At 33.6% G+C, this 144,179-nt stretch overlaps 10 protein-coding genes and 1 long non-coding RNA gene across 11 annotated transcripts in view; 6 read left to right on the top strand and 5 right to left on the bottom strand.

Annotated features, from left to right (window-relative positions):
• The window catches only part of LOC133036439 (uncharacterized), a 3,237-nt gene extending 2,275 nt beyond the window's left edge, over positions 1–962 (top strand). The window contains exons 5-7 of the mRNA XM_061113001.1: positions 43–253; positions 332–462; positions 536–962. Of these exons, the coding sequence (XP_060968984.1) occupies positions 43–253; positions 332–462; positions 536–751 (558 nt within the window). The 3' untranslated portion in view covers positions 752–962. The remainder of the gene's footprint in view (positions 1–42; positions 254–331; positions 463–535) is intronic.
• A 7,698-nt stretch (positions 963–8,660) lies between these two features.
• On the top strand, positions 8,661–9,400 carry LOC133036730 (tetraspanin-8-like). The gene is made up of 2 exons (XM_061113457.1): positions 8,661–8,738; positions 9,023–9,400. Exons 1-2 carry the CDS (start codon positions 8,661–8,663, stop codon positions 9,398–9,400), a joined length of 456 nt encoding a protein of 151 aa, XP_060969440.1.
• Positions 9,401–11,565: 2,165 nt separating this feature from the next.
• On the bottom strand, positions 11,566–15,228 carry LOC133036625 (uncharacterized). The gene is made up of 6 exons (XM_061113182.1): positions 15,043–15,228; positions 14,772–14,908; positions 13,810–13,890; positions 13,625–13,726; positions 12,835–13,042; positions 11,566–12,745 (listed from the first exon to the last, which is right to left on the bottom strand). Exons 1-6 carry the CDS (start codon positions 15,098–15,100, stop codon positions 11,877–11,879), a joined length of 1,455 nt encoding a protein of 484 aa, XP_060969165.1. The 5' UTR covers positions 15,101–15,228; the 3' UTR covers positions 11,566–11,876.
• Positions 15,229–56,728: 41,500 nt separating this feature from the next.
• Positions 56,729–59,961, top strand: LOC115713088 (uncharacterized). Its single transcript, XM_030641574.2, has 7 exons — positions 56,729–56,781; positions 56,952–57,067; positions 58,597–58,677; positions 58,878–58,979; positions 59,043–59,253; positions 59,332–59,462; positions 59,536–59,961. The coding sequence occupies exons 1-7, from the start codon at positions 56,748–56,750 to the stop codon at positions 59,740–59,742; spliced, it is 882 nt and encodes a 293-aa protein (XP_030497434.2). The 5' UTR covers positions 56,729–56,747; the 3' UTR covers positions 59,743–59,961.
• A 30,633-nt stretch (positions 59,962–90,594) lies between these two features.
• Positions 90,595–95,880, bottom strand: LOC115712331 (uncharacterized). Its single transcript, XM_061113181.1, has 6 exons — positions 93,871–95,880; positions 93,387–93,532; positions 92,447–92,527; positions 92,267–92,368; positions 91,723–91,930; positions 90,595–91,629 (listed from the first exon to the last, which is right to left on the bottom strand). Exons 1-6 carry the CDS (start codon positions 93,926–93,928, stop codon positions 90,761–90,763), a joined length of 1,464 nt encoding a protein of 487 aa, XP_060969164.1. The 5' UTR covers positions 93,929–95,880; the 3' UTR covers positions 90,595–90,760.
• Positions 95,881–101,959: 6,079 nt separating this feature from the next.
• LOC133036729 (uncharacterized) lies at positions 101,960–111,136 on the bottom strand. The gene is made up of 3 exons (XM_061113455.1): positions 109,348–111,136; positions 103,587–104,746; positions 101,960–102,504 (listed from the first exon to the last, which is right to left on the bottom strand). The coding sequence occupies exons 2-3, from the start codon at positions 104,734–104,736 to the stop codon at positions 101,960–101,962; spliced, it is 1,695 nt and encodes a 564-aa protein (XP_060969438.1). The 5' UTR covers positions 104,737–104,746; positions 109,348–111,136.
• Positions 111,137–114,783: 3,647 nt separating this feature from the next.
• LOC133036624 (uncharacterized) lies at positions 114,784–117,873 on the top strand. Its single transcript, XM_061113177.1, has 3 exons — positions 114,784–115,340; positions 116,419–117,309; positions 117,421–117,873. Exons 1-3 carry the CDS (start codon positions 115,080–115,082, stop codon positions 117,871–117,873), a joined length of 1,605 nt encoding a protein of 534 aa, XP_060969160.1. The 5' UTR covers positions 114,784–115,079.
• Positions 117,874–118,233: 360 nt separating this feature from the next.
• Positions 118,234–120,159, top strand: LOC133036728 (uncharacterized). Its single transcript, XM_061113454.1, has 6 exons — positions 118,234–118,348; positions 118,445–118,612; positions 118,713–118,988; positions 119,069–119,122; positions 119,267–119,617; positions 119,734–120,159. Exons 2-6 carry the CDS (start codon positions 118,478–118,480, stop codon positions 120,157–120,159), a joined length of 1,242 nt encoding a protein of 413 aa, XP_060969437.1. The 5' UTR covers positions 118,234–118,348; positions 118,445–118,477.
• Positions 120,160–120,188: 29 nt separating this feature from the next.
• Positions 120,189–121,767, top strand: LOC133036623 (uncharacterized). Its single transcript, XR_009687203.1, has 2 exons — positions 120,189–120,250; positions 120,338–121,767. It is a non-coding gene; the product is annotated as an uncharacterized LOC133036623 (long non-coding RNA).
• A 75-nt stretch (positions 121,768–121,842) lies between these two features.
• On the bottom strand, positions 121,843–124,149 carry LOC133036727 (uncharacterized). Its single transcript, XM_061113453.1, has 2 exons — positions 122,759–124,149; positions 121,843–122,675 (listed from the first exon to the last, which is right to left on the bottom strand). Exons 1-2 carry the CDS (start codon positions 123,747–123,749, stop codon positions 121,843–121,845), a joined length of 1,824 nt encoding a protein of 607 aa, XP_060969436.1. The 5' UTR covers positions 123,750–124,149.
• Positions 124,150–125,776: 1,627 nt separating this feature from the next.
• On the bottom strand, positions 125,777–127,542 carry LOC115715299 (F-box/kelch-repeat protein At1g23390). The gene is made up of 2 exons (XM_061113176.1): positions 127,466–127,542; positions 125,777–127,402 (listed from the first exon to the last, which is right to left on the bottom strand). The coding sequence occupies exon 2, from the start codon at positions 127,271–127,273 to the stop codon at positions 126,125–126,127; it is 1,149 nt and encodes a 382-aa protein (XP_060969159.1). The 5' UTR covers positions 127,274–127,402; positions 127,466–127,542; the 3' UTR covers positions 125,777–126,124.
• Between the last annotated feature and the right edge of the window lie 16,637 nt (positions 127,543–144,179).

Here is a 144,179-nt window from a genome sequence, read left to right as displayed (position 1 = left end):
TACTTTTTCATTTATTATTACTAAAACGATTTTATCGAACAGGCAAAATATAAAAAACTCCATACTATAACACAGAATATGTGTTTAGATATGGAGTTTCAAATTCTCGATGCCCTTGGAAGTACTCCTAGGAGCTTAAGAATTCTTACTCCTATAATTTTCAGCCATTATTTCGCATCTATAGTGAAAATGAACTACAGTCCTCACGAGCATGATGCTTTATTTTGTGAGATTATAGTGCAATGCCAGAGTGGTAAGTCCAATTAATTTATTAAGTTTTTTAATTTTTAATTTTTGTTATTGTTCTCATTTCAATTAATTACTTTTGTAGAATATTGGGTGGCAAAGTTGAGGCCATCACTTATTGCAGCATTAGGTGCATTGGTGATTTCTACACTATTCTCTCTAAAAGTTTTTAATAAATTTTACAAGGCGCTCGAAAAGAACCAATTTATCACAGAGGTAAGTTATCTCCAATAAATAATTACATAATTTTTAAAAGTGTTTAAATAAAATATAAAACAATTGGTTGCAGGATGAGTTTATCTGTTATTTTCCCGAAATGTTGAAGCTATTTCAGAAACTCAAGATCGATAAAGAACATAGGCAGGTGTTTGATTTTCCAATCAAATGGAAAAATAATATCAAATGTGCAAGTAGATTCTTGATATTCACAAATATGAGAATTATTGAACAGCCCAAGTTAGAAGTAAAGTTGGAAAATTGCAAGAAAAAAAAAATGAATATTTGAAACGCTTGGACCAGCAAATTGGCAAAATGGAGAAACAATCTACCAGATTAAATGATGTATTATTATTGATAGTTTCTTTCAGTATTGCTTCTCAAGGAGTGGGCATAATGCCAAAAAGTTCTCTCATCCTTAAAGCAATATCTTTGATAATGATTTTAGGGAGTCTTTATTGCATTATAAAGATCATTAATGAAAGATGGGAAACGAAAAAGACTTCAAGTCAACTTTTAAGGATGAATAAGTATGTCATTGGTGTTGCTGTGAACGATGAGGATGTTGATGACAGTGATGATTTGAGTGCTGACGACAACGATGATAATTGGTACCTGGCTGTTAGACCTGGTATTGTATCGTGACATGAAGAGAAAGGAAGAAGATGAAACAGAGAAGAGAAAGGAGAAGAAAGAGAGAGAAAGATTGAGCTGAAAGAATAGCTATCTTGCAATAGAGAGTGTTACAGAGTTTATATACAAGCTACAACAGTCAAGAAACAGTTGGAACTAACCTAACCAACTGTGTAACAAACTAATAACAAACTCTAACTGAATTAACAAACTATCCTCCTTTACACTCCCCCCCAAACTTGGAATTGGTGCATACATCAAGACCAAGTTTGTTACAGAAAACAGCAAATCGAGAGCTAGACAAAGCTTTAGTGAAACCATCAGCAATCTGATCTAGTGCAGGGACATGGTTAACACGAACCAGTTGCTGTGATATCTTCTCTCGGACAAAGTACAAATCTAACTCAATGTGCTTCGTTCGGGCATGAAGAACAGGATTAGCTGTCAATAAAACAGTACTCAGATTGTCACACCATAAAACTGGTGTGCGAGCCTATGGAACACGAAGTTCTGTAAACAGAGAGTTGAGCCATGTAAGTTCAGAGACAGCCTGTGCAACACTTCGGTATTCAGCTTCAGTGCTTGACCGAGATACAGTATGTTGTTTCTTACACTGCCAAGCAACCAAATTTGATCCAAAAAAGATGGAAAAACCAGATGTAGAACGCCTATCGTCAGGGTCACTAGCCCAATCAGCATCACTGAATGCAGAAATTTCAAGTTCAGTCACTGGTTTAAAGAGCATACCATGTTGGACAGTGCCACTTAAATATCGCAGGATGCGTTTAACAGCATTCCAGTGAGAAGAAAGAGGATTGGCCATATATTGACAAACTTTATTGACACTGTAAGAGATCTCTGGCCGTGTAATTGTCAAATACTGTAGAGCACCAACAATTGAACGATACAACTGGGGATCGGCAACAGGTTCTCCTTCATAGGCAGATAGTTTTTGAGTGCTGATCATAGGTGTTGGGACTGGTTTTGCTCCCTCCATTTGAGCTCGAGACAGTAGGTCCTTGATATATTTTCCCTGAGACAAGTGAAGTCCTGCAGTAGTGGTTTGCACCTCAATACCAAGAAAATAATGAAGATTACCAAGATGTTTAAGGGAGAATTTTGAGTGCAGATCCTCTATTAATGTTGAGATAAGTTCGGAGTCACTACCCGTGATGATTATGTCATCAACATAAACCAAAATAAGAGTGACAGAGGATGAAGTATGCTTGATGAAAAGGCTATGATCAGACTTTGATGAACAGAAACCAAGTGAGTCAAGACAATGATGCAGCTTCTCAAACCATGCACGAGGGGCTTGCTTAAGACCATAGAGTGCTTTGTGAAGTTTGCATACTAAATGAGGAGCATTAGCAAGTTCAAAGCCCGGGGGTTGAGTCATGTATACTTCCTCCTTTAACTCACCATTTAAAAATGCATTATTAACATCTAATTGTTGAATAGACCATTGATGAGTTAAAGCAAGAGAAAGTACCACACGAATTGTAACCGGTTTTACAACAGGACTAAATGTCTCAGTAAAATCAAATCCAGCTTGTTGGTGGAACCCCTTAGCCACTAATCGAGCCTTGTTGCGGTTAACTGTGCCATCTGCATTTAACTTCTCCTTATATACCCACTTGCAACCAATGGGAGTCCTTCCAGGAGGTAAGGGAACATATGTCCAAGTTCCATTTCTTTTCAGTGCCACCATTTCTTCAAACATTGCATTACACCATTTTTCTTCTTTAAGAGCAGATTTGACATTTGTGGGCTCTTGAGAAACCAATAGAACTTTACGCTTGTGAATACCCGATTTTGCTCTAGTTTGCATACTATGATTGTTGAGTAAAGAACCAGGTACAGCAGGCAGTACAGATGAGCCACTGGTGGGAACAGTGGGAGTAGGAGTACTGGACTGGTGTAGAGTACAGGAGGGTGTTGTTGACTGAGAGTTGGGATCTGTGGTAACAGGGTTAGATTCTGTATTAGAAAGAAGGACTCCTGAAGGAATGGCTGGCTGAGATGTTATCTCAGTAGTAGAACATGGTACATTGTTGGCCAAACCAGAAAGTGGAATTGCTGGTGCATCAGGAACAGATGTTCCAGCAGGTGCAGATGGAGAGGAGAAAAGTGTTTCAACCGAGTAGTTAATAGGAGCAATAGGTATAGCACTAGAGGAATAAGTGTCAGAGATGATAGAGTTGGTATTTGTAGAGAATGTAGCATAAGGGAATTGGAATTCATCAAATATTACATCTCTAGAAATATACAAGCGACCATTTGAATCTAGACACTTATAACCTTTATGATTTAGACTATATCCCAAAAATGTGCAAGGTGAGGATCTAAAGTCTAGCTTGTGGCGATTATAAGGCCTAATGTTGGGACAACATAGGCAGCCAAACACTTTAAGGGTAGTGTAGACAGGTTTGGTTTTGAACAATATTTCAATTGGTGAGATTTGGTTAAGAATAGGGGTAGGCAACCGATTATGTAAGTAGACTGCACATCGAAAAGCCTCATCCCAAAATTGTAATGGCATAGAGGCTTGAGCAAGTAAACTCAATCCATGTTCAACTATTTGCCTATGTTTTCTTTCCACCAAGCCATTTTGCTCATGAGTGGTTGGACAAGGATGTCTATGAATAATACCAACTTGTCTAAGTGGTTCAGTAAATGTCCTATATTCCCCACCCCAATCGGATTGAAACACTTTGATTTTCTTTCCTAATTGTAACTCAGTTTCTGTTTTGAATGCAAGAAAGGTTTTTAAAGCCTCAGACTTATTTTTCAGTAAATAAATCCAAGTGAAACGGCTATAGGCATCTACAAAACTCATGTAATATTTGTATCCATTATAGGATAATGTATGAGAAGGACCCCATAGATCCGAGACAATGAGTTGCAAAGGTTCAGAATACATTGTATTGGAAACTTTTGGAAAGGGCATTTTATGTATTTTGCCTAAGCAACAAGCTTGACATACACTATTGGAGGTTTTATTACATGAAATATTACAAGAGTTTAATACAGATGTGACCACCTTGTGTGAAGGGTGGCCAAGTCTGTTATGCCACAAATCAAAAGTTGAAACAGAAGACTGAGTACAAGTATTGCTGGAAGCTGAAACAGCAGGGTCATTGGTGACAACTAGAGCAGATTTTTGACCAGAAAATGAAGCACCAGAACTGAGAGATGGATGGGAAGAATTCAGCACTTTGAAATGGCCTGGATCAAAAGTATACAGGCCATTGTGGAGGATCCCAGTCAACAACACTTCCTTGGTAACCTGATCCTTTACATAACAAGCATCAGCATGAAACTCAAACAAAACATTATTGTCTAAAGCAAATTTAGAGACACTTAGCAAATTCTTAGTTATCTCAGGTACATGCAGTAGGTTTCGAAGAAATAAAGGCTTATCAGAATTATTAGATGCAATAAGAGTGGTACCATGGTGTTGAATGGACAGACCTGTGCCGTTTCCCACATAAATTTGGTCAGAACCAGTGTATTCAGCATTAGTCATCAGGTTCTGAAGGTCTGGTGTACAATGATTGGTAGCACCTGAATCGGGATACCAATTTCCATCATCAACAGAGGTGGTCTGAGCTAAATTGGCCTGCATTGAGGAGGCATCAGCAGTAGGAACTGCACCAGTAAAGCTTTTATCAAATCGATAAAAGCAATCAACCACAGTATGCCCAAGCTTGTGACAAAGCTGGCATTGAACTCTGTGTTGTTGAAATGGTTTGCCTCCTCTGGTTCCAGCATTTGATCCCCTTCCCAGATTTATGGATGAGGATGAACCTCGATAGAAATTGCCAGAATAAGGGGGACGATTAGAAGAGTAATTCTGGAAATTAGAAGGAGGGAAATTCGGATGAGTGGAGTAATACTGACCTCGTGAAGGAGCAGGATATCTGAAATTTCTGTTGAAATGAGCAACATTTGCTTCGAGTTGCAACATACTATCAGCTGATCTTGGTGTTGACTCAGCAAGATTAACATTCAGATCAAAGTCTTTATCTGATTTTTCGATTCTGGATTCTGATGCTAAGAGTAAAGCTTCTATTTCGGCAACAGAATACTCTTCGATTCGAGTATTAGAAGAGATTATGAAGGTGTCATAATCACTCGGCAGTCCTTTGAAAATGGCTGCAATATGATCTCGAGCAGATAGTGTTTCTCCAACAGAAGCAAGTAAATCCACATGTTGCTTAACTTTCAAGAGATATTCATCTAATGACAGTGTGCCTTTCTTGAGATTTTGGAGTTTAGTTCTAAACTCCAGAACCTTAGAGGAGACTTGCAGCGTGTAATGCTTTTCCAAGGCATACCAGATCTGCCTGGCAGTGTTGCATCCGACCATACGAATGAGGAGGCTCTCATTCATAGAAGATAAAAGCCAGGAGACTAGTAATTGATCTTGAATCTCCCAATTCAAGAACTCGGGATTGTATCGTTGAGCTGTTTGATCTGCATCAGAGAGGAATTTCGAAGGAGGAGGAACATCTTGAATGAATCGTTGAAGCTGGTGTCCTCGAATCGCAGCAAGAACTTGCTGTTTCCAGAGAAGAAAATTATGATCATTCAACTTCACTGAAAGTGTATGACTGAAATACACAGGGCTTCGTGTTTGCTCTGTTTCTCGAGTTCGATTCCACGGATTTGCAGAGACATTGGTCTAAGTTGCCTGAGGATCGGAGGAGGAGGTATTTCCTCCACCATTAACAGCAACATTTGCCATTAATGGAGGAAAGGGCTCTGATACCATGTTAGACCTGGTATTGTATCGTGACATGAAGAGAAAGGAAGAAGATGAAACAGAGAAGAGAAAGGAGAAGAAAGAGAGAGAAAGATTGAGCTGAAAGAATAGCTATCTTGCAATAGAGAGTGTTACAGAGTTTATATACAAGCTACAACAGTCAAGAAACAGTTGGAACTAATCTAGCCAACTGTGTAACAAACTAATAACAAACTCTAACTGAATTAACAAACTATCCTCCTTTACACTGGCAAACACTCTTGAATTAGCTGAAATTTTCAAAGTGAAGCTTTCAAACAAATTTGAAAAGATGAGAAAATGGGGGGAAATGGATGAACAGTGGGAAGAATATAGTAGAGTGAGCCAAGTATGGATTAAGTATAAAATTTTAATTATTGTAATAGTATATCATGTATATGGTATTGTAGGGAACAACATTTTGAGAGTCATGTCCTAATTGCAAAAGTGTATGATTCTAGCTTTCACAAACCAGATTGTGTAATTTATGTGTTCTGTTCTGTTTTCTATTGTGTTGCCTTTTGGTTTAGAAATTAAATTTCTGTATGCTTGTGTTATTAGAACAGGCTATATGATTCTAGCTTTTACAAACCAAATAGTGTATGTTTTCTATTGTTGTGTTTTTTTGTTTATGAATTAAATTTCTATATTATTGCTTTGGAAAAGGTTGTAAAGTAATGTTTTCCATTGAAATATTTACATTATTTGATCCATAATGAATATATATAGGTTGCTATTCTAGTGAATCGTAGATGCCCTTGCTACATAAAATTAAGTAACCTTAAATGTTAAGTAACATTTTTCCACACACTTCTCAGTTCAAGTTCTTTCTTCTTAAGGGTTCGATGATGCTTTTTTGTACTCTCTTTTCTTCACAGATTGTTGTTACTGCTAATTTCGTCAAAATAGCATTCTTTGCCTCTTCCAGCTTCAGCTTCAATATTTTTTTATTCACTTTATAGGAAACACTAACAAGAGCTCACATATGCATAGCAACTCTAAACACTAGCACAAAGAGTAAATTATACAGACATGTTCCAATTACACAAGTGAAAATTTATTTACATCTTATAAACTTCAATTAATTGTTAAAAATTACTTTTAATATTTTTTTTAAATTTCTTTTGGCATTATTTTCTTAATATTGATAGTTAGTTTTTTTTTTATTATTTTCATAAATTAAAGATATATAATTTATATAAAATAAAAATTATTAAAATGATACTTTATGGGGTGCAAATAAGAAACTCATAAATAATTGTTTCATTTTGAAATTAACTCTTATATGTAGCAAATAAGAAACTCATTAGTAACTTTTCACTTTACAAATAGCAATCAAATAAAAAAGTAATGAGTAACTTTTTATTTAAAATTTAACTCATATGTCATTTGATCTGTTAGATAAAAAAAAGTAATACAAATGGAGTACTCATAAAATGACACCACTATTTTAGTTTTCCAAATCTAAAATCTCATATATTACTAAATCTGAATGTATATCAAACCTAATATCTTAAATAAAAAATATTAAATGAGAAACTATATTGTTAATAATTAAAGAGATAATTAGTTAGCGGTTTCCTATATTATTAACTAAATTCAAATTTGTGAAAACCATATTGAAATACGCTAATAATGGTATACCATTATTTATGAGTTTACTTATATTGTCGATTTTCTTCTTTCTTTTATAGTGTCCTCTTTTTTATTTTTAAGAAAATAAATAGGCTTCAGAGAATTTTCCTAAAAAAAACTTATATAAAAGTATTATCTTAGAATTATGACTACAGATTGTAAACAAAGTATAGTTAGAATAGAAAGGATTTTAAGGTAAGAGGATTGTTCGGATCTGAGTGAACTTGTTCAGAGAAAGTTAAACAAAGAAATCTTTAAGCTTGAATGCCAATATTGTAATCTCATTGTGTAGCTGTGTTAAAGTGGTTAGCCATTGATGAACAAGAACCAGAAAACAGAGAAGGAAAACAGAGAGAGAGGAAAGATAGAAAGGAAAGGAAAGAGTAGCAAAGATTGAAGAAAGATTCATTGCATTGAACAGAAAGTGTTACAGCATTTATACTAGGGATACAACTGAAACAATAACAGAATTTCAACAGATTCTTACAACTAACTCAAACAACATTAAACACGTGCTTGAATTAATCTCCAACTAACTCTAACAACCTAATAGACTTAACTGTCTTCAACACCTCCCCTCAAACTCATAATTGAACGATCTTCGATTTTGAGTTTGTGCCTGAACTCAGCAAACCTTTGACTTGATATGGCTTTGGTTAGACCATCAACTAACTGGTCATAAGAGGATAGATGTTTGATCTGTATAGTTTTGTTGAGAACTTTTTCTCTAATGAAATATAAGTCAAGTTCAATGTGCTTTGTCCTCTGATGTAGCATAGGGTTCTGAGTTAGCATTATGGTGCTTAGGTTGTCACACCATATGGTTGGAGTTTGAGTTAGCTGTAACCTCAGTTCAGAGAACAAGTATTGCAGCCATGTTAGCTCTGCTGTAACACTAGCATCACTTATATATTCAGCCTCTGTGCTGGATCTAGATACAGTTTGCTGCTTCCTACTTTTCCAAGCAATGAGATTTGAGCCAAGAAAATATTGCAAATCCTGTAGTGGATCTCCTACCATCTGGGTCTGAGGCCCAATCAGCATCACAGTAGGCTACAAGATCCAAGTTTGCTAGTTTTTGCAGGTGCAAACCATGATTTGTTGTGCCACTCACATATCTTAGGATTCGTTTGACTGGTGACCAATGTGTGGAAAGAGGTTTTTGCATGAATTGACACACCTTGTTCACACTAAAGGAAAGTTCAGGCCTTGTAATGGTCAAGTATTGCAATGCTCCAACAATTGACCTATAATGGTGAACAGCTTCCACGGGTTCCCCCTAGTAAGTAGATAAACGAATGCTACTTGTCATAGGAGTAGGGGCTGGTTTAGTATTGCTCATTTGGGCCTTAGCTAGGAGATCCTTGGCATATTTAGCTTGAGACAAGTGTAAACTAGCATCGGATTGAGTAACTTCAATGCCCAAAAAGTATGAAAGAGGCCTTAAGTCTTTAAGGGCAAACTGCCTATTGAAAAAAACTGTATAATATCTTTTATTATTTGCAGGTATATATATATTTTATTGGGAAAATTTCGGAGGTTTGGCAAGGGGATAGCGAGTGTGAGAAGTTTCTTTCTGTAATTGTTCTTGGGGTTTTTCTGATGGTTGCTGGAATTAATTATTGGGGCAGAGTTTCTGATGGTTGTTATGTTTCTACTCATTTCTCTTTCACTATTTTTGCCTTAGTTGTTTCTAACAAAGGTGGTGGAAGAGTTGTCTCTGACATGGGTTATAAGGAGGAGTATAGGCTTGGTGATTACTCTCACTGCAACAAAATCAAGAGCTGTCTTATTCATGGAAAAGTCTCTTCTTCTTTCTCTCAGAAACATCTCAATGATTCTGTCACAGAGTTTTTCTTTATTGTTCAAAAATTAGAGATATAAATAAATAAATGGTTGATGAACTTATGCTCTCTTGAGATTTGCTTGGATTTACATATATATATAATGCTATCTTCATCATAACTAGTAGTTTTTGTAATACATGAGTACTAACACAAGTTCATCCTCTCTATCTTAACAATTAGGACTTGGAGTATATCTTTATTATGCAATGGAGAGAACCACTTTCATCAGTTTTCACTGATCAACTTTGGTATTACTGTAATCTTCAAAATGAATCATGTGTATATCTTACATATCTTATGTTTGATCTTGTGTTAATTTGAGTGTTATGTATGCTTTATGAGATTTGTATATAGAAAGGCTTTTAAGGTAAGAGGATTGTTCTGATCTGAGTGAACTTGTTCAGAGAAAGTTAAACAAAGAAATCTTTAAGCTGTGATTTGATCATTCTTTTGTTTTTCTTTTACTCATCGCTTTTGCTCTTACTTCTTGGTGGTTTCATAAATGTGAATATACAAGGAGACTTCTTGGTAATGAGGATTCTAATGACAGTTTGTATTCTGTTATTTTGCCTAGCTGTCTTAGATATTTTCTTGTTTAATCAACTTGTATAAATTGCTGTACTGTAATTCTGTTCAATGAGATCATTCTTTCTTCTCCTTCCTTTTTCTCTCTTTCTCTGCCTTTGTTCATCTTTGTTATTCTGGCTTTAATCTTTCTTTTTGGTTCATGGCTCCGAGGTTTAACACAATAAATTTTTTGGTTGCATCAAGATCTACAATTGTATTTTCTAACAATTATTCTTGGTCATAAACCAATTCTTTTGCAAATGTTATATATGTTTACTTGAGAAATGAAGTAATTTGTTAGTGTGGTCCCCTAATAGAACAACTACAATAATACTTACTGTTTTAATAAAAATGTTGTGAAACAATCACTATTGCAGCTCAAGGAATCCACACAAACACAATCATAGATTGATCAAAGACATAATAGGAAGTAATTGGATAGATTAGATTTAAGAACAATCAAGTAAACATAGAAAGAACACAGCATTGCACACAAGATTAAGCTATGAACAATTCAAGCTTTAATCAAATCTTCTCTGATCTCTAGTGTTTAACCTCTCTCTCTCTAGACTAAAAATACAATGAATGAACTAGCTCTATTACAACTGAAAAAACAGGTATTTATAGTTAACCGAATCCTGCCAAGTCACTAATCCGAGTGACTCTACTAATAGTAACAAATGACTTGCCTACTAGTTAATTAGTTGGCTTGATGGAAATTAAAAATGACTTAATGGGCATTTGATATTGCTGTTGGTGGGCTGGGCTTCTTCTTAGCTATGGCTCATAATTGAAAAACTATGATTAACTCATAATTCAGATACTAGTAGTCCAAAATTTGACTGAAAATTAGCTTTAGATTGATTGACTACCAAGTGTTTGGTTGGCTAAACTCAAATGGTTTTTTCTTTCTTTCTCTCCAAATATTAAATGCTTGTTTATTCACAAGTGAATAGCAAGGATTAATCTTATTGATTAATGTTGTTCCTTTTTCTTTGCAGGCAATTAGAGGAGCCTTTACATTTATCTTGGACATAAATACAAGAGGAAACTAAGATTATTGAACCACCGAACATATTTGGCTCAAACAAAGCATGTTATTTTATATGTACTAGTATCTAAAGTGACAAGTGAACATACAATCAATCAAGAATCATTTTGCTTCAATGCATAAATCTAGAGATAGTACTATCAATTGATTCCTTCCAATGTATTGTGTTTGAGTGTCATGTCTTTGTATGGTAAATTATGTTGCTTAATATTATGTTAGTTATGTTTTGAATTGGTTCCTTTCCTAGCTGTTTGAGCTGTTTATCTAAGTTGTCCTTAGATGCATCTATTTTGTCTGGCTTCATTTATCTTTTCCAGGTCAACTTTAAGTTTGTTTCATTAATTGGTTCAGCTCATTACCAGGTGACTCGAGCTGTTGCCTTAGTTAGTTGAGTTGGTTTTACCGAAGTGCTAGCTATATTAAGCTGATCTAGCCTTCTCTAACTAACTCTCCACACAACTATTTTAAGAAACTCAACAAATGACTCTTAATATAAACCAACCCAACCCAACTTTAATACCACTTGTAAGACAACACAACAACACGTGAAAACGTAATTACTATTATTATTGCAAAAATAATTACACCAAAACTTGAACATAAGCCATAATATACTAAGCACTCACACCTTTACAACAATTATATATAATTCACACCTTGAGGACCCCAAGGTCCATATATATACTTTAACTGTTCTAGAAAATTTTAGCAATTGTGCTTGAGCTTTAGTTTAAGGTCCAAGTATTAGAATTCACTTCATTCATTTAAACAGTACTTAACTATTCTAGAACTTTCTAAGTCAGTAGTGACTTTCAACATCACACAGTATAAAACACAAAGACATAAAATAGAACAAAACACAAAACTATAACAATCTGGTTTCTAAAAGCAAGATTCAATGCTTGCTACAAGACTGGTAAAATCCTATAATGTTCACTACACTAGCACATATATGAACTATTATAAGCACAACTACAATCTTATGGCTGCCCCATTTTTTGGTCTTCTTTTCCCGTATTTTGTCCTCTTTGAGTTTGCTTGAAAGCTTGGCTTTCAAAACGCTAGCTGACTCGAGAGTGTTTCTAGGGTACCAACTCTCGAAATTATTCGAATCATCACTCTCAACAACACTAATGAGATGCTCATTCATCCTTAAAAGTTCACTAGCATATTTTTGTTCCAGCCACTTCTCATTTGTGATGTGTGTAAGCCAATAAAGACACCCTGAAATAATAGTTAGTACTGATGCTATAAGGGCAAGACCACCGCTACACCCTGGAATTATGGCCCCAAACCATCCTTGTAAGGCAAGGGTGAAAGAAACTATTACTACAAATGGACCATCTACTATCTTAGACTTATTTTGCATATCCTCAATTTTTTTGTCCAATTCTTTGAAGTATTCATTCTTCTTTGTGCTGCAGCTTTCTAACTTCGGCTCTAATTTTGGCTCTTCGACTATTGTTACATTTTCAAATATCGAAAATGTTCCTACACATTTGACACCAACCTTCCATTTGATTGGAAAGTTTAATAAAGTTTCTGTCGAGTGAGACCACCTCAAGTGTTCATTCTTTATGTTGCGTTTCTGAAAGGCTTTCAACATTTCAGGATAAAAGGAGAAGAACTCATCCTCTGTGATGATTTGGTTCTCAAAGAGCGCCTTGTAAAACTGGTTAAAAACTTTCCGAGGAAATAGTGTGGAAATCACTAATGCAACTAATGCTGCAATAAGTGAGGGTCTCATCTTTGCAACCCAATATTCTGCCAAAAATAGGAAAAAAAAAGCAATTAGTTAAACGAGAGCAATAATAAAAATGAAATTTTCAATAAATAATTTTAATTTGACTTACCACACTGCAATTGTACTATAGTTTGACAGAATAAATCAGTGTAGTCGTGAAAATGGAACTGCATTCCCACCAGAGATTCAAAATAACTTGCAAAACTTAAAGGAGTGACAACTCCTAAGCTCTTAGTAAATCCAAGTGCGTTCAAGATTTGGAACTCCATATCATAACACTTACTTTGTGTTATGCTATGGAGTTCCCAATATTTTGCCTGTTTGATAAGATTATTTTAGTAATAATAAAGTTATTCAAAGCACTAGAAAGACAAAGGAGAAAAAACACATAAATAAAGAGAGGATAGAAAGAAAGGAAAAAAGAAAAACTCTTAAGAGAGCAGACTTGTTATTATAGTTGGTTAACCTTTAAGGGTTCGTTTGGAACGCCGTATTAGGTCGTATTGTATTGTATTGTATTATATTGAATTGTATTTTATACAATATTTTTATGTAAAACTATATGTGGTATTAACTTTTATTGACACCTAAATATATAATATTTTAGTATAAATTAAAGTTTAACATAGTATTATATAAAAATATGATATATAATCTAATTCAATGTAATACAATACAATACAATACGACCTAATACAGCGTTCCAAACGAGCCCTAAGAGAAAGACATGCCTAAACAAACTTACATAGCTAATGAATCATTAACTAATTCAGCTAAAGACAGCTAGATAACAAGATTAAACAACAGAAGAATAAAAGCAAAAAACAGAATGAATTAATTAATTATAAGACTGGAAGATACTCAATTAAAACAGATTAACTAATTAGTTAATAACATACCTTAAGATGACCAATGGAAAAGTATTTGTCTCTTGTTTTCCAAGCAATGTCAAGACAACATAGGGCAATGAGATCAATGCTTGTTTCACTTTCATACTCAACCTAAGAAATTAATAATTGTTAGAGTGAAACAACAATAAATTTTGAAAAAATCATGTCATGGCATTATTTAATTAATGAAGTACCTGTTCTTTACAGACGTAGAGATTGAACAGATTTGCAGCCAGATATGGAATCCAAGCGTCGAATGGTTCCCATTTAGAATACTGCATTTACAAATAAAATGAATATTACTAATATATATCTAACATATATCATTTTGTGTTTATCATACTATCTATATATATTCAAATCAGTCAAACAAAATGCTTACAAGGTGGATAAATAGAAGACGCTCAATCATCTCTCTCAAACAAGATTAATTTATTTGATAGAAAAGTTAGTTTATGGTTATTTTTAAAGATAATGAATTATGTGATTAGTTGGAATAAAACTTGGATGATTTGAATGGGGAAGGAAGAACATAATATCCTAGGCTTGTAAACTATTATTTAGTAGAATCTTAACTAAAGTGGAAGGAAGAACAGAACAAGAGGGTAAAAAGGAATTCTGCATGTTGTAGACCCTCTTATATATTTAATTGACTCAATCATAGCCTCCCCACTAGAGCTATTTGTTGAACTTGGCTATTTTACATCAAAATCCAAGTCTCAGCAAAATGTTGTGATGGAAAGTAAGCATAGCACCTTCCAACATTTTGAGCCCACATGAGCTAGGATTGTGTGTTTCTAACTGGTACTGTTAAAGCTACTTGCACTAAAAAAACCAGTTATCTAGGGTGCAAACCAGGTGTAACACATATGAATCATTGCACTAAATAAAACAATTTTGATGGTGAAGCTCTCTCTGATAGAAATGAATAATAGCACAACTCTTGAGGAGCATTTCATTTAAGTTTCTTTTGTTTCATTTTAGTTCTCTCTATATTTCTAATATTTATGCAAGAGGAAAACAGATTAAGAAATATATTAAAAATATACAAATAACCTCACATACTCTAACCAATGTGAGAGATAAATTCTAGCAGTTTATGAAGAACTACACCAAAACATATAAGACGCTTTGATGGGTCAAGAAGATTACTTACTTTGTCTATAATCAAAATGGATCTATTGTGCAAATTTCTGTGGAGATTGCTTTTGCCAACTTCCATGGCTAAGTATTTTTCCCAACCACTGGTGATTTGAAGTGGATTAAACATATCACAGGTAACTTTTGTTACTCCTTTTCATTAACAAGAACACAATAATGAGATATTTGAGTTAAAAAAAGAATATTTAAGTCAATTTCATAATAGTATTCTTATAAACACAGATTTTGACTAAGAAAGTTACATCTAACATATTGTATAAACTTACCTTCAAATGGGAGAAGGTTTAGTCCCATTTTTTCATTCATGTGCCTTCCTTTGTCCATTAAGCTAATCCTATTACCAAAGTAGCTCCAATTTATTGGTATATAAAGTTAGAACACAATAAACACACACATATATATATATATATATTAAGTTTAAGAAGAAAAATAGAAAGTTGAGAAGAAAAAGAAATACCTTCTGCTACTAAGAAGAGAGAAAAGAGAAGGGTTTTCTTTGTATAGCTCAGTTCAAAATGAGAAATGCAAAAAGGACATATCAAATAACAACAAGGGTCATTTCAATAATACACATAAGGGTCATATTTTTTTTTGTAACAATACATTATTTTTATAAAAACAAACCATATTCCATGTTGTCATTTATAATAAGTACTATTGTTATATACTATAAGCGCATGTTTCCTTGTAAAAAGGAATTGATTTAAAACCATTTTCATAAGAATTGGTTTAGAACCATGTTCATATATAAGAATTGATTCAAAACCATGTTCATAGATGAAATAACCATCAACTAGTGAATATAAAAGAACCATCAACTAATGTGATTATTGACTGATACACCACAAGGTCAACATAAAGACCTAGTGCTGCTTCCTACTTGGTTCAAAAACACATTACACAATTTGTAGTAGTATGCAGTATTGAATTATTTTTTAGGCTTTCTATTGTTATTATTAAATAAATTTATTTACATAATAATGTAAAAATTTACATGTATATATTGATATAGAAATTAAGAAAAGAATAAGCAGCTTAGATCCACCGGCATGATGAGGCCCACCAACATCATTACACAACACACACACGGCCCAACATTTGAATTTAAATGACCCAATACCTCGGGCCCACCAATCCAAGCCAGCTTTATTCAAATGCATATCTTCTAAAACAAGGAGGAAAGCTAACTTTCCATGTTCAGGACCTTAATTATATGTATATTACGATTAAAAAGAGGGAGGAAGAGGAAAGAGGAAGAAATAGCAGAGGCAGAGGCAGACATTGTCTTGATGTATCAAGCAAAATAGCAGAGGTAGCTGCTAGGCCTCAACACTGTGCAGTGAAGAGTGGCAGACCACATTGTTAGAAGACATGTCCCCTGTCCAACTTCACGTTCGACTCGGTTTCTCCTTCATCCAAAAAAAAAAAAAGAAAAAAAAAAAGATGACATGTTTTTGCTTGGATATCACAATTGATTGGATAGAATACTTGGACATGGAGGTTTCAAAAAGTAATCTCAGTAAAAATCTTCATGACAGGTCAATTTTGCTTATAGAGATGGTAAGTAGTCTTGTCTTGTCTTGGCCCATCAAGCTGTTTGTTGTTAAGTGTTTTGCTCTACTTCTTTTTTACTATACATCAATTCAATTCAACAAATGAGTTTGTGAGATGACTGGGATCTTTGCATAAATATTAGAATATAGAGAGAAAATAAATGAAACTTAAGAAACCAACTAACTAATTAAACAGTGGCTAACACCCAGCTATACACAAATCTAACCACCAACACATCTTAAAGCTGAAACAGAGTAGAAAATAAGGATTTGATGAAAACAACATTTTGCTGAGGCATGGATTTTGATGTAAAATGCCAAGTTTAGGAAATAGCTCAAACATGAATTGATTTAAATTAAAACCATTTTCATAACAATTGATTTAAAACCATGTTCATAAGAATTGGTTTAAAACCATGTTCATAAGAATTTGATTTAAAATGCCAAGTTTAGGAAATAGCTCAATCACCAAATGAGTCTTGCTCCTATTACAAACCAACTCTCTCCCCAGAATTCTCTATCAAAACAAAACTTTGAGTACAAGTGCTTCCACATACCTAAACTTCAACAGATACAACGAACAACTAGTGAAAGAGTCTAAGCGAAAATAACTCATCACAAGTGTCATGAAGCGTAGCCACACAAAAATCGTAATCCTTTTCTATCAAATAAATTAATCTTGTTTGATTGATTTGAATATATATATATATATATATATATATGTAAATAGTTGTGATGACTAATAGATTTTGGACTATTAGTTATTATTTATTTGATTTGTAAATGCAGTATTCTAAATTTGAACCATTTGACGCTTGGATTCCGTACCTAGGCGTAAATATTTTCAATCTCTATGTACGTAGAGAAAAGGTACTTCATTAACTAAATAATACCATGATGTAGCTACCTACTCGTTGCTTCTCAAGTCATGTTAAGTGCTGGATGTAATTGGTTTCTATTTTGTTGAGCTATTTTCAAAAACCAAACAACAAGTTACACTTAGCAGCTACATTAGAATGCTTTGTTTTACTTTTAACATTTTTTTATTTCTTAGGTTGACCATGAAAATGAAAGAACCATTGATCTCATTGCTTTAAGTTGTCTTTCCATTGTTTGGAAGTCAAGGGAGAAAGATTTCTCCATCCTTATGCATAAGGTATTTTATTAATTAGTTACTTACTTTTCCATCCATTTATTATTACTAAAACGATTTTATCGAACAGGCAAAATATAAAGAACTCCATACTATAACACTAAATATGTGTTTAGATATGGAGTTTCAAATCTTGGATGTCATTGGATGTACTCCGAAGAGCATAACAATTGTGACTCCTTTAAATCTTGGAAAGTATTTCGAATCCATACAGAAAATGAACTTCGATTTTGACAAGTATGGTGCTTTATTTTGTAAGACCATAATACAGTGTCAAAGTGGTAAGTCAAATTAAATTATTAAGTTTTTAATTTTTAATTTTTGTTATTGTTCTCATTTCAATTAATTACTTTTGTAGAATATTGGGTGGCAAAGTTGAGGCCCTCACTTATTGCAGCATTAGGTGCATTGGTGATTTCTATACTATTCTCTCTAAAAGTTTTTAATAATTTTTACAAGGCGCTCGAAAAGAACCAATTTATCACAGAGGTAAGTTATCTCCAATAAATAATTACATAATTTTTAAAAGTGTTTAAATAAAATATAAATCAATTGGTTGCAGGATGAGTTTATCTGTTATTTTCTCGAAATGTTGAAGCTATTTCAGAAACTCAAGATCGATAAAGAACATACACCAGTGTTTGATTTTCCAATCAAATGGAAAAATAATATCAAATGTGCAAGTAGATTCTTGATATTCACAAATATGAGAATTATTGAACAACCGAAGTTAGAAGTAAAGTTGGAAAATTGCAAGAAAAAAAAATGATTATTTGAAATGCTTGGACCAGCAAATTGGCAAATTAGAGAAACAATCTACGAGATTAAATGATGTATTATTATTGATAGTTTCTTTCAGTATTGCCTCTCAAGGAGTGGGCATAATGCCAAAAAGTTCTCTCATCCTTAAAGCAATATCTTTGATAATGATTTTAGGGAGTCTTTATTGCATTATAAAGATCATTAATGAAAGATGGGAAACGAAAAAGACTTCAAGTCAACTTTTAAGGATGAATAAGTATGTCATTGGTGTTGCTGTGAACGATGAGGATGTTGATGACAGTGATGATTTGAGTGCTGACGACAACGATGATAATTGGTACCTGGCAAACACTCTTGAATTAGCTGAAATTTTCAAAGTGAAGCTTTCAAACAAATTTGAAAAGATGAGAAAATGGGGAAATGGATGAACAGTGGGAAGAATATAGTAGAGTGAGCCAAGTATGGATTAAGTATAAAATTTTAATTATTGTAATAGTATATCATGTATATGGTATTGTAGGGAACAACATTTTGAGAGTCATGTCCTAATTGCAAAAGTGTATGATTCTAGCTTTCACAAACCAGATTGTGTAATTTATGTGTTCTGTTCTGTTTTCTATTGTGTTGCCTTTTGGTTTAGAAATTAAATTTCTGTATGCTTGTGTTATTAGAACAGGCTATATGATTCTAGCTTTTACAAACCAAATAGTGTATGTTTTCTATTGTTGTGTTTTTTTGTTTATGAATTAAATTTCTATATTATTGCTTTGGAAAAGGTTGTAAAGTAATGTTTTCCATTGAAAAATTTACATTATTTGATCCATAATGAATATATATAGGTTGCTATTCTAGTGAATCGTAGATGCCCTTGCTACATAAAATTAAGTAACCTTAAATGTTAAGTAACATTTTTCCACACACTTCTCAGTTCAAGTTCTTTCTTCTTAAGGGTTCGATGATGCTTTTTTGTACTCTCTTTTCTTCACAGATTGTTGTTACTGCTAATTTCGTCAAAATAGCATTCTTTGCCTCTTCCAGCTTCAGCTTCAGCTTCAACTTCAATATTTTTTTATTCACTTAATAGGAAACACTAACAAGAGCTCACATATGTATAGCATGATAGAAAAATTAATAATAAACCCAAGATCTATTTGTATATAACATAGAACACAATAATAAGATATAATAATTAGGTATGTGTACCTGATTGATCCATAGCAATTATCTCAGTTTGATCCACAGCAGTTACTCCAATTTGATAGTGCAATACTATCAACTAAGTCTTCCTCCCTAGATCTCTAAATCAGAAGTAGTTTATTTATCTGATTATCAAAAGGTATACAATTGTGATGAGACAATATGTATTTATAGAGTTAGGGAGGGGACTTAGCTACAAAACCCTAGTTGGACTGGGCCTGCTCATCAAAGGCTTCAGTCAACTAGAAAAGCCCACACTTCTGCTTCACCTAGACTTTACACACAGATGCTAAGCCCATTAACAATTGATCACCAACAATATGGGCTAACGCAGCAAAGAACTATCCAATCAACCCAAGTTTCAATAAAACCAATAAAAGTTAATGTAAGCCCAAATAAAAGTCTAACATTCTCCCACTTGGGCTACATTGATTTTAATACATATATATATTATATATCAAAATAATTTTGTTTGAAAACGACTCATGGGTTGAACAACAGAAAAACGTTTGTGGCCACTTTAAAAAATGATAGTTCTCTGATAGCATCTCAACATACCGGTCCAATTTAACCTTTGATAATGAACTATGACAGTCATATTGTTTTTAAATCAACAAAAGACATTCATAATCACAAATACCAAAGTATTAAATCGACATGGTCAATAAGTCTAGTAGTGTGGTAAGGATTTATGTTCAACATGTGATCAATTTAAATAACATAATATCCTTATCAGTCCTCAATTTCACTGATACCGTGATGCTTAATAAATAAGCCAGTGAAATTAAACATACACTACTTAATAAATAAGTAAGTGTCACTAAACTTGCTTAAAACATTAAGCCAACAAAATATCATTGTCTTTTAGTAAATATACTTAAAATACAATGATCACAACAAGATATGAACTACATGCTTTCAATTCAATTATTCTCGAGAATATAACAAAGCCTAACTGAAAGCATAAACATCCAATAATCAAAAAATATTGGCCCACAAAGTAGTTCATAACATCAACAAGTAAATTACATATAAATGTAATCTCAAAAGATAAAGCAAGAAACTCCCACTAACCCAAAGGAGCAAAAGATTATAAAATGCCTATATCAAAAACATGTTTATCAAACATTATGGCACTTAATCCTTTGGTTAGAGGATGCGAAACATCAACTTGGTCTTTCAATATTCTATCACAATGTCTCCTTTCTTAACCAAGTCTTTAATAGTGAGATACTTTATTTCCTTATATTTAGAAGCACTACTAATCTCATTATTCTTTGAAAAGAAAACAACAATACTATTATCACAATAGATTAGTATAGGAGAGGAAATAGGATCAACTAGTCGTATCTCTAAAAACAAAAATTCTTTAACCATAGAGCTTGCAAAGATGCACCATAACATACGACAAATTCAGCATATATAGTAGATGATACGATTAAAGTCTATTTAACACTTTTTCAAGAAATAGCAGCACCAACAAAAGTGAAAATATAGCCAGAAGTTGACTTTAAATCATCTACATAACCACCAAAATCTGAATCTGAATAACCAACAACTTAAAGATTGTTGACATGCTTATACACAAGCATAAAACTCTTCGTTCTTTGCAAATATCTCAAAACTTTATTGGCTACAACCCAATGATCATGGCCAGGATCAGATAAATATCTCCTAAGAACATCGACCATGAAAGCAATATCAGGTCTAGTGCAAACCTAAGCATACATCAAACTCCCTACTGCACTTGCATATGGGATATTCTTCACTGCTTCTCTTTTTAAGTCGTTCTTAGGATAATGTTGCTTAGTAAATTTGTCCCTTTCAAAATAGGAACGAAACCAGCTTTACACAAATCCATGTTGAACCTTTTGAGCACACGATTATTGTAAGCTTCTTGAGGTAAGCCAAGAAATTTTCAATTCTTATCATGATGAATCTCAATCTCCAAAACTAAAGATGCCTTTCCAAGATCTTTCATATCAAAATTGGTAGACAGAAAACTTTTGGTCTCATTTAGTAATGACAAATCACTGCTGGCAAGTAAAATATCGTCTACATAAAGAACAAGAAAAATATAACGACTCCCACTGATCTTCATATAAATACACTGATCAAACTTGTTCTCTACGAAACCAAACGATGTCACAACCTTGTCAAACTTCAAGTACCACTGGTGAGATGCCTGTTTGAGACCATAAATGGATCGTTTTAACTTGCAAACCAAGTTGTCATTTCCATTTTCCTCGAAGCCTTCAGGTTGAGACATATAGACTTGCTCACTCAATTCTCCATTGAGAACAACGGTTTAACAATCATTTGATGCAACTCTGAATCAGAGTGCACAACTAAATCCATAATAATTCTGAATGAATCTTTAGTGGAAACAGGTGAGAAAATTTTGAGTGTAATCAATACCTTCTCTTTGAGTAAAGCCTTTAGCCACTAAACACGCTTTAAACCTTTCAATCTGTCCCTTTTTATCCCTTTTAGCCTTTAAAATTCACTTACAACCTATTGGATTAAAACCATCAGGTAATAAAACTAGCTCCCATACACCATTTTTGTTCATGGAGTCGATCTCATCATCCGTAGCTGCTAACCATTTTGAAGATTGTGGACTATAAAGTGCTTCACTAAAAGTGACAGGATCCACAAAATGATCAATATCATATTCTCCTTCTCCAAGATAAACAAAATTATCATGACACTTTGTTGACTTCTTTTGTCTCTGAGATCTTCTTAGAGGAGGTACTTCTGGAATAACTTCTCTTTGTTGATCATTGTTTTGAATAACATCTTTCACAACTGGAATTTCTTCAATAACAGGATTCTCATTAACAATAGGAGCTTCGTCATCTTAGATATTAGGAGCAATATATTCATCAGTAATGGGAGTGATATCAACTAGAGTAAGAATAAGACTGCTATTATTATCATCTCTTGAAAAAGATATAGGAATAAAAATTCCTTTAGATGACTCCCCCCGTTTCAAGAGATGTTGAAGGAATATTTTCAGCAACATCAAATTCCAAAAAAAAATTAGCAGTCTGAGATTCAACAATTCGCGTACCACGAGTAGGATAGCAAAAGCGATAGCGTTATGAGTGCATTGGATAACCAATGAAATAACAGAGATTGGTTCTCGAATCTAACTTTTTCAAATTAGGATCATAAATCCGTACTTTAGCTGGACAACCCCATACATGAAGATGATTAAGACTAGGCTTCCTTTCAATCCACAACGCAAAAGGATTTTGGGAAGCAGTTGCGGGAACACGATTTAAAATATAAGTTGCAGTCATGAGTGCTTTACCCCATAAAAACTGTGGAAGATTTGATCTACTCATCTTGCTTCTAACCATATCCATGAGAGTGTGATTTCTCCTTTCAGCAACGCCATTTTGTTCAGGTGAACCTAACATAGTGTACTGAGAAACTACACCATTTTCGAGAAAATATGCAGCAAAAGGCCTCATGCGTAGTCCATATTCTGAATAACAACCATAATTTCTCCTCCACGATCTGAAAGAACAACTTTGATGACTCTTCCTAATTGTTTCTGAAGAACATTTCGAAAGATTTTAACTTTATCAAGAGCGTTGGATTTTTCTTGAACCAAGTGAAGCCATATAGAGAAAAATCATTTTTGAAAGTTATGACATACTTGTATCCTTAACGTAGTAGTCAATTTTGTACAAGTATAATCAGCATAAGTATCCCAGCCAGAAGCATTAACAGGAGGAAGAATTTTAGCTAGAAGTAATCGATCAACTCTTTCTTTAGAAATATGACCCAATCTATTATTCCATAATAATAAGTATGTTATCTTAATATAAGATTTCTTATCCACAATATTCACAACATTGAAAAAGGAAGCTAAGGAAGTCAATGATAATTTGAAAAGAATATCAGAGTAAAAACAGTTTCCAATTATTCAGAGTCAAACATAATGTCAACACTATAATGGGCAAAAGGAAAAGAAAATTATTGTTAACTAAAAGCGGAAGCGAAACTGAATTACTTTAAAAGTAGGAATCAATAAAGTACTGTTCAAAACAATCTGAACACTAAACTGTAATTCAAGAATTAAGGTGCCAACGTAAATAACGTCAACTCCAATATAAGTGTCCACTGTAAGCATTGACTCCCTCTCACTTGGTTTTCTGAGATCCCTTAGCCCCTGGTTGTGGTTGCTTGTTTTCATATTTTCTTTATCCTTTGTTGGGCTTGAGTTGAGAAACAAAGTGAGAAGATTCATTCTTCTCATTCTATTAGCTTGCTTGTTTCAGCTATATACTGAGAAATAAGGTTATTAACACTCCATATTTTACTATAAGTGTTTAGGTTGTCTTGGTAAAGCTAAAAGAAGTAAGAAGTTCATGAAGAACTTGAAGAATGGTGTAAAAGTCAGGAAGAGGAATATTATGATCTTTCAACTCGGACTGAAGAATAATAATTTTCAAAATAAAATCTAGCACTCCTTTGATTTATCAAATTGAATGGTTGTCATTTTATCCATAAGATGTCCAACTTCAGCGTTTTCACCAGTGTCATATAGTTTTTCTACAGCATTGAAAAACTCACTAGCATTTGTGGTGTTTGGCAAACCACCAAAAGATGTTCAGGAATTAAACGTTTCATAGCAATGAGACTAAGATGATTTGAATTTTTCCATTGTGCATGAAGAATTTTTGGGTAACAATTCTGATATTAGTATAAGATCAGCAGATTTTTCTTCTCGAAGGCATAAGTCCAAATCTATTATGCCTAAAGCAATTTTCACATCTCGTTTCCATGTCTTAAAGTTGAAACATTCAGAATTCAGATGAAAACGTTATTGTTGTTCGCAGAAAGGAGACCGAAAAATCCGAAAAAAGTAAAACTTGAATAAGCAATATGAGCAATGCATTAGAAAATATTGTAGAATCAACTGGTCATTATAAACTCCCCTTTGGGGTGAGAATATAACACACACATGATCTACCTTCATGAAGTTAACAACAAAGAAAAAAATACATATCATTTAAGAATTTTAGTACCTTTGGGCAAATGAATTTCTTAAAAATATGTATTAATTCAAGCAAAAAAATAATAATAAATTTATATATTTAAATTATTACCTTTGGGCAAATAATTAAAATATATATATTTAATATTAACTCACTTCATGGAATGTGAACTAATATATGTAAATACTACCTTTGGGCAAGTAATTACACATATAGTCAACCAAAAGATATAATATTTTCTTCAACATGTGAAATTTGGTGATAAAATAATCATTGAAGATTAATAATTTTCAACCAAATTTCCAAAAGAGATATATAAATTGCTTTTATTATATTGATAATCAAAAAATAAAGTGTCCACCATAACACATTATTTTTGTATCAAACAATCAAGTTTTATAACTTTAGAACAATAAATAATTAAAATATGTGAATATAAGAAAATTGGTGGAGACTACATAGTCAAGATAAATTAAACAAGAGAGTGACTATGTCATATGGAACGAGAAGAAACCCAAAAAATTTTCTATGATTGACAGATTTCGAAAAATCATCAAAAAAAATATTTTTAATAATTTTTAACTACATAATTATCATTAAAATAATAATAATTATTAAACGGAGTCAAAAAATTAATTAAAAATCATAGAAAAATCATAAATTAAATTTTAAAGATGCTGGAAAAAAGAACGTCGAAAAACGACATCCCACGTGGCCGCACGCGCCCCCACGCGCCTCCTGCGCGAGTGGGCTTTGCGGCTGGGAGTCATCTTCAAGCTCCAGCCGGATCTCCAGGCGGGTCGCGCGACCCGGTTCGTGCGCAGTCGGGTCTGGACGAATTCCGGCCAAAAAACTCGACGAAAACACTCGATTTTGGATGGGTTTTGATCGGGAATCGATTTCTAGTCAATCTATATTTCTAATTTCAAGTATTAAACGCTAAATATCTAGATCTCATGGCAAACAACAATCTGAAAATTAAGAACATCAAATAAAATAATTGTAATACCAATCTCGGTCAAAATACAAAATTAATCATGTAAAAACAATCATAAGCAATTGATAATGAGATATTGATAATCAATTTAATATCAAAAAACAATAAAATCAAAAATCACAAAATTTAATTTCATAATATAATTATATAAACCCTAAAACTTTAAACTTAAAATTCTCATAATATACACAATGATTTCATACATATAATATATCAACAGAATGAGAATTTAAAGATAAACAAAACCCCTAAAGTTGTAAGATTTAAAAACAAAAAATTCAACATAAAATAATAACGAAATTAATATGTAATTATGGATAATTAACATATACAAATTAATTATACTAATTATAGGTTCTAAATCATATACAATAGGCAATCTGATACCACATGATAGAAAAATTAATAATAAACCCAAGATCTATTTGTATATAACATAGAACACAATAATAAGATATAATAATTAGGTATGTGTACCTGATTGATCCATAGCAATTATCTCAGTTTGATCCACAGCAGTTACTCCAATTTGATAGTGCAATACTATCAACTAAGTCTTCCTCCCTAGATCTCTAAATCAGAAGTAGTTTATTTATCTGATTATCAAAAGGTATACAATTGTGATGAGACAATATGTATTTATAGAGTTAGGGAGGGGACTTAGCTACAAAACCCTAGTTGGACTGGGCCTGCTCATCAAAGGCTTCAGTCAACTAGAAAAGCCCACACTTCTGCTTCACCTAGACTTTACACACAGATGCTAAGCCCATTAACAATTGATCACCAACAATATGACGCAGCAAAGAACTATCCAATCAACCCAAGTTTCAATAAAACCAATAAAAGTTAATGTAAGCCCAAATAAAAGTCTAACATAGCAACTCTAAACACTAGCACAAAGAGTAAATTATACATACATGTTCCAATTACACAAGTGAAAATTTATTTACATCTTATAAACTTCAATTAATTGTTAAAATCACTTTTAATATTTTTTTTAAATTTCTTTTTGGCATTATTTTCTTAATATTGATAGTTAGTTTTATTTTTTTTTTATTTTCATAAATTAAAGATATATAATTTATATAAAATAAAAATTATTAAAATGATACTTTATGGGGTGCAAATAAGAAACTCATAAATAATTGTTTCATTTTGAAATTAACTCTTATATGTAGCAAATAAGAAACTCATTAGTAACTTTTCACTTTACAAATAGCAATCAAATAAAAAAGTAATGAGTAACTTTTTATTTAAAATTTAACTCATATGTCATTTGATCTGTTAGATAAAAAAAATAATACAAATGGAGTACTGATGAAATGACACCACTATTTTAGTTTACCAAATCTAAAATCTCATATATTACTAAATCTGAATATATATCAAACTTAATATCTTAAATAAAAAATATTGAATGAGAAACTATATTGTTAATAATTAAAGAGATAATTAGTTAGCGGTTTCCTATATTATTAACTAAATTCAAATTTGTGAAAACCATATTGAAATACGCTAATAATGGTATACCATTATTTATGAGTTTACTTATATTGTCGATTTTCTTCTTTCTTTTATAGTGTCCTCTTTTTTATTTTTAAGAAAATAAATAGGCTTCAGAGAATTTTCTTAAAAAAAACTTATATAAAAGTATTATCTTAGAATTATGACTACAGATTGTAAACAAAGTATAGTTAGAATAGAAAGGATTTTAAGGTAAGAGGATTGTTCGGATCTGAGTGAACTTGTTCAGAGAAAGTTAAACAAAGAAATCTTTAAGCTTGAATGCCAATATTGTAATCTCATTGTGTAGCTGTGTTAAAGTGGTTAGCCATTGATGAACAAGAACCAGAAAACAGAGAGAGAGGAAAGATAGAAAGGAAAGGAAAGAGTAGCAAAGATTGAAGAAAGATTCATTGCATTGAACAGAAAGTGTTACAGCATTTATACTAGGGATACAACTGAAACAATAACAGAATTTCAACAGATTCTTACAACTAACTCAAACAACATCAAACACGTGCTTGAATTAATCTCCAACTAACTCTAACAACCTAATAGACTTAACTGTCTTCAACACCTCCCCTCAAACTCATAATTGAACGATCTTCGATTTTGAGTTTGTGTCTGAACTCAGCAAACCTTTGACTTGATATGGCTTTGGTTAGACCATCAACTAACTGGTCATAAGAGGATAGATGTTTGATCTGTATAGTTTTGTTGAGAACTTTTTCTCTAATGAAATATAAGTCAAGTTCAATGTGCTTTGTCCTCTGATGTAGCATAGGGTTCTGAGTTAGCATTATGGTGCTTAGGTTGTCACACCATATGGTTGGAGTTTGAGTCAGCTGTAACCTCAGTTCAGAGAACAAGTATTGCAGCCATGTTAGCTCTGCTGTAACACTAGCATCACTTATATATTCAGCCTCTATGCTAGATCTAGATACAGTCTGCTGCTTCCTACTTTTCCAAGCAATGAGATTTGAGCCAAGAAAATATTGCAAATCCTGTAGTGGATCCCCTACCATCCGGATCTGAGGCCCAATCAGCATCACAGTAGGCTACAAGATCCAAGTTTGCTAGTTTTTGCAGGTGCAAACCATGATTTGTTGTGCCACTCACATATCTTAGGATTCGTTTGACTGGTGACCAATGTGTGGAAAGAGGTTTTTGCATGAATTGACACTCCTTATTCACACTAAAGGAAAGTTCAGGCCTTGTAATGGTCAAGTATTGTAATGCTCCAACAATTGACCTATAATGGTGAACATCTTCCACGGGTTCCCCCTGGTAAGTAGATAAACGAATGCTACTTGTCATAGGAGTAGGGGCTGGTTTAGTATTGCTCATTTGGGCCTTAGCTAGGAGATCCTTGGCATATTTAGCTTGAGACAAGTGTAAACCAGCATCGGATTGAGTAACTTCAATGCCCAAAAAGTATGAAAGAGGCCTCAAGTCTTTAAGGGCAAACTGCCTATTAAGAGCTGCAATAATGGTTTCCATAACAGTGGTGTCACTCCCTGTAATCAAGATGTCATCAACATAAACCAAGATAAGTGTAACAGATGTAGAAGCATGTTGTATAAACAGAGAGTGACCAGATTTTGAAGAGATGAAACCAAGAGAATAAAGGCAGTTTTGAAGCTTCTCAAACTAAGCTCTTGGAGCTTGTTTAAGACCGTATATAGCCTTGTGTAGCTTGCAAACCAAGTCTGGCTATCCAGGAACCTCAAAACCTGGGGGTTGCAACATATACACTTCTTCTTGTAGATCCCTATTTAGGAAGGTGTTGATATAAACCTCCACTTACACTAATACTTAAACAACATACAAGGACAGAACTGTAAATACAAGTAAAAACCCTAAGTTGGCCTTCGGCCTCTAAAAACCCTAACAGAAATTAGTTAGAATGGATTTGGTTAAATCCACACCTAACTAATTTCTGTAACTACCTAACTAACACATTCAGAAGCAAAACCAGAAGCCCTAAGTGCTATATATACATGCATCGAAGCCCAGATCTATAAGGTTGAGTAAGTTCTTCAAGATCTAGGGTTTGAACACTTGAAGAAGCAGAGATCGATGCTCGTACATGCACAAGAACAAGAAGAAAGTTAGTATAGTTAGAGAGAGAGGGATAAAACACAGTATATGTAATAACTAAAGAGATTACCAGTCAAAAAACCATACCTGTGACTTGGAATCTCCATTTTGTATGTCTGAAACATCTTTGATAGTGGAATCGAGCTCTCAAATTCGAGGAGCAGCTCAAACGGAGACGTAGCCAATTTATTGGTGAACTTCGGGAAAATCTGGTGTTTTCTAACTCTACTCTTTGTGATTTTGTGTGTGTGGTTGTGTATAGATCAGATCATTCTAGATCTGATCTTTGGTTTATGTTTAATCTGGGATTTCTGGGGTTTTCTGGGTTGATTAAGGTCTAGCTTCGAGTTTCTCAGAGAGAAACTCTCTGCTAGGGTTTCGAGCAAAACAAAGAGACAGGGAGTGAATGAGAAGGTTCTCGAACCCTTCTTTGGTTTTGTTCAAATACAAAACGAAGCTGTTTTGGGGTACTGACTTTGAAAAGACAGTGCAATAGTAAAAGGTCGAAATTGACCTTGGAAATTGATTAGTGTTGTTTTGTTGGTGTAGGGCATAATTGTAAAAACACAATTTAAATTTCCTACAGAAGGCATTATTGACATCTAATTGTCGGATAAGCTAACCTTTTGACAAGGCCAAGGTCAAAACAACCCTAATAGTAACCAGTTTGACAACTGGACTGAAGGTCTCAGTGAAATCAAACCCATACTCTTGATGGAAACCCTTAGCAACAAGCTGAGCCTTGTGTTTGAGGACGAAACCATCTGGATTTTCTTTCTTCTTGTACACCCATTTGCACCCAATAGCCTTTCTCCATGGTGGTAATCTGACAAGAGTGTAAGTTTTGTTTCTCACCAAAGCCAAAACCTCATCACTCATGGCTTTATTCCAAACAAGTTGACTAAGGGCTTCTTGAAGAGATGATGGTTCCCTGGTGACTAAGAGGGCCTTTGGCTTGTGAATGCCAAACTTAGATCTGGTCTTCATAGGATGAGCATTGTGCTGATGAGAACCTGAGGTGCATGTTTGAATAGCATATGTGCTTGTTGGAACAGCAGGTGTGACAACAGTGTTGTCTGATGCAGGAATATGCACACCAAGAAGAGCCCGATTAGTAGGAATATCTGAAACATTAGCTGTGCCTTGAATCTGTAGTTCCAGGGGCTGTTCTGGGAAACACCAGTAGGTTGAGAGGTGCTGGGAGCAATAGCAGGAGTAGCATGTTGTTCAGAAGTCTGACCTGTATGCAAAACAGAATGTTGACTGGGAGGCCAACTGTTAGTAGGAAAAACCAGTGGAGATGGATCAGTATTGGTGACAACAGGTTGGTCAATCTCAGAATAGGGACTCATAAGATCATGAAAAACCGTGTTTTTGCAAATGTCAGTTGTATATAAGAAAGTATAAAAACTGTAAGCGTTTGCAGCAGCAGAAAGTAATTCTGCTACAGCAAAACAGAACAGACAGAATATAAAATATTTGCAGAAAAATAAATAACTTGACACAAGAGATTTATACGTGGTATCAGTGTTCTCACGAACACTCCTAGTCCACGGGGCCACGCCCAGAGAATGAAATCAATTAATAAAGTATCAAAATTACAAAGACAATTGACTTAAACAAGTTTAGACTCCCTCTAAAGAATTGCTGCAATCCTTTGTAATCCACTTTATGAATCTGACTTCTTGAAACACCTTCAAGCCCGAACTCCCTTCGTCTTTGAAGTGTGAGTGCTTACTTCCTCCCGAAGTAAGGCTTCAACAAGTCTTCTCCCGAAGACCAAGTGCTTACTTCCTCCCGAAGTAAGGCTTTATCAAGTCTTCTCCCGAAGACCAATCTCTTGTTCAATCAAGTAGTTCTTCACAACCTCTAGGATAGAGTAAGAACAGAAATAGAACAACTAGAACCTAGATGAACAACTAGGCTCTCACAAAACAAAGAAAGACTCTCTTCTCTCAAAAGATAAATGCAAAAAATGAATAATGGAATAGGTGATTCGAATGATTGCTCTCTAGGCTCTATTTATAGATCATAGAAACCAAAGAGGCAACCACAAGTTCGAATTAGCAGCTGTACAAAAACTTTCCAAAAGAAACACGATCTGCTACATCAGATTCGGAAGGGCGACGCAATCGACCGAAAACGGAAACTTACTAAAATCGGGTACGATCTTCTATCAATGCTTGATTCTGCCAAAAACGAGATTAGATATTACGATTGTATCAAGATACAATCGAAATTAATAAGGAAAAGGCAATAATCAAAGTTTCCCTAAAAAAGACAACTTTCCAAAAGAGAATTCCTTCTCTTTTGAGAAGTTTTCAACAAAGGAAAGTTCAGCTGAAAGTGCAACTTTCCAAACAAGGAAAATGGCAACTAAAAACCGAATTAAAAAGGTAAGAAATCGAAAATGAATGCATAGCAATCTTACCATAAAAAGGAAAAATTATTTTGTCACCTAACTTGCCAAAAAGGACTTTACAATCTCCCCCTTTTGCACTTTAGATGAACAAAATAATTTTTAACATAAAGTACCTGCAAGGCAAAGTTAGCAAGAGCAAAAGATACTACTCCCCCTGAGTAACACAATCGAATATCACAATAAAAACAAAAACATGCTAACTTTAAACGATATGTTCACAAGTACTAACCAACCACAACTCCCCCTGGAAAAAGGGTCCAGAGTTGGGCAACAAACAAATTAAAAATAAATATCTCTCCCCCTTTTTATTTATCGGAGTGCCAAAGTAAACAAAGAAAGAAAAATAGATATAAGTTCAATCCAAAAAGACAAAAGAGAAACAACTTAATCGCGGTAGAGTTTAATCAAAGAGGACAGTTGCTTGGACATCTCATGCTGGACTTCTTCCATTGCTCCAAGGCGAGTATACACATTCTGAAGTTCAGACTTGACTTCCAGGAGTTCTGCTGCAGCAGAACCTGAACTTGCAGCAGCAGAAGCAGCAGCAACACCAGCCTTGCGTCGTTTTTGGAACACACCATCAAAATATTCAGAGGGCTGGAATGTAGGGCCACTGATGGGAGGCTCAAGTGTTTCATGTGATTGAGCCACATTCTTTTGAGAAAATAAAACCTTATAAATTAGATTAGGAAACACAAGTTTAAAGGTTGGCTTTTTACCTCTTCGGAAGGAGACAATTTGGTTCAGAATGTGTGAGGCCAAATCAATAGAAGTTCCAGAATTGATTCGGTAAAGGAGTGAAGCCACATCTTAAGATACCACGGTTTTGTTAGAATTTGGAACCCAATTGCTTAAGGCAAACCGCATGAGAGAAGCATGAGCAAAAGTGAGGTGAGTGATTCGAAGACTCTCCCCTCGTTTCAATTCTGAACGAGCACCCGTGAGTTCAGAGTCCATCAACTCACGATCCATGGACATCACTGCATTGGAGACATTCTCGGGCAATTGCAAAGCTTGTGCAATTGTTAGGCTATTTTTAGCCTATGTTTTGGATCTAATTTATGTGCGTTTTTAGCTGTGTTGGGACGGAATTACGCTTGTTTTCTATGTTTTCAGGTTCTTTGGAATAAAAGAGGTCTCGGGTGCAGAAATTCGTTAAAAGATGTGCTGAGCCGAAGAAAACACAATTTCTGAGTAATTGTGCACATCTGGCCGCGGCTAAACACAACCTGGCCGCGGCTAGATTTCGAAAATCTAGGAGGCTTCAGTCGCCGCGGCGATGAAGAGGCTCGCCGCGGCCATTTAAAAGATACAGAGAGACCCCTTATTTTCAATTATCTCGCCGCGGCGAGAGGAAGCTTAGCCGCGGCGAGATCCCGTACGGACCAGGGGCATTTTCGTCCATCGAACCCTAAATTTCAGTTATAAATAGAAAACTGCGATTGGAAGTCTGGGGGAAGCGATTTGGAACCCTAAAACACAGCAGAAAGATGCAAGAAGAGCAAAGGAAATCAAAGTGAAGATCCAGATTCATCCACCAACAGTTTCTTTCTCTATTCCTCTTTAATTTATTTATGTTGAATATTGCTTTAGGAATGGTTATGGATTTGTTTCTGAACTAAATTTCCCATTTAGGGAGGATGATGATTGTTGTTTAATGTTTTGCCTAGTTAATGTTTGATTACCATTCCTCAATTCTTGTGTGTGAAATTATCTTAATTTGTTCTTAATTTCATGTTTAAGATTGATCACCTTGTGCATGCTTTATGATCTCAATTCGAAATCTGAAAAGTGAGAATTGAGAATGCTAAAATTAAGATAATCGATGTTCTATGTGAAACGAAAGTATTTGCATGACTTATGTGACGAGTAGATTATTGCTTAATGCTGATTTCATGTTAGTTTAATTAAGGAATTAATTAGATAACATGTGATTTAGAATCTAGAAGATCTGAAAGGAGCTAGGTTATTTCATAATCTGTCATTCACTCCAAGAATAGGATAGTAATTAAGCATTAACGATTTGGGTAAACAACAACAGGATTCTCCTCCCTATTGTCTCATCTTGCTCAACTTTAAATTGTGTTATTAAGTTTTCTGAATTTCTTTCATATTTTACTGTTTTTAAATCATAATTGCTTTCGATTTACCGAATAGAATCATAAGTATAATTTAGTGGTACTTAATCCAATTCCCTGTGGGATCGACCTCACCTGTGTGAGATTTACTACTTGATTGCGTATACTTGCGTAGTGTTTATAATTTTTCGCAACAGCAATATCCTTTTCAGAAAAGGAGAACCAATGACCTCTAACATAAACTCTTCGATAGAGTCTAGAATTCTCATCAAGGAAATCATCAGTGAGATTAGCATAAAAATCCTTAACTATGTTTGCAATGTATCCAATGAAACCAGTGAGAGTGTTTTCCCATTGATGAAATTGAATGAACTTTACAATACCATACACACGATGAGCATGCAAATCATAGTTCCTCTCACTCTCAAACTTACGGTTTGCATATAAATTCCAGTCACGCTCATTGTCTCGATAATAAAAATGTGGACAGTGAGAAAGAGAGGAAGGGATATTACCAGATGAGGGTTCTTCCATGGGCTGCTTGCCTTTGGCAGCAGCAGAGGCCTTTGCTGCAGAAGCAGTTTTTGGTCGAGGAGGCTCGGGCTCGAGTTCTGTGTCCTCACTGCCCTTCTCAGAGTGAAGAGACACTGATTTGTCTGAAGAAACTTCCATGGGATCCTCTTCTTCTGAACTGGAACTTGATGAGGCCGAGGGTGGATTAGTCTTGAGTTTCTTCTTGGCTGGAGGAACTGACTTTTCACGAGATTGAGAGGCTCGAAGGTCCTTCTCAGCAGAGGCTTGCTGGGCTCGAGTTCGAGTGGAAGGGCCTGTTGGAGTGGAGCCAGGCATTGATGCAGCAGGAGGTGGAACTGCCAAGGGAGGAGGAGATTCCTTTGAAGATTCAGACGAGGAAGTCCAGGTGTGATAGGGCCTTACCGATTTGCGAGCAACTTGCTTGGGTGGACGTTTTGGCTTCTCGGTTTGAGATTCACGCTGGGGAAGCGATGAATCTCCAGGCTTTGCAACAGCAGGAGGATGAACTGAGGCAGCAGGGGGTGCATTGGAAGGGGTTGAAACGGTTTCTTCTAACTTTTTAGTGTGCCCTAGATTCTTGGTTCTCACCATTTTGGAACTGAAAGAGAAGATGAACAGAGACAATACAAGAAACAAGAAAAAGTGTTCGGGTAGGTGGTGAGATAAATGACAAAGATTGGTTTATATAACCTTGGAATTAAAACAAGAAAAGGAAACCAATTTTGAAAATTTAAATGGTAACCGCCAGCCCATGAACACATAAAAGGAAACCGCCCACTTCTCAACTCCTTTCCTTTTTTTTTTAAAAAAAAATAAAATAAAAGGAAACTAGAATTACCAACAATATTTTCCAAAAATAGATCAATCTTTCAAGAATAAAGGCACATTACCATATAAAGATTAATCTTTACTTGGAAAAATATCAAAATAAATCAAAGAAGAATGAATGTTGATACTTACCATTTAGGCACAAGATTTCCTTAACCCATGAAGCAAGTCACACGCCTCCCTCTCTTTTTTTTTTTATTTTATTTATTGTTTTTTTTAAATTAAACCCGAAAATAAAATGCAATGTGTACAATAGATATATGTGATTCGATTCAAGCAAAGAAATCAAATATCATTGACAATTGACAAAATAAAATACATGTTATGCTTTTAAAGAAAATAACTAATCAGTATCTCAGGGACAAATCATACTTAATTGATGTTGAGGAAAAAGATATGCATGTTACTAAAAAATGTGAATCAGGATTATCAATTTAATTTTAATAGAGGAGACTTACAAATTTGAACACACTTGTCAGACATAAGTGTGTGCAGTGAAAATAGGATCATTGTCCTTGGCAAGATTTTTCATTTTCGCCTTTTTCAATTTGATCCCGCAACTGGATGCTTTCACACCATACTGAAGGTAGCCCTTTTCTATGGTAGTGCATCCTCATCATAGTTGCTAATTACAATGTTCCAGCTTACTCAACAGATGGCTTTCACACCTCAGTATGGGTAGCTCTATTCCAGCAAGGGGCCTGACAAGACTGAAACAAAAAATTGCTCAACTCTGTATAAGAACATTATTTAATCCTAGACACAAATAAAGAGTAACATGAACCTTTTAACACAACATCACAAAGTATGATAAGAATGAGATCCTAACTGATTATAATCCAAAAGCATAAACATGATTTGTCAAAATACAATGATAGGAGATTAAAAGCTAGAGAAGAATCACATAACACTATTGTACAACTATTATGAACATGATAAAATTATACAATGCACACTCCCAAAGACTTTCTGAGGGAATCAAAGCGACTTGCATCTAGGGCCTTTGTGAAAATATCAGCTAATTGTTTTTCAGTATCAACATATTCTAATTGCAATGATTTATTTTCAACAAGTTCCCTGATAAAGTGATGTCTTATATCAATGTGCTTTGTTCTAGAATGTTGAACAGGATTTTTAGAAATATTTATGGCACTAGTATTATCACAAAAAATAGTCAAAACACCCAATTCAAATCCATAATCAATCAACATTTGTTTCAACCATAAAAGTTGAGTACAACAACTGCCAGCAGCTATGTACTCAGCTTCGGCAGTGGACAAGGAGATGGAATTTTGTTTCTTGCTATGCCAAGATACTAGATTATTCCCAAGAAAGAAACACCCTCCACTTGTGCTCCTTCGATCATCAGCATTGCCTGCCTAGTCTGCATCACTAAAACAAGAAAGATTTGAATTAGTATCTTTTGAGTACCAAATTCCATAATCAGGGGTGCTATTAACATATCTAATAATCCTTTTTACAGCTGATACATGAGATTCCATAGGATTACTTTGATATCTAGCACACACTCCCACACTGTAACAGATATCAGGACGACTAGCAGTTAAATACAAAAGACTTCCAATCATGCTGCGATAGAGTGTAGTGTCTACCTTTACTCCATTCTCATCTTTTGTTAATTTCAGTGTGGTGCTCATTGGAGTACTTACCTGCTTAGCCGATTCAAGGCCAAATTTCTTGACAAGGTTCTTAGCATACTTACTTTGAGATACAAATGTACCTCCTTCCATTTGTCTCACTTGAAGACCCAGAAAGAAATTAAGCTCACCAACCATGCTCATTTCAAATTCACTTTTCATTTGATCAACAAATACTGCACTTCATGGTTAGATGTAGAACCAAAAACTATATCATCAACATAAATTTGAGCAATGGTAAAATCAGATTTTATATGCTTGATGAAAAGAGTTTTATCCACACTGCCTCTGTGATAGTCATGAGAAAGTAAAAATTGAGTCAACCTTTCATACCAAGCTCGAGGAGCTTGTTTCAGACCATACAAAGCTTTTTCAAGCTTGTATACATGGTCTGGAAATTGAGGATCTTCGAATCCTTTTGGTTGCTCAACATAAACTTCCTCATTCAAAATACCATTTAGGAAGGCAGATTTCACATCCATTTGAAACAATTTAATATTCAAAATACAAGCAATACACAAAAGTAAACGAATTGATTCTAATCTTGCAATAGGAGAAAAAGTTTCATCAAAATCAATACCTTCTACCTGTGTGTACCCTTGTGCCACCAAACGAGCCTTGTTTCTCACAATTGTACCGAACTCATCACTTTTATTTTTAAATAACCACTTTGTTCCAATTACATTTATACCTTTTGGTCTTCGGACCAAAATTCATACCTTGTTGCGAACAAATTGATTGAGTTCCTCTTGCATTGCATTGAGCCATTCCTCAAAGGTCATGGCTTCCTTCACATTTTTTGGTTCATATTGAGAAACAAAACACAGAAAGCTGATTAAATTAACATACCTTCTCCGAGTTACCATGCTTTCTTCAGGATTTCCAAGAATGAGATCTTTTGGATGATTCAATTTGACTCTGGTGCTAGGTTCTTTCTGAATAGAATCAGTGATGATGTTTGGATGAGTCGAGATAGACGGTTCTGGTTCTCCAGTTTCAGTTGCAGTAGCAGATTCATCATTTGCAGCATCAGAAATGGGTTCTGCTGCATCAGGATCTGCTTTTGCTGCTTCTGGAGGAACATCCATGAGACTATCTATCTTGGCTTCTGTGGAAAACTCTGAAAAATCTCTAAAATCATCAACAACCACATTAGCTGATTCCAAAACAGTTTGAGTTCTCATGTTATAAACACGATAAGCTCTACTGTTTAAAGAATATCCAATAAACACACCAACATCACTTTTAGCATCAAATTTACCAATATGCTCACGATCTCTGTAGACATAACACACACAACCAAAAACATGAAAATGACTTACATTGGGGCTTACCTTTCCAGATTTCATAAGATGTTTTTGAAGTACCTAGACGAATAAACACTCTGTTTATTATGTAGCAAGCTGTGTTAATAGCTTCAGCCCATAGGCGCTTTGTCAACTTCTTGCTATTTAACATCACTCTTGCCATTTCCTGTAATGTTCGATTCTTCCTCTCAACAACTCCATTTTGTTGAGGAGTTTTGGGAGCTGAAAATTCATGAGTTATACCTGTAGACTTGCAAAAATCATCATACACAGAATTTTCAAACTCCTTACCAAGATCACTTCGGATTCGAACAATTTTCCCAATATTACAACCTTTCTCAACTCTTAATCTCAAACACAGAGTTTTAAAGGCATCAAAAGTGTCAGATTTTTCTCTTAAGAAATCTACCCAAGTAAAACGAGAGAAATCATCAACACACACAAAGATATATCGTTTACCATTCAAACTCTCAACTTGGATTGGACCCATAAGATCCATGTGAAGCAATTCCAATACTTTTGAGGTATTAATATCAGACACAGGCTTGTGAGTGATTTTTAATTGCTTCCCAAGTTGACACGGTTCACACTTACCTTCGCTTTCCTTACCAAGCTTGGGAAGTCCTCGAACAATACCTGCATTTGACAATTTTTTCAGGTTTTTAAAATTAATATGCCCAAGCTTGGCATGCCACAGATCTGTGGTGTTGTTGATAGCTGAATGACAAGTAAACACAGGGGACAGAGTGTAACAGTTATCATTGGATCGAAATCCTTGCAAGATACATTCATTGTCATCATTCAGAACATAACAATGATCACTATCAAAAGAAACAGTAAACCCTTGATCACAAATTTGACTGATGCTAAGTAAATTAGCCCTCAGTCCTTCAACTAACATCACATTTTTCAGTCTAGGTAACCCTTCAAAATTTAGAGTTCCCATACCAACAACTTTTCCAGATAGTCCATTACCAAAAGTGACTTCTCCACATTGCATAGGCCGAATGTTAGTCAAAAAGTCCTTGTCACCTGTCATATGTCTAGAGCAACCACTGTCAAAATACCACATTTGAGATGCAGCAGTTTTATCAGAAAAACCAGCTAGACAATTCTTTTTCACCCATATTTGTTTCAAACCTTTATGTTTCTTTTGAGATTTTTCCAAATTATCAAAATAATTTGTTCTAAACAGATTTTTCAACGTGAAACATTTAGGTATGATATGTCCTTTTCTACCACAAAAATGACAAGTGGGAACAAATCTTTTTACCTGAGATCTTACTCTTTTCGAAAATCCTGGAGATTTTGTAGCATCAGAAACTGCTCTTCTTTGTGACGGTACAAGCTATTCTGAGACTTTGTAGCCTCAGAGTGGTTTGTTGGAACACTGGATTTTACAAAGTTCGTGACTCCAGAACTCTCCATTCCATTTGAACCAAGACCTGCGAAACCTCTTTGATCTGCATTCTGAGCTTTTTCAAAAATAGAAGATCCAGGGTTAAGAATTTGAACATTTTTCTTAAAATGTTCAAGTTCCTTCTTTAAGAGAGTAATTTTTTCATCTTTATCACAAACACTTGTCTCATACCCTTTTATTTTCAATTCACACATTTCAATATGATGAGACAATTTTTTATTCAATTTATTCAACTCTCTATTTTCAGAAGCAACCTGAATCCATTTTTCATACATGACTTTGTATGATTCAGCAAGAGACTCTTCATAGATTTCAGACTCATCTGAATCTGATTCCTCTTGTTCGGTGGTATTATTCAGACATACCAATTTAGCTTTTACCTGTGAATCACACAACACATTAGTCATAACAGAGGTTAGGGCAACATTTCAGCATCATCTTCATCACTTTCGGTTTCATCATCACTCCAAGTGACATTAAAACTTTTCTTATTCTTTTTCAAAGTGTTTGCACACTCAGCTTGAATATGCCCAAAACATTCACATTCCCTGCACTGAATTCCCTTTTTGTTAGAGACAGATGGTTTAATAAAAGTATTACCTTTTGAACCTTTCGAAATATTCTTTTTATTTCCCATCTTTTTCATATATTTCTGAAAATTCTTAGTTAATAAAGCAATCTCATCATCACATTCACTATCAGAATTTTCAATATCAGCAGCTTTCAAAGCAATACTTTTACCTTTATCAGCAATGGATTTGGGTTTGTCCTTTTGTTTAATCTGTTGATTTAATTCAAAAGTACGTAAGGAACCCATCAATTCTTCCACCTTCATAGTGCTAAAATCTTTAGCTTCCTCCATTGCCAAAAGTTTACTATCGAACCTTTCTGGAAGTACTCTAACAATTTTTCTCACAAGAACAGAATCATCAAGCTTTTCTCCAAGAGCAAAATATTCATTAGCAATGTCAGATAATTTTTCATAAAATTCAGTTAAAGTTTCATTATCAGACATTCTAAGCTCATCAAATTTAGTTTAAAGCATGATAAATCTAGATCTTTTCACATCAGAAGTTCCTTCAAACTGAGTTTGAAGGATCTCCCAAGCTTCCTTAGCAGAAACACAAGATGATATAAGTTTAATGTAACCCTCACCTACACATTAAAGATAGCATGCAAGGCTTTGCTATTGTAGGCAGAAAGTTTATCATCTTCAATAGACCATTCCAGTTCAGATTTTATAGTAGTATTACCTGAAGAATCTGTCTCAACTGGAAGAGACCAACCTGAAAGAACCATTCTCCAAGCTTTCTCATCTTGAGATTTGATGAAGGCCCTCATTCTAACTTTCCAATAAGGATAGTTAGAGTCATTAAGCAACGGTGAAATTAGAAATAGAACTTCCTTCTGCAAAAAATGACATTTTAACACAAAAACGTTATAGGACCACACTAAGAGTTTAGTGTCCCGCTCTGATACCAATTGAAAAACCGTGTTTTTGCAAATGTCAGTTGTATATAAGAAAGTATAAAAACTGTAAGCGTTTGCGGCGGCGAAAGTAATTGCTACGGCAAAAACGAACGGAACGAGAATATAAAATATCTGCAGAAAAATAAATAACTTGACACAAGAGATTTATACGTGGTATCAGTGTTCTCACGAACACTCCTAGTCCACGGGGCCACGCCCAGAGAATGAAATCAATTAATAAAGTATCAAAATTACAAAGACAATTGACTTAAACAAGTTTAGACTCCCTCTAAAGAATTGCCGCAATCCTTTGTAATCCACTTTATGAATCTGACTTCTTGAAACACCTTCAAGCCCGAACTCCCTTCGTCTTTGAAGTGTGAGTGCTTACTTCCTCCCGAAGTAAGGCTTCAACAAGTCTTCTCCCGAAGACCAAGTGCTTACTTCCTCCCGAAGTAAGGCTTTATCAAGTCTTCTCCCGAAGATTAATCTCTTGTTCAGTCAAGTAGTTCTTCACAACCTCTAGGATAGAGTAAGAACAGAAATAGAACTATTAGAACCTAGATGAACAACTAGGCTCTCACAAAACAAAAAAGACTCTCTTCTCACAAAAGATAAATGCAAAAAATGAATAATGGAAGAGGTGATTCGAATGGTTGCTCTCTAGGCTCTATTTATAGATCATAGAAACCAAAGAGGCAACCACAAGTTCGAATTAGCAGCTGTACAAAAACTTTCCAAAAGAAACACGATCTGCTACATCAGATTCGGAAGCTGACGCAGCAGATCTGACCAGAAACGGGAAACTTACTAAAATCGGGTCCGATCTTCTATCAATGCTTGATTCCTGCCAAAAACAGATTAGATATTCTGATTGTATCAAGATACAATCGAAATTAATAAGGTAAAGGCAATAATCAAAGTTTCCCTAAAAAAGACAACTTTCCAAAAGAGAATTCCTTCTCTTTTGAGAAGTTTTCAACAAAGGAAAGTTCAGCTGAAAGTGCAACTTTCCAAACAAGGAAAATGACAACTAAAAACCGAATTAAAAAGGTAAGAAATCGAAAATGAATGCATAGCAATCTTACCATAAAAAGGAAAAATTATTTTGTTACCTAACTTGCCAAAAAGGACTTTACAGATCAGACATAGAGTAGGTGCAAGGACTGTGAGAGCATTTGGGAATAATGGCAAGACACTATGGAAGACCTGGTAGAACTAGAAGATGTATGCTTAGTGAGTGTTTACCTTATTAAAATAGTGGAATTAATAGAAAAACTGTAGGTATTTTATAATAACATAAAATGAAAAAAAAAAATAATTTTATGTTTAATTATCTGAATTGTGATTAATGACATAGTTTTTTAATGTAAAAAACTATATAGACTATTTTTCTTCAGCAAAAAAAAAGAATAACTACAAAAATAATTTAAGTGTTATTTATGATCATTTTATGAACGTTGGAATACTCTTTCCATAAAGGCGAATTAATTAATTTAAATAAATTATGTGGATGTGAAATTTGTACCTTAAATTGTAATGATGAAAGGGGACTATAAGACTAATTTTCTCATAAAATGTTTATTGTAAATATTATAATGATGATGAGATATTTTTAAAATCAAAGAGGAAATATAAAACTAAAATAATAACTTCTTGTTTATATATCTAGTATTAATTATTATTAAGTTGTATGCTTTTATTCAATTAATTATTAAAATGTCAATTGAAATAAAAAAAAATGTAATTGTTAATATTGTCATTATTTTTTTTAAAATAAAAAATTAATAATAATAAATTAAATAAATGAGAAAAAAATTTAATATTATATTATATAATATATATATATATATAGGGATATGATTTTGTCCCGTGATGTACTTTCACAGAATGTATTCCGTGGTACATTAAATGTGTCTTAGGGTACATTAAATGAGTGTCAAGGTACGTTTCTACTTTTTAACCCTAATTACTCCTAGATCAATCTCAGCCTCAGATCAAATAATTATCTCATCTGACGGTTGTCGTACATCACGAATTACAATCCGTGAAAGTACAATAACGGGACAAAATCATATCTCTATATATATATATATACTAGGTGATTGTTACGTGCCAAGCCACGTAGTGTTAGTTTTATTTGATATTTTAGTTTTTTATTTTAATTAATAATTAAAATAGTATAATTATTTTAACGATTTGTTTTATAAAAATAAAATATGTGTCAGTATATTTAGTAATTAAAACATAGTTGTGTTATAATAATGTATGTTATTAATAGTAAAATGTACATTAATCTTCTAATTGAAAAAAGTTCTATTATCTCATTTCATATCTAATAATAGCTACACAACTATATATTTATAGACTTTCACATTCTTTGCAAATTACTAATAAGCACCAATAATATTTTCATATTCTAATATTTTTCAACCTTCTCCTCTTGGTGGTAAAATTAAAAATAAAACTAAAAATAAGCACAAACATATAAGGTAAATACTAATTACAGCCCATTTTATCTTTTTTTTTTTAATTATTTTTTTAAGCCCAAGCCCAAAAATCTCTAAGCCAAGACAATCAATCTTCTTTTATATTATCTTTTCTAGATATTTTATCTATATTTTTCTTTTTTAAAAAATAAATAAAAAAATTATTAATATTCTCCCAAGATAGGTTTGTTAGAGAGATATGTGGCTAAAATGATTTTTTTAATTTAAAAAGAGATTATTAATATTTAAAAGATTGTTTATTTAAAATATTGTTTAATTTTTTGGGTTTAATTATTGGGTTTATTTTTTAACGGGAGATCAAACCTAATCGTTAAATTTAACAGAATATTCTTTTATTTGTAAGTATATTCTGTTAAACCAAGAAATGCCGTTAGATAGACACTTTTAATATATAAAGATAATAAATTTGTGTTATTTGAAAAAAGTTGAAACATGGTATGTATATATAGATGTAAGAATAGCCTTTACATAGAAAATAAAAAAAAAAAAATAAAAAGATTTTATATATGTATAATAATTGCACATATTATAATGGCTAGTTATAAAAAGAGTTACCTAGAAAAAAATAAATTGAATTAAGGAAGAAGATGAAAATACAAATAAAGAGAGAATTAAAATACACTGTATTCACTAATTACTCCCACTGAAATTGAAATAGGAATTAGCCAACAAACTAATTGTACACATGTAAACTCAAAACAACCACAACCACTAAAATTATCTCTAATTTACATCTTAGAGCTATAGGCAAAGAAAATCACATGAGACAATATAGAGACACAATTATGCTCTCTAATATCATCTTCCACTTCACATAAAAGGGAATTACAGACACTAATCAATAAAACAAACATAATTAGTGAAACAAACACCGTCTAAGAACATAAACTAGAAAGTAACGCAAGAATCACAAGAAAACAAATTTCAATAGAAAAACTTGAAACAAAACACTCCAATATTACTTGGTTGAGATATCACCTTAGAAAAATGAGTACTTCAAGGAATTGGATTGACAAATTGAGGACATGGAAAGTTAATCTGAAAAGCCATACAATACGAACAATTGATACCTAGAAAGCATTTTTGAATCAGTTGAATTTTTTCAAAGTACAGAAATTATGTAATATAAAATTTGAGTTATTTTTATAATATTTCATATATGTGCTACTATAGGAAATATTGTAACATTTAGAGTTTGATTTTAGCTTTTACGAACCAAATTGTAGCTTTTATTGGTTTGATTATGATGTAATTTAGAATTCTCTATTTATCATGTTATTTAGAGTGCATGTTATTAGAATTGAATCGTCTCGTCATCTCTAGGATTAATGTATTAGAATGTTATAAATTTAATTAAGTGAATACCTGGTTCGCACGAACATTTAGTCAACTTTCCACGAACATTGACACTTTTGAGTTGAGGTTCTTTTTTCCTTAAATGTTTGACGACGGTTGTATGAATACGATGATGCTTTTTGTAGTCAGTTTCCTTAGTGAGAGAGACAGATTTGATTGTTGTTACTCCTAATTTCTCTAAAATAGTGTTCTTTGCCTCCTCCATCTTCAACTTCAAATATTTTTTGACTCTATAGGAAATACTAAACATAATAAAGCAAATAAAAGCATCACATACAGAATTTTAATAGAGAGACAAATAAATAAAAACAAGTAGTTGTTAATTAATTTCTTACCGCATCCTGTCAATGATACCTCCTTCAATTCTTTCTAATTGAAGCATTCCAGTCTTGTCTTCGTAAAACCTCAAGTCCTTATAAGAGAAGAAGTGGGCATGTGAATCTAGACAAAGGACTTCTAATTCTCCCGCGTAAAAGTAAAACTTCAGACCATAATATTCTATATCATTATAGGATACTTCCACATACGAACCAGCTTTGATTTCATCACATAGCTGAAAACCCCATATTCTTGTGTCACTATATACAATTTTCACTTCGATACTAATTTTAGAACAATCATTATAAATTCTTATAGTCTCTCCTATCATCTTCATCATCTTCGATGAAGGAATAATTTTATATCTTCCATCAACATATCTTATTTCATCCTCTCTCATCTTCACTGAAGGAATTGTTATTGAAAGAGAAGAAGATCGATGGTAGACTCTGTCAGACGTGCAGGTGCAATTTAGGAGAAAATTAATGAATTAATTAATTTTTTTCACACTGAATGAATGAATGAATGTGCGGCTTATATTTATAATTAAAAACTTTTTTTTTTTAAAAAAAAATGAGATATTTCTATATATAGTTTCCTAAAAGAAATAGTTCTTTTGATTCACGCATAATATCTTTTATTGAAAAATACTGTATAATATCTTTTATTATTTGCAGGTATATATATATTTTATTGGGAAAATTTCGGAGGTTTGGCAAGGGGATAGCGAGTGTGAGAAGTTTCTTTCTGTAATTGTTCTTGGGGTTTTTCTGATGGTTGCTGGAATTAATTATTGGGGCAGAGTTTCTTTGGATTAATTACCCTACTTGACTTGTTATGTTTCTACTCATTTCTCTTTCACTATTTTTGCCTTAGTTGTTTCTAATAAAGGTGGTGGAAGAGTTGTCTCTGACATGGGTTATAAGGAGGAGTATAGGCTTGGTGATTACTCTCACTGCAACAAAATCAAGAGCTGTCTTATTCATGGAAAAGTCTCTTCTTCTTTCTCTCAGAAACATCTCAATGATTCTGTCACAGAGTTTTTCTTAATTGTTCAAAAATTAGAGATATAAATAAATAAATGGTTGATGAACTTATGCTCTCTTCAGATTTGCTTGGATTTACATATATATATAATGCTATCTTCATCATAACTAGTAGTTTTTGTAATACATGAGTACTAACACAAGTTCATCCTCTCTATCTTAACAATTAGGACTTGGAGTATATCTTTATTATGCAATGGAGAGAACCACTTTCATCAGTTTTCACTGATCAACTTTGGTATTACTGTAATCTTCAAAATGAATCATGTGTATATCTTACATATCTAATGAACCATTAACTAATTCAGCTAAAGAAAGCTAGATAACAAGATTAAACAAAAGAAGAATAAAAGCAAAAAACAGAATGAATTAATTAATTATAAGAATTATCTGAAAGATACTCAATTAAAACAGATTAACTAATTAGTTAATAACATACCTTCAGATGGGTGAAGAAGATTACTTACTTTGTCCATAATCAAAATGGATCTATTGTGCAAACACTGCCTTGATCTACTTCATCTAACAGGATGTGACTAACTCTCCTCACCAAGCTACTTGGTGTTTCAACTCTCTGTTGATTCTCATGTTCGGCATGAAACAGATCAAGGAGGATTTGTTGTACGATGATCCATCTCATGCTAAAGTTGGATTCAAGTTAGTTAGAATTAGTTGACAGTTATTTCTGTTAACTGTCCTAGTTAGTTACAAGTCCTTTTTTTTTTTTTTTTTTTTTTTTGTTTTTGTCTTTGATTCGAATTGTATATTCAGAGTTCAATTCTTTTAAGAGAGACTTGTACGGTTTTCTCTCTCTCTCTCTCTCTCTCTCTCTCTCTCTCTCTCTCTCTCTCTCTCTCTCTCTCTCTCTCTCTCTCTCTCTCTCTCTCTCTCTCTCTCTCTCTCTCTCTCTCTCTCTCATCAACTAATGTAATTGATTGATTGATTGATCATCAACTAATGTAATTGATTGATTTACAAGGTCAACATAATTAGACCTAGAGTAGAGCTTTCTACTCTGTCCAGAACCAGTGGTGGAGTTATGGAGTTTTTTTTCATCATGATTTAATTAAGGTTCTACTACACACCAAACATAGATTTGGGCGATCCCCACAAATTCCATTATAAAACGGAGTTGCTGGCTTTTTTTTTTTAGTTTTTACCCTCTTGCTCTGTTCTTCCTTTCCTTTCTCCTTTAGTTAAGCTTCTATTTCAGATTATCTTCTTTCTCAATCAAACTCTCACATACACTACACACACGCTCATGACACAAAATGGTAAAAGGGTTCATTGTTGTATTATTCCAGCTCACATAAAAGGGTCATTAACTTATTATTACAAGACACAATATGTAACAAACTAATGAACAACAACTTAATTAAGAAAGAACATCAATCAAGAACATAACAAACCCCAAATTAAATACAAGGATAACAAGGAAACAAATTTGAAAAAAATGAAAAAAATTCGAAGAGAGCAATATTTCGACAAGTATAAAGAAATTTTCACTTAATTGAATGATACAGATAATTTTCTTGCAATACAACAAGCATGCCGTATGTGATTGTGTTATATACAAATAAATATTTAATTTATGAATAGATTGAAATTCCGTATTTTAATATTCCCAGTTTGATTATTTAATTAAATGATTAATTAAATGCGGAATAATAAAACTAGTACTGAAAACGATTTTACGTAGTTACGAATGCAACTGCGTAACTCCGGAGAAACCTTAAAAACAAACAAAGGTGTATAAAAGTAAAAACACACAAGATTTTTGTACGTGGTTTCAACAATCCTTTCGCATTGTTACTAGTCCACGGGGCCACGCCCAGAGATAAGATTCATTAGATCGGTATCAAAAATACAAAGTAATTGACTTATGCATAAATAGACTCCCTCTTATTGTATGCCGCAAGCTTGATGTATTCCACCTACTAACCGAATCTTGATAAAACTCCAAGAGCTCGAACTCCCTTCGATCACCTTGAAGAGTGCTTGAATCCTCCCGATTCAAGGCTTAAAGGCTATCTCCCGAAAGCCTATACAACCATCTCCCGAAGGTTGTGTGCTTGTATCATCCCGATGCAAGACTTCAAAAGCAATCTCCCGAAAGCTTGTAAATACCCTTCTCCCGAAGGTGCACTGATGTTCTTCTTCGTTGTAGACTTGAATACAGACTCAAGACAATACAAACAACAAATAAACAGAGTAAGAGTAGAACAACTCTTCTCTACATAACAAAGACTCTCTTTTCTAAAGATATGAATGAAATTCAAAGATACAAGAGAGGTACCAAGAGAGGTACTAAACAAAGACACTCTTTCCTTAAGATATGAAAGCAATTCTAAGTGTATGAAAGAGATGCAAAACCTAGCTACTATAAGATGTATTTATAATGAATATACATCTCATAGACAGCTTACATTCGGTCTGAACAAGACCTCAACCCACTAGAAACTTCCCTAAAATAATTCTTCAATCGATCCAGGAATTTCCGTTTCTGTACCTACAGAATCGTGGGCAGTAACTACAACTTTCCTTTTATAGAAAAGGAAAGTTTAGCTCCGGTTTTCTCTTCAAGAAACCTGATCTTAGACTAAGGGAAACTCAACACAAGATCAGAATAACAGCTGGTTAGCAAAGAATCAATGTGTAATCAAAACTTACCATATTTACCTCAATTTCCATAAATAGGAAAGCTAGTCAACTTTCCTTCCAAGTTTAGATTTACACAAATAGGGAAACCATATCAATATATGCCAGCCGAAATATACAAAGAATAATAAAATATTTTTGTCAATTAAATATGCCAAAAATGGAATTAACAATCTCCCCCTTTGGCACTTTGATTGACAAAACATTTTATTATGAGAAAACCTGCATCAAGTGTTAGAAACCAAAGCAAATAGCTTTTCAACGATACAAGAGTATAGAAAATACTCCCCCTGCATGAAAGCTCTCTAACACATAAAACATATAACTTTTTTTGGACGGAAAAGCTTGCAAACCGAAGAACACAGCAACTTTTTAAACGGAAAAGTGCAAAACCACAAACAAGACAACTCCCCCTAAAAACAAGGATCCAGAGTTGTAACACATAATCCAAAAAAATAAGTACTACTCCCCCTTTTTGTCTATCAAGGAGCCAAAGATAACAAAAACCATGAACAAGGTCATAGTAGTTTAAGCATTCACAAATAAAAAGCAAGAGATAGAGAATTGAACCACTTATTCATCATCATTGGGTCGGAAGTATTTCATGATGTTGTCCATCTTCCTGAGAAGTAAGGCTTGACTTGTCTCCATTCTCCCCAAGCACAAGTTGAATTCAGCCATTTCTGTAGAAGCAGAAGCAGCAGCAGGTTCAACAGTAACACCAAGGGAAGCAAGGTTGTAAGTCGACTTTCAAGCTTTGGTCTTCGACTTTCTGGCAGTTTTCATCGGAACAGATGACGAACTAGGAACTCCGGTTGCTGGTGCAGGCGGCGCAGGAGGGGAGATCGGAGATGCAGAGACAGAGCCACGAGAGGGCTTCTTGGACGGTTGGGCATTCTTAGTTTTGGCCATCTCTTTGAAACCCTAGAACACAAACACTCTCACACTTTGAAAATAAAAATTAGACCTTTGAAAAAAGAATAGAAAGACAAGAGAGAGTGGTGATCGTGGGTGAGTGGGTAGTTGGGAATATATACACAAGATTTTACTTACCCAAAATCAGAAAAAAAAACTCAAAAGGAAAGTAACTTCCTTACCTTTGAATCACGTGTGGAGAGAAAAAAAAGGAAACCAAAAAAGATTTTTTTTTTTTTAAAAAAATGGTCAATGTTTCCTTAAATGGAAAAGGAAACCAAATATCCCCACAAAATGTAAGTGATAAAGACCCCACCAAATCCGAAATTGCCACCAAAGAGGAAATCAAAAATAATTAATTATTTAAGGACAAGTTTCTTAAAAACACCAAAATAAGACCAAATCTCCAAAAATAAAGGAAACACAATATAGAGAATACAATTAAAACATGTTTCCATAAAATGAAAAAATAAAAGAAAAAATCTTTACAAAGATTCGAAAAAAAAATCGAAAGAAAAATGCCCCCCTTTTTCTTTTATTTTTTCAAAAAATTCCCCCAACAAAAAAAATTTGCAAATAATGAACAAGAGAACACACAGAGACACAAAAAGCACTAATCATCACTTAAGAGCAAAAAATTGTGTCTAAGAATATAATGAAACATAACAAAAAGTAACAAGAATTTTTAGCAAAGCTCAATTGACAAACTCGATCACAAATTTATTTATTTATTTTTTTTATATATATATATATATTTTTTTGTTTAGTTTTTGATTAAAAGACAGGAAAATAAAATAACCTTGATATTTTTGCAACTAGAATTCACAATGTCCATTTGTCTTTGTCCCTGATGAAAAAATCAAACTCATAAGAATAATCAGAAATTATTTTATCAAGCTAATGAAGTAATAGAATGAGGTCATACCGGTTCACAGGAAAAATTGACTCAGTCACCAAGAATATTAAAGCAAATCAAACAGTATGTGAAATTTTTACCACCATTTTTGAGAATAAACAATTTTTACCACAAACTGTGTGAAGCGTTAGTGTGTGAAAGTGTAAGCAGGGAACATTGCCCAATTTGTCAAAAAGACTTTTTCTGATAAATTGTACCCATAGGAGACGCTGTCACACTACCTCAATGGTAGCCCTTTTCAATGGTAGCGTATCTTCTACATAACTCCTAATTACATAGTTCCAACTTACTCAGAGATGGCTTTCACACATTGAGATAGGTAGCTCTATTCATCCAATGGAGCTTGAACACACAGTTTTTGAACAACATTATTCGAAAATGGTAGCTTACATAACACTGTTTGATGAACCTGAATATTCCTGTGAGGAGTGAACAATTTTCCTGACAAACCTGTATGACATCATAACATTACAACATTAGCAATAAAATAATGACTGAAATTCTTATAAGGTTGAAATTTTCTTCTAGGACAAAGACAAGACATTATGAACTCTAAGACAACTCAAATATCAAGGATTATGAAAAACAAAAGCATTAAACAGTACAAACCCCTAAGGATTTCCTTAGAGAAATAAATCGGATCGAGTCAAGAGCCTTAGTAAAAATATCTGCAATTTGTTTGCTAGTTTCAACATATTCTAAGACAAGAATTTTATTTTCCACAAGCTCTCTAATAAAGTGATGACAAATGTCTATGTTCTTTGTGCGAGAGTGTTGAACATGATTCTTAGAAATGTTTATAGCACTAGTGTTATCACAGAAGATGGTTAAAGTTTTCAAATCAAACCCATAATCAGCCATCATTTGTTTCATCCATAACAATTGGGTACAACAACTACCCGCCGCAATGTACTCAGCCTCAGCTGTGGACAGAGAGATTGAGTTTTGCTTCTTGCTATGCCATGAAACCAGATTGTTTCCAAAATAGAAACATCCACCACTAGTACTTTTTCTATCATCTGCATTACCTGCCCAATCAGCATCACTAAAGCAAACAAGGTTAGAATTAGTGCCTTTTGAAAACCAAATCCCAAAATCAATAGTGCTATTTACATAGCGAATGATTCTTTTTACAGCAGAAAGATGGGATTCCAGGGGATTTGCCTGATATCGTGCACAAACACCAACACTATAACAAATGTCAGGACGACTAGCAGTAAGATAAAGCAAACTACCTATCATACTTCGATACAAAGTTTGATCTACCTTTACTCCTTGTTCATCTTTGCTTAATTTCAAAGTTGTGCTCATGGGAGTGTTGGTATGTTTGGCTTTCTCAAGACCAAACTTTTTCACCAAATTCTTTGCATACTTGCTTTGAGGGACAAAAGTTCCCTCATCTGATTGCTTCACTTGAAGACCGAGAAAATAAGTGAGTTCACCTACCATACTCATTTCGAACTCCTTTTGCATTTGGGAAACAAAAACATGCACTTCAGAGTTAGAAGTAGTTCCAAAAACAAGATCATCAACATATGAAAAAATAATATCAAATTGAATGTGTGTGATGAACTGTGTTTTAATAACATTTCCTTTTCTATAACCATGAGAGTGTAAAAACTCAGATAGATGCTCATACCAAGCACGGGGTGCTTGTTTCATGCCATACAAAGCCTTGTCTAAAACAAAGAGGGTGGGAATCCTTAATCGCTCCATTTTGTTGTGGGATTTTAGGAGCAGAAAGATTATGAAAAATACCATAAGATTTACAGAATTTACCATACACAGTATTTTCAAAATCTTTTTCATGATTACTCTTACCACGAACTATCTTACCAATGTTGCAATCTTTTTGAACTTTTAATTTCAAGCAAAGATACTTAAGAACATCAAAAGTATCAATGTTTTCTCTAAAAAAATTCTACCCATGAAAACCAAGAGAAATCATCAACACACATAAAAATATACCTCTTACCATTCAAGCTTTCAACCTGGATTGGACCCATTAAGTCCATATGTAGGAGTTCGAGAACTCTGGAAGTATTCACATCAGAAACACTCTTATGAGAAATTTTCAGTTGCTTACCAAGCTGACATGGTCTACATTTTCCCAAGGACTCCTTACCTAATTTAGGTAATCCTCGAACAATTCCTGCATTAGACAATCTCCTCAGATTTTTAAAATGAATATGACCAAGTTTTTCATGCCATAAATCAGTGGTGTTAATAACAGAGTGACAAGTAGCATAGGTAGTGATGGTGTAACAGTTATCATTAGATCTGAACCCTTGCAAGACAATTTCACCAAGAATATTATACACATAACAATGATTACTATCAAAGCTCACAGTATAACCCTGATCACAAATTTGACTAATGCTAAGAAGATTAGCTTTTAGTCCATCAACCAACATGACATTCTTCAATCTAGGAAGCCCTTCGAAATTGAGAGTTCCTATCCCTATGACTTTTCCAACAAGACCGTTACCAAAAGTAACTTCTTCACACTGCATTGGTCTGATGTTCTCAAGATATTCTTTTTCACCTGTCATGTGTCTAGAACACCCACTATCAAAGTACCACATGTTAGTAGCAATAGTTTTAAAACAAGAAGAACCTACCAAGCATTTATTTTTGACAACCCATTTTTGTTTTTGTAAAACATGTTTATTTCCAAGGTAATTAGATTTAAACATGTTTTGCATAGTGATGCATTTAGGTCGAATGTGACCTTTTCTCCCTCAAAAATGGCAAATAGGGATGAAACGTCTTCCATTCCCTTTAGAATTGTCAAACTTACCGTGGTGCTTCTTTTCTCAACGACGAGTGCTTTGCTGTAGAGACAGAAACCTGCGAGGTAGAAATAGTTCTTCCAGAAACAAAACTATTAGATTTAACAAAAGTGGTATTAGAATTAGGTTGATTAGAAACATAACCCAGACCAACATGATTGGTTTGGCCAGATTTTTGAATTTTTTCAAAGATGGTGGAACCTGGATTTAGCATTTTCACATTCTTTTTAATGTTATCAAGTTCCTTGGTTAAAGAAATAATTTTAGACTCTTTTAAAGATAGTTCAGATTCACAACATTTAAGTTTATCTTCCAACTCATTAATGTTGTTACACAAGACTTTATTATCTTTAACCAGGGAGCGATTTTCAACACATTTTTCCATCAACTTACCAAATATTACCTTGTAGGATTCAACCATAGAATTCTCATCAATTTCTGACTCATCTGATTCGGATCTAGATTCTTCCTTGTTGTCATCGATCGAGGTATTATTCATGCACATGAATTTTCCTTTTTCCCTCAAATTTCTTGACAAAACTCTTGTTAGAGCAACTTTTTCTTTTTCATCTTCACTACTTTCAGAATCATCACTCCAAGTAACATTCAATCCCTTTTTATTTTTCTTTAAGGTATTGGCACAATCAGATTGAATATGACCATACCACTTCACACTCTCGCAACGAATACTTTTGTTAGATGAAAAAGGTTTAGAGGGATTGTTACTTGAAATGTTACCATTTGAGTTCTTTGAAAAGTTCATTTTATTTCCAACAGATTTCATGTATCTTTGGAAATTTTTTGCTAACAAGGCCATTTCATCATCATTTTCATCATCAGAAACAATAATTTCAGAATCATTGAAAGCATTACCATTGATTTTCTCATTCGAGAGACTTTGCTTACTCTTTTTCTTGATCTGTTGATTCAACTCAAAAGTTCTTAAAGATCCCATGAGTTCCTCAACCTTCATTTTGCCAAAGTCTTTTGCCTCTTCCATTGCAAGCAATTTTGTATCAAACCTGTCAGGAAGAACTCGAACAATTTTTCGAACCAAGACAGATTCATCTAATTTTTCTCCCAAGGCAAAGAACTCATTAGAAATATCAGATAATCTTTCATAAAAATCATTTAAAGTTTCGGTATACGACATTCTCAATTCATCAAATCTAGTTTGCAACATGGTAAATCGTGATCTCTTTACATCAGGAGTACCTTCAAATTGAATTTGAAGGATTTGCCATGCTTCCTTTGCAGATTCACAAGATGAGATTAATTTAATAAAACCTTCACCAACACCATTAAAAATAGCATGTAAAGCTTTATTATTATAACCGTACAATTTTTCATCTTCGGTGGTCCAACCGAGTTCGGCATTTTACCCGAGTATTACCTTTTTCATCATTTTCGCAGGTTGAGACCAACCTGTAAGAATAGCTCTCCATGCCTTCTCATCTTGTGATTTGATGAATGCTCTCATCCTGACCTTCCAATAAGTATAATTCGACTCATTTAACAGAGGAGGTCGAGAGATAGAGCTTCCTTCTGCAAACAAAGACATCTCACACAAAACAAGTTAAATGGAATAACCTCAAGATCTCACTAAGAATTTAGTGACTTGCTCTGATACCAATTGAAATTCCGTATTTTAATATTCCCGGTTGATTATTTAATTAAATGATTAATTAAATGCGGAATAATAAACCGGTACCGAAAACGATTTTACGTAGTTACGTAATGCAACTGCGTAACTCCGGAGAAACCCGTAAAAACAAACAAGGCATAAAAGTAAAAACACACAAGATTTTTGTACGTGGTTTCAACAATCCTTTCAGATTGTTACTAGTCCACGGGGCCACGCCCAGAGATAAGATTCATTAGATAGGTATCAAAAATACAAAGTAATTGACTTATGCATAAATAGACTCCCTCTTATTGTATGCCGCAAGCTTGATGTATTCCACCTACTAACCGAATCTTGATAAAACTCCAAGAGCTCGAACTCCCTTCGATCACCTTGAAGAGTGCTTGAATCCTCCCGATTCAAGGCTTAAAGGCTATCTCCCGAAAGCCTATACAACCATCTCCCGAAGGTTGTGTGCTTGTATCATCCCGATGCAAGACTTCAAAAGCAATCTCCCGAAAGCTTGTAAAACCCTTCTCCCGAAGGTGTGCTTGTATCCTCCCGATGCAAGACTTCAAAAGCAATCTCCCGAAAGCTTGTAAATACCCTTCTCCCGAAGGTGCACTGATGTTCTTCTTCGTTGTAGACTTGAATACAGACTCAAGACAATACAAACAACAAATAAACAGAGTAAGAGTAGAACAACTCTTCTCTACATAACAAAGACTCTCTTTTCTAAAGATATGAATGAAATTCAAAGATACAAGAGAGGTACCAAGAGAGGTACTAAACAAAGACACTCTTTCCTTAAGATATGAAAGCAATTCTAAGTGTATGAAAGAGATGCAAAACCTAGCTACTATAAGATGTATTTATAATGAATATACATCTCATAGACAGCTTACATTCGGTCTGAACAAGACCTCAACCCACTAGAAACTTCCCTAAAATAATTCTTCAATCGATCCAGGAATTTCCGTTTCGTACCTACGTAATCGTGGGCGGTAACTACAACTTTCCTTTTATAGAAAAGGAAAGTTTAGCTCCGATTTTCTCTTCAAGAAACCTGATCTTAGAAAAAGGGAAACTGAACACAAGATCAGAATAACAGCTGGTTAGCAAAGAATCAATGTGTAATCAAAACTTACCATATTTACCTCAATTTCCATAAATAGGAAAGCTAGTCAACTTTCCTTCCAAGTTTAGATTTATACAAATAGGGAAACCATATCAATATATGCCAGCCGAAATATACAAAGAATAATAAAATATTTTTGTCAATTAAATATGCCAAAAATGGAATTAACATAGATCTTATTAGTATGAAAGAAAGAATTTGATTTTTAATAATGAAAATATAAATCAGGCTGGGCAATATGTGTCAAATCCATTGATAAATTAAAATCTATCTATATCTATATATATATATAATGCTTTTGTTTAGGACAATAATAACCTCAGGCCCATCAATCCAAGCCAGCATGCATCTTCTAAAACAAGAAGGAGGAAAGATAACTTTCCATGTTCACGACATTTATATGTATATTATGATTAAAAAGAGGGAGGAAGACAAAATAGCAGAGGCAGCTAGGCCTCAACACTGTGCAGTGAAGAAGAGTGGCAGACAGAAGACATGTCCTCCCCTCTGTGCAACTTCAGGTACGCTGGTTTCTCCTTCATCAAAAAAAAAAAGAAAAAAAGAAGAAGACATATTTCTTTATCTTCAACTTCACACTAACACATTTTCTCAAAAAAAAAAAAAACTTCACACTAACACACACAGAGGAGAGGAGAGGAGAGGAGAGGAGAGGAGAGGTTACAAGTAGCAGAAAAGTGAGCTTAATGGCTATGGAGGAGGAGAATATCCCAGCTCAAGGTACTTTTTTATTTTCACCCAAGTATATAAACTGTAGAAAATTATTAATATGAGCTTTTATAATAAAGCTATTATGTGATCGATTTAAGCTGTAAAATTTAGGTTGTTTTTGTTATATATATATATATATGTTCATTTTAACTCATTATTATTATTATTATTATTTTTAGTTTTTTACAATCCACTTCAAGTCACACGGGGTTGGGAGGAATACTTGGAATTGGAGGTTGCAAAAAGTAATCTCAATCAAAATTTGCATAACAGATCAATTTTGCTTATAGAGATGGTAAGCAGTCTTGGCCCATCAAACTGCCTGTTAAGTTTTATTTATCATGTTAGTTATTGGGAATCATAATTGAAACTTAATCACTTCTGTTATGTCTATTCTTGTGTTATTAGAAGTGAATTATAATTCTATAGTCATCTCTTGTATTGATATATTACACTGTTATTATACTCTAGTCATCTCTAGGATTGATGTAGAGATGGTAAGCAGTCTTGGCCCATCAAACTCGCTACACCGTTATTATAAGTTTTAAAGGTGTAGTTTTTTTTTTAACTATCAATTCAATTCAATAGAGTAAAGTTTATTTTGGTCTTATTTCTTTATGAATTTTCTAGTTTTTGCCATTGAATTATCCTTGATTACCTATCTTTCCATATTACTTTTAATCTTTGATCATTTTGAATTTTTTTTTTTTTTTCAAAAAAAAAAAAAAGAACTTTGTCTTGATCCATTTCTTGAGGATTTATAGACAAAGAAACTTTGTCCTCACCTGCCACATTTTTACCACAATGACAATATTTTATTGGTCCTGGGGTTACTTGGATCTTTGTAATATCTTTCTTAATCTGTCTTCCTCTTGCATAAATATTTCTAGAATATAGAGAGAGAAATAAAATAAAACAAAAGAAACCAACTAAATGCCCAATTGAAATGACTTTACGTTAGTAGTAGTGTTGAATTGATTTTCATGTATGAGTAAATATAGACTAGTATATTATTAGTCTAGTGAATTTAGAATGATCATCAACTAATGTAATGGATTGATCCCCTAGAGCAGAGCTTTCTACTCTGTCCATAACCAGTGGTGGAGTTATGGAGTTTTTCTTCATCATGAGCAGTGGGGCCATGATTTAATTAAGCTTCTATTTCAGATTATCTTTTTTCTCAATCAAACTCTCACATACACACACGCTCATGACACAAAATGGTAAAAGGGTTCATTGTTGTATTATTCCATCTCACATAAAAGGGTTATTAACTTATTATTACAAGACACAGTATGTAACAAACTAATGAACAACAACTTAATTAAGAAAGAACATCAATCAAGAACATAATAAACTCCAAATTAAATACAAGGATAATAAAGAGAACAATACAGCTCAATCACCAAAGGAGTCTTGCTCCAATTACAAATGAACTCTCTCCGCAGAATTCTCTATCAAAAAGCCTTAATTTGTAATGCTCCCATATAACCAAATTTTAACAGAAATAACTAACAATTAGTGAAAGAGTCTAACTGAAAATCACTAACTCAAGACTACTCACATCATCGATCAACACAAGTGTCACGAATCAGTCACCCCACAAAAATTATTATCCTTTTCTGTCAAATAAATTAATCTTGTTTGAAGAGAAGGTGTCAATTAATTGTCATATATGAATAATGTTCTAACTTGGGGTGTGTTCTATTCATCTATATCCTCCTTTTAACTATATTGTTTGATTGATTTGAATATATATATATAGTTGTGATGACTAATAGATTTTGGACTATTAATTATTATTTATTTGATTTGTAAATGCAGTATTCTAAATCTGAACCATTTGATGCTTGGATTCCGTACCTAGCTGCAAATATTTTCAATCTCTATGTCTGTAAAGAAAAGGTACTTTATTAACTAAATAATACCATGATGTAGCTACCTACTTGTTGCTTCTCAAGTCATGTTAAGTCTATTGTGTTGAGTTAATGTTGATGTAATTAGTTTCTGTTTTGTTGAGCTATATTCAAAAACCAAACAACGAGTTACACTTAGCAGCTACATTAGAATACTTGTTTTACTTTTAACATTTTTTTATTTCTTAGGTTGACCATGAAAATGAAAGAACCATTGATCTCATTACGTTAAGTTGTCTTTCTATTGCTTGGAAGTCAAGGGAGAAAGATTTCTACATCCGTATGCTTAAGGTATTTTATTAATTAGTTACTTACTTTTTCATTTATTATTACTAAAATGATTTTATCGAACAGGCAAAATATAAAAAACTCCATACTATAACACAGAATATGTGTTTAGATATGGAGTTTCAAATTCTCGATGCCCTTGGAAGTACTCCTAGGAGCTTAAGAATTCTTACTCCTATAATTTTCAGCCATTATTTCGCATCTATAGTGAAAATGAACTACAGTCCTCACGAGCATGATGCTTTATTTTGTGAGATTATAGTGCAATGCCAGAGTGGTAAGTCCAATTAATTTATTAAGTTTTTTAATTTTTAATTTTTGTTATTGTTCTCATTTCAATTAATTACTTTTGTAGAATATTGGGTGGCAAAGTTGAGGCCATCACTTATTGCAGCATTAGGTGCATTGGTGATTTCTACACTATTCTCTCTAAAAGTTTTTAATAAATTTTACAAGGCGCTCGAAAAGAACCAATTTATCACAGAGGTAAGTTATCTCCAATAAATAATTACATAATTTTTAAAAGTGTTTAAATAAAATATAAAACAATTGGTTGCAGGATGAGTTTATCTGTTATTTTCCCGAAATGTTGAAGCTATTTCAGAAACTCAAGATCGATAAAGAACATAGGCAGGTGTTTGATTTTCCAATCAAATGGAAAAATAATATCAAATGTGCAAGTAGATTCTTGATATTCACAAATATGAGAATTATTGAACAGCCCAAGTTAGAAGTAAAGTTGGAAAATTGCAAGAAAAAAAAATGAATATTTGAAACGCTTGGACCAGCAAATTGGCAAAATGGAGAAACAATCTACCAGATTAAATGATGTATTATTATTGATAGTTTCTTTCAGTATTGCTTCTCAAGGAGTGGGCATAATGCCAAAAAGTTCTCTCATCCTTAAAGCAATATCTTTGATAATGATTTTAGGGAGTCTTTATTGCATTATAAAGATCATTAATGAAAGATGGGAAACGAAAAAGACTTCAAGTCAACTTTTAAGGATGAATAAGTATGTCATTGGTGTTGCTGTGAACGATGAGGATGTTGATGACAGTGATGATTTGAGTGCTGACGACAACGATGATAATTGGTACCGTCGTTAGACCTGGTATTGTATCGTGACATGAAGAGAAAGGAAGAAGATGAAACAGAGAAGAGAAAGGAGAAGAAAGAGAGAGAAAGATTGAGCTGAAAGAATAGCTATCTTGCAATAGAGAGTGTTACAGAGTTTATATACAAGCTACAACAGTCAAGAAACAGTTGGAACTAACCTAACCAACTGTGTAACAAACTAATAACAAACTCTAACTGAATTAACAAACTATCCTCCTTTACACTCCCCCCCAAACTTGGAATTGGTGCATACATCAAGACCAAGTTTGTTACAGAAAACAGCAAATCGAGAGCTAGACAAAGCTTTAGTGAAACCATCAGCAATCTGATCTAGTGCAGGGACATGGTTAACACGAACCAGTTGCTGTGATATCTTCTCTCGGACAAAGTACAAATCTAACTCAATGTGCTTCGTTCGGGCATGAAGAACAGGATTAGCTGTCAATAAAACAGTACTCAGATTGTCACACCATAAAACTGGTGTGCGAGCCAATGGAACACGAAGTTCTGTAAACAGAGAGTTGAGCCATGTAAGTTCAGAGACAGCCTGTGCAACACTTCGGTATTCAGCTTCAGTGCTTGACCGAGATACAGTATGCTGTTTCTTACACTGCCAAGCAACCAAATTTGATCCAATAAAGATGGAAAAACCAGATGTAGAACGCCTATCGTCAGGGTCACTAGCCCAATCAGCATCACTGAATGCAGAAATTTCAAGTTCAGTCACTGGTTTAAAGAGCATACCATGTTGGACAGTGCCACTTAAATATCGCAGGATGCGTTTAACAGCATTCCAGTGAGAAGAAAGAGGATTGGCCATATATTGACAAACTTTATTGACACTGTAAGAGATCTCTGGCCGTGTAATTGTCAAATACTGTAGAGCACCAACAATTGAACGATACAACTGGGGATCGGCAACAGGTTCTCCTTCATAGGCAGATAGTTTTTGAGTGCTGATCATAGGTGTTGGGACTGGTTTTGCTCCCTCCATTTGAGCTCGAGACAGTAGGTCCTTGATATATTTTCCCTGAGACAAGTGAAGTCCTGCAGTAGTGGTTTGCACCTCAATACCAAGAAAATAATGAAGATTACCAAGATGTTTAAGGGAGAATTTTGAGTGCAGATCCTCTATTAATGTTGAGATAAGTTCGGAGTCACTACCCGTGATGATTATGTCATCAACATAAACCAAAATAAGAGTGACAGAGGATGAAGTATGCTTGATGAAAAGGCTATGATCAGACTTTGATGAACAGAAACCAAGTGAGTCAAGACAATGATGCAGCTTCTCAAACCATGCACGAGGGGCTTGCTTAAGACCATAGAGTGCTTTGTGAAGTTTGCATACTAAATGAGGAGCATTAGCAAGTTCAAAGCCCGGGGGTTGAGTCATGTATACTTCCTCCTTTAACTCACCATTTAAAAATGCATTATTAACATCTAATTGTTGAATAGACCATTGATGAGTTAAAGCAAGAGAAAGTACCACACGAATTGTAACCGGTTTTACAACAGGACTAAATGTCTCAGTAAAATCAAATCCAGCTTGTTGGTGGAACCCCTTAGCCACTAATCGAGCCTTGTTGCGGTTAACTGTGCCATCTGCATTTAACTTCTCCTTATATACCCACTTGCAACCAATGGGAGTCCTTCCAGGAGGTAAGGGAACATATGTCCAAGTTCCATTTCTTTTCAGTGCCACCATTTCTTCAAACATTGCATTACACCATTTTTCTTCTTTAAGAGCAGATTTGACATTTGTGGGCTCTTGAGAAACCAATAGAACTTTACGCTTGTGAATACCCGATTTTGCTCTAGTTTGCATACTATGATTGTTGAGTAAAGAACCAGGTACAGCAGGCAGTACAGATGAGCCACTGGTGGGAACAGTGGGAGTAGGAGTACTGGACTGGTGTAGAGTACAGGAGGGTGTTGTTGACTGAGAGTTGGGATCTGTGGTAACAGGGTTAGGTTCTGTATTAGAAAGAAGGACTCCTGAAGGAATGGCTGGCTGAGATGTTATCTCAGTAGTAGAACATGGTACATTGTTGGCCAAACCAGAAAGTGGAATTGCTGGTGCATCAGGAACAGATGTTCCAGCAGGTGCAGATGGAGAGGAGAAAAGTGTTTCAACCGAGTAGTTAATAGGAGCAATAGGTATAGCACTAGAGGAATAAGTGTCAGAGATGATAGAGTTGGTATTTGTAGAGAATGTAGCATAAGGGAATTGGAATTCATCAAATATTACATCTCTAGAAATATACAAGCGACCATTTGAATCTAGACACTTATAACCTTTATGATTTAGACTATATCCCAAAAATGTGCAAGGTGAGGATCTAAAGTCTAGCTTGTGGCGATTATAAGGCCTAATGTTGGGATAACATAGGCAGCCAAACACTTTAAGGGTAGTGTAGACAGGTTTGGTTTTGAACAATATTTCAATTGGTGAGATTTGGTTAAGAATAGGGGTAGGCAACCGATTATGTAAGTAGACTGCACATCGAAAAGCCTCATCCCAAAATTGTAATGGCATAGAGGCTTGAGCAAGTAAACTCAATCCATGTTCAACTATTTGCCTATGTTTTCTTTCCACCAAGCCATTTTGCTCATGAGTGGTTGGACAAGGATGTCTATGAATAATACCAACTTGTCTAAGTGGTTCAGTAAGTGTCCTATATTCCCCACCCCAATCGGATTGAAACACTTTGATTTTCTTTCCTAATTGTAACTCAGTTTCTGTTTTGAATGCAAGAAAGGTTTTTAAAGCCTCAGACTTATTTTTCAGTAAATAAATCCAAGTGAAACGGCTATAGGCATCTACAAAACTCATGTAATATTTGTATCCATTATAGGATAATGTATGAGAAGGACCCCATAGATCCGAGACAATGAGTTGCAAAGGTTCAGAATACATTGTATTGGAAACTTTTGGAAAGGGCATTTTATGTATTTTGCCTAAGCAACAAGCTTGACATACACTATTGGAGGTTTTATTACATGAAATATTACAAGAGTTTAATACAGATGTGACCACCTTGTGTGAAGGGTGGCCAAGTCTGTTATGCCACAAATCAAAAGTTGAAACAGAAGACTGAGTACAAGTATTGCTGGAAGCTGAAACAGCAGGGTCATTGGTGACAACTAGAGCAGATTTTTGACCAGAAAATGAAGCACCAGAACTGAGAGATGGATGGGAAGAATTCAGCACTTTGAAATGGCCTGGATCAAAAGTATACAGGCCATTGTGGAGGATCCCAGTCAACAACACTTCCTTGGTAACCTGATCCTTTACATAACAAGCATCAGCATGAAACTCAAACAAAACATTATTGTCTAAAGCAAATTTAGAGACACTTAGCAAATTCTTAGTTATCTCAGGTACATGCAGTAGGTTTCGAAGAAATAAAGGCTTATCAGAATTATTAGATGCAATAAGAGTGGTACCATGGTGTTGAATGGACAGACCTGTGCCGTTTCCCACATAAATTTGGTCAGAACCAGTGTATTCAGCATTAGTCATCAGGTTCTGAAGGTCTGGTGTACAATGATTGGTAGCACCTGAATCGGGATACCAATTTCCATCATCAACAGAGGTGGTCTGAGCTAAATTGGCCTGCATTGAGGAGGCATCAGCAGTAGGAACTGCACCAGTAAAGCTTTTATCAAATCGATAAAAGCAATCAACCACAGTATGCCCAAGCTTGTGACAAAGCTGGCATTGAACTCTGTGTTGTTGAAATGGTTTGCCTCCTCTGGTTCCAGCATTTGATCCCCTTCCCAGATTTATGGATGAGGATGAACCTCGATAGAAATTGCCAGAATAAGGGGGACGATTAGAAGAGTAATTCTGGAAATTAGAAGGAGGGAAATTCGGATGAGTGGAGTAATACTGACCTCGTGAAGGAGCAGGATATCTGAAATTTCTGTTGAAATGAGCAACATTTGCTTCGAGTTGCAACATACTATCAGCTGATCTTGGTGTTGACTCAGCAAGATTAACATTCAGATCAAAGTCTTCATCTGATTTTTCGATTCTGGATTCTGATGCTAAGAGTAAAGCTTCTATTTCGGCAACAGAATACTCTTCGATTCGAGTATTAGAAGAGATTATGAAGGTGTCATAATCACTCGGCAGTCCTTTGAAAATGGCTGCAATATGATCTCGAGCAGATAGTGTTTCTCCAACAGAAGCAAGTAAATCCACATGTTGCTTAACTTTCAAGAGATATTCATCTAATGACAGTGTGCCTTTCTTGAGATTTTGGAGTTTAGTTCTAAACTCCAGAACCTTAGAGGAGACTTGCAGCGTGTAATGCTTTTCCAAGGCATACCAGATCTGCCTGGCAGTGTTGCATCCGACCATACGAATGAGGAGGCTCTCATTCATAGAAGATAAAAGCCAGGAGACTAGTAATTGATCTTGAATCTCCCAATTCAAGAACTCGGGATTGTATCGTTGAGCTGTTTGATCTGCATCAGAGAGGAATTTCGAAGGAGGAGGAACATCTTGAATGAATCGTTGAAGCTGGTGTCCTCGAATCGCAGCAAGAACTTGCTGTTTCCAGAGAAGAAAATTATGATCATTCAACTTCACTGAAAGTGTATGACTGAAATACACAGGGCTTCGTGTTTGCTCTGTTTCTCGAGTTCGATTCCACGGATTTGCAGAGACATTGGTCTGAGTTGCCTGAGGATCGGAGGAGGAGGTATTTCCTCCACCATTAACAGCAACATTTGCCATTAATGGAGGAAAGGGCTCTGATACCATGTTAGACCTGGTATTGTATCGTGACATGAAGAGAAAGGAAGAAGATGAAACAGAGAAGAGAAAGGAGAAGAAAGAGAGAGAAAGATTGAGCTGAAAGAATAGCTATCTTGCAATAGAGAGTGTTACAGAGTTTATATACAAGCTACAACAGTCAAGAAACAGTTGGAACTAATCTAGCCAACTGTGTAACAAACTAATAACAAACTCTAACTGAATTAACAAACTATCCTCCTTTACACTGGCAAACACTCTTGAATTAGCTGAAATTTTCAAAGTGAAGCTTTCAAACAAATTTGAAAAGATGAGAAAATGGGGGGAAATGGATGAACAGTGGGAAGAATATAGTAGAGTGAGCCAAGTATGGATTAAGTATAAAATTTTAATTATTGTAATAGTATATCATGTATATGGTATTGTAGGGAACAACATTTTGAGAGTCATGTCCTAATTGCAAAAGTGTATGATTCTAGCTTTCACAAACCAGATTGTGTAATTTATGTGTTCTGTTCTGATTTCTATTGTGTTGCCTTTTGGTTTAGAAATTAAATTTCTGTATGCTTGTGTTATTAGAACAGGCTATATGATTCTAGCTTTTACAAACCAAATAGTGTATGTTTTCTATTGTTGTGTTTTTTTGTTTATGAATTAAATTTCTATATTATTGCTTTGGAAAAGGTTGTAAAGTAATGTTTTCCATTGAAATATTTACATTATTTGATCCATAATGAATATATATAGGTTGCTATTCTAGTGAATCGTAGATGCCCTTGCTACATAAAATTAAGTAACCTTAAATGTTAAGTAACATTTTTCCACACACTTCTCAGTTCAAGTTCTTTCTTCTTAAGGGTTCGATGATGCTTTTTTGTACTCTCTTTTCTTCACAGATTGTTGTTACTGCTAATTTCGTCAAAATAGCATTCTTTGCCTCTTCCAGCTTCAGCTTCAATATTTTTTTATTCACTTTATAGGAAACACTAACAAGAGCTCACATATGCATAGCAACTCTAAACACTAGCACAAAGAGTAAATTATACAGACATGTTCCAATTACACAAGTGAAAATTTATTTACATCTTATAAACTTCAATTAATTGTTAAAAATCACTTTTAATATTTTTTTAAATTTCTTTTTGGCATTATTTTCTTAATATTGATAGTTAGTTTTATTTTTTTTTATTTTCATAAATTAAAGATATATAATTTATATAAAATAAAAATTATTAAAATGATACTTTATGGGGTGCAGGTGCAAATAAGAAACTCATAAATAATTGTTTCATTTTGAAATTAACTCTTATATGTAGCAAATAAGAAACTCATTAGTAACTTTTCACTTTACAAATAGCAATCAAATAAAAAAGTAATGAGTAACTTTTTATTTAAAATTTAACTCATATGTCATTTGATCTGTTAGATAAAAAAAAGTAATACAAATGGAGTACTGATGAAATGACACCACTATTTTAGTTTACCAAATCTAAAATCTCATATATTACTAAATCTGAATATATATCAAACCTAATATCTTAAATAAAAAATATTGAATGAGAAACTATATTGTTAATAATTAAGGAGATAATTAGTTAGCGGTTTCCTATATTATTAACTAAATTCAAATTTGTGAAAACCATATTGAAATACGCTAATAATGGTATACCATTATTTATGAGTTTACTTATATTGTCGATTTTCTTCTTTCTTTTATAGTGTCCTCTTTTTTATTTTTAAGAAAATAAATAGGCTTCAGAGAATTTTCCTAAAAAAAACATATATAAAAGTATTATCTTAGAATTATGACTACAGATTGTAAACAAAGTATAGTTAGAATAGAAAGGATTTTAAGGTAAGAGGATTGTTCGGATCTGAGTGAACTTATTCAGAGAAAGTTAAACAAAGAAATCTTTAAGCTTGAATGCCAATATTGTAATCTCATTGTGTAGCTGTGTTAAAGTGGTTAGCCATTGATGAACAAGAACCAGAAAACAGAGAAGGAAAACAGAGAGAGAGGAAAGATAGAAAGGAAAGGAAAGAGTAGCAAAGATTGAAGAAAGATTCATTGCATTGAACAGAAAGTGTTACAGCATTTATACTAGGGATACAACTGAAACAATAACAGAATTTCAACAGATTCTTACAACTAACTCAAACAACATTAAACACGTGCTTGAATTAATCTCCAACTAACTCTAACAACCTAATAGACTTAACTGTCTTCAACACCTCCCCTCAAACTCATAATTGAACGATCTTCGATTTTGAGTTTGTGCCTGAACTCAGCAAACCTTTGACTTGATATGGCTTTGGTTAGACCATCAACTAACTGGTCATAAGAGGATAGATGTTTGATCTGTATAGTTTTGTTGAGAACTTTTTCTCTAATGAAATATAAGTCAAGTTCAATGTGCTTTGTCCTCTGATGTAGCATAGGGTTCTGAGTTAGCATTATGGTGCTTAGGTTGTCACACCATATGGTTGGAGTTTGAGTCGAGTGTAACCTCGCCCCGTAGAACAAGTATTGCAGCCATGTTAGCTCTGCTGTAACACTAGCATCACTTATATATTCAGCCTCTGTGCTGGATCTAGATATAGTTTGCTGCTTCCTACTTTTCCAAGCAATGAGATTTGAGCCAAGAAAATATTGCAAATCCTGTAGTGGATCTCCTACCATATGGGTCTGAGGCCCAATCAGCATCACAGTATGCTACAAGATCCAAGTTTGCTAGTTTTTGCAGGTGCAAACCATGATTTGTTGTGCCACTCACATATCTTAGGATTCGTTTGACTGGTGACCAATGTGTGGAAAGAGGTTTTTGCATGAATTGACACACCTTGTTCACACTAAAGGAAAGTTCAGGCCTTGTAATGGTCAAGTATTGCAATGCTCCAACAATTGACCTATAATGGTGAACATCTTCCACGGGTTCCCCCTAGTAAGTAGATAAACGAATGCTACTTGTCATAGGAGTGTGGAAATTTGGTTTAGTATTGCTCATTTGGGCCTTAGCTAGGAGATCCTTGGCATATTTAGCTTGAGACAAGTGTAAACTAGCATCGGATTGAGTAACTTCAATGCCCAAAAAGTATGAAAGAGGCCTTAAGTCTTTAAGGGCAAACTGCCTATTGAAAAAAACTGTATAATATCTTTTATTATTTGCAGGTATATATATATTTTATTGGGAAAATTTCGGAGGTTTGGCAAGGGGATAGCGAGTGTGAGAAGTTTCTTTCTGTAATTGTTCTTGGGGTTTTTCTGATGGTTGCTGGAATTAATTATTGGGGCAGAGTTTCTTTGGATTAATTACCCTACTTGACTTGTTATGTTTCTACTCATTTCTCTTTCACTATTTTTGCCTTAGTTGTTTCTGACATGGGTTATAAGAAGGAGTATAGGCTTGGTGATTACTCTCACTGCAACAAAATCAAGAGTTGTCTTATTGATGGAAAAGTCTCTTCTTCTTTCTCTCAGAAACATCTCAATGATTCTGTCACAGAGTTTTTCTTTATTGTTCAAAAATTAGAGATATAAATAAATAAATGGTTGATGAACTTATGCTCTCTTGAGATTTGCTTGGATTTACATATATATATAATGCTATCTTCATCATAACTAGTAGTTTTTGTAATACATGAGTACTAACACAAGTTCATCCTCTCTATCTTAACAATTAGGACTTGGAGTATATCTTTATTATGCAATGGAGAGAACCACTTTCATCAGTTTTCACTGATCAACTTTGGTATTACTGTAATCTTCAAAATGAATCATGTGTATATCTTACATATCTTATGTTTGATCTTGTGTTAATTTGAGTGTTATGTATGCTTTATGAGATTTGTATATAGAAAGGCTTTTAAGGTAAGAGGATTGTTCTGATCTGAGTGAACTTGTTCAGAGAAAGTTAAACAAAGAAATCTTTAAGCTGTGATTTGATCATTCTTTTGTTTTTCTTTTACTCATCGCTTTTGCTCTTACTTCTTGGTGCTTTCATAAATGTGAATATACAAGGAGACTTCTTGGTAATGAGGATTCAAATGACAGTTTGTATTCTGTTATTTTGCCTAGCTGTCTTAGATATTTTCTTGTTTAATCAACTTGTATAAATTGCTGTACTGTAATTCTGTTCAATAAGATCATTCTTTCTTCTCCTTCCTTTTTCTCTCTTTCTCTGCCTTTGTTCATCTTTGTTATTCTGGCTTTAATCTTTCTTTTTGGTTCAATGGTGGTATGGCTCCGAGGCTTAACACATATGATTGCGCTTACATTTTTTCTAAGGATATTATATTGATTTTTTTTTCGATCTAAGGATTTTTTTCAGTTACTATTGGAAATGTTGTGAATATTTTAACAAAATATATAAGTGTCTTAGTGTGTGTGAGTTGGAAAGAGTCCCACATGGGATATGAACTCTCATTGACAAGGGTATAAAGAGTGCAACTTTGGCATTTGGGTTTGGGCCCCAAGGGGTACCCAGTTTTGTGCGAATGGGTGAGGACACACACACACTTGACCCACCACACGCGCGCGCGCCGTCCGATCCGAGACGGGCCGGGTTGGTGTGGTGTGGCACAATATTATTTTTCACAGAAAAATTATTTAATAAAATAATTATTTTTTATTTATTAATTTAATTAAGAAACGTGTTTCATTAAACTGATTACTTAGTCGTATCAGTTAACGGGACACGTTCAAAAACCAACTCACCCCACTTCAGAAAACGTTATTCTTCCCGTTATGTTTATTCAATCCATTCGCCTATATAATGCGATTGAACTGATGGGAAGAAAACATCTCTTTTTCGTATCAGAAAAATACAGTTTTTCATAAAATTAAAATTCCATCTGCGATATCAAATTTTTTGGGTGTATTCGACGGTGCTCTACAGTGCAGTGGGGTTCCGATACAGTGCAACGACTGGGCTGTTTTATCCTGGGGACAACCGGCAATTTCCGACTGCTTGCACACTCCTGGGCAGTGCCGCGAACGTCTTAAAGAGAGCGACTTAGTCCGCGACTCAACCCAGAATTCTTCATTCGGTAATATCGTTCCTCTTTTATTTTGCTAGCAGTTTACTCAACAATTTTAAGACGTTCTTTCTGCTATGACTACTACCGATGAATGTTCTGGTTCTACTGCTGATATTAACAAGCCTTTTCGTTTTGAGGGTTTGCACTTTAAACGTTTTGTGCGAATGGGTGAGGACACACACACTTGACCCACCACACGCGCGCGCGCGCCGTCCGATCCGAGTCGGGCCGGGTTGGTTGGTGTGGTGTGGCACAATATTATTTTTTACAGAAAAATTATTTAATAATAAATTATTTTTTATTTATTAATTTAATTAAGAAACGTGTTTAATTAAACTGATTACTTAGTCGTATCAGTTAACGGGACACGTTCAAAACCAACTCACCCCACGTTTCAAAAAACGTTATTCTTCCCGTTATGTTTATTCAATCCATTCGCCTATATAATGCGATTGAACTGATGGGAAGAAAACATCTCTTTTTCGTATCAGAAAAATACAGTTTTTCATAAAATTAAAATTCCATCTGCGATATCAAATTTTTTGGGTGTATTCGACGGTGCTCTACAGTGCAGTGGGGTTCCGATACAGTGCAACGACTGGGCTGTTTTATCCTGGGGACGACCGGCAATTTCCGACTGCTTGCACACTCCTGGGCAGTGCCGCGAACGTCTTAAAGAGAGCGACTTAGTCCGCGACTCAACCCAGAATTCTTCATTCGGTAATATCGTTCCTCTTTTATTTTGCTAGCAGTTTACTCAACAATTTTAAGACGTTCTTTCTGCTATGACTACTACCGATGAATGTTCTGGTTCTACTGCTGATATTAACAAGCCTTTTCGTTTTGAGGGTTTGCACTTTAAACATTTTGTGCGAATGGGTGAGGACACACACACTTGACCCACCACACGCGCGCGCGCGCCGTCCGATCCGAGTCGGGCCGGGTTGGTTGGTGTGGTGTGGCACAATATTATTTTTTACGTAAAAATTATTTAATAAAATAATTATTTTTTATTTATTAATTTAATTAAGAAACGTGTTTCATTAAACTGATTACTTAGTCGTATCAGTTAACGGGACACGTTCAAAAACCAACTCACCCCACTTCAGAAAACGTTATTCTTCCCGTTATGTTTATTCAATCCATTCGCCTATATAATGCGATTGAACTGATGGGAAGAAAACATCTCTTTTTCGTATCAGAAAAATACAGTTTTTCATAAAATTAAAATTCCATCTCGCGATATCAAATTTTTTGGGTGTATTCGACGGTGCTCTACGGTGCGGTGGGGTTCCGATACGGTGCAACGACCGGGCCGTTTTATCCACAGGGACGACCGGCAATTTCCGATTGCTTGCACACTCTCTCGGCGATGCGCGAACGTCTTAAAGAGAGCGACTTAGTCCGCGACTCAACCCAGAATTCTTCATTCGGTAATATCGTTCCTCTTTTATTTTGCTAGCAGTTTACTCAACAATTTTAAGACGTTCTTTCTGCTATGACTACTACCGATGAATGTTACGGTTCTACTGCTGATATTAACAAGCCTTTTCGTTTTGAGGGTTTGCACTTTAAACGTTTTGTGCGAATGGGTGAGGACACACACACTTGACCCACCACACGCGCGCGCGCGCCGTCCGATCCGAGTCGGGCCGGGTTGGTTGGTGTGGTGTGGCACAATATTATTTTTTACAGAAAAATTATTTAATAAAATAATTATTTTTTATTTATTAATTTAATTAAGAAACGTGTTTAATTAAACTGATTACTTAGTCGTATCAGTTAATGGGACACGTTCAAAGGACCAACTCACCCCACTTCAGAAAACGTTATTCTTCCCGTTATGTTTATTCAATCCATTCGCCTATATAATGCGATTGAACTGATGGGAAGAAAACATCTCTTTTTCGTATCAGAAAAATACAGTTTTTCATAAAATTAAAATTCCATCTGCGATATCAAATTTTTTGGGTGTATTCGACGGTGCTCTACAAAGGCGGTGGGGTTCCGATACAAAGGCAACGACCGGGCTGTTTTATCCTGGGGACGACCGGCAATTTCCGACTGCTTGCACACTCCTGGGCAGTGCCGCGAACGTCTTAAAGAGAGCGACTTAGTCCGCGACTCAACCCAGAATTCTTCATTCGGTAATATCGTTCCTCTTTTATTTTGCTAGCAGTTTACTCAACAATTTTAAGACGTTCTTTCTGCTATGACTACTACCGATGAATGTTCTGGTTCTACTGCTGATATTAACAAGCCTTTTCGTTTTGAGGGTTTGCACTTTAAACGTTTTGTGCGAATGGGTGAGGACACACACACTTGACCCACCACACGCGCGCGCGCCGTCCGATCCGAGTCGGGCCGGGTTGGTTGGTGTGGTGTGACACAATATTATTTTTTACAGAAAAATTATTTAATAAAATAATTATTTTTTATTTATTAATTTAATTAAGAAACGTGTTTCATTAAACTGATTACTTAGTCGTATCAGTTAACGGGACACGTTCAAAAACCAACTCACCCCACTTCAGAAAACGTTATTCTTCCCGTTATGTTTATTCAATCCATTCGCCTATATAATGCGATTGAACTGATGGGAAGAAAACATCTCTTTTTCGTATCAGAAAAATACAGTTTTTCATAAAATTAAAATTCCATCTGCGATATCAAATTTTTTGGGTGTATTCGACGGTGCTCTACAGTGCAGTGGGGTTCCGATACAGTGCAACGACTGGGCTGTTTTATCCTGGGACGACCGGCAATTTCCGACTGCTTGCACACTCGGGCAGTGTCGCGAATGTCTTAAAGAGAGCGACTTAGTCTGCGACTCAACCCAGAATTCTTCATTCGGTAATATCGTTCCTCTTTTATTTTGCTAGCAGTTTACTCAACAATTTTAAGACGTTCTTTCTGCTATGACTACTACCGATGAATGTTCTGGTTCTACTGCTGATATTAACAAGCCTTTTCGTTTTGAGGGTTTGCACTTTAAACGTTTTGTGCGAATGGGTGAGGACACACACACTTGACCCACCACACGCGCGCGCGCGCCGTCCGATCCGAGTCGGGCCGGGTTGGTTGGTGTGGTGTGACACAATATTATTTTTTACAGAAAAATTATTTAATAAAATAATTATTTTTTATTTATTAATTTAATTAAGAAACGTGTTTCATTAAACTGATTACTTAGTCGTATCAGTTAACGGGACACGTTCAAAAACCAACTCACCCCACTTCAGAAAACGTTATTCTTCCCGTTATGTTTAATCAATCCATTCGCCTATATAATGCGATTGAACTGATGGGAAGAAAACATCTCTTTTTCGTATCAGAAAAATACAGTTTTTCATAAAATTAAAATTCCATCTGCGATATCAAATTTTTTGGGTGTATTCGACGGTGCTCTACAGTGCAGTGGGGTTCCGATACAGTGCAACGACTGGGCTGTTTTATCCTGGGGACGACCGGCAATTTCCGACTGCTTGCACACTCCTGGGCAGTGCCGCGAACGTCTTAAAGAGAGCGACTTAGTCCGCGACTCAACCCAGAATTCTTCATTCGGTAATATCGTTCCTCTTTTATTTTGCTAGCAGTTTACTCAACAATTTTAAGACGTTCTTTCTGCTATGACTACTACCGATGAATGTTCTGGTTCTACTGCTGATATTAACAAGCCTTTTCGTTTTGAGGGTTTGCACTTTAAACATTTTGTGCGAATGGGTGAGGACACACACACTTGACCCACCACACGCGCGCGCGCCGTCCGATCCGAGTCGGGCCGGGTTGGTTGGTGTGGTGTGACACAATATTATTTTTTACAGAAAAATTATTTAATAAAATAATTATTTTTTATTTATTAATTTAATTAAGAAACGTGTTTCATTAAACTGATTACTTAGTCGTATCAGTTAACGGGACACGTTCAAAAACCAACTCACCCCACTTCAGAAAACGTTATTCTTCCCGTTATGTTTATTCAATCCATTCGCCTATATAATGCGATTGAACTGATGGGAAGAAAGCATCTATTTCGTATCTGAAAAACACAGTTTTCATAAAATTAAAATTCCATCTGCGAAATCAAATTTTTTGGGTGTATTCGACGGTGCTCTACAGTGCAGTGGGGTTCCGATACAGTGCAACGACTGGGCTGTTTTATCCTGGGGACAACCGGCAATTTCCGACTGCTTGCACACTCCTGGGCGATGCGCGAACGTCTTAAAGAGAGCGACTTAGTCCGCGACTCAACCCGGAATTCTTCATTCGGTAATATCGTTCCTCTTTTATTTTGCTAGCGCTTACTCAACAATTTTAAGACGTTCTTTCTGCTATGACTACTACCGATGAATGTTACGGTTCTCTTCTTGATATTAACAAGCCTTTTCGTTTTGAGGGTTTGCACTTTAAACGTTTTGTGCGAATGGGTGAGGACACACACACTTGACCCACCACACGCGCGCGCGCGCCGTCCGATCCGAGTCGGGCCGGGTTGGTTGGTGTGGTGTGGCACAATATTATTTTTTACAGAAAAATTATTTAATAAAATAATTATTTTTTATTTATTAATTTAATTAAGAAACGTGTTTCATTAAACTGATTACTTAGTCGTATCAGTTAACGGGACACGTTCAAAAACCAACTCACCCCACTTCAGAAAACGTTATTCTTCCCGTTATGTTTATTCAATCCATTCGCCTATATAATGCGATTGAACTGATGGGAAGAAAACATCTCTTTTTCGTATCAGAAAAATACAGTTTTTCATAAAATTAAAATTCCATCTGCGATATCAAATTTTTTGGGTGTATTCGACGGTGCTCTACAGTGCAGTGGGGTTCCGATACAGTGCAACGACTGGGCTGTTTTATCCTGGGGACGACCGGCAATTTCCGACTGCTTGCACACTCCTGGGCAGTGCCGCGAACGTCTTAAAGAGAGCGACTTAGTCCGCGACTCAACCCAGAATTCTTCATTCGGTAATATCGTTCCTCTTTTATTTTGCTAGCAGTTTACTCAACAATTTTAAGACGTTCTTTCTGCTATGACTACTACCGATGAATGTTCTGGTTCTACTGCTGATATTAACAAGCCTTTTCGTTTTGAGGGTTTGCACTTTAAACGTTTTGTGCGAATGGGTGAGGACACACACACTTGACCCACCACACGCGCGCGCGCGCCGTCCGATCCGAGTCGGGCCGGGTTGGTTGGTGTGGTGTGGCACAATATTATTTTTTACAGAAAAATTATTTAATAAAATAATTATTTTTTATTTATTAATTTAATTAAGAAACGTGTTTCATTAAACTGATTACTTAGTCGTATCAGTTAACGGGACACGTTCAAAAACCAACTCACCCCACTTCAGAAAACGTTATTCTTCCCGTTATGTTTATTCAATCCATTCGCCTATATAATGCGATTGAACTGATGGGAAGAAAACATCTCTTTTTCGTATCAGAAAAATACAGTTTTTCATAAAATTAAAATTCCATCTGCGATATCAAATTTTTTGGGTGTATTCGACGGTGCTCTACAGTGCAGTGGGGTTCCGATACAGTGCAACGACTGGGCTGTTTTATCCTGGGGACGACCGGCAATTTCCGACTGCTTGCACACTCCTGGGCAGTGCCGCGAACATCTTAAAGAGAGAGACTTAGTCGCGACTCAACCCAGGAATTCTTCATTCGGTAATATCGTTCCTCTTTTATTTTGCTAGCAGTTTACTCAACAATTTTAAGACGTTCTTTCTGCTATGACTACTACCGATGAATGTTCTGGTTCTACTGCTGATATTAACAAGCCTTTTCGTTTTGAGGGTTTGCACTTTAAACGTTTTGTGCGAATGGGTGAGGACACACACACTTGACCCACCACACGCGCGCGCGCGCCGTCCGATCCGAGTCGGGCCGGGTTGGTTGGTGTGGTGTGGCACAATATTATTTTTTACAGAAAAATTATTTAATAAAATAATTATTTTTTATTTATTAATTTAATTAAGAAACGTGTTTCATTAAACTGATTACTTAGTCGTATCAGTTAACGGGACACGTTCAAAAACCAACTCACCCCACTTCAGAAAACGTTATTCTTCCCGTTATGTTTATTCAATCCATTCGCCTATATAATGCGATTGAACTGATGGGAAGAAAACATCTCTTTTTCGTATCAGAAAAATACAGTTTTTCATAAAATTAAAATTCCATCTGCGATATCAAATTTTTTGGGTGTATTCGACGGTGCTCTACAGTGCAGTGGGGTTCCGATACAGTGCAACGACTGGGCTGTTTTATCCTGGGGACGACCGGCAATTTCCGACTGCTTGCACACTCCTGGGCAGTGCCGCGAACGTCTTAAAGAGAGCGACTTAGTCCGCGACTCAACCCAGAATTCTTCATTCGGTAATATCGTTCCTCTTTTATTTTGCTAGCAGTTTACTCAACAATTTTAAGACGTTCTTTCTGCTATGACTACTACCGATGAATGTTCTGGTTCTACTGCTGATATTAACAAGCCTTTTCGTTTTGAGGGTTTGCACTTTAAACGTTTTGTGCGAATGGGTGAGGACACACACACTTGACCCACCACACGCGCGCGCGCCGTCCGATCCGAGTCGGGCCGGGTTGGTTGGTGTGGTGTGACACAATATTATTTTTTACAGAAAAATTATTTAATAAAATAATTATTTTTTATTTATTAATTTAATTAAGAAACGTGTTTCATTAAACTGATTACTTAGTCGTATCAGTTAACGGGACACGTTCAAAAACCAACTCACCCCACTTCAGAAAACGTTATTCTTCCCGTTATGTTTATTCAATCCATTCGCCTATATAATGCGATTGAACTGATGGGAAGAAAACATCTCTTTTTCGTATCGAGAAAATACAGTTTTTCATAAAATTAAAATTCCATCTGCGATATCAAATTTTTTGGGTGTATTCGACGGTGCTCTACAGTGCAGTGGGGTTCCGATACAGTGCAACGACTGGGCTGTTTTATCCTGGGGACGACCGGCAATTTCCGACTGCTTGCACACTCCTGGGCAGTGCCGCGAACGTCTTAAAGAGAGCGACTTAGTCCGCGACTCAACCCAGAATTCTTCATTCGGTAATATCGTTCCTCTTTTATTTTGCTAGCAGTTTACTCAACAATTTTAAGACGTTCTTTCTGCTATGACTACTACCGATGAATGTTCTGGTTCTACTGCTGATATTAACAAGCCTTTTCGTTTTGAGGGTTTGCACTTTAAACGTTTTGTGCGAATGGGTGAGGACACACACACTTGACCCACCACACGCGCGCGCGCGCCGTCCGATCCGAGTCGGGCCGGGTTGGTTGGTGTGGTGTGACACAATATTATTTTTTACAGAAAAATTATTTAATAAAATAATTATTTTTTATTTATTAATTTAATTAAGAAACGTGTTTCATTAAACTGATTACTTAGTCATATCAGTTAACGGGACACGTTCAAAAACCAACTCACCCCACTTCAGAAAACGTTATTCTTCCCGTTATGTTTAATCAATCCATTCGCCTATATAATGCGATTGAACTGATGGGAAGAAAACATCTCTTTTTCGTATCAGAAAAATACAGTTTTTCATAAAATTAAAATTCCATCTGCGATATCAAATTTTTTGGGTGTATTCGACGGTGCTCTATAGTGCAGTGGGGTTCCGATACAGTGCAACGACTGGGCTGTTTTATCCTGGGGACGACCGGCAATTTCCGACTGCTTGCACACTCCTGGGCAGTGCCGCGAACGTCTTAAAGAGAGCGACTTAGTCCGCGACTCAACCCAGAATTCTTCATTCGGTAATATCGTTCCTCTTTTATTTTGCTAGCAGTTTACTCAACAATTTTAAGACGTTCTTTCTGCTATGACTACTACCGATGAATGTTCTGGTTCTACTGCTGATATTAACAAGCCTTTTCGTTTTGAGGGTTTGCACTTTAAACATTTTGTGCGAATGGGTGAGGACACACACACTTGACCCACCACACACGCGCGCGCCGTCCGTCCGAGCCGGGCCGGGTTGGTGTGGTGTGACACAATATTATTTTTTACAGAAAAATTATTTAATAAAATAATTATTTTTTATTTATTAATTTAATACTTAGTCGTATCAGTTAACGGGACACGTTCAAAAACCAACTCACCCCACTTCAGAAAACGTTATTCTTCCCGTTATGTTTATTCAATCCATTCGCCTATATAATGCGATTGAACTGATGGGAAGAAAACATCTCTTTTTCGTATCAGAAAAATACAGTTTTTCATAAAATTAAAATTCCATCTGCGAAATCAAATTTTTTGGGTGTATTCGACGGTGCTCTACAGTGCAGTGGGGTTCCGATACAGTGCAACGACTGGGCTGTTTTATCCTGGGGACGACCGGCAATTTCCGACTGCTTGCACACTCCTGGGCAGTGCCGCGAACGTCTTAAAGAGAGCGACTTAGTCCGCGACTCAACCCAGAATTCTTCATTCGGTAATATCGTTCCTCTTTTATTTTGCTAGCAGTTTACTCAACAATTTTAAGACGTTCTTTCTGCTATGACTACTACCGATGAATGTTCTGGTTCTACTGCTGATATTAACAAGCCTTTTCGTTTTGAGGGTTTGCACTTTAAACGTTTTGTGCGAATGGGTGAGGACACGCACACTTGACCCACCACACGCGCGCGCGCGCCGTCCGATCCGAGTCGGGCCGGGTTGGTTGGTGTGGTGTGGCACAATATTATTTTTTACAGAAAAATTATTTAATAAAATAATTATTTTTTATTTATTAATTTAATTAAGAAACGTGTTTCATTAAACTGATTACTTAGTCGTATCAGTTAACGGGACACGTTCAAAAACCAACTCACCCCACTTCAGAAAACGTTATTCTTCCCGTTATGTTTATTCAATCCATTCGCCTATATAATGCGATTGAACTGATGGGAAGAAAACATCTCTTTTTCGTATCAGAAAAATACAGTTTTTCATAAAATTAAAATTCCATCTGCGATATCAAATTTTTTGGGTGTATTCGACGGTGCTCTACAGTGCAGTGGGGTTCCGATACAGTGCAACGACTGGGCTGTTTTATCCTGGGGACGACCGGCAATTTTCGACTGCTTGCACACTCCTGGGCAGTGCCGCGAACGTCTTAAAGAGAGCGACTTAGTCCGCGACTCAACCCAGAATTCTTCATTCGGTAATATCGTTCCTCTTTTATTTTGCTAGCAGTTTACTCAACAATTTTAAGATGTTCTTTCTGCTATGACTACTACCGATGAATGTTTTGGTTCTACTGCTGATATTAACAAGCCTTTTCGTTTTGAGGGTTTGCACTTTAAACGTTTTGTGCGAATGGGTGAGGACACACACACTTGACCCACCACACGCGCGCCGTCCGTCCGATCCGGGCCGAGTTGGTGTGGCACAATATTACTTTTTACAGAAAAATTATTTAATAAAATAATTATTTTTTATTTATTAATTTAATTAAGAAACGTGTTTCATTAAACTGATTACTTAGTCGTATCAGTTAACGGGACACGTTCAAAAACCAACTCACCCCACTTCAGAAAACGTTATTCTTCCCGTTATGTTTATTCAATCCATTCGCCTATATAATGCGATTGAACTGATGGGAAGAAAACATCTCTTTTCGTATCAGAAAAATACAGTTTTTCATAAAATTAAAATTCCATCTGCGATATCAAATTTTTTGGGTGTATTCGACGGTGCTCTACAGTGCAGTGGGGTTCCGATACAGTGCAACGACTGGGCTGTTTTATCCTGGGGACGACCGGCAATTTCCGACTGCTTGCACACTCCTGGGCGCGCGCGAACGTCTTAAAGAGAGCGACTTAGTCCGCGACTCAACCCAGAATTCTTCATTCGGTAATATCGTTCCTCTTTTATTTTGCTAGCAGTTTACTCAACAATTTTAAGACGTTCTTTCTGCTATGACTACTACCGATGAATGTTCTGGTTCTACTGCTGATATTAACAAGCCTTTTCGTTTTGAGGGTTTGCACTTTAAACGTTTTGTGCGAATGGGTGAGGACACACACACTTGACCCACCACACGCGCGCGCGCGCCGTCCGATCCGAGTCGGGCCGGGTTGGTTGGTGTGGTGTGACACAATATTATTTTTTACAGAAAAATTATTTAATAAAATAATTATTTTTTATTTATTAATTTAATTAAGAAACGTGTTTCATTAAACTGATTACTTAGTCGTATCAGTTAACGGGACACGTTCAAAAACCAACTCACCCCACTTCAGAAAACGTTATTCTTCCCGTTATGTTTATTCAATCCATTCGCCTATATAATGCGATTGAACTGATGGGAAGAAAACATCTCTTTTTCGTATCAGAAAAATACAGTTTTTCATAAAATTAAAATTCCATCTGCGAAATCAAATTTTTTGGGTGTATTCGACGGTGCTCTACAGTGCAGTGGTGTTCCGATACAGTGCAACGACTGGGCTGTTTTATCCTGGGCACGACCGGCAATTTCCGACTGCTTGCACACTCCTGGGCAGTGCCGCGAACGTCTTAAAGAGAGCGACTTAGTCCGCGACTCAACCCAGAATTCTTCATTCGGTAATATCGTTCCTCTTTTATTTTGCTAGCAGTTTACTCAACAATTTTAAGACGTTCTTTCTGCTATGACTACTACCGATGAATGTTCTGGTTCTACTGCTGATATTAACAAGCCTTTTCGTTTTGAGGGTTTGCACTTTAAACGTTTTGTGCGAATGGGTGAGGACACACACACTTGACCCACCACACGCGCGCGCGCGCCGTCCGATCCGAGTCGGGCCGGGTTGGTTGGTGTGGTGTGACACAATATTATTTTTTACAGAAAAATTATTTAATAAAATAATTATTTTTTATTTATTAATTTAATTAAGAAACGTGTTTGATTAAACTGATTACTTAGTCGTATCAGTTAACGGGACACGTTCAAAAACCAACTCACCCCACTTCAGAAAACGTTATTCTTCCCGTTATGTTTATTCAATCCATTCGCCTATATAATGCGATTGAACTGATGGGAAGAAAACATCTCTTTTTCGTATCAGAAAAATACAGTTTTTCATAAAATTAAAATTCCATCTGCGATATCAAATTTTTTGGGTGTATTCGACGGTGCTCTACAGTGCAGTGGGGTTCTGATACAGTGCAACGACTGGGCTGTTTTATCCTGGGGACGACCGGCAATTTCCGACTGCTTGCACACTCCTGGGCAGTGCCGCGAACGTCTTAAAGAGAGCGACTTAGTCCGCGACTCAACCCAGAATTCTTCATTCGGTAATATCGTTCCTCTTTTATTTTGCTAGCAGTTTACTCAACAATTTTAAGACGTTCTTTCTGCTATGACTACTACCGATGAATGTTCTGGTTCTACTGCTGATATTAACAAGCCTTTTCGTTTTGAGGGTTTGCACTTTGAACGTTTTGTGCGAATGGGTGAGGACACACACACTTGACCCACCACACGCGCGCGCGCGCCGTCCGATCCGTGTCGGGCCGGGTTGGTTGGTGTGGTGTGACACAATATTATTTTTTACAGAAAAATTATTTAATAAAATAATTATTTTTTATTTATTAATTTAATTAAGAAACGTGTTTCATTAAACTGATTACTTAGTCGTATCAGTTAACTGGACACGTTCAAAAACCAACTCACCCCACTTCAGAAAACGTTATTCTTCCCGTTATGTTTATTCAATCCATTCGCCTATATAATGCGATTGAACTGATGGGAAGAAAACATCTATTTCGTATCTGAAAAACACAATTTTCATAAAATTAAAATTCCATCTGCGATATCAAATTTTTTGGGTGTATTCGACGGTGCTCTACAGTGCAGTGGGGTTCCGATACAGTGCAACGACTGGGCTGTTTTATCCTGGGGACGACCGGCAATTTCCGACTGCTTGCACACTCCTGGGCAGTGCCGCGAACGTCTTAAAGAGAGCGACTTAGTCCGCGACTCAACCCAGAATTCTTCATTCGGTAATATCGTTCCTCTTTTATTTTGCTAGCAGTTTACTCAACAATTTTAAGACGTTCTTTCTGCTATGACTACTACCGATGAATGTTCTGGTTCTACTGCTGATATTAACAAGCCTTTTCGTTTTGAGGGTTTGCACTTTAAACGTTTTGTGCGAATGGGTGAGGACACACACACTTGACCCACCACACGCGCGCGCGCGCCGTCCGATCCGAGTCGGGCCGGGTTGGTTGGTGTGGTGTGACACAATATTATTTTTTACAGAAAAATTATTTAATAAAATAATTATTTTTTATTTATTAATTTAATTAAGAAACGTGTTTCATTAAACTGATTACTTAGTCGTATCAGTTAACGGGACACGTTCAAAAACCAACTCACCCCACTTCAGAAACGTTATTCTTCCCGTTATGTTTATTCAATCCATTCGCCTATATAATGCGATTGAGCGATGGGAAGAAAACATCTCTTTTTCGTATCGGAAAAATACGGTTTTTCATAAAATTAAAATTCCATACGCGATATCAAATTTTTTGGGTGTATTCGACGGTGCTCATGCGGTGCGTTGGGGTTCCGACATCACAGAGTTGCAACGACCGGGCCGTTTTATCCTGGGGACGACCGGCAATTTCCGACTGCTTGCACACTCCTGGGCAGTGCCGCGAACGTCTTAAAGAGAGCGACTTAGTCCGCGACTCAACCCAGAATTCTTCATTCGGTAATATCGTTCCTCTTTTATTTTGCCAGCAGTTTACTCAACAAATTTAAGACGTTCTTTCTGCTATGACTACTACCGATGAATGTTCTGGTTCTACTGCTGATATTAACAAGCCTTTTCGTTTTGAGGGTTTGCACTTTAAACGTTTTGTGCGAATGGGTGAGGACACACACACTTGACCCACCACACGCACGCGCGCGCCGTCCGATCCGAGTCGGGCCGGGTTGGTTGGTGTGGTGTGACACAATATTATTTTTTACAGAAAAATTATTTAATAAAATAATTATTTTTTATTTATTAATTTAATTAAGAAACGTGTTTAATTAAACTGATTACTTAGTCGTATCAGTTAACGGGACACGTTCAAAAACCAACTCACCCCACTTCAGAAAACGTTATTCTTCCCGTTATGTTTATTCAATCCATTCGCCTATATAATGCGATTGAACTGATGGGAAGAAAACATCTCTTTTTCGTATCAGAAAAATACAGTTTTTCATAAAATTAAAATTCCATCTGCGATATCAAATTTTTTGGGTGTATTCGACGGTGCTCTACAGTGCAGTGGGGTTCCGATACAGTGCAACGACTGGGCTGTTTTATCCTGGGGACGACCGGCAATTTCCGACTGCTTGCACACTCACAGGCGGTCGCGAACGTCTTAAAGAGAGCGACTTAGTCCGCGACTCAACCCAGAATTCTTCATTCGGTAATATCGTTCCTCTTTTATTTTGCTAGCAGTTTACTCAACAATTTTAAGACGTTCTTTCTGCTATGACTACTACCGATGAATGTTCTGGTTCTACTGCTGATATTAACAAGCCTTTTCGTTTTGAGGGTTTGCACTTTAAACGTTGGAGACAGAAGATGTTGTTTTTTCTGACCATGAAAAAAGTTGCGTATGTGCTTACTGTTTTGAAACCAGTTGTTTCTGAGACTCCACCTCCTGCCGAGAAGAAGGATGAAATCGAGAAGTACGAATCGCAGGTTAAGGAAAGGGACTCCTGGGGAGAGAATGATTTTCTGTGTAAGAATTTTATTTTGAATGGTTTGTCTGATGATTTGTATGATTATTATAATTCTGACAAATCTGCCAAGGAGATATGGGAAGCATTACAGAAAAAATATGACACCGAGGAGGCGGGAACAAAGAAATACGCTGTCAGCCGCTACTTGAAGTTTCAAATGACCGATGATAAATCAGTCGAAGCTCAGTCTCACGAGCTTCAGAAAATAGCTCACGAAATTCTTTCTGAAGGTATGACTATTGATGAACAATTTCAAGTTGCTGTTATGATTGATAAATTACCCCCTTCGTGGAAAGATTTTAAAAATACTCTCAGGCATAAAACAAAAGAGTTTTCGTTGGAAAGTCTGATCACTCGTCTTCGAATTGAGGAGGAAGCTCGAAAACAAGACCAAAAGGAAGAGGTGCTTGTTGTTGGAAACAACAACAACACTAATAAAAGATCCACTGCTGTTCTGAAACCCAATGGGAAAAACTTTAAGAATCAGAATCGCAAAGCGAATCCAAACCGCAACAATCAACCTCGAACCAATAACAACAATCAGAATTGGAACCATCAAAGGAACCATAATAACAGGCAGCAACCACCCCCTAATAGAAATGACTCTGGTTTGTTCATGTGTTACAACTGTAACAAGCCAGGTCATATGGCACGAAAGTGTAAGAACAGGCCTAGTTCTGCTCCGCAGGCTAACCTGACAGAAGAGCTGCCTTTTACAGCTATGATTTCAGAGATCAACCTTATTGGTGGATCTGAAGGGTGGTGGGTAGATACTGGCGCTTCTCGCCATGTCTGCTATGATAGAAATATGTTTAAAACATATGTTTCTGCTACTGAGGATCAGAAAGTGTTGTTGGGTGACTCCCACACCACTATAGTTGCTGGTACTGGAAATGTGGAATTGAACTTCACCTCTGGAAGAACTGTGATTCTAAAAGATGTGATGCACACTCCAGAGATGAGGAAGAATTTGGTCTCGGGCTACCTTCTCAACAAGGCGGGGTTCACTCAGACTATAGGAGCTGATTTGTTTACTTTAACTAAGAATGGGATATTTGTGGGGAAGGGGTATGCAACTGAGGGAATGTTTAAATTGAATGTTCAAGTCAATAAAGTTAATGCTTCTGCTTATATGTTGTGTTCTTTTAATACTTGGCATGCTAGACTTTGTCACGTAAATAAACGCATAATCAAGAACATGAGTAGTTTAGGCCTAATTCCTAAATTATCTTTAAATGACTTTGAAAAATGCGAATTTTGTAGCCAAGCCAAGATTACTAAAACACCACATAAATCTGTGTTAGAAAAAGAAACCGAGCCTCTAGATTTAATCCATTCTGATATTTGTGAACTTGATGGAACTTTGACTAGAAATGGTAAACGCTACTTTATCACTTTTATTGATGATTGTTCTGACTTTACCTATGTGTATTTAATGAAAAATAAAAGTGAAGCTCTTGATATGTTTAAGATTTTTGTGGCTGAAATTGAAAATCAACTTAGTAGAAAAATCAAGAAGTTTCGTAGCGATAGAGGCACTGAATATGATTCTACTGCTTTTATTGAATTTTATAACTCACATGGAATCATACACGATAAGACTGCACCTTATTCACCTGAAATGAATGGCAAAGCTGAAAGAAAAAATAGAACTCTTACTGAATCTGTTGTTGCTATTTTATTGAATTCGGGTGCTGCTTCTCATTGGTGGGGAGAAATTTTATTAACTGTATGTTATGTGCTTAATAGAGTTCCTAAATCTAAAAGGAAAATTTCTCCATATGAAAGTTTGAAAAATAAACAACCCAATATCTCATATTTTAAAACTTGGGGTTGTTTGGCATATGTTAGAATTCCTGATCCTAAGAGAATTAAATTGGCTAGTAGAGCATATGAATGTGTTTTTATTGGATATGCTGTTAATAGTAAAGCATATAGATTTTATGATTTAAAAGCGCATACTATTTTGGAATCTAATGATGCTGATTTTTTCGAACATAGATTTCCATTTAAATTGAGAAATAGTGGGGGTGCATCATCTAGTAACATGACTGCTTTTAGGGATAATGAGCATGAAAAGGGTATAGAAACTGAACCTAGAAGAAGTAAAAGAGCTAGAATTACCAAAGATTTTGGTTCTGATTTTTGTGCATATACTCTAGAGGAGGATCCTTCTAACCTCCAAGAAGCATTGACTTCACTAGATGCTGATTTATGGAATGAAGCTATTAATGATGAAATGGACTCTCTTGAGTCAAATTGAACTTGGCATTTAGTTGTGTTACCACCAGGTTGTAAGACAATGGGTTGTAAGTGGATTCTTAAAAAGAAATTAAGACCCGATGGTACTGTTGAAAAGTACAAGGCACGACTTGTTGCCAAAGGGTTTAGACAAAGAGAAAATGTAGATTTCTTTGATACATTTTCACCTGTTACTAGAATTACATCTATTCGTGTGCTTTTTGCTCTTGCTGCTATTCATAATCTTGTTGTGCACCAAATGGATGTTAAAACTGCTTTCTTGAATGGTGAATTAGAAGAAGAGATTTACATGGACCAACCTGAAGGTTTTGTTGTTCCTGGTCAAGAACATAAAGTGTGTAAATTAGATAAATCTTTGTATGGTTTGAAACAGGCACCTAAGCAATGGCATGAAAAATTTGATAATCTTGTCATCTCACATGGCTTTAAAGTAAATGAAAGTGACAAATGCATTTACTATAAATCTGAAAATAACGTGTGTACCATTATTTGTTTATATGTGGATGACTTGCTAATTTTTGGATCAAATATTCATGTCGTGAACAATGTGAAATCTTTGTTATGTGAAAATTTTGACATGAAAGATCTAGGTGAAGCGAATGTAATCCTTGGTATACAGATCACTAGGACTGAAAAGGGAATTTCTTTGGATCAATCTCACTACATTGAGAAGATCTTAAAGAAATATAATTACTTTAACTGTAAACCTGCTTGTACACCATATGATCCCAGTGTAAAATTATTTAAGAACACTGGTGATGGTGTAAGGCAATCTGAATATGCGAGCATCATTGGCAGTCTTCGGTATGCCACTGATTGTACTAGACCCGACATTGCCTATGTCGTGGGATTACTATGCAGGTTTACTAGTAGACCTAGTGCAGAGCATTGGAATGCTATAGAGAGGGTCATGAGATACCTCAAAAGAACATTGACTCTTGGATTACATTATCAAAAGTTTCCGAGTTTGTACTTGAGGGGTACGGTGATCTTTGAGGAACACTTTATCAGATGACTCCAAGGCAACCACTGGCTATATTTTTAGCATAGCTGGTGGAGCTGCTTCATGGAAATCTAAGAAACAGACTATTCTGGCTCAATCTACAATGGAGTCTGAAATGATAGCGCTAGCTGCTGCTAGTGAAGAAGCAGGTTGGCTGAGAAGCCTGCTAGCTGAGATTCCTTTATGGGAAAAACCTATTCCAGCTGTGTTGATCCATTGCGATAGTACCGCGGCTATTGCAAAAGTACAGAACCGTTACTACAACGGTAAGAGACGACAAATACGTCGTAAGCACAGCACTGTTAGAGAGTTTCTCTCAACAGGAGCTGTTAGAGTGGATCATGTACGCACTGATGATAACTTGGCTGATCCTTTGACGAAAGGCTTAGCTAGAGAGAAAGTCCTTAAAACATCAAAAGGAATGGGACTGTTGCCCTTAGATTGATGAATCACTCATAATGGCAACCCGACCTATAGACTGGAGATCCCAAGAAATAGGTTCAATGGGTAATAACAAGTTATGAAGTGATAAAAGTGAGATCATGCTATAATTATACGAAAAGAGAAGCATGAATTCCTGAAGCGATTTAAGGTTGAGTTAATAGAAACTCTTAATGAGATCTATACTCCAAGTGGAGTGGAGTACCGAGCTACGGGAGTACTCTTGATAGACTCACCTATGTGAATGTGGGAGTGGGGCCGCTTCCTATGAAATTTTGGGCAAAATTTCTAGAGCGTTCACTATACTGGGATAGACGTGCATGGCCATTAACGCACGGGCTTTTGATTACACCCTTGAAAAGATTGTTGCGTGGTACAATGTTAGAGATAGAGTTCAAGACTATGGTCACTCTAGTAAAATCTAAATCGTATTCACTACGCAGAGGTTCAAATCGAAAGAAACCTTTGTTTATGCTCAATCTTATTGTTGAATGATACTAGTAGATGGAAATATTTTTTTAAAAATTCAAGTGGGGGATTGTTGGAAATGTTGTGAATATTTTAACAAAATATATAAGTGTCTTAGTGTGTGTGAGTTGGAAAGAGTCCCACATGGGATATGAACCCTCATTGACAAGGGTATAAAGAGTGCAACTTTGGCATTTGGGTTTGGGCCCCAAGGGGTACCCAGTTTTGTGCGAATGGGTGAGGACACACACACTTGACCCACCACACGCGCGCGCGCCGTCCGATCCGAGTCGGGCCGGGTTGGTTAGTGTGGTGTGACACAATATTATTTTTTACAGAAAAATTATTTAATAAAATAATTATTTTTTATTTATTAATTTAATTAAGAAACGTGTTTAATTAAACTGATTACTTAGTCGTATCAGTTAACGGGACACGTTCAAAAACCAACTCACCCCACTTCAGAAAACGTTATTCTTCCCGTTATGTTTATTCAATCCATTCGCCTATATAATGCGATTGAACTGATGGGAAGAAAACATCTCTTTTTCGTATCAGAAAAATACAGTTTTTCATAAAACTAAAATTCCATCTGCGATATCAAATTTTTTGGGTGTATTCGACGGTGCTCTACAGTGCAGTGGGGTTCCGATACAGTGCAACGACTGGGCTGTTTTATCCTGGGGACGACCGGCAATTTCCGACTGCTTGCACACTCCTGGGCAGTGCCGCGAACGTCTTAAAGAGAGCGACTTAGTCCGCGACTCAACCCAGAATTCTTCATTCGGTAATATCGTTCCTCTTTTATTTTGCTAGCAGTTTACTCAACAGTTACTGCAACAATTCTTTTCTGTTTTTTTTTTTTTTTTTTTGATAAAAACTGTTGTATAGATTAGTAGTTTTTCCTTTCAATCATATATATATTTCTCAACAACAATAATCCTTGCAGTTTTATTGGAATGAATAAGCTTGTGAGATTCTTCTGTTTTGATCAGTGATAGCCCATTCAACTATTCGTTGATCCTATATATCTATTTCTTGTTTGAGATTTACATATCACATATTTAAATTTTTTGGTTGCATCAAGATCTACAATTGTATTTTCAAACAATTATTCTTTGTCATAAACCAATTCTTTTGCAAATGTTATATATGTTTACTTGAGAAATGAAGTAATTTTTTAGTGTGGTTCCCTAATAGAACAACTACAATAATACTTACTGTTTTAATAAAAATGTTGTGAAACAATCACTATTGCAGCTCAAGAAATCCACACAAACACAATCATAGATTGATCAAAGACATAATGGGAAGTAATTGGATAGATTAGATTTAAGAACAATCAAGTAAACATAGAAAGAACACAGCATTGCACACAAGATTAAGCTATGAACAATGCTCTTCAATCGGGTAGCAATCCTTTATCGAACAAATCCAATCATGAGTTAGAGAAAGATTAATCGCTATGAACAATTACAAGCTTTAATCAAATCTTCTCTGATCTCTAGTGTTTAACCTCTCTCTCTCTCTAGACTAAAAATACAATGAATGAACTAGCTCTATTACAACTGAAAAAACAGGTATTTATAGTTAACCGAATCCTGCCAAGTCACTAATCCGAGTGACTCTACTAATAGTAACAAATGACTTGCCTACTAGTTAATTAGTTGGCTTGATGGAAATTAAAAATGACTTGATGGGCATTGGATATTGCTGTTGGTGGGCTGGGTTTCTTCTTAGCTATGGCTCATAATTGAAAAACCATGATTAACTTTAGCCTCATAATTCAGATACTAGTAGTCCAAAATTTGACAGAAAATTAGCTTTAGATTGATTGACTACCAAGTGTTTGGTCGGCTAAACTCAAATGGTTTTTTCTTTCTTTCTCTCCAAATATTAAATGCTTGTTTATTCACAAGTGAATAGCAAGGATAAATCTTATTGATTAATGTTGTTCCTTGTTCTTTGCAGGCAATTAGAGGAGCCTTCACATTTATCTTGGAACAGAAATCCAAGAGGAAACTAAGATTGTTGAACCACCAAACATATTTGGCTCAAACAAAGCATGTTATTTTATATGTACTAATATCTAAAGTGACAAGTGAATATGCAATCAATCAAGAATTATTTTGCTTCCATGCATAAATCTAGAGATAGTACTATCAATTGATTCCTTCCAATGTATTGTGTTTGTAAGTGCCATGTCTTTGTATGGCAAATTATGTTGCTTAAAATTGGGTTAGTTATGTTCTGAATTGGTTTCTTTCCTCAATGTTCTTAGATGCATCTGTTTTGTCTGGTTTCATTTATCTTTTCTGGATCAGTTTTTAGTTTAATTGGTTCAGCTCATTACCAGCTGACTCGAGCTGTTGCCTTAGTTGAGTTGGTTTTACCGAAGTGCTAGGTATATTAAACTGATTTAGCCTTCTCTAACTAACTCTCCACACAACTATTTTAAGAAATTCAACAAATGACTCTTAGTATAAACCAACCCAACCTAGTTTTGATACCACTTGTAGGACAACACAACACGTGAAAACGTAATTACGCAAAAATAATTACACCAAAACTTGAATATAGGCCATAATATACCAAGCACTCACACCTTTACAACAATTATATATAATTCACACGTTGAGGACACATAATCGAACACACATTTATTGAATTGATCCCTTAAGGACCCCAAGGTCCATATATATACTTTAACTGTTCTAGAAAATTGTAGCAATTGTGCTTGAGCTTTAGTTTAAGGTCCAAGTCTTAGAATTCACTTCATTCATTTAAACAGTACTTAACTATTCTAGAACTTTCTAAGTCAGTAGTGACTTTCAACATCGCACAGTATAAAACACAAAGACATAAAATAGAACAAAACACAAAACTATAACAATCTGGTTTCTAAAAGCAAGATTCAATGCTTGCTACAAGACTGGTAAAATCCTATAATGTTCACTACACTAGCACATATATGAACTATTATAAGCACAACTACAATCTTATGGCTGCCCCATTTTTTGGTCTTCTTTTCCCGTTTTTTGTCCTCTTTGAGTTTGCTTGAAAGCTTGGCTTTGAAAACGCTAGCTGACTCGAGAGTGTTTCTAGGGTACCAACTCTCGAAATTATTCGAATCATCACTCTCAACAACACTTATGAGATGCTCATTCATCCTTAAAAGTTCACTAGTATATTTTTGTTCCAGCCACTTCTCATTTGTGATGTGTGTAAGCCAATAAAGACACCCTGAAATAATAGTTAGTACCGATGCTATAAGGGCAAGACCACCGCTACACCCTGGAATTATGGCCCCAAACCATCCTTGTAAGGCAAGGGTGAAAGAAACTATTACTACAAATGGACCATCTACTATCTTAGACTTATTTTGCATATCCTCGATTTTTTTGTCCAATTCTTTGAAGTATTCATTCTTCTTTGTGCTGCAGCTTTCTAACTTCGGCTCTAATTTTGGCTCTTCAACTATTGTTACATTTTCAAATATCGAAAATGTTCCTACACATTTGACACCAACCTTCCATTTGATTGGAAAGTTCAATAAAGTTTCTGTCGAGTGAGACCACCTCAAGTGTTCATTCTTTATCTTGCGTTTCTGAAAGGCTTTCAACATTTCAGGATAAAAGGAGAAGAACTCATCCTCTGTGATGATTTGGTTCTCTTGGAGCGCCTTGTAAAACTGGTTAAAAACTTTCCGAGGAAATAGTGTGGAAATCACTAATGCAGCTAATGCTGCAATAAGTGAGGGTCTCATCTTTGCAACCCAATATTCTGCCAAAAATAGAAAAAAAAAAAAAAGCAATTAGTTAAACGAGAGCAATAATAAAAATGAAATTTTCAATAAATAATTTTAATTTGACTTACCACACTGCAATTGTACTATAGTTTGACAGAATAAATCAGTGTAGTCGTGAAAATGGAACTGCATTCCCACCAGAGATTCGAAATAACTTGCAAAACTTAAAGGAGTGACAACTCCTAAGCTCTTAGTAAATCCAAGGGCGTTCAAGATTTGGAACTCCATATCATAACACTTACTTTGTGTTATGCTATGGAGTTCCCAATATTTTGCCTGTTTGATAAGATTATTTTAGTAATAATAAAGTTATTCAAAGCACTAGAAAGACAAAGGAGAAAAAACACAGAAATAAAGAGAGGATAGAAAGAAAGGAAAAAAGAAAAACTCTTAAGAGAGCAGACTTGTTATTATAGTTGGTTAACCTTTAAGAGAAAGACATGCCTAAACAAACTTACATAGCTAATGAATCATTAACTAATTCAGCTAAAGACAGCTAGATAACAAGATTAAACAACAGAAGAATAAAAGCAAAAAACAGAATGAATTAATTAATTATAAGACTGGAAGATACTCAATTAAAACAGATTAACTAATTAGTTAATAACATACCTTAAGATGACCAATGGAAAAGTATTTGTCTCTTGTTTTCCAAGCAATGTCAAGACAACATAGGGCAATGAGATCAATGCTTGTTTCACTTTCATACTCAACCTAAGAAATTAATAATTGTTAGAGTGAAACAACAATAAATTTTGAAAAAATCATGGCATTATTTAATTAATGAAGTACCTGTTCTTTACAGACGTAGAGATTGAACAGATTCGCAGCCAGATATGGAATCCAAGCGTCGAATGGTTCCCATTTAGAATACTGCATTTACAAATAAAATGAATATTACTAATATATATCTAACATATATCATTTTGTGTTTATCATACTATATATATTTAAATCAAACAAACAAAATGCTTAGAAGGTGGATCTCTCTCAAACAAGATTAATTTATTTGATAGAAAAGTTAGTTCATGGTTATTTTTAAGATAATGAATTATGTGATTAGTTAGAATAAAATTTGGATGATTTGAATGAGGAAGGAAGAACATAATATCCTAGGCTTGTAAACTATTATTTAGTAGAATCTTAACTAAAGTGGAAGGAAGAACAGAACAAGAGGGTAAAAAGGAATTCTGCATGTTGTAGACCCTCTTATATATTTAATTGACTCAATCATGGCCTCCCCACCACTAGAGCTATTTGTTAAAGTTGGCTATTTTACATCAAAATCCAAGTCTCAGCAAAATGTTGTGATGGAAAGTAAGCATAGCACCTTCCAACATTTTGAGCCCATATGAGCTAGGATTGTGTGTTTCTAACTGGTACTGTTAAAGCTACTTGCACTAAAAAACCAGTTATCTAGGGTGCAAACCAGGTGTAACACATATGGATCATTGCACTAAATAAAACAATTTTGATGGTGAAGCTCTCTCTGATAGAAATGAATAATAGCACAACTCTTGAGGAGCATTTCATTTAAGTTTCTTTTGTTTCATTTTAGTTCTCTCTATATTTCTAATATTTATGCAAGAGGAAAACAGATTAAGAAATATATTAAAAATATACAAATAACCTCACATAATCTAACCAATGTGAGGGATAAATTCTAGCAGTTTATGAAGGACTACACCAAAACATGTAACAAACACTTTGATGGGTTAAGAAGATTACTTACTTTGTCTATAATCAAAATGGATCTATTGTGCAAATTTCTGTGGAGATTGCTGTTGTCAACTTCCATGGCTAAGTACTTTTCCCAACCACTGGTGATTTGAAGTGGATTAAACATATCACAGGTAACTTTTATTGTTTCTGTTACTCCTTTTCATTTCCAAGAACACAATAATAGATATTTTGAGTTAAAAAATGAAAACTTAAGTCAGTTTCATAATAGTAGTCTTATAAACTCAGATTTTGACTATGAAAGTTACATCTAACATATTATATCACTTCAAAAAAAGAAAATACCATATTACAAGAACAATGTCCTCACCATAGATTTTGCATTTATTTAATAGTAATAATTAAAATTAAAATAATAAAAAAGGTTTATAAAATCAAACAAAAATTGAAAACAGTCTGGAAACTCAAATAGAGTATATCGAAATAGAAATTTGTGGAATAGACTAATTAAAAAAGTAGAAATTATATAAACTTACCTTCAAATGGGAGAAGGTTTAGTCCCATTTTTTCATTCATGTGCCTTCCTTTGTCCATTAGGCTAATCCTATTACCAAAGTAGCTCCAATTTATTGGTATATAAAGTTAGAACACAGTAAACACACAAACATATATATATTAAGTTTAAAAAGAAAAATAGAAAGTTGAGAAGAAAAAGAAATACCTTCTGCTACTAAGAAGAGAGAAAAGAGAATGGTTTTCTTTGTATAGCTCAGTTCAAAATGAGAAATGCAAAATACCTTCTGCTACTTAATATTGTTAACCACTTTTTTGTTGTTTGTTCTTTTTTTCTCATTTATTTGGCTATAAATGATAGCATGCGTGTACAGTGTAGTGGAACCATTTTGGGTGATACAAAGTGCAGTGCATGGAGTTGATAGTGTGGGAAACAAAAAATTTGCATGAATAAGGAAATGATCAGTTCAGACCTCCAATCTGAAAAGGCTATGTATTTAATTAAGCTCATCCTATTGCTAATATAATTACAATCAATTCCAAGGATGAGGAATAAGCTAAAGCTTTCCTTTGTCAAAAAAAAAACATTTTGATTTTCAAAGCTCTACTATAAGGTGTGTTTGGTTGTAAGGAATAAACAGATGGGAAATGAATGAGAATATGAATAATATTTTTAAAAGCTAATTAAACAATAGCTTACATTAATTGAAATTTTGTACTGGTAACAGAGTATAAATACAAATTGATAGCAGCTGAGCTGAGGACATTTTGGTGATACAAATTACATATGGACATTGATACTTTGAAAGACAAGGAGGATATTTTGCAGGAATAAGGAAATATGGAAAGTTTCAGCAAATAAAAAAAGGATACTCAGAAGATGTTACTACAAAGATGGTAATGTCAAGTTAGTTGGGCCTGATTCAGAATTGATCTTTTATGTTGTTTTGGCTGATGGTGTTGCTCCGGTCATGCGTCCGTGTGCCTCGATGTATGGGACGAGGCTTGCTTTTTCTGGTGAAGTTTCTCTTTCGGGTTCTCTGGAGGCGAGAAAGGCTCCTGCTTCTTTGCCTAAAGAGCAACAAATTTTGAATATTTGAGAAAGATATTACCGTTGGAGGGAAAGAGGTGAGGAATTGGGTTGACTCGGTCAACCCGTGCCCTTTAGTGGAGAATGTGGGCCCTGTGGTTTGTGAGGGTAATGGAGGCCCAAAGAACAATCTTTTATCCCTCTCTCTCAATGTCTTAACTGGGCCGAGTGCCAGGCGGGCCAAGTAATGCCAATTATTTGCATGGGCCTTCTTCCTCGACTTTTTTAAGAGCAAATTACCTCAACATGCGCACTTAATAAAATATTAGAAAATTCTACCATGCACACCCTTAAAATGGATACATTGATGCACCCTTATTTGTTTTAGCATCCGAAATAATTTTTCAGTCAAATTTTTTCTCATGGTCATGTACGTTATAGTTATTTAAGACATCCTGCAAAATTTTAAAAAATTTGGAAAAGTTTAACACGCCGAAATCTATGTTCAACATTGTATTGCACGCGTGACTATTTTATTTTATACGCGTGTAAAATCGAGTGTTTGAACATTATTTTCTATATTATAAATTATTCCGAATTTCTCAAAATTTTGTAGGATATCTTAAATAGCTATAACGTACATGAATATGAAAAAAAATTAGATTAAATTTTTTTTCTGAATGCCGAAATAAGTTAAGGGTGCATCAATACATCCCTTTTAAGGGGGTGCATTGTAAAATCACCCTAAAATATTTATGAAAATACCCTTCAACATTTAAATGCTAAGATAATTTAGTATGTGTGTACCCGAAATACACTATTTTTTTTGTTAACCAGTAAGAGCCAGACATGGAGACTCTCTCATTCTCTTATTATTTCTTTAAACTATTACTCAATTCTTTAATAACATCAACTATCTAATTTACTTTTTTGCTTTTTTCTTTCAGTGAAATGAGATTCAGATATTTTTTTTACTTTTTTTATTTCTTTTTTCTAAAACTTGATAAAAAAAATTTATAATTTCATCGGTAATTATTTGAGCTTAAGGATTATACTGTTATGATCTACTTTTTAAAATAATTATTTTAATATGAAAGAAATATATATTTTTTGCCATTATCAGTAAAGATGACCGAAATAAAAATAATTTAGTAGTTTTTTTTTCTTTTCTTATTTAGTGACAAAATTTTAAAATCAACAAAAATAGATACGTCAATTAATTTTAGTAGGTCACTAAAATATATTTTGTTATTTATATTTAAAAAATTTCATATAGTATGTTAAATAACTTGATTACTTGATCTTAATAAAAAATTACATTTTAGTTCCTCTTCTATTCAAGAAAAAAAAAATCAAATTTTTAACATGAAATAAATTTAATATACTAACGAATCAAAGTATTTTATAGTTTTTTAATGTATATTTTGTTAAAAACAAAAGAGGTAGCTCATAACTTAAAAAAAATTCAATATGTGAACTAATTTTGTAAATTACTAAAAAAATATATTTTTAATTCACATTTAAACATTACCCTATGGTATGCACTTTATAAAAGCTTATTTATAGAGTTATTTCCAATACATTTCTAAAACAATTTATAGAAACCAAATGTTATCTTAAATATCATACAATGATTATATTACCGAAAAAAATAAAAACTATACTCATATTATTGCTACTAAGCTATTTGGTCATTCTTTGTATTTTATTGTAGCTCATTATATTTGAAGGTAACATAAAAGTTCTCATTGAAAAAGAAAAGCAACTTTTAATGTATCTTGATCAACAATATTATATAACTTGAAAATAAAACTATAATTTTAAATGTTAAACAACTTAAATAGATAACAAAGATATATATGGAATAATATTATTTCAAAATAGAGCATATCAAAATAAAACCAACTAGTATCTTTTTTATAGTGCTATATATAACGTCTACTAAATTTTAAATATTAAATTTTTGTTAACAAAATATAAAATAAACTAAAAAATTTCTTTTGATTTAAAATACTTTATGTACTATTTTTAAAAATCCAAATAATTAATAATGTATTTGCAATTCATTTCTAAAAGCATAATAAAAGTAAAAAAAAAAAAAATTGTTGTTGACACAAACAAACAAAATAAAAGAAAACAAATTCAAAAAAATAATAATAATAAAAGAAAATAAAAACGAAAGAAAGAAAAAGGCAGCTAAAAGTGGCACTGAATAAAAAAAAAATAGCAGGAAGTGGCCCTGGGAGAGTGTGTAGCTTAAAAATAATAGACCCCCTCCCCTTTTATTATTTTAGAAGCTCCGTATAAAATATGCGCATTTTGATGATTAAAATTACGATTGTTATTTTTATAAATAATTTTCAAATCACGTATATATTAAAAAAAAAAAAACTCTTTTTTAATTGGACAAAAGGTGGATGGTGGGCTTTTGGAGGGTTCGGGTCAGAACATGTGAATTTGTTAATGATTATAGTGTTGTCAGCACAGTGGAATATAATCTTGATTATATGTTCGAAAGTTTATTCCCTGATTTGTCAGAACACTGGATTTATACTGACATGATAATCAGCGATAGGTATTCTTACACCTTGGATAAGGGTTATGTCCTTTCCAGGGCATTGGCAAAGTTTACCAGTATCGGATGTATGGAGTATACATCGGAAGGGACCGATATTGAACTTTGATTAGATATATTAAAATTTACCGTAATATCTATTCAATTCAATATCACCCGTTGATCCTAGATCAAATGATCTTAATCCTGATATATTTAGGTTCGATCTCAAGAGTATTATACATGTTCTTTGATTTGTTAGTTAAGCCTACTTTTGGGTCAGGGTGATACGTACATTTTGGGAACATGATAGTATAATTGAGTGGGAGCGCTAACATAAATATGGAGTCTATAACTTCTATAGGAATTTAGTTTTGAAACGATGATATCCTTCGAGCTTAGCTAAACAGAGATAAATGGTGGAGATCTCATTTCACTTCGCTGAAATATCATTTATACGGAGCTAAGTGTTTTAAGGATAAAATACATTGAAGGTGTAACGGTAACTTAGTGCCTATTCAATGTAGATCATCTATTAGAGGGTCATTGATCAAATTAAGATTATAACAATGGATAACTAATGACGTATCTATATCGTGGAACATATAGAGCGTTTTATATGACTGAGAGTGCAATTTCAAGTTCTAAGTGTGGATTCAATAAGGAATTAATAAGTTAGGGAATTTACTTGGTAAATTCGGTTCGACTTATTGGAAGCTCGGAAATATAGGCCCATGGTCCCCATACTAGTTGAGACCATACTGCTTGTAAGACTCAGTTAATTGATTTTGATTAATCAATTATAATTCTAAAGTTAGACTATGTCTAGTTTATGAATTTTCACTAAGCAAGGGCGAAATTGTAAAGAAAAAAGATTTTAGGTTTATTTATTAATTAAGAGACTTTATATGTCTAATTAATAAATATATTAAATGACAATATTATTTAATAATTAATTTTTAGTTATTAAATAATTAGAATTGGCATTTAAATGGTTGAATTTGAAAATTGGCGTTTTTGAGATGTATGTCTTGAACTGTATAATCTTTTCAATCGAGGAGTCAGCGGAAAGTAGCGCATCACTTTATGCGCTACTTTTTTTCCGCTTGTCTCCTCATTAATCCATCTACTGGTCCCGCACACCGGGCAAAAATCTTTCGAGGCATGCTCATTGTGAAACAAACAACAATTGTTCACGCACACGTGGATTGATTCGTACCCTAATCCTAATTTTCCTAATTTCTTCTTCGCCTCATAGTGTGTTGCAGGAATTTTATTCTCCTTTGGAAATGCAAACTTCAACAACTTCAACAATTCATCAAAGATATAATTTGGTATTTTTCCCAAATTTTTCAAGTGCATCAACTTTGCTATAAAGTTGAGGGAGGATATCCAATCGCAACCAGGATACAACTCTGCCTCAATCTCCTCAAACATGTCATCATAATACTGACCCCTCTGCATTTCATCATCACCAGCTCTTTCGTCGTCATCTATAGGAGGGAAGAAATCTTCAATGACACCAGCCATCTCATCCGCGTCGACATTGATGTTAGCCTCGACAGGTTCATCTGGCTCCCCATGGTAAATCCACCTCTCATAGCTGCTCTCGAAACCCTTTGTAAAGATGTGTGTAACACCCCGATTTCCCGAGATGTCACATAGGATAGTCCGTATAAAACAATTTAATAAGATAAAGACAATCAAATACTGCTTTATTGAAAAATATCCAAGCATGAGATCTCATTGTTTAAAACAAAATACTTTTAGTACTGTAAACTTAAATAAGAACTAGTTAAGTCAAAATAATAGTTCCAAAATGTTTAGCAGTTAAAAACATTAAAAGCAAAATACTGTGCCAGCCCCCTAACACGCGGTCCACGCCTCGAGCTCTTCATTCTCACTGCTTAGCCTTACCCTTACCTGCACACAGAGTACCCGTGAGCTAACGCCCAGTAAGAAGAGCTATGTAGGACATAACCCTCCTAACTAGTTACTTGACATAATTTGCTCTTTTATATTAATCAACAGTAATTCACATTCCATAAATACATCCACAACGCATGTTGTTCTCACATGCACCAATCATGTCTCATATCGCACATTATACTCACATACGATAATCAACTATACACTCATGTTGATCAGACATGAGGTAAACTGCCCTGCCTTGTGTTATTCTCACACTTGGCATCCAACAGGGCAATTAATTACCATAAGTTGTACTCACCCATGATAATGTTATAACCTGCAAGTGTTATGCTCACACAAGCAGCAAGACCCTAATATTATTCTCATGCTAATGATGCTCACAAAATATAAGGAAATCACAACACTATCAAATTAAATAACAAACCAACCCAAGTTGTATGCATAACATACACCCTGTGTACAGATGTCCACTCTTAACTTACCTCGATTCTTTAAGACCACACTTGCTACCTCGAGCACCTCAACGAATTTCCTTGTTGAGAACAAGATCCTAGACATTCATTAACACAACAATACACTCAAAATACATTCAAGTATGAATCTCTAAACTCATACAGAAACTTACGTAAAAATACGTAACACATAGGTCCATTTTACTTGCATGACACACCATACATAAGCATTTATTATTTAGATTCACACAAACATATTGCATGGACTCAAACAAACATTCTTAACGTAAAACATGAATTCATACAACACATTTTTACGTAAAATTTACTAAAATACTATTTATTCTTATTAAAGTCCAAATAAATAGTTAATTAATCACCAATAATTATAATAAATACCTACAGCAACTAATAAATAATAAAACCTATTCCTTTTGACGTCATAGACAGTAAATGGTATTTCAAAAATACATTTTACTATTTTAACAACACTTATCTATTTTTCATAATTAACTTAAGCATTAATTAAGTAAATTCATGAAAAATACCAAAATTAAATTAAAACCGAATCTAACTCTTCTAATACACTTCATAATCTGTAATAAGTCATAAATAATTTTCTTTGAATTTTCTAAGCAACCTAGGTATTTTTCATAATTTAAATAAGAAATAACATCAATAATTCATGAAAAATACATAATCGCCTGAAAATTCAATCTACCAATTTTATAACAGTTTATATATCATAGTCCATCAAATAAAATTAATCTAGATTTTTCTGAGCAACCTAAGTATTTTTCATAATTAATTTAATAAATAACACAAATAATTCATGAAAAATACAAAATTAACCGAAATTCGAATCTACCAATTTTGCAATAGTTTATATCTCATAACTAATCATATAAAATATATTTAGATTTTTCTGAGTAATCTAAGTATTTTTCATAATTAATCTATGAATTATACTAAATAATTCACAATAATTCCAAATAAATTCAGAAAATTATGAAACTTCACCAAGCACCTTAGAATAAAATAAGGAATCAAAATATACAAAAATATCTAAGAAAAACACCTCAGAAATGGTCAGAACGCGGTCGCCGGCGTTCTCGTCGGTTTCGTCGCCGGTAAAATGTAACTTTGTCTCCGATGGCTCTTGAAGCGTCCTTTCGATTGGGGAAGCTTTCCACAATGCTCAGGACCTCAAAACGATCAAGAAAAGTGGTCCGAGAAGGCAGATCGGGGTTGTCTTCTTCGTTGGCGGTGTACCGCCTTTAATGGAGTCAAAATTTTGGATTTTCGTTTTGGACGTTAAAGCTTCGTTTTCTTACGTCAAAAACAATCCTTAGGGTCCCATGCACTCAAATATAACCTCCCTTGACCCAAGAATAAGCTTAAACACGTTCGAATTTGAGTCCGTAACTAAGCCGCACCTTTGAAGCTTCAAAAATGGCGAATCTCAAAACGACGACTTCCGCCCCTTATACCACGTTAAAAAGCTTCCTTAGGTCGTATATAAGTGATCCCAAACCCCCACGTTCACCCAGGTTTCACTCCGCTTGAAGAAACGAAAGTTTTCGGTACCGTATACGCCGTATACGTGCTCTCTCTCTCTCGTTGGTTCTCTGTTTTGGGTGAACGAAAATAGAGTTTAAAACCTAATTTCTATCGTGTTTAAACCCAAGCAAAATATCGCATTGAACCGAAGTGGAGCGATTCCCATTCCACCAAAATAGGGGTTCGGTTTCGATTCGTTCATGTATATACGTATTACTGTTAATAATAATAATAATAATAATCATAATAATAATAATAATAATAATAATAATAATAATAATAATAATAATAATAATAATAATAATAATACGTATAATAATAATAATAATAATAATAATAATAATAATAATAATAATAATATACCCATATAACAATATCCAGACATATGTATTTATTAGGCATTATACACATGCCAATAAAATCAAATATTATATCATCATAAAAATAATCCCATACATATTTAAATCCATAAATATGTAACATAAAAAAAATACTCTCAGCTAAATAAAATTACAAAAATACCCTTTCGGAGTTTGCGGATATTACAATTATCCCCCTCTAAAAGAAAATTTCGTCCCGAAATTTTACTCAAATAATTCTGGATATTGTTCTCGCATATCAGATTCAAGCTCCCAAGTAGCTTCCTCAACCACACTGTTTCTCCATAGGACTTTCACCAGGGTAATTGTCTTATTTCTCAAAATCCTATCCTTTTGATCAAGAATCTTTACCGGACGTTCATTGTAGGACAAATCCTCCTGCAAACCCAGTGTTTCATAGCTCAAAACATGCGATGGGTCTGACACATATTTCCGGAGTTGAGATACATGAAATACATTGTGCACCCCAGATAATGATGGCGGTAAAGCTATTCTATAAGCTACACTGCCCACTCTATCCAATATCTGAAATGGACCAACATATCTGGGACTTAGTTTCCCTCTCTTGCCAAATCTCTTCACCGAGAGTCCTTTTCGTGGTGTCACTCGAAGAAACACATGATCACCCACTTCGAACTCAATGTCTCTCCGCTTCAGGTCTGCATAAGATTTCTGTCTGCTCTGAGCTGTGATCATTCTAGCCCTGATCTTCTGAATAGCTTCGTTGGCGTGCTGAACTGCATCTGGCCCTAGGAGTTTGTTCTCTCCCAACTCATCCCAATGCAGTGGAGACCTGCATGAAAAATAGATAAGTGTTGTTAAAATAGTAAAATGTATTTTTGTGATACCATTTACTGCCTATGATATCAAATGGAATAGGTTTTATTATTTATTGGTTGCTGTAGGTATTTATTATAATTATTGGTGATTAATTAACTATTTATTTGGACTTTAATAAGAATAAATAGTATTTTAGTAAAATTTTACGTAAAAATGTGTGGTATGAATTCATGTTTTACGTTAAGAATGTTTGTTTGAGTCCATGCAATATGTTTGTGTGAATCAAAATAATAAATGCTTATGTATGGTGTGTCATGCAAGTGAAATGGACCTATGTGTTACGTATTTTTACGTAAGTTTCTGTATGAGTTTAGAGATTCATACTTGAATGTATTTTGAGTGTATTGTTGTGTTAATGAATGTCTAGGATCTTGTTCTCAACAAGGAAATTCGTTGAGGTGCTCGAGGTAGCAAGTGTGGTCTTAGCAACTGAGGTAAGAAGAGTGGACATCTGTACACAGGGTGTATGTTATGCATACAACTTGGGTTGGTTTGTTATTTAATTTGATAGTGTTGTGATTTCCTTATATTTTGTGAGCATCATTAGCATGAGAATAATATTAGGGTCTTGCTGCTTGTGTGAGCATAACACTTGCAGGTTATAACATTATCATGGGTGAGTACAACTTATGGTAATTAATTGCCCTGTTGGATGCCAAGTGTGAGAATAACACAAGGCAGGGCAGTTTACCTCATGTCTGATCAACATGAGGGTATAGTTGATTATCGTATGTGAGTATAATGTGCGATATGAGACATGATTGGTGCATGTGAGAACAACATGCGTTGTGGATATATTTATGGAATGTGAATTACTGTTGATTAATATTAAAGAGCAAATTATGTCAAGTAACTAGTTAGGAGGGTTATGTCCTACATAGCTCTTCTTACTGGGCGTTAGCTCACGGGTACTCTGTGTGCAGGTAAGGGTAAGGCTAAGCAGTGAGAATGAAGAGCTCGAGGCGTGGACCGCATGTTAGGGGGCTGGCACAGTATTTTGCTTGAGTGATGGCAAAAACTCTGGCTGGAACATACTTGTCATCTTTCTTGGGTTCTGCTCTGTTCCCAGTCTGTCCCCACAGTGGGCAATTGCGTTTGATGTGTCCTTCTTTTCCACATTTGTAACATGCTTTTGCGCGACACTCACCGAGATGACGTTTGGTACATTTAGGGCATTCTGGAATGTTTCGCCCACTGCTGCCATTAAATCGTTGGTCGTTATCACTTTTGTACCTCTTGTCTTGACTTGGCTGCCCGGACTGGTCCTGTCCCCGTTTCTTGTGGTCATTAGAATTGGCTCCACCTTTCTTAGATTCTCTCCTGGCAGCATTTTCCTTCCAAATTTTGTTTTCACTCCGCTCAGCCGTAAGAGCCATTTCGACAACTTGAGCATAGCTGAATTGACCCCTTGACACAATTTCCACATCTCGAGCAACCATTGGTTTCAGGCCTTCCACAAATCGATGTGCTCGCACTCTATCAGTAGGTACCAGATCTGGAGCAAATTTCGCCAATCTATCAAATTTTTGTGCATACTCAGTCACAGTAAGACTCCCTTGGACTAACCCAGTAAATTCATCGACCTTTGCTGCTAGAACTGCTGAGTTATAATACTTCTCATTAAAGACCCTTTTGAAATCGTTCCAGTTCATGGTATCTACATCCTTTGTTTGTTCCACCACCTCCCACCAGATACGAGCATCTTTCCTCAGCATGTAAGATGCACACTTCACTCGGTCATTCCCATCCACCCTTAGCATCTGCAAAATGCTTTCTATGCGACTTATCCACTCCTCAGCCACTACCGGGTCTATGCCTCCCTCAAACTCAGGTGGGTGTTGTTTCCGAAATCTCTCTGCTAACAACTCATGTCTAGCCTCTGTAGCAGGATATACCACTGCAGCTGGTGGGTCTCTATTTTCTGCATCCTGCCTTATTTGGACTGGCGGCTCCGGTTGACGTCTCAGCTGACGAAGTTCTTCATCCTGCCTATGAATGATTCCTTCCAGTGCGGCAATGCGCTCTTCCCATCCCTGTGGTGCTTGAGGTGGTTCATTGTTCCCTCCATCATCTCGGCCTTGGCCTTGGCCTCGACCTCGACCTCGACCTCGACCCACTCTAACTGACCTTCTAGGAGGCATTTCTAAACTCCTGAACCACACAAACCAATACACATCAAGATCATTTTGATCATCAATTTTACATGAAAATAATGTTACCCTCTCGCATGCAGAAATTTAAGGCAACTTAATTATAAGTAATAACCACTTACAGTACAGTGAGTCGAGCTCGTCTCATGGCGGTGAACTTTACATGTTAGGGCTAACCACATTCTTTAGGACCGTATTGCTCTGATACCATATCTTCCACTAATTCCCTTGATACTCCTTGTAAAGTGGAAACTAGTCCGGGACCTCTACGGCTGAGTGCATCCGCTACCACATTGGCTTTACCGGGATGGTATATTATCTCGCAGTCGTAGTCTTTGACTAGCTCCAACCATCTCCTCTGCCTCATGTTTAACTCTCTCTGGGTGAAAAAGTACTTTAAACTCTTATGATCGGTGTAGATTTCACATTTCACTCCATAGAGATAATGACGCCAGATTTTTAGTGCAAAAACTACTGCGGCTAACTCTAGGTCATGTGTCGGGTATCTCTGTTCGTATTCTTTTAATTGCCTTGAAGCGTAAGCAATTACCTTCCCTTCTTGCATTAGAACACAACCCAACCCTTGTTTAGATGCATCACAATATACCGCAAATTGTCCCTCTTCTGTTGGTAAACTGAGGATTGGTGCTGAGATAAGTCTATTCTTCAACTCTTGGAAGCTTTGCTCACACTTGTCTGACCAGGAAAATTTTAGATTCTTCCTAGTTAATTCTGTTAAGGGTGTGGCTATCTTTGAGAACCCCTCAACAAACCTTCTATAATAGCCTGCTAAACCCAAAAAGCTTCGAACCTTCTATAATAGCCTGCTAAACCCAAAAATATTAGGGTCTTGATACCATAATGTAACACCCCGATTTCCCGAGATGTCACATAGGATAGTCCGTATAAAACAATTTAATAAGATAAAGACAATCAAATACTGCTTTATTGAAAAATATCCAAGCATGAGATCTCATTGTTTAAAACAAAATACTTTTAGTACTGTAAACTTAAATAAGAACTAGTTAAGTCAAAATAATAGCTCCAAAATGTTTAGCAGTTAAAAACATTAAAAGCAAAATACTGTGCCAGCCCCCTAACATGCGGTCCACGCCTCGAGCTCTTCATTCTCACTGCTTAGCCTTACCCTTACCTGCACACAGAGTACCCGTGAGCTAACGCCCAGTAAGAAGAGCTATGTAGGACATAACCCTCCTAACTAGTTACTTGACATAATTTGCTCTTTTATATTAATCAACAGTAATTCACATTCCATAAATATATCCACAACGCATGTTGTTCTCACATGCACCAATCATGTCTCATATCGCACATTATACTCACATACGATAATCAACTATACACTCATGTTGATCAGACATGAGGTAAACTGCCCTGCCTTGTGTTATTCTCACACTTGGCATCCAACAGGGCAATTAATTACCATAAGTTGTACTCACCCATGATAATGTTATAACCTGCAAGTGTTATGCTCACACAAGCAGCAAGACCCTAATATTATTCTCATGCTAATGATGCTCACAAAATATAAGGAAATCACAACACTATCAAATTAAATAACAAACCAACCCAAGTTGTATGCATAACATACACCACCGTGTACAGATGTCCACTCTTCTTACCTCAAATAAGCTAAGACCACACTTGCTACCTCGAGCACCTCAACGAATTTCCTTGTTGAGAACAAGATCCTAGACATTCATTAACACAACAATACACTCAAAATACATTCAAGTATGAATCTCTAAACTCATACAGAAACTTACGTAAAAATACGTAACACATAGGTCCATTTTACTTGCATGACACACCATACATAAGCATTTATTATTTAGATTCACACAAACATATTGCATGGACTCAAACAAACATTCTTAACGTAAAACATGAATTCATACAACACATTTTTACGTAAAATTTACTAAAATACTATTTATTCTTATTAAAGTCCAAATAAATAGTTAATTAATCACCAATAATTATAATAAATACCTACAGCAACTAATAAATAATAAAACCTATTCCTTTTGACGTCATAGACAGTAAATGGTATTTCAAAAATACATTTTACTATTTTAACAACACTTATCTATTTTTCATAATTAACTTAAGCATTAATTAAGTAAATTCATGAAAAATACCAAAATTAAATTAAAACCGAATCTAACTCTTCTAATACACTTCATAATCTGTAATAAGTCATAAATAATTTTCTTTGAATTTTCTAAGCAACCTAGGTATTTTTCATAATTAAAATAAGAAATAACATCAATAATTCATGAAAAATACATAATCGCCTGAAAATTCAATCTACCAATTTTATAACCATTTATATATCATAGTCCATCAAATAAAATTAATCTAGATTTTTCTGAGCAACCTAAGTATTTTTCATAATTAATTTAATAAATAACACAAATAATTCATGAAAAATACAAAATTAACCGAAATTCGAATCTACCAATTTTGCAATAGTTTATATCTCATAACTAATCATATAAAATATATTTAGATTTTTCTGAGTAATCTAAGTATTTTTCATAATTAATCTATGAATTATACTAAATAATTCACAATAATTCCAAATAAATTCAGAAAATTATGAAACTTCACCAAGCACCTTAGAATAAAATAAGGAATCAAAATATACAAAAATATCTAAGAAAAACACCTCAGAAATGGTCAGAACGCGGTCGCCGGCGTTCTCGTCGGTTTCGTCGCCGGTAAAGTGTAACTTTGTCTCCGATGGCTCTTGAAGCGTCCTTTCGATTGGGGAAGCTTTCCACAATGCTCAGGACCTCAAAACGATCAAGAAAAGTGGTCCGAGAAGGCAGATCGGGGTTGTCTTCTTCGTTGGCGGTGTACCGCCTTTAATGGAGTCAAAATTTTGGATTTTCGTTTTGGACGTTAAAGCTTCGTTTTCTTACGTCAAAAACAATCCTTAGGGTCCCATGCACTCAAATATAACCTCCCTTGACCCAAGAATAAGCTTAAACACGTTCGAATTTGAGTCCGTAACTAAGCGCACCTTTGAAGCTTCAAAAATGGCGAATCTCAAAACGACGACTTCGCCCCTTATACCACGTTAAAAAGCTTCCTTAGGTCGTATATAAGTGATCCCAAACCCCCACGTTCACCCAGGTTTCACTCCGCTTGAAGAAACGAAAATTTTCGGTATCGTATACGCCGTATACGTGCTCTCTCTCTCGTTGGTTCTCTGTTTTGGGTGAACGAAAATAGAGTTTAAAACCTAATTTCTATCGTGTTTAAACCCAAGCAAAATATCGCATTGAACCGAAGTGGAGCGATTCCCATTCCACCAAAATAGGGGTTCGGTTTCGATTCGATATTTTGCTTGGGTTTAAACACGATAGAAATTAGGTTTTAAACTCTATTTTCGTTCACCCAAAACAGAGAACCAACGAGAGAGAGAGAGAGCACGTATACGGCGTATACGGTACCGAAAATTTTCGTTTCTTCAAGCGGAGTGAAACCTGGGTGAACGTGGGGGTTTGGGATCACTTATATACGACCTAAGGAAGCTTTTTAACGTGGTATAAGGGGCGGAAGTCGTCGTTTTGAGATTCGCCATTTTTGAAGCTTCAAAGGTGCGGCTTAGTTACGGACTCAAATTCGAACGTGTTTAAGCTTATTCTTGGGTCAAGGGAGGTTATATTTGAGTGCATGGGACCCTAAGGATTGTTTTTGACGTAAGAAAACGAAGCTTTAACGTCCAAAACGAAAATCCAAAATTTTGACTCCATTAAAGGCGGTACACCGCCAACGAAGAAGACAACCCCGATCTGCCTTCTCGGACCACTTTTCTTGATCGTTTTGAGGTCCTGAGCATTGTGGAAAGCTTCCCCAATCGAAAGGACGCTTCAAGAGCCATCGGAGACAAAGTTACACTTTACCGGCGACGAAACCGACGAGAACGCCGGCGACCGCGTTCTGACCATTTCTGAGGTGTTTTTCTTAGATATTTTTGTATATTTTGATTCCTTATTTTATTCTAAGGTGCTTGGTGAAGTTTCATAATTTTCTGAATTTATTTGGAATTATTGTGAATTATTTAGTATAATTCATAGATTAATTATGAAAAATACTTAGATTACTCAGAAAAATCTAAATATATTTTATATGATTAGTTATGAGATATAAACTATTGCAAAATTGGTAGATTCGAATTTCGGTTAATTTTGTATTTTTCATGAATTATTTGTGTTATTTATTAAATTAATTATGAAAAATACTTAGGTTGCTCAGAAAAATCTAGATTAATTTTATTTGATGGACTATGATATATAAATGGTTATAAAATTGGTAGATTGAATTTTCAGGCGATTATGTATTTTTCATGAATTATTGATGTTATTTCTTATTTTAATTATGAAAAATACCTAGGTTGCTTAGAAAATTTAAAGAAAATTATTTATGACTTATTACAGATTATAAAGTGTATTAGAAGAGTTAGATTCGGTTTTAATTTAAGGAAATCACAACACTATCAAATTAAATAACAAACCAACCCAAGTTGTATGCATAACATACACCCTGTGTACAGATGTCCACTCTTCTTACCTCAGTTGCTAAGACCACACTTGCTACCTCGAGCACCTCAACGAATTTCCTTGTTGAGAACAAGATCCTAGACATTCATTAACACAACAATACACTCAAAATACATTCAAGTATGAATCTCTAAACTCATACAGAAACTTACGTAAAAATACGTAACACATAGGTCCATTTTACTTGCATGACACACCATACATAAGCATTTATTATTTAGATTCACACAAACATATTGCATGGACTCAAACAAACATTCTTAACGTAAAACATGAATTCATACAACACATTTTTACGTAAAATTTACTAAAATACTATTTATTCTTATTAAAGTCCAAATAAATAGTTAATTAATCACCAATAATTATAATAAATACCTACAGCAACTAATAAATAATAAAACCTATTCCTTTTGACGTCATAGACAGTAAATGGTATTTCAAAAATACATTTTACTATTTTAACAACACTTATCTATTTTTCATAATTAACTTAAGCATTAATTAAGTAAATTCATGAAAAATACCAAAATTAAATTAAAACCGAATCTAACTCTTCTAATACACTTCATAATCTGTAATAAGTCATAAATAATTTTCTTTGAATTTTCTAAGCAACCTAGGTATTTTTCATAATTTAAATAAGAAATAACATCAATAATTCATGAAAAATACATAATCGCCTGAAAATTCAATCTACCAATTTTATAACAGTTTATATATCATAGTCCATCAAATAAAATTAATCTAGATTTTTCTGAGCAACCTAAGTATTTTTCATAATTAATTTAATAAATAACACAAATAATTCATGAAAAATACAAAATTAACCGAAATTCGAATCTACCAATTTTGCAATAGTTTATATCTCATAACTAATCATATAAAATATATTTAGATTTTTCTGAGTAATCTAAGTATTTTTCATAATTAATCTATGAATTATACTAAATAATTCACAATAATTCCAAATAAATTCAGAAAATTATGAAACTTCACCAAGCACCTTAGAATAAAATAAGGAATCAAAATATACAAAAATATCTAAGAAAAACACCTCAGAAATGGTCAGAACGCGGTCGCCGGCGTTCTCGTCGGTTTCGTCGCCGGTAAAATGTAACTTTGTCTCCGATGGCTCTTGAAGCGTCCTTTCGATTGGGGAAGCTTTCCACAATGCTCAGGACCTCAAAACGATCAAGAAAAGTGGTCCGAGAAGGCAGATCGGGGTTGTCTTCTTCGTTGGCGGTGTACCGCCTTTAATGGAGTCAAAATTTTGGATTTTCGTTTTGGACGTTAAAGCTTCGTTTTCTTACGTCAAAAACAATCCTTAGGGTCCCATGCACTCAAATATAACCTCCCTTGACCCAAGAATAAGCTTAAACACGTTCGAATTTGAGTCCGTAACTAAGCCGCACCTTTGAAGCTTCAAAAATGGCGAATCTCAAAACGACGACTTCCGCCCCTTATACCACGTTAAAAAGCTTCCTTAGGTCGTATATAAGTGATCCCAAACCCCCACGTTCACCCAGGTTTCACTCCGCTTGAAGAAACGAAAGTTTTCGGTACCGTATACGCCGTATACGTGCTCTCTCTCTCTCTCGTTGGTTCTCTGTTTTGGGTGAACGAAAATAGAGTTTAAAACCTAATTTCTATCGTGTTTAAACCCAAGCAAAATATCGCATTGAACCGAAGTGGAGCGATTCCCATTCCACCAAAATAGGGGTTCGGTTTCGATTCGTTCATGTATATACGTATTACTGTTAATAATAATAATAATAATAATCATAATAATAATAATAATAATAATAATAATAATAATAATAATAATAATAATAATAATAATAATAATAATAATAATACGTATAATAATAATAATAATAATAATAATAATAATAATAATAATAATAATAATATACCCATATAACAATATCCAGACATATGTATTTATTAGGCATTATACACATGCCAATAAAATCAAATATTATATCATCATAAAAATAATCCCATACATATTTAAATCCATAAATATGTAACATAAAAAAAATACTCTCAGCTAAATAAAATTACAAAAATACCCTTTCGGAGTTTGCGGATATTACAATGTGTGCCTCCACAGTATTCAAAGGATGCAATCTAGTATTCTTGCATTTAACACAAGGACAGAAAATTCTTCCGTCACAATCCTTGTGTTTAGACGCAAGTTCCATAAAGACTTGGAGACCTTCCCAGTAAGCTGGATCCTTACGATTTCTCATGGTCACCCAAGTCTTATCGATTGCCATCTACCAAAAAATTTACGTTGACTACATTATAATCAAATTGACTACTGTCACACGAATTTGGTAATTTTGATTGTGTAGTTGAACTAAGGCTAATCTTATGTCATTTTATGAAACTTTTTTTAACTTTTATTTAAATCTATACTTACATTAAATATTATAGTATTTATCAAATTATTTGTTAATTTTTTTTAGGGTAAATACTATTTTGGACCCTCTGTTTTACAAAAGTTACCAATTGGACCCTGTGTTTTGTTAAATGACAAAATGGACCCTGTATTTTCTAAAATAGTACAAATAGGACCCTGAATTGATCTTTTGTCAAAATAAAGTTTAATTATAATCCGATCTAAAAGTGCTATATGACAAAACTATTTATATTTTTTGTATCTGTTCGTATTAAGCATTGTCTTCAAGTTGGTTGTATTAAAAAAAAAATATCAAAAATTAAGCTCAGGGTTCCATTTTTACTATTTTAGAAAATACAGGGTCCATTTTGTCATTTAACAAAACACAGGGTCCAATCTGTAACTTTTGCAAAACACAGGGTCCAAAATGGTATTTACCCTTTTTTTTATTACAAGGATTTATTAATTATAAAATTTATCACTTATTCAATTATTAATTATTTATATTCAACTAATTAAAGTTATTTATAATTATTTAATTATTTATTATTATTTTTAATAAATATACAAAAAATCTTTTAAATTCAATTACTTAATTGTAGGATTTATTTCACAAATTTTGTTAAATATATATTAATTTAAATAATTGTCCATTTTAAAAAAAAAAAAACTTGTTACTAGTTTTATAAAAAACTATTAACTTATTATAAATTATTAAAATAACAAAATTTTTATTATCTAAAAAATTCACCGAAATTCTTTTATTTAAATTATTTTTATTTAATAAAATATTATATTTTTTTTATTAATCTAATTATTTATTAATATTTTTTATTGTAAGAATTTATTCAATATTAAATTCATTACTTATTTAATTATTAATTATCTATTCTCAATTAATAAAAGTTATTTATTGATTCAAAAAAAAAAGTTATTTATTAAATATTTAATTATTTATTATTATTTTTTATAAATATACAAAAAAATCTTTTAAATTCAATTACTTAATTTTTGGATTTATTTCACTAATTTTGTTAAATAAATATTAATTTAAATAATTGTCCATTTAAAAAAAAAAAAAAAAAAAAACTTGTTACTAGTTGCCGCCCAAATTAACGGCTCCTTTTCAAAAACCTCTCCCACATTCCCAACGACAATGTCGTTATTAAATAGTTTTTCATTAACGACATTGTCGTTATTGAAAAGAAAAAGTCGTTTTTAATTATTATTTTTTTTAAAAAAAAAAAAAACTGAATAGCTTTCCCAACGACATTCAAATGTCGTTATTGATACCTTCATTTTTAATGAGGACTTTTAGGCGTTAGTAATAGTGGAGTTGGTATTGACCATAATTCTTGTAGTGAAATAAGATGCAGAAATGATAAAATAGCAAAATTGCATAAGTGAGGCCCATTATCCAAAGCCCATGTCTGGCCACTCTTATAGGCTTTTATCATTTATTTTTTCATTATTTTAATGCCAAATAATTTTAACCTAAACCTAGGTGGTTACCTATAAATAGGTAGCGATGGCTTCAGGAAAAAGATGATGCATCTCATTCCTTCAGAGAAAATCTTCTAGCCGCCACCTTCTCTCTTCTTTTCTTCTTCAATTTCGAAATCCTTGAGTTATAGAGTAGTGCCCACACACATCAAGTGGTATCTCAATCATAGTGTGTAAGACTGTAGGAGATTCCAAACAACAAGAAGGAGAATCAGCATCAAAGGAAGGAGAGAAAGAGATCCAGGTTCAGATCTTGATTATGTTCTGCTACAGAAAGGAATCAAGGGCTAGAGATCTGAACGGAAGGAGTCATTATATTCCGCTGCACCCAATGTAAGGTTTCCTAAACTTTATATGTGTTTATTTCATTGTTTTAGAATTCATATTAGGATGTTAATGAAACATACATGGTAGTAAATCTAGATCCTGGTAAAATATTTCCAACAAGTAATAGTGTACAAATGTTGGAAAAAATTGTAGTTTTTTTTTGCTCCTAAATTGATAGGTTGTCTTTTTTTTTCGCCAGGCTCGCCGACCATCCTTGAGCATAGGTGCGGCTTAATCGGGGCTGTGTTTTACTATTGCAATTTGATTTTTGTTATTGTGACATGGTTTTGAGTGTTTTAGTCTTGACTATGTGACATGATTTTGAGTGTTTTAGTCTTGCCTCTGTGACATGGCTTTAAGTGTTTTAGTCTTGTCTGTATGTCATGGTTTTATTTTGTTTTGTTTCGTTGTTGGTTCTTCTTTGTTCTTCGATGGCTCGCCATCAAATCGATGTTAGTAGTTGGAAATAACAAGTTCTCTACGACTGAAGGAGTTGTTAGTAGTGTGATTGCGTAGCTTACACAATAGTTGAGTGCTCAAGCTACGAGATTGAATGAACGTGCTGCAACAATCTGTAATGTTGTATTTTCTGAGTGGTAGATATAAAACTGAATATAGGTGTTCTTAAGATTAACTGTGATGCATGCTGCAATCTTTTTTATTTGATTTTAATTTTAGTTTTTTTGTCAAATAATTTGGAGAATAGGCGACTAATTATTTAACTCGTTTTATTAATTATAATCCTAGTCATGTCTCTAACAAGGAAAATGTTCCGATTGAAATGCTTGTTATTATTTTAGTTAATTGTTATTAATAAAATTGTATAATTTATTCAAAAAAAAAAAAATGTTGAGTTAGTCTCTCTTTAAATGGGAACAAAATTGGAGAGTTTAGACAACTCTTCCACACTGTCAAATAATGAGTGACACAAGTGGCTCGAACCAAACACAATCATATATTTTGAAAAACATTAAGCCTAAATTATTATTTGATAAAACACAAAGATTGATAAGTAATTTTTCTAAAATATAAAGTCTAAAATAATATATATTCATAAAAATACAACACATTAGGCAACATTATATGAGTAAATATTTAATATAATAATCAAATTACATGAATATTTTTTTTTACCAGTACCATTAATAATATTTAAAGGGAAAATTACATTGGGACACGTTTTTTCCCATTTATTTCTAATAATACCGTTTCTCTTTAAATTATTAAGTTTACCGTCAGTTTTACCGTTTTTGATTTTTATACAATTTTTTTATTTTTTGGCTTCTTCAACACGCTTAGTGGATGAGAGGGGCTGACGTAAGTGTCAGTTGAAATGTGATAGGCGTCTTTTCAGTGTGGGCGCGTGGGCACGTTTCAGTTTTTGAATTTTTTTAAAATTTTCACCCAAAAGGTGGGTTGTAAACCCAAACCGCCTATATGCCTATCAATATAAGTGTTATTTCCATTTTTTCCCAACTTCATTTCTTTTCTCTAAACGTTTAGTAATGGTGAAAACACGTTCGTCTACATCTCCATCCGCGTCCTCCAAGGCTATGAATCCGAAGAACAAATCGAAAGAAACCATGTCCGAGGGTAGTGATAGTGGAGAGTCTGAGCTTTCTTCGAAGAGGAAGAGGAACAATGTCGGGTCTAAGAAGGGGAAACATGCAGATCGTCCGTTGAAAAAGATGAAGCAAGTGATTGAAGAAGAGGATGTTGAATATGATAGTGACGATTTGGAGATTGGAGTTCCAGATAGTATTAAGGTATATATATTTTATATTTTGTTGTAATTTTTTTGGTTTATTGTCTGATTTAATATTCTGGTTTTGATGGATTTTATGGTTTACGGATTTGTTTTTGGATTTTTGTTCTTTTTTTTCGGTTTTCAATTTAAGTTATTGCATGTGTGTTATTTTTTTCCTTTTGATGTTTTTTAGTTGTGTTTAGGGTTTTCTATGGTTTTTTTATTGTTTTTTTATTGTTCAATAAATTTTAGTATATACATTTCAAATATTAATTTATTTTTAGTGATTATTATGTTTTCGGTTATTTTAGGGTTTACAGTTTGTATATATAATTTTTATTTTATTGTAATTTTTTTAGTCTATTTTGTTGTTTTTAAATTTTGTTTTGATGGATTTATTGGTTACGGTTTTTATTAGAAATGTATGTACTCTTTTTTGGTAAACGTAACCGTTGAGTGGAAGTGTTTGTCGATGAAAGTTATGATTAATTTGATTTCTTGAAATTCGATCATATCTAACGAAACTAATTTTTTGAAAAAATATCATGAACTGTGATGGCCATGAGTTTTGTTTTGGCGAAAGGAATATCATGAACTGTGTTTGTATCTTTTCTTGTTTTTTGTTTTGGCGGAAGGAATATTTTCTTGGGTTTTAATAACTTAGTTGTTTATGAAACCGAAACGATTGTTAAACAAGAACTTCTAATATTATGACAGTTTCTATTGTAACAAAAAGGGTTTATCGGAAAGTTTAAACACCAAAGATTAATTGAAAGGCTTTTTGAGCAATTATAAGTTTGATTTTCCCATTTTGAAATGTTTTGGACTATTTTGTTTGTGTTTTGTAGTTGTTGTAGAATGTATATACGTTTTAGTTTATAGTCAAAAAAGTGCTTTTTTAGTGTTATTTCTGTTATAGTTTAGTTTTACAGAATCTTTATGTTGCTTTTTATTTGGGATTTTTGGGTGTTTTATTTCTAGTAGAATGTATATACGTGTTAGTTTATAGTCAAAAAAATGCTTTTTTAGTGTTATTTTTGTTATAGTTTAGTTTACAGTATCTTTATGTTGATTTATGTGTTTATTTATTTTTGTAGGAGTGGGAGCAATATTTTAAACCTGAGAGTCGTGTTAAGGGTAAGATGATTTTCTTCCCTAATACATTGGAGAACAAAGTGATTGCAAATATCAATGCTAAGTTGAGCCCTGAACAAATTAGGCTTTTTCGTAAATCATGTTTTGGTCATTTGTTAGACATGAAACCAATTTTATATCAACCTCAGTTAATACATAATGCTCTGCTTAGGGAGGTACATCAAAAAAATGAGAAGGAGATGTGGTTTAAGTTTGGGTGTGAAAATTTTAGGTTTAGTTTGGCTGAGTTTGCGGTCATAACTGGTTTACTGTGTAATGGTGATAATGATATGAAAAAGTATGCAAAAAGGGAGAATGCATTTGTTGATAAGTATTTTTTCGAGCAGCAAGTCACTCATGGTGCGGTTGAACAAAGATTTATGTTTAGTGAGTTCAAGAGTGATGAGTATGCTGTTAAAATGGCAATTTTGTACCTTCTTACCAATGGGTTGATTTGTAGTCCTGCTGTAAAAAAAGTTTCTGATGAGTTGATGAATATTGTGGGGCTTGGTGAATATGATAGTTTCCCTTGGGGGAAAATTGTTTTTGATCTTACATTGCACAATTTGATGATTGCTTTGAGGGGCAGAAAAAGAACAGATTTGTCTGATGATTCATGTGCTAAGGGAAAAGCTAAGGTGAAACGCAAACAGACGAAAGAAAATAGTAAAACATACAAGTTACCTGGTTTCCCTTATGCATTTATGGTCTGGTTGTATGAAACTATTCCGTTATGTCTTAAGGCATCTATATGCCAATATGATGCTTCGCAAGAGTATAGGATTTGTAGGTGGTCAAGTACTGGAAATCCTAACTCTGGGGAGCTGGATAGGAAAATTTTCATGTCATCAAAGGTAAATAAGTATTTATTAAAATTATGTAGTTGTTTCTGTTTACTGGTGTGATATATTTTTTGTAAACTTATATGCTTACTTTTTCTCGTTTTTTTACTTTTTTTTTTGTAGCTGAAAGCTCAAGCTATTCTCCCCACTGATGTTGAAAGGAAGATGATGAAACTTGAAGGTTTTGATTTCCCCTTGTTGGAAACTTCTGAAGATGATTTTGATGATGAGCCATTACAAAGGAAGCATTATGAGAAAGGTGACCCATCTGGTATACAGAGAAGTTATGGTGTGGGGAAATCTGATCTAGCAGAGTTAAAGAACAATGTGAAGATGCTTGTTGGTAATCAAACAAAAATTGATGAGTCTTTGAGTTTGTTGAGTACTGAGATGAAGTGTAGTGTTAAGGAATGTGAGTTGAATATGAAGTCTTATATCGATGCAAAAATTGATGGAAGTTTGAAGTTTTATTTGGACATGAAGTTCAATGAGTTGAGAAATTGCTTTTTAAGTGGAAATGATGGTGGAAATGTTGTAGTGAGCGATGAGGATACTTTTAATATGGTATGTGTTTAAGATTATTTTTATTTGATAGTGTGTATTTTTTATTTATTGAGTATGTGATTAGTTATAATGCTGTGTTTTTATTGTGTGTATTGTATTTTATTTTCAGAATGATGATGACCTTGTTTTGACAAATGAAGAAGAGCCAGTTGTGGAGGTAATTTTAGTTAATTAAGAAACTATTATGTTTACTGTTTTTTAATTAGTTGTTAGATTAATTATTGGGTTTTATGTAAACTGTTTTTTTTTATGTAAACTGTTTTTGTGTAAACTATTTTGATTATTTTTGATAATATTTGTAATATAAAGTTAAACTTTTGTTTAGGTTGAAAAAGCTGGGGATGAAATGTTGGTAGATAATAAGGTAACTTTTTTAAATTTTAATATTGGTGTAAATTATTAGGATTATTTTTATTATTTTTGTAGTGTAATGTGAAATTATATACAGGTTGAGGAAGTTTTAGATGTTACGAATATAGAGAATAAGGTAACTTTTTTTTTTATTGTAGTTTTTATTTGTAGTTTTCTTGTTATATTTAGAAATCAGTAACATTTTTGGTTTATGATTTGTTTTTTATTGTAGAATGATGGTGGTAGTCAGCCTACTTTTGATATAATGTGTTTTATTACATCCCAACCTGGTGATGAGAAAGGGGATGATGACAAGAAAGAAGTGGTTGATGATGATCATGAGATGTTCAAGAACGGATCTAACAAGTTAAGGGAAGATGATAATGATGGCGATGACAAGGTTATATTTTATGTTTTATTTATATATTTTGGTATGTGAGTTATATATATTTGCATATTGATAATTTATTTTTTTTATTTTTTTATTTTGTTTTTTGCAGGGTATTGGTGGTGATGGGGTTGGTGCCAAGGAAGTTAAAGGTGGAGGTAATGTTGGTGGATCTAGTGGTGGAGTGAGTGCTGGGGAGTCAGCTGTCAAAGAAGGCAAGGAGGTAGTTAGTGTAAATGAGAAGGTTGCTGATGATGAGATGATTTATGAAGAAACCAAAGAGTTTACTGGTGCAACTGAAAAGTTGGGTGATAGTCAAGGTACAGAGGATAGTATAACACTATCTGCTTTAGAGAAGATCAATGATATTGAGGAAACAATTGCAAAGGTATTTTTATGTTCGTGTTTGGTAATTGTTATGGATTATTAGGTTTTTTTTTTTAACTGTTTTTTTTTTTTTTTTTGTAGGGTAAGGTGTTGCACAAAGAAGTAATGGCTTCTAATCAGAGGAATATTGCAAAGGTTCCATGTTTTAAATGTTTAATTATTATCTACCAACATTTATTTTTTAATTTTGTTTATGTACTTATTATTGAAACTTTTTAATTTATTTTTATTATTACTATTTTTATTTTTAAAATTTGTGTTTGTTGTGTTTGTTGGTAGGATTTGAATGTAGAGTTTACGCCCAAGGTTGTTAAAAGGGCTGCGAAGCCTGCATCTGTAATGAAGAGTCCTTACACAACAAATTTTGGTTCGGCCAGCAGTGGTAAACCAACTGGTGAAGTGTATGGATTGTTTCCATTTTCAAATGGATTGATGGCCATGCCAGATGAGCTTCAAGTTAAATCATTTGAGCAATGGTTCAAGGCTGGTTTCAATGATAAAAACAAATTGAAGAAGTTCAAACAAGAGGATCGAGTATTGAAGGTGCCATTAGATTTTGTTGTTGTGAAGGTTAACGATAAAATGTGGTTTTACGATCTGAGAACCCCGGGGAGAAATTTATCATGTTCGGTTAGTATTTTTTTCTTATGATATATTGATGGGAGTTTTTTTTTTTATGTTTGTGTTTGAGTTTTCATTTATTTGTTTATAATTTATGTTTTTTTTTTATGTTATACGTTATGCAGCATATTGATGTGTGCTTTTATTACTTGAGGAAGCAAATTAAGTATGACAAAAGTGTGAGGGTTGCTGCCAGCACCACTGATTGTTTTTTTGCAGCCCATATATTTGATTTGTACAACAAGTTTTGTGCAAATGATGAGGATATTAATTCTGTTCCTCGGGACACTAAGGCAGCTGCGTATATTGCGGGATTTGGCTTGTTGTGTGGTAAACCATGGTTCGTTTTAGATTTCATGCTATTTCCGGTCAATGTAATGGCTTTGGCACATTGGATTTTGTGCGTCTTTGACATCAAGATGAGATGTCTTAAGGTGTGCAATTCTTTGAGGCGTGGAAAGTTTAAGGACAGTCGCGAGCTTTGTGAATGCATTTGTCGTTATTTTGCCGATTTTATTGTCTCATGTGGATTTCTATGGTCGGAGGTCTGATATTGACAAGAGCACTCAGTATTTTCAGAGTGAAGGATACAGATCCATTGGAAATTGTTTTTATAGATAAATTGCCTCAACAAGATCAGTGGTAACTATATTGTATATTTTTTATTTTTTTTATTAACATTTTAGTTTATGATGGTTCTGACTGTTATTTTTATTCTTTTTTTTGTAGTGACTGCGGTGTATTCGTTATAAAGTATGCTGAATACTTTATACATGAAATGATCAACAATGTCCCCAAAACTTTGAATATGGATTTCGTCCGAAAGAAGATGTGCGTTGAGCTTTTTGTGCATGCTATGAAGAAGGAGTTGAATGGATATGAATCTGGTTCAGAGTTTACTGGGAAGATGCCCAAAGCTACTAGGGGAGCTTTGAAGATTGGATGATTAGTGTTACAATTACTATCGTTTAGTTTAGACTGTTATTTTGTGGTTTCCTGATGTTTTGTAATTAGCACTTGTAGTATTTTGCAAACTTTAACATGTAGTTTTTGGTTTTATGTAACTGTTGTGTGTTGTGGAACACTTAATTAGGTGGTATACGGACCTTGTATGTTGTGGAACATTATTTTGTGTAAATGAAACTTTTGTGTACTTAAGAAACTAATTAGTTTACTTTTTTCAATTGATGATTAGTTTACTTTTTCAATTGATGATCAATCTAATTAAAATGGATTTTTTTTTTCAGGAAACAAATCACTATCATCAGATATTTTTCTTGTTTACATATCGATATGAGAGGGTAACAGGTACATTTTTTTTTATAATTGGTGTGAGGATACGAATAGGTAATAGATATATTAATTTTTTTTTTATTTTTTAAAAAATTGCATATTAATTTTCATTTGAAGATCATTATAAGAAAATATAAAACCTGAAATGGATGGATATGGGTAACATGTTTGTTTATTTTTTTGACATGTTTTTGTTTTTGTAAAATCAGAGGAACCATTATGTTCATAATAGTCCAAGACATAGTACTAATGTAGTACTTATTACTTTAAGTATCAAATGTTGTGAAAAAATGCTATTTTTTTTTAAGTACTGATGTTCTTTCTCTTTCGGGTTGGCTTTGGAACTGGTTCATTTTTGCACGATCTTTTGTTGTGTCCTTTTTGGTTGCATGATCCACATTTGACCTGTGTTTTTGTTTCCAGCACACCTTTGTACCTTTGTTTTTTTGGCCGCCCTGCTGGCCTCTTGTGTGTTGGGGGTAGAACAATCATATCTTTTATATGATCCGGTATATCCCAAGTTGTAGAATCTGCTAGTGGGAAGATATTATCTTCATATGTTGACAAAAAAGCCTTTTTTGTGTAGTAGTAAGAGCAGTAGCTGTAGCATGATAGATTCCTTTTGGTTAACACAGCCATTGCATGTGAGCAAGGCATTTCATCATATTCAAATTTCTGACAGCTGCATGTTTTTTTTTCCAGGTTTACTATGTATGAGTCGGTACAATCATGTACTTTGTATACAATCAGGTTTGATGTTTCCACCTGTGAAAGTAGTTATATTTTAGTTACATTATTGATTGCATATAAAAAAAAAAAATTTAAGCATGTTTATTGGTATACAAACGAGTTTGATTTTTGTTATGCAGCAATAGACTAATAAGTTTATTTAATAACTGTATGAGTGTAATAAAGTGCAAAAATAAACCAATACGTATATTTTATATAATTATGGAATAATTTTTATAAGGCAGATATGTTACCTTGTACTTTAAGCTCATATCTCGCTCTTTTCGTAGACTTTTCTCTGGTTTTTGTGCCAAGTATGTGAATGTAGACAATGCTCTATTTTTGTTGTCCCAATACCATTTTTGGACCAAAGAGTGAAGACATTCTAGTAAAGTTGCTATTGGTAACTCTCTTACTTCTTTGAGTGCTGCATTCACAGATTCTGCGATGTTCGATGTCATTGTTTTGTATCGCCTGTTTTGGCTGTATAACCTTGTCCACTTACTGTTTCCAACTTCGTTTACCAGATAGTCTCTTATGCCGCTATGAATATTGTCTAGATCTCTCATATTTTTTTCATATTCAGCAGCATTGTAAGCTTTGGAAGCTCCATTGAATGCATTTCTGAGTTCATCTCCCCCTTTTTTGAACTTGGTCTTGATATTCTTTAGCAAGTGGTAGCAACAAACTCCATGCATGAGGTTTGGGAAGTTTGTATTTGCTGCTTTCGCAATACTTTCATGTCTATCTGAAATAATGCACTGCCCTTCTCTCTCATTGTATGATTCTTTTAGTTTGCTGAAGAACCAGTTCCATGAAGTGTCATTCTCAGAGTCTACTATTGCAAATGCTAGTGGAAATATGTGTCTATTTGCATTTTGTGCACTAGCTATTAACAATGTTCCACCATGTTGATTTTTTAAGAAAGTACCATCCGTGACTATTATTGGATTGCAGTGTTGCCAACCTTTGATGGAAGCACCTATTGCGAAGTATAGGTATTTGAAGTGGCCATTCTCGTCTGTGACAAGGTCTGTGATTGTTCCTGTAATTCAAGAAACTATTTAGTATATTATATTTTTTATAGTTTTGTTTGGAAAAATTGGTTTTAGGGTTATGAAGTAGTACCTGGGTTGCATTTTTCCATCATGTACAAGATTCTTGGTATTTCAGAGTACGATTCGTGTGGACAGCGTCTTGCATCTACAATAGCCTTTTCTCTAGCCCTCCATGCTTTTTGGTAAGATATGGAGACACTATAGTCATCTGCCATGTCATCCACTATTTCATTTGGTGTGTAGTCTCTCTTTGGGTTTACAAATTTGGTTCTTATTACACTACCAATCAGGTTGCTTGTTGCATTAGGGTGGTCTACAGATGTGACATCTAATGAGCATGTATGAGAATGCTGAATCTTTCTGATTTTGAACATGTTTGTTTTTCCATGTTTTGATGCCAAGAAACTCCATTTACAATTTTCATCGATGCAAACTAGCTTGTAGTCAAGTTTGGAGGATCTTTTTACCTTGAAGGGCTGATTTCTTCTTATTGAGTATAGGCTGACAGCATTTTGTAGTGTTTCCTTGTTTGAAAAAACTTGTCCAACAAATATGTTATCAACATGAGGATCTGAGATCACTTGACTTGTTGCTTGCTGGCTTGTTTCAATTGCATTTTCAACTTGATTGATTACAAAGTCTGCCATGTTTTGTGCATACTCTGTCCTTGTAGGTATAGGCTGTGTGATTTGCATTGTATGTTCAGAGTAGTCATGATTGATGGAGCTGCTACCAATGTTTTCTGGTGGAATGGCTGCTGAAAGGTTTACCATCATAGGGTATTTGGTCTCATCATCATCTTTTTTTCTGATTTGTTCATAAAATCTGCAGCCATTGTCATCTGTAATCTTCATGGGTGGTATTCCTGATTTAATTTGGAATTGAACATCAATGTTTTGTTTACTTCTGTCCAAACCCAAAGTAGAACATATTGTTTGTGCAAGTAGGTTGTAAGAACAGTTTGATGGTATCAATATCCCTGTTACTTCAAAATCTGTGTAGTTTGTTTTGTCCACCCATTGTCCATTATAAAATATCATAACTGTTCTTGGATCTTCCATATCAAACTGTCATTAATCAATGCAAATGTAACTTTTATTATAAACAGTTTTGATTATTCTAAGTATTTTTTTTTTATTGACAAATGTACGTATAAAAAACGATTTTCTCACATAAGTATTTGAAAGTATTGTTTGTATAATAATCAGTTATGTATTTTTAACTTTTATAATTACCTATTTTTGATAGCTTTTGGTGGTGCTTCTAGGAAAGGCAGAGGAAGACGATGAAGATGTACATGTCGTCGAGTACTCTGCAGAAGGTAATTTTTTCTTAAGCTTTGATTCTTGATCGCATTTGCTCTGTTGACTATTTGGTTGATCTGTCGATGATTCTGATTCAGCTAGCTGTGACTTTTTTGTTTCTGAAGCTTTTTTTTGTTCGTCAATGGAGTTTTTTTTTTTTTTTGGAGAGAAGTTTTGCAGTTGTGATATTGATTTGTATAATCGCAGGGAAGCGATTTTGCAAATCGTTAGTGCGGTTGCGTAATCGAAAATCGTGTTTTTAGGATGTTCGATCGGTTGTCGAACGATTTTTTTTTTTTTTGTTCGTGAATGTTTTTTTTTTTTCAAGTTTTGATTTGAATTCTCAGATTTTGGATTATAGATTTATAGGTTTCCTTTTTGATTATAGATCACGCGCTTTTTAAGAATTAAAATCCCTTGATTTTCGGATGATTGCAGCGCCTTTGATGACGTTGGCAGTCTGGGTTTTTTTTGGATTTACGGTAGATGGTGATGAGGTGGCACGTTATTAGGAGTGCATTAGATTAATTAACGTGATTTACGTTAATAGATTGTAAATTACGTATAGATATGAAAATTTCCCATATTTAAAATTACATTTAAATTGACCTACACAACTTACATTTTCCATGACAACTGTAAGTCTGTAACCTCTTCTCTTGGCCATTAGAACATAGTGAAGAAACAAAGGTCATCACTATTTAAACATGATTGCATGGACCACCACTTGCTAATTGATAATATCCGTACATAGAAATTATAGAATACATATCTTTCTTTTGTACGTACGTTGTTGTCACTATAATTACTCTACTACGATGCTACTTTCTCAATTATTAAGTTGTTATTATCTATTAATCCAAATAATAATCATCAATTCAACTTTCATGTGTGTGTATTATTAAAGGCTTGATTTTTTAATTTGAAATATCATAAAATATTATTATGTATACAATAATTAATATATATATATAGAAATACTTTTGGAAATTTAGGTTCCTAAAAATACATACTTACATCTAATGTCTTATTAATTACACTTTTTTTTAATGAAAAAATACTTTATTAAACAAAATAATAAATCGGTTGGAATAAACTCTATACTGAAACAATAAATAAATAAAATAACAAATTTATAAGTTACTATATTAATTAATTATTTAACAAAAATAATAAAAATAAAATTCAACTCAATAATAAGTTGTTTAATTAGTTGTCCAGATGAAGAAAACTATAAAAATTGAGCTTTGAATAACTTGAAATGTCGTTAAGCTGTTCATTTCTAAAATAACGTTATGCTATTTAAGTTCTTTAATCTAACTCAAAGACTCAGACACACCAACTACAAATTCTGGGTGACAGTGGTTGAATGGAAGTTGGTGCAAACTTACCAAAATTAAAACTAAAGCAATATCCACATTAACTTTAATATTATCAATTTAATTTAAACTAATTTAAATTTAATGGAAACACTTGTATGATATATTCTTTTATAAAAAGTTCTTATCTGTTCCCTTAAAAAGGAAACATCAAGTTCTCTTCAAAAAAAAATTTTTAAGTTCTTTTCAATCTAAAAAGATAATGAATAAGAGATATAAAAATTAATTGATATTTATGAAGTTCCCATTCTAAGCTAATGAGAATTTTTTTTAAGAGAAAAGCTAATGAGAAATCGTTTCTCTTTCTCTATCAAAATCAAACAATTAACGGGAGAAAAGAGAATCCACAAACAGAACTAGAACAATAAAGATTATAGATAATAGAAATATCAAACACTACATAAATCAATAGAAACTAAAATATATTAGACTCATTATTAAATTACAACAATAAATACATATAATATCTTCACGTGGGGTATAAAATATTTATGTAATGTTGGTCACCACTCACACCAAAATATTATTTTATATTTAAAAAAATAACACAAAAATATATTTTAAACACAAATTTAATCACTTATCATAATTTTATTAAATTCCACATGTTTTTAATATGAAAATATAAAGAGAAATAATAGAAAAAAAAATAATAATTTATAAAAAAAAAAAACATAATTGAAATTGTGTTAACTCCATAAATGCCAGACCAATAAATTCTAGTAGATCGCGCAGTGTTCTGAGAAAAATATATTAATCCACAACATGCGAAGCCACGTAAGCAGTTTCAGATGGGCCCAATTCCACGTCACTTTTTATAGCCATTCTCATCAAATCACTAATGTCCACATCACAACAACCAATCACAACCAATTGCATCCGACTTCCGTCGTTCAACACCGTGTTCCGTACGCATCCCCACCTACACTCCCCATCCAATATCTCGCACTGGATCACTACCCCCGGGTCAGTCGGGTTATGTAAAAAGACGATTTTGCCCATCGCCGCCACCGTAACTGACGAAACGCAGTAGCTTTCTCCGACGAACTTCTCCACCATCTCCATCGGCATCTCTCCCATTTCTTCGCACTCCATAGATTCGTCACTCCTCACTTTCCATAATTTCACGCCTTCAACACTCTCGGAGCTACCCAATAACCCGACCACGATCAAATTCCCGTCGGCCAATCCGATGGCGGAGCTGAAAACTTTCTGATCGGGACGAAGATCGTACGGCCCACGCCACGACTTGGTTACAGGATCAAACGAGTATGTCAGTCCGGAGGATTTCTCACACACGTACAAATCGCCGCCGCGAACGGCGATCGATATCCAGGTCGAGGCGGCGGAGTTATTAAGAGTTGAAGGCATGGACTCGCACGTGTCCCACGTGCGAGTTCTCAGGTCGTAAATCTCGACAGCGAGGGGATCGTCCTCGAAATCACACGCGCCACCGGCTACGACAACGCGGTCGTTGACTAAAGCGACGATCGGCTCGGTTCGCCAGACGCGCGGCGGCGCGTTGGCTTTGGTCCAGGTGAGGCGGAGTGGGTCGGAGGTGAAGGCGAAGTGGGAAGGAGAAAGCATGTAGAGGAAATTTGAGTGGGAGGAGCGGAGGGCGGAGATGTATTTGAGGTTTGGTAGTTGGTGGAGATGGATCCAGACGGCGGAGCGTGGGTCGTACGCGTATGAGGTAGTCGCGTAGGGGTGTCGTCTGGTCTGAACGTGAACAAGGAGCCATGGTTTGATTCTGTTGACGTGGCGGAGAGAGGAGTAGACGGCTGTGTTCCAATCCCTGGAAACTCTAGACGCGGCAACTAGATCGGTGAGTGGTACTCGCGATAGGACGGTTTCTAAGATGTCTCCATCTATTGTTGCTTCTTCTTCGGTTTTCTGAGCCATTTTTAAGTTGATATATTTTTGGGATGAAGTTGGTGTTTGTGAGTGTTTATGTTATTATATATTAGAAATGTATGACGTGGAAATGGGCCATTTTCAACAGTGTAGCTTACGCACAAATATATTTTTACAGTTTTACAAAATGAATTACAATTTAAATATTTTTACAGTTTTAATATTTTATTTATATAAAATATGATAATTTGATGTATTTTTATAATATACTATTGTTATTTTGCTATTAATTTTTGGATACTTGAATAGGGTGTATGCTGTATTTTTTTTTTAGGAAAAGCGTCTATATCATAGATTCAAATAAAGTTAGACCTCTCGGTCGTTACACAAAATATTGTTAGGAACAACCGAAACCGGGATAGACCCAAATACCTGATGAGCAAACGCCCATCTAGCCACATTGTGAGCGGCAAAATTACAAGATCTACTTATAAAAGAAAAATTACAACTGATAAATAGTGGAGAAGACTTAGAGCAAAATGAGATGTAGTTTTCAAGCGCCCAACAAGAATCCTTCCCATTGAGAGCATTGATGACCACACTCGAGTCAGACTCCACAATCACAAACTTAGATCCGATATCTAAGGCCACCGAAATCGCCAAGCAACAAGCCGCAGCTTCTCCGCAAAGAGCATCCGAGAAAGCTTCCCGAGCCGTCTGAACTCTAATGACTCTGCCAACATGATCCCTTGCAATCACAGCCAAGCACATACTACTGGCTCCCACCCTGACATCACAATTCAGTTTAATCCAATCCGGAGGGGGAGGGGACCAAACTTCCTTTTGATCTGGGGAGGGAGTAGGGAGCAAAGTAACAAGTAAATCTGCATAAGAGTTACAAATATTATCAATACATTTTTTTAGATCAGGAGCACAATTATTATGGATCTTCTCATTGCGCACTCTCCAAATAGTATCCACCACAATCGAGGCATATAAGAACACTTCGTCAACACGAACCCCTCTATTGTTGAGATCCCAAATAAACTTGACCCAATCCCACACTCGGATACCAGTGTCACACACTGGATAGATGCCCCAAGGAGAGGAGCGCCAAAAATGGAAGGCCACCTCACAGGACAAGAAAAGATGTTCAAAGGATTCCTCCCCCCGTCCACATAAAGGACAGCTAGAGTCCTCAATTTGGAAACGACGTCCGATCACTGCTCTAACAGGGAGGGCACAAGATAGAATACACCACCACAGGACTTTATGACGTTCCAAGATTTTGCTATTCCATAACTTGTTCCAAAGCTTTGGAGCCACCTCACAATGAGGAGCTCGTTCCAGGGCCTGAGTCAAGTACGCTGATCTAGACGAGAAACGCCCAGTGCTTTCTAGCGTCCAAACCCAATAATCCATACCATCTCCGGAGGGATGCCCTCCTTTAAGAATGTCAGAGACCGTTTCTTTATCAAAACAGCGTCGCAATTTGGCCACATCCCATTGGCGATTTTCAAGTAATAAGTCTGCCACATTTGTAATGTTGGTGTTTAGGCTCCCAATTGGTTTCGGGCAAAAGCCTTTACGATGCGGAATCCAGGGGTCTCCCCAGATCTTAGTATTCTCACCATTTGTAACCAGTAATAAGTATGTTGTATGGTGAATACTTGTATATTATTCAAATAAAATTTAATTTAAATGTACATTTTTTTTATGAGTATGGTACCAGCCACAGACACACTCTTAAGAGTGTGGGGTTATATTCCTCAGTAAAAAAAATTATATTAAAAAAATTAAATATTTTTTTTATTTGATAATTATAGCACAAAAAATATTGCAGTGCACCATACATCAAGCCTGTTTCAAGCGAATGTCGAGAGTGAAAAGGAGGTGAACAAGAATTGGAGATCGGATGCAAAAGCTCCTATAAAATTAAATAAAGTACCTAAAAAAATTTAATAACAATTAACTCCCACATAATGATCCAAATTACCCTCACAACCTCACATAACTGGAGATGGATGTGCAAGTTTATGAAAAAGTTAAAATAAAATTTTGGTTAGAGAAAAATAAAGACTATCGTGAAATAATAAGGGTAAAATTTGTAAAATGATTGAAAAAATAAGTAAACATAATAGATTTTAAAAAAATGTCTTAAAAAATTAAAGGCATTAATTTGAAAGAGGTATGTAGTATAATTTTCTCATTATTTTTTATATTATTTTGATATATATTTAGTTATATCAATTTTTTTACTTATTTAAATAATACTAGGTGAATGTACGTGCCGAGCCACGTATTGCTAATTTCATTTAAGATTTTAGTCTTTTTAAGATTTTAAATATATTTTATTTTTAAAGATTACAAATTTTTTTCTTGAAAAAATTAAATATTTATATTTGAAATATCTTTATGTATTTGAAATATCTTTATATTTGAAAAAATTAAAGATAGAAATGGTATTTCTGCTAAACCATGACACTTGAATCATCGGGGCGAATTAATACCAACCAATAAGAAAGAAAAAAAACAGAGAACGGTTTCAAGGTGGAGTATTGTGTTTAATATATGAGTTTGCACGATCAGATTTAGAACAATTACAAATAATGAGAAAGTAGATACAAAATTAAATCTAATCAAATTTAAATTTAAATGGTATATGATTTACATATTTTTAATTAATCTATTTAATATTTAATAATTATTTAGTAAAAAAAAATATCTACAAACATCATAGTGAAAAAAAAATTATAACAATAAAAAAAAATAGTTATCCTTATATGATAGAAAAATAGAAAAATTAAATTTTATCATCAATTAAAATTAATAATTATACCTGTATAATTAATAGGTTAAAAAAAAAGTAATGACCTATATTGTAGATAGATATATAGATTATGGAGTGCAAACACTTGGACTAATTTGATGACTCTCTATTGCCAAAAATTTATTCACATTAAAATAGAAAAGAAATTAATAAAGCAATTAATATTATTAATATTTAAAATATTGTTTAATTTTTTGGTTTAATTATTGGGTTTATTTGTTAACGGGAGATCAAACCTAATCGTTAAATTTAACAGAATATTCTTTTATTTTCAAGTATATTCTGTTAAACCAAGAAATACCAAACACTTGGACTAATTTGATGACTCTCTATTGCCAAAAATTTATTCACATTAGAATAGAAAAGAAATTAATAAAGCAATTAATATTCTCCCTATATAGGTTTGTTAGAGAGATATGTGGCTAAGATGATTTTTTTAATTTAAAAATAGATTATTAATATTTAAAAGAGATTTTTTAAATTTAAAAATAGATTATTAATATTTAAAAGATTGTTTAATTTTTTGGTTTAATTATTGGGTTTATTTGTTAACGGGAGATCAAACCTAATCGTTAAATTTAACAGAATATTCTTTTATTTTCAAGTATATTCTGTTAAACCAAGAAATACCGTTAGATAGGCACTTTTAATATATAAAGATACTAAATAAAAATATATCAAGTTACAATTAAATAATATTAATTAATTAAAATAATTTATCACAAATTATAACAACACAAGAAATAAAATTCTTGGTATCAAGTATAAATTATCTGTTAAACATTCACATAGATTATGAACTATCCAAATATACATTAAACATCATTGTTCATAATCATTAAAACCAAAATCAATACTTTATTTAGAGCATCACAAATGTAAAATACATACCTCCCATATTGCCATTCTCCATTGTTGCTAAGACACCAAAACCTTCAATATGAAAAATACCAAATTGGTAGAAGAGAACCTATGAGAGCAAACCCTTTTCTTTTCACCACACACCCTCTCTTAACTCATACTAAACACATATTACCCTTTTTATATACAACACTTAACCCTAAGGGGTTATATTAGGCTTATTGGGGTAATGAGTATAATTAATGGTGGACTATAATTTAATGGGCCAATTATAGTTTTAGGGTGCTCCCATGTGCCTCTAATACATTTATTAATTATTAACCATCCCATTATGGTAGTGAATAAATATTGGGCACATAGTTAATGATTGTGATTATGGTATTATATTAGTCCACAAATAAATAATTCTAACATTATCTATTTTATATTACAACTTTCTTTCTAATTTATATATTTTTTATAAAAATAAATAAAGATTAAACTATAAATAAATAATTTTAATAATATATTGGATATAAACAGTTAAATTCATGTCAATTTAGTGTCACATGCGTTTAAGTCCAATCCAACTCAAATAATAATCGTGTCATTGGAGTTCGACCAAATTGTCACGCGTCTATTTTATGGTCTTAATTCACAACAATTCGTATCGATCGAGTTTGTATTTTATTGTTGTGTCATAACTTGAATTGCCATCATTATTTTTAGCTTTGGTTAAACAACTATCACTAATCACAATATTAACTTAAAAATAAAAAAAGGTAACGTAACCTAATTACATCCTGAAAATGATGAATTGAGTTGATATAATAGTAAAAGTAAAATGAATTTTGTTACGAAATCTATTCACTTAATAAATAACATTATTTATAAATGTCTTTTACTTCTTCTACACTTCAAAACTTACACCATTTAAATTTTAAATATAAAGAATCAAGATAAAGAAAATTGTGGGATACTAGGATTAATTATGCAATGTGGGAGTAAAGAATTTGTTTAGTTGGAGGGAAAAAAACTGGATCTTAACTCCTAAGGAAAACTTTAATTAATTGCCACCCACAAAAAATAAATATTTTTTAAACAAAATGATTTAAATTTTACTTTCATCCGAGAAACTATTTTATTTTCTATTACGTGCTCATTACTTTTCTTCCTTTTTTAACTAAAAATAAATAATAATTAAGTGTTATTTCTAAAATATCTTTATTTTTATTCTATATAAAATGTAATTATCTAATGGTGTTAATAAGATTAATTTTTTATTAATATGTTTAATTTTAATATTTTTAAATTTTATATTTATTTTTTTTCAAATTTTTTAAACTTTAAATATTATTTTTTTAAAAAAATTAATAAATAGTTTAATTTATAAAATTTTAAAAATAGACATAACAAAAATAAAAATTAAACATATAATTAGGTATATATGCAATACACCAAATAATAATAATATAATAATATAGTAAATATATATTTGATGTTATGAATATGTGTTCATAAAATAGTCAATCTAATCTAATCCGTACGATCCAATCTAATTCGCAAAGTGTAGATATATATATGCACTTGTGCAAATTTGATTGGATTGGAAAATTTAAAATCCGCACTTCTGCGAATTAGATATTGATTGACATGTAAAAGTAACTGATCTAATCACATACACATATTTATAAAAAAAATATTAAAAAATTATATATATAATTAAAATTTTAATGTAAAAAATAGTAATTTAAAAATCTAATACATATAATAATCATATATTTTAAAACTTAATAAATCAAATGTATATTCCAATCTTATATATAATTTTTTTTTCTAAATACAATTTAAAATAAAATTAAACATTTCTTTATACATACAATTTTTTTATTCTTTGAATTTGTTATTTTATTTAGTTTAATTTGTTATTGGAGACATAATATAACAATAATTTATTGTATTTTGTTGCTAATTATGTGGAAAAAAAATATTTTCTTTTATAAATATTAAATAAGTTAATATTGAGAATCTAACATAATCGATTTAATCTGTATTTTTGCGGATTAAATTAAATTAGATTTAAGTTATTGTGTGGATCAGATAAAATCTAAAATATAAAATTGACACGTAAGTGTAGATCGGTTGCACTATGAATAAAATAATACAAATTAAATTAAATGAATATCCTAATTAAGATAGACACTCAATTATTTATAACCTAGGAATTTAAAAATATAACATTTTCTTTTCTACCGTCCATATTATATAGTCGGGTGATTTGGTGGACCAGAACGTGGTGTGGGTCAAATAAACTTTTTAAAAAATCTATATTCTTTTTTTTAGGTCTTAGTCGAGTGTTGAATTTGAAAATTACAATTTGTATACTAATTTATTTTGGTTGTACTAATAAGAGCTTGGCACGTGTTAGTATGGTCATGTGATGGGAAAGTAAAGACCAAATTGAAAAGACATGGCAATGGAATTAAGAGGACTTGTTCTTGTGATCATATCATGATCATGTCTAATCAAATCAATAGAGTATTACTACTGAAATTTTGCAATCTCAAAGTTGGTAGAAAAATTTGAAGGAGAAACTAAAGGTAATTTGAATAGGGAAATCTAAATTGAGTAATTTGCGGCATAAATACTTAAGTTTAACTCGCAGTTGCAAATAAATATCTAAGTTTAATTTTTAGCGGTAATAATACTTAAGTTATATTTTTGGAACTCTGTAGATACTTAATCGTTAAAATATTATATCATTATCCACGTGTCATTTTCTTATTGGTATATTTCATTAATTTTTTTTTAAAAAAATAAAAATTTAATGACTTGGACCAATTAGGAATTGTCACGTGGCAATTTACTTAACAATTAAGAGTCAGGTACCTATAAAAGTTTCAGAATTATAACTTAGGTATTATTACCGCCAAAAATTAAACTTAGGTATTTATTTGCAACTGGGAGTTAAACTTAGGTATTTATACCGCAAATTACTCATATAAATTTAGTGTTAATCTAATACTAGAAAGATACTATTTTAACATTAAATTTTTTTCTAATTTCAAATACAATACTAAAAATATTGGGAATTTTTAGTGCGACACTATAGACTTCTACATATATAAGATAGTATTTAGTGTAATATTAGAGCAATTTTGTGTCCAAACTCTACTATTTTTAAGATTTTAGTGTCCTATTGGAAAAGCCCTAGGGCAGGCCTGGCCCTGGGCATAGGCGGGCTAGGCATGTGCCTAGGGCCCACCCAGCCCAGGGGCCCAAATTTTTTTTTCCTCTTTTAAAATTATACATTTTTTTACCGATTTTGAAAAATACCACATTTTTTCTAACATAAGGGCCTAAAAATTTTTTTCTCTATGGCCCACTTTGTTTCAGGGCCGGCCCTGCCCTAGGGGCATGTTTAATGGGGTACTTGTCAAATTATACTGTCACTGTTAATTTTTTTTTGTTGGTTTAAAATATTAAGTAAGTTTATCGTATAAACGTGGCTTGCATTGAAGATGGCCTAATTGACATTTTTGATTTGGGAATTAAAGATTGAAGAGAGTTAATACATAGGACTCATATATAGTAGAACTTTATCTATGTTAGAATTTAGAATGAATGTTATTAAGGTATACGAGATTCTATCTCAAAACTAATTAGCAAGAAATTTGTAGATATTGAAAAGACCCTAATAGAACCGATTACAAGAGACTCATTAGAGTTTAGAATTTGGAATGAAAGTGACTAAGGTGCATGAGATTTTATTTTAAAACCAATTGACAAAGAGAAGGAGTAGACCATTTATTTTATATATGTAGTATTTTATTTACAAGCATTAGCAATGTGTGACTAACTTTAATACAAAGAATAACCTCTAATTTATTATAAAAAAAATCAAATTTCAATTTAAATCAATTATAAATAAGAATAATATCTAAATTATAATTAGTTATCTATTTTTTAAGTCTCGTATTAAGAAAATATATCTTTATATAAGAATAATTATATCGTAATAAAATATATACATATACTTTATAAATTTATTTATATAAAATTAAAAAACAAAATTGAATAAAAATCATAAAATCTATTAATTAATAAATTTGTTCAAAACAATAGAACGCACTTCAGAGGAACAGTCCTCCAACTAAGCACACAACCTGTAGAGAAACAAGAGTCTCTTGCCAAGCAATGAGCCAACTTATTTGCAGATCGTTTTACAAAACACAACTTGTGAAGGTATAAAATACTGCTCTGAATCGCTTGGATACACACCAAGCTATCTGTTTCCAACATGACTCTATCACACGAATGAGTTGCAATCCAACTCAATGCTTCTCTAATGCCTATTATCTCAGCAATTTCGGGTTGAACACATCCAATCTTCCCGTTCTTGAATGTTTCTACCATAGAATCATGATGATTCTGAGCTACACAACCCATGCCAAAAGACAAGACTCGAACGAGAAAAAACTAAAAGGAAAAGACTAATAAACTATGTCAAAAGACAAGACTAAAGAACTATGTCAAAAGACAAGACTAAAAGGAAAAAACTAAAAAATCATGTCAAAGAATTTATTCTTAATTATAATACATGTATAAATATTATATATTTACTTAAAAATTATTTTATTATGATACATAGTATTAATGATTGTTTATTGTTATTGTTGTTACATTATTATTTTTTGATATTTTAATTTTTTTTTTAGTATAACTCTATTTAATTATAATATTTTAATTAAAATATAATTTATTTAGTCTCATATTTTTAAATAGAAGTTAATATATTCAAATTCAATAAGTCAATAAAATTATTTTTAGTCTTAATTATGTACAAATGAAACTCTTTCTAACTATGATATTGAATATGGATCTCTATAAATCTATACCACTTTCCTTATAAATAATGAATAAGAATTTATGTAGGTGTAGTAATGTATAGACAAATACAGCTATAGTTTTTTGTTTACATTTCTTTTGAGTTGACTTTTCTTATATAACTTTTCTTAGTCCTGGTCAGCTTTTTAGGTTTGGAAGTGGTTGGTGAGAGGTGACTGGAACACTAATTAATCTAATGATTCTGATGTTGTTGTGGATAAGCTGCCAATTTACTATGTTTATCTTCTTCTTTTTATTAAAAAAAAAAAAATCAATTGAATTTTAGTGACCACAAAGGACACATTTCACCGTGACAAATAATGTGTAAATATGACAAATAAGTACACATTATATTAGGCAGAAAGGAATTTTTTTTTTTTTCATCTTTTGTAACTTATTTTTAAAATTTTCCTATAAAATAATTCTTTTGAAAGAGAAAACCACAATTTTGTACAAATTATATATATATATATGTAATTTTCACCCAAATATTTATATGCCTATTTTGCCAAAAGCAGAAGCTGAAGAAGTATGCTGAAAACAATAACACACACTAAATGAAGAAGTAAAAATCTTTCAAAATGAATGAATAAATAAAGAAGTAAAAAAATATAAGAAAACTCGGATTAGATGACCATTAATTTTGCAATTTATATGTGTGTGCTTGAAGTGCAAAGATATGCAAATCATTTCATCAACTACTTAAGGGTAGCTCAAGTGATCATAGGAGGGTGTATGTGTTGGAGGTGCTCGGTTCGAATTCCAAGTTATATATGGTTCTAATATATAAACGCTTAAATAATAAAAAAAATATAATCATTTCATCAATGGAGCGTCAACAGCTTCCACTCATTATGATTCGAATCTTGAAATCGACTACTAAAATTTTCATGTGTTTTTTAATTATTTAGGTATTTATTCTACTTGTTCATGGATGGCTAGGTTTGACATGATATCTTGATGCCTATAACTTCATTTAGCGTATTCTTGGCATACATTAAAGATTTCAAGGTGATATTGATATTAGTGCATCACTAAGTTAATTTTTTAATTTCTTTCATAAAAAAATGATTCTTAATTCCGATGAAGTAGTTCATCGTCTTTTGGCAATTGAACTTGGTTGCACACTAGGTTATGACTATAGAGGTCACATGGGTGCAAGTATGTCAACCTGTGTGCAGGGGTGACATACCAAGGTGAGAAATATTTGACTTACTACAAGTGTTACACCTTGTTCGTGGTGAAAATCTAGCACGATGCTTGAAATAGAATTGCATTTGGATGAACAAAACCACGCGCTCCAGATTAAAAGGCAACCTGGGCATCCCATAATTGTCGTTAGGAATTGCCTGGGGACAAACTGTTATCTTGTTGATGAATCCTCTGAAAACAAGTCCTCCACACTGTTTTGGGAGTGAAACAAGAATTATACTTGAGATGGAATTTCCATTTAAGTAATGAAACCACGTGTATCGAGGCAAAAGGTAACATGGGCGCCCATTAGGTGTTTTTTCCCTAGACAGATTTGTTTGTTCTCCAAAAGCATTTGTATCTTCGTATTTGATGAAAACAAATGAATTATCTAGAAAACATATCAGAAGCACCTCAAGCTAACATACGTCAACCTGGTCGCCCATGCTAAGGAAAAAAAGTAACCTGGGCCCCACGCCTAGGTTGAAATTGCTTAGAATTCTTATTTTTGATGTCAAATCTTCTTTTTGGTGGAAAGTGCACATGCAAAACTGATTTCGTCACATTCAGATGAATTTTACTCAGTGAACTTGAGTTGGTGACCCAACGCCCGGAAGCTGCACACAGGCAACATGGGTGCCCATAATAGGAATATGCCCCTTCTGGGTATCAGTTGCATAAACTCAAGTCCACACAATGTTCCCTGTTGGATTTAAGAAATCGGGGTGCAAAGAAGTTCCCAAAATCCAATCGTTGTGTGCCCAAGGAAGTTGGCTAGAAGTCAACCTAGGCCCCTATGCTTACTTGGACACCCCCTAGGTAAGGCTTGCTCCAAAATTGGTTATGGAGCTTGAGACTTGGTTGTGGCATATTTCTCATGTATTAGATCGTTGTTTCTAAGCTAGCTGCTTACAGGTATTGACCTAGAAATCAAAACTGATGCAATTTAGGGTACACATGTCAACTTAGGCGCCAAATATTGACCTAGGCGCAAGTTGACTCCTGAGATGTCCAAGTGACACCTTCATCTTCTAGTTCTAATTTTAAGTGTCATTGCGAACCTGATTGCTTAGACTGTTTGAAGGACAAAACTCAAAAACGAATTTGTGGGGTCTAAGTGATTATCTAGGTGCCCCCTTATGTCAACTTAGGTGCTTCTACAGTGCCCAACGTGCAAGTTGACTACCATCTCTAGGATGCGGAACCCTAGGATTATTTTCCTTTGTGTCACATGTCAAAAATGATATCCACATCATCAAATCAAACTTTCGTGTAAATAGCTGTCTCGATAGTTTTTGTTGTTTTAATTTTTTTTATTACTCATTATATTATATTACCCTATTTTGAACTTATAAAATATTATTATTTTTATTATTAATGTAATTATTTATTTATTTCTAAAAAGTAAATTGTTATTTCATCTATCACTAATCCCAAAAAGAAGAAAAAAAATAAGAAGTATGAAATTGTAACAAACAACTTTCATTAAGAAAAAAATAAGATAATAGTACAAGAAGAGAATCAAGTAGTCAAAACTTAGTAAAAAAAAAAAACTTCCTAGTACAAAAACAAGTTGAGGAGTTGATTTTGAGTTGTATATTGTAATAGGGTTAATGTCTTGTTATTTTTTGTTGTTTTGTAGTTGTCATTTTGTTGTTGTTTTTTTATTGTCTAATTGTTTTATAGTTGTAATTTTTTTGGTTGCTTTTAGTTGTATTTTTTTAATTGAAATACAATATTTTCTAATTTTGAAACTCTAAAACAATATTTTTGAAAATTTGGTTTTGTGAAAAAAAAAAAAAGCAAAGACATGAAAAATATAAAAGTAACATAGAATTAAATATTTATGTAAAAATCTTTTTATTCATAGATATAGATGTGACATGACAATAGCTAGTTAAGTGAAGTAAATAATTAAATTTAAATTTGGAACTTACATAATTAATTAAGAAAATTTAATGAGAATGATAAAATTTTATTAATCAAATCATTTTAGTTTATGGTACGTACAATATGGGATTAAGTACGACACAATATAGAAAATATGGGTATAGGCTCGACACGACATGATAAGCTTGAAAACACGACACGTAAGCACAAATAGATTAATTCGGAAGTATGACACATTAAAATGCTCAATAATTTAATAACTATAACAATAATATATATTTTCTTATCAATTAAAATAATAGTAATATTCAAATTATAATAATTATACTTATTTTTTATATGATTGTGTGTAACTATTATTGGAAAATGATATAAAAGTAATTAAAACTATAAAATACACATTTTAGTATTTAGCTCATCAATTGTAATAAAAATATAAAAATATGGAGCACAAATTTAAGGCCGTATAAGAAAACAAGTTGGTCTATTTACAAAAAATGAGCCTACCCGAATAAAGCACGACATGAATCTGAGCACGACACGAAATAGGGGTGTTCAAAAAATTTACAAACCGTCCAATCCGAATAAACCATCCAAACCAATCTGAATAAACCGACAAGAAACACAACTCGAATAATCAAACAAAAAATTCAAACAGCCCAATGAATATATTGGGTGATGGAATATTATTTTAACCCACCTAAATAATCCGAATAAATCGAATAAATCAATTTATATATTTTTACTAAAATTATCTATAATATAATACATAAATTATGTTTAATAGTTAAACTATTTTACATTTAAAGTTTGTATTTTATAGTTTTTAATTAAAATTTAGACTTTATAGTGATAATTTTGTTCATATTTAAATATTAGAGTTAGAAATTTAAAATTTACAGATGAATATATTTTTTTCTTCTATTTTTGAAGAATATTGTGTAATATTATAATATTTATTTAATTTATATTTGTGTTATGTTTAAGTTTTTAATATTAATTTAAATTATAACTTTTTTAATATTAAAATGCGTATGTTATACATTTATTATTTTAAATAAATTATTTGAACACCAAAAACTAACAATAATTAAAAAAATGTAAGGATCAATTTGGACGGGTTAATCCGACCGGACTAACGAAATCATTGGGCTGATATTTTTTTTATTTTTTTACTGGATGGGTTACAATTAAATATTTGTAACTCGATATTTATATTAAGTTAGTAAAAATATATTATAATCCAATTAAATTAGCCTATGTACACTTCTAGCATGAAATTAATAGATTTATAGATCGGGTCTATCCTATAAAATTATGGGCCAAGATGCAAAATGGCCCTAAATCTAACAATTAAGTTAATAAATGTCCATTTTTATCAAAAATTAAGTTTGATGATGAAATTACAATTATAACCTTGAATAATTAAGTGTTTGGTATAGTTATTTTATACAATAGTATATCGTTTTTATGTGCAATAGTATATTAAAAAAACTGAAAAAGTAGTATATTAGTTTAAGACTATGGTATATTATTTTAATGTGCTATGGTAAATAATGAACGAAAGACGAAAATTAAAAAATATGGAATATTAGTTTAAGTTTGAGGTATAGTTATATTTCACTAGGAAATAGTGTCTTTATGTTCATTAGTATATCACGAAGGAAAGAAAAAGAAAAAAAAACATGTGAAATATTAAATTAAGTTTTCGGTATATATAATTTTTTTTTTTAGTTTATTATATTAATTTTTCATTATAGTATTTCTACTTATGATTGTAGTATATATTTTGTGTATGCTATTAAATATCTTGGAAAAAAATTTCATTTAATAGTATATTAGTTTAAGTTTGTGGTATATTTATATTTTTCTTAGGTATATCATTTCTATGTGATATGATATATCGTGAAGGAAAGAAAAAAAAAATTGAATATTAGTTTAAATTTGACGTATATATAATTTTTACTACATTGTATATGTTATGCATTACATTATCTTATTAAAAAATAAATAAAAGACAAACAAAAAAGAAACTTATAAAAAATTTAAGCTCGTGGTATATTAATTTTATACTATGGGATATCAATTTAATCTACAAATATATCCTTTTTATGTGCTGATGTATATCAAACAAGAAAAATATAGAAAAAACTTAAAAAAAATAGTAGTTTTTTGAATAAATACATATCTTAATATGACGAATGAAACAAAAAAAGAAAAAAAAAAACTAAAGATTAGTACTCTTTGATTAAAAATATATGTATACTATACAACAAAATTAATATACAATCCAAGTTTTTTTATTTTATTTTCTGAATGGTATACCATAGTATAGAAAATATATATACCATAATACAAAATGTATATACCACCGACAGAAAAATTTGACTGAGACTTTGGTCGTTGTTTGGGGGTAATCATTGTAATTTGGAGATATGAGAAAATTAAAAGAAGAAAAAAATGAGCAAAGCTTCGTTGCTTTCAATTGTGAGGCTTTGTCATTTAGATTTTGGAGCAAAGTTTTCATTTCTATTTGGAGAATTAATGTAATGTTAATAATACCCTTATATAACTAAGAGTATTTTAGGTACTAAAAAATAATAAAGGCCATTTGCTATATTATTTTTAAAAAAGAACATTAAGTTTCAATAAAGAGCCATTTACTACTATTTCCCCCCTTTAATATAATGTTAATAATACCTTTATATAACTAAGGGTATTTTAAGTACTAAAAAATAATAAAAGTCATTTGCTATTATTTTTAAAAAGAAACCTTAAGTATCACTAAAAAAGGATATGAGGCCGTTTACTACTATTTCAGAAGTAGCACTTCACACGTATTTAGGATGTGACAATGAGGATTATAATAGCTAGCTTTGAATTTTGATGATTAAACGGGCCCAGGCCCAACTAATAAAGACTGATAGTGAAGAGGGTACATAAGCCCATGTGTTTGTACATAAACTATCAATTTCGTGTTACGGACTTAACTACTACAATTATTTCTCTTTCTCCAATTTTCTTCTTTTCTTTTCTTTTTTTAATTTTTTTGTCTAGATTTATATTTTATAAAAGTACTGATTGAATCTTTTATTTTTTTTTAAATGATAATTTTATATCTTGTATTTTTAAAGTAGTCTAAAATAATATTTTGAGCTCAGTTTTTATTATCTGTTTTTTGTATAATTAATTTAAAGATAATTTTTAACATGAAAAAAAAAAGCTAATTTAGTTATAGTATCTCCAAGTCAAGTCAAGTTATTATTATTATATGCTATGTTAATAAAAATTAAATTTAAAGTATTATTTTGTATTATTTGAAAAATATAAAGTTTAAATGTCTAATAAAAAACTTTTACTAAATACAAAATTCAAAAAGAGATTTACTTAGGAGTTATGATCACCTATTGTTTCAAGTTCTATAATCAGCATAAGCAAGTTTTATTCCACTTTGTCCTTCCTCCACGGTGGAATGTCTAGCTTTTATTGTTCATTAAGCTAAATTATTGGTAATCATGAAAATTGGTTGGCATAATAATTTTGATCAGAAGAGAAGCTGTTAGAGAGTTTCATATTGTTAATGCATAAAAAGATAATAGAATATATAAGATTTATGAGCTATTCCCCTCATTGTCAATTAGTTTTGAAGTAAAACTTCATGCATCTTACAATTTTAATATAGTATCATAGCAAAAACCAAACTCTAAAGAACCACCAAAAGACCAAAAAAAAAAAAAAAACGATCCAAAATGTAAAGCCAAAAAGAGCTACTTATGATTCAAGGAATAGTGAACCATAAAAGAGCCGCTTGTAATTGTCCAAGATGGTGAGCAAAAAATAGGGGGTAAAAACCATTTTGGACCATGTGTTTTGCAAAAGTTATCAATTAGACCTTCTGTTTTGTTAAATGATAAAATAGACCCTGTATTTTCTAAAATTGTACAAATAGGATCCTGAGCTGATTTTTTGTCAAAATAAAATTTAATAATAATCCGATCTAAAGGTGTTATGACAAATCTATTTACATTTTTTGTAACTGTTCGTATTAGGAATTATCTTCAAGTTAGTTATGTTAAAAAAAAGTTGTCAAAAATTAAGCTCAGGGTTCTATTTTTACCATTTTGGAAAATACAAGATCCATTTTATCATTTAACAAAACAAAGGGTCCAATTAGTAACTTTTACAAAACACGGAGTCTAAAATAGTATTTACCCAAAAATACTATCATCTTGAGAAGGATGTAAATTAATTTTGAGATAGAATCTCGTATATCTTACAATATTAACATATATATATAGTATTTTATTCAACAACAAAAGTTAAATATGATAAATTTTTTTTTCATTAAATTTTATATGATATATTTTTTAATTTTTACATTTGTATGAAATTTTTTTCAATATGTTAAGTCTATATAGTTTATGTTATGTTTAATCTTTTTTTCTCTTTAGAAACTACCTTGAGATCGTGGAAACCGTTGTCACCTACTACAAACTGTCAATGGCTCCTCAAGGTCTCTTCCGACCAAAGATGAAATAAATATTTGTGATTATGCAATTTAAAAAGGATTTTTACGATGAAATTTTTTTAATATTTATAATTATTACACATAGATATTAATTAAAAAAGTAGTAACAAAAATATCTTATTTTACGATTTTGTTGCAGTCGTATTTTTTTAGTTATCAAGTGTCAACTCAAAAACACGTGATGACATTATTAGACTACGTATTAAATAAACTAAAGAAATATATTGCTACGTGTTTTTGAGTTGACACTTAATAGGTTTAATTGACACTTAACATCCAAAAAATAGTACGATTGTAGCAAAATCGTAAAATAAAATATTTTTGCTACTATATTTTTTAATTAAAATCATATGTGTAATAATTATAAATATTAGTAATTTTGTTTCGCTACAAATATCCCCAACTTAAAATAATAATTAATATATATAGATAAGAATATAGACAAATACAACTATACTTTAATTATTGTTTACACTTTTTAAGTTAATTTTTCTTAAATAACTTTAGTCGGTGGTGTGTTATTTAGGTGAACTGATTACTTGACTAAAGTCTTGTTAGTATTAAGAGAGGACTCACATTAGTTTTTTACTCTATTTTTTAAAATACATTATTGAAATTTTATTTTTTTATTTTACCTCACATTTTTACAATTACACCATATATTAATTTCTCTATTTTTTTTTATTTACATCATTTAAATATTATTTTTTAAAAATTAAATAAATTAATATAATTATATCACATACATATATTAAAAAAATATTAATAAAACTAATACAATATTTATA

This window comes from Cannabis sativa, chromosome 4, assembly GCF_029168945.1.
Source record: "Cannabis sativa cultivar Pink pepper isolate KNU-18-1 chromosome 4, ASM2916894v1, whole genome shotgun sequence".
NCBI lineage: Eukaryota > Viridiplantae > Streptophyta > Magnoliopsida > Rosales > Cannabaceae > Cannabis > Cannabis sativa.
Note: the sequence above shows the minus strand (reverse complement) of the source record. Positions and strands in the feature narration are given on the sequence as shown.

What these genes read in the sequence shown, in the direction of transcription:
- LOC133036728 (XM_061113454.1), top strand. Translation starts at nt 118,478, where the DNA reads ATGTGTTTTATTACATCCCAACCTGGTGATGAGAAAGGGGATGATGAC. An exon ending in ATAATGATGGCGATGACAAG is followed by an intron (nt 118,613 to 118,712) that starts GTTATATTTTAT and finishes TGTTTTTTGCAG; the next exon opens with GGTATTGGTGGTGATGGGGT. An exon ending in TTGAGGAAACAATTGCAAAG is followed by an intron (nt 118,989 to 119,068) that starts GTATTTTTATGT and finishes TTTTTTTTGTAG; the next exon opens with GGTAAGGTGTTGCACAAAGA.
- LOC115713088 (XM_030641574.2), top strand. Translation starts at nt 56,748, where the DNA reads ATGGCTATGGAGGAGGAGAATATCCCAGCTCAAG. An exon ending in CAATTTTGCTTATAGAGATG is followed by an intron (nt 57,068 to 58,596) that starts GTAAGCAGTCTT and finishes TTGTAAATGCAG; the next exon opens with TATTCTAAATCTGAACCATT. An exon ending in AGAACCAATTTATCACAGAG is followed by an intron (nt 59,463 to 59,535) that starts GTAAGTTATCTC and finishes AATTGGTTGCAG; the next exon opens with GATGAGTTTATCTGTTATTT.
- LOC133036625 (XM_061113182.1), bottom strand. Translation starts at nt 15,100, where the DNA reads ATGGACAAAGGAAGGCACATGAATGAAAAAATGGGACTAAACCTTCTC. An exon ending in AAACCTTCTCCCATTTGAAG is followed by an intron (nt 14,909 to 15,042) that starts GTAAGTTTATAC and finishes GTTAATGAAAAG; the next exon opens with GAGTAACAAAAGTTACCTGT. An exon ending in TATAGTACAATTGCAGTGTG is followed by an intron (nt 12,746 to 12,834) that starts GTAAGTCAAATT and finishes TATTTTTGGCAG; the next exon opens with AATATTGGGTTGCAAAGATG.
- LOC115712331 (XM_061113181.1), bottom strand. Translation starts at nt 93,928, where the DNA reads ATGGACAAAGGAAGGCACATGAATGAAAAAATGGGACTAAACCTTCTC. An exon ending in AAACCTTCTCCCATTTGAAG is followed by an intron (nt 93,533 to 93,870) that starts GTAAGTTTATAT and finishes GGAAATGAAAAG; the next exon opens with GAGTAACAGAAACAATAAAA. An exon ending in TTTCCATTGGTCATCTTAAG is followed by an intron (nt 91,931 to 92,266) that starts GTATGTTATTAA and finishes CTTATCAAACAG; the next exon opens with GCAAAATATTGGGAACTCCA.
- LOC133036729 (XM_061113455.1), bottom strand. Translation starts at nt 104,736, where the DNA reads ATGCCTCCTAGAAGGTCAGTTAGAGTGGGTCGAGGTCGAGGTCGAGGT. An exon ending in CATCACTCAAGCAAAATACT is followed by an intron (nt 102,505 to 103,586) that starts GTGCCAGCCCCC and finishes ACAAACTCCTAG; the next exon opens with GGCCAGATGCAGTTCAGCAC.
- LOC133036727 (XM_061113453.1), bottom strand. Translation starts at nt 123,749, where the DNA reads ATGGAAGATCCAAGAACAGTTATGATATTTTATAATGGACAATGGGTG. An exon ending in GATGGAAAAATGCAACCCAG is followed by an intron (nt 122,676 to 122,758) that starts GTACTACTTCAT and finishes CTTGAATTACAG; the next exon opens with GAACAATCACAGACCTTGTC.
- LOC133036624 (XM_061113177.1), top strand. Translation starts at nt 115,080, where the DNA reads ATGGTGAAAACACGTTCGTCTACATCTCCATCCGCGTCCTCCAAGGCT. An exon ending in GAGTTCCAGATAGTATTAAG is followed by an intron (nt 115,341 to 116,418) that starts GTATATATATTT and finishes TTATTTTTGTAG; the next exon opens with GAGTGGGAGCAATATTTTAA. An exon ending in AAATTTTCATGTCATCAAAG is followed by an intron (nt 117,310 to 117,420) that starts GTAAATAAGTAT and finishes TTTTTTTTGTAG; the next exon opens with CTGAAAGCTCAAGCTATTCT.
- LOC115715299 (XM_061113176.1), bottom strand. Translation starts at nt 127,273, where the DNA reads ATGGCTCAGAAAACCGAAGAAGAAGCAACAATAGATGGAGACATCTTA.
- LOC133036730 (XM_061113457.1), top strand. Translation starts at nt 8,661, where the DNA reads ATGTGTGGAAAGAGGTTTTTGCATGAATTGACACACCTTGTTCACACT. An exon ending in TCAGGCCTTGTAATGGTCAA is followed by an intron (nt 8,739 to 9,022) that starts GTATTGCAATGC and finishes TATTATTTGCAG; the next exon opens with GTATATATATATTTTATTGG.